The sequence below is a fragment of the Eleutherodactylus coqui genome, chromosome 4 (genome assembly GCF_035609145.1).
Source record: "Eleutherodactylus coqui strain aEleCoq1 chromosome 4, aEleCoq1.hap1, whole genome shotgun sequence".
Taxonomy (NCBI): Eukaryota; Metazoa; Chordata; class Amphibia; order Anura; family Eleutherodactylidae; genus Eleutherodactylus; species Eleutherodactylus coqui.
In genome coordinates this window covers 107767077-107911255 of record NC_089840.1, presented here as the reverse complement: position 1 = coordinate 107911255, position 144179 = coordinate 107767077, and the positions used below count along the sequence as shown (strand labels likewise).

The 144179-nt window shown below is 44.6% G+C and overlaps 1 protein-coding gene across 2 annotated transcripts; it reads left to right on the top strand.

Annotated features, from left to right (window-relative positions):
• Window positions 1–95578: 95578 nt before the first annotated feature.
• Window positions 95579–142637, top strand: MED14 (mediator complex subunit 14). Of its 2 annotated transcripts, XM_066599958.1 has the most exons (31): window positions 95579–95893; window positions 99977–100003; window positions 101772–101877; window positions 105607–105780; window positions 106956–107085; window positions 107246–107374; window positions 108234–108341; window positions 109576–109708; window positions 111311–111461; window positions 113048–113159; window positions 114052–114177; window positions 115068–115146; window positions 116073–116232; window positions 116554–116748; window positions 116856–116990; window positions 118427–118503; window positions 118956–119116; window positions 119205–119351; window positions 119432–119523; window positions 119643–119795; window positions 121625–121894; window positions 123071–123208; window positions 124905–125013; window positions 126230–126355; window positions 128982–129164; window positions 129942–130177; window positions 130639–130818; window positions 132842–132949; window positions 134702–134827; window positions 138141–138330; window positions 141974–142637. In XM_066599958.1, exons 1-31 carry the CDS (start codon window positions 95709–95711, stop codon window positions 142045–142047), a joined length of 4320 nt encoding a protein of 1439 aa, XP_066456055.1. In that variant the 5' UTR covers window positions 95579–95708; the 3' UTR covers window positions 142048–142637. The 2 variants fall into 2 exon arrangements, with proteins under 2 accessions (XP_066456055.1, XP_066456056.1); XM_066599959.1 differs by lacking the exon at window positions 128982–129164.
• Window positions 142638–144179: the final 1542 nt, after the last annotated feature.

The following is a 144179-nucleotide window of genomic DNA, read 5'->3' as shown; positions in this document are numbered from 1 at the left end:
GTAGGGATTGCTGTAAGGAAGCGAGGATGCTGACCGTATACACTAAAAAATGGAGACACCCCAGTAGAAGAACAAAGGCGGTTGTTTAGTGCAAACTCTGCCAACGGCAGGAACTCTGCCCACTGGTAAGCCTTTTCGCTAGCAAACAACCGTAAATATTGCACTAAGTCTTGGTTCTTCCGCTCAGTCTGACCATTAGTCTGCGGGTGGAACGCTGACGAGAAGGAAAGCGACGTTCCCAGGTTTCTGCAGAAGGCACGCCAAAACTGCGACACAAACTGAACCCCGCGATCAGATACAATATTTTGGGGAACCCCATGTAGGCGAATTATTTCCTTTACAAAAATCGTGGTGAATTCTTTTGCCGAGGGTAGCTTTTTTAACGCCACAAAATGTGCCATCTTTGAGAACCGGTCGACCACCACTAAGATAGTGGAGCACTTCTGGGATTCTGGTAGGCCAGTTATTATGTTACGGCACTCTGCCCCCCGAGCGCCAGTTGGGGTGCCCTGATCTCCTGCACCCCACTGTCCCTGCCTACTTGCCTCGGCCCTGGCTAACCCCAGGCGGACAACTGGGCGGCAGTCCCTGCACTGGCTAGGGACCTGGCGACTGCCTAGATGGAACTACTAACAGGGGACAGAGTGCCGACAGAAGAGGCAGGTGTAACAGACCAACAAAACTACTAGGTGAATCAAGGCTGGAGGTGTAGCTCTCAGGCAAACGAAAAGATACTGACAAGCAACTAGGACAGACTAGAATAGACCTGACTAGAGGCTAGCAGAACCAATAACTGGCAGTGAGTTCAGGTCACTGTCAGCCTTTTAACTAAAAGCCTCCGCCCCGGGGCGGAGAGTGGGAGGAGCCGACTCTCCCACTGTTGCATAAGGGAGGTGGATGAGAGCGGGCGGCACCCTACGGGTGGACACGCCCACGCCGCAGCACGCTGGCTGCTCCACGCTGCTGCACGCTGGCTGCTCCACGCCGCCGAGAGATCCCTGACAGCACCGCTCCGGGATGCCGAAGCCGACCTCGGAGCGGCGCGCGCCGGCCACGGGACCCAGCGCCGCCCTGCATGGTAACAACAAGTGTGCAATAGGGCCTAAATCTCCTTCAAGCAAAATTTCTGTTCCGAAAGCCACCGGTTGCTCCTTTCATTTTGGGCCCCATTGTGCATACAGACATACGATTAGGGCCACAATGGGTATGTTTCTGAGCACAGGACAAACAGGGGTACCCATTTTGGGGTGCAAGTCTTCATTCATATATGTGCTGTACAAAAAAAATGCTTTTAAAAAGACAGAATTGCCAAAAAAATGAAAATCGTAATTTTTTGAATTCATGAATGGGTGTGTGTGAGAGCTGCCTCTGATTGGCTCAGTGCTGAACCAATCAGGGGCAGCTCTCACTCACACCCACTCATACCCACTGCAGGCCGGCCGCGCTGAACTCCGTCTGCCGGGACAAGGTGAGTATATATATATTTTTTTATTTTTACACATTTCTGGATGAATTGCAGGAAAGGGCTTATATATTTAAGCCCTTCCCGACAATTCATCCCGCGATCGCCTGCAGCGCATTGCTTTCAATGGAGCCGGCTGTATTGCCGGCTCCATTGAATTCAATGCGCTGAACAGCTCCGGCCCATTTCTATTGAAACGCGGCTAGGAGCAGTTTTTTCGGGCGATTTTTCGGCCCCGGTCACGCGATTTGCGGATGCGCATCTGTCATGCGATCCGCAAATCGCGGCAAAAAACGCCTGTGTGACTAAGGCCTCAAAGTGTATTTTGTTAAAAATAAAACATGCTTAAAATTTTATACTAATGGCTAAAAGTGTGAACCAAGCAAAAAAATTAACAAAAAAAAAAAACAGTAAATAATAATTATAATCTTATTTGGGGTGCTACCAAAGTGTCAAAAAAATTACCAAATACAAAGAAAAAAGCAACATAAAATTGTATGTCCATCCAAAAATAAATATTACCTTAATAATAAACAAAAGGGAGCAAAGGCAAATAAATACACTTAAAAGATTGACAAATACAACCTTGAAATATCCGTATGATAAGGGACAGATCAAACCACAGCCTACATGAATACAGAGCAAGGTTAAAGGGGTTGTCCCGCGCCGAAACGGGTTTTTTTTTTTTTCAACCCCCCCCCCGTTCGGCGCGAGACAACCCCGATGCAGGGACGTACAGAAAGCTTACCGGAGCGCTTACCTTAATCCCCGCGCTCCGGTGACTTCTATACTTACCTGTGAAGATGGCCGCCGGAATCCTCTTCTTCCGTGGACCGCAGCTCTTCTGTGCGGTCCATTGCCGATTCCAGCCTCCTGATTGGCTGGAATCGGCACGTGACGGGGCGGAGCTACACGGAGCCGGCATCCTGCACGAAAGGCTCCATAGAAGAAAGCAGAAGACCCGGACTGCGCAAGCGCGGCTAATTTGGCCATCGGAGGGCGAAAATTAGTCGGCACCATGGAGACGAGGACGCCAGCAACGGAGCAGGTAAGTAAAAAACTTTTGATAACTTCTGTATGGCTCATAATTAATGCACAATGTATATTACAAAGTGCATTAATATGGCCATACAGAAGTGTATAGACCCACTTGCTGCCGCGGGACAACCCCTTTAATTTATGTAACCCTCCATAAAGCCCAAAGGCAATAATTGAATAGATAAATGGATCAAACCCGTATATTCCGGCGTCAGCCAATCACAGCCAATCAATGATGTCATTAAATGGCTGTGATTGGGTGACGGCGCGTGAGTTAGCCAATCACAGCATTAGCTTTCTGGAGGCGAGGACAAGGAGGGAGCGATAGTCTGCATCAGCGCCGCAGAATGCCGGGGGAGATGAGTACTGTTTTTTTTTTTTCTACACTGTATTCCAGGCATATAAGGCGACAGTTGGGGGGTCGTCTTATACGCCCCATCACCTTATATGCTGGAATATACGGTAAATAAATAAATTTTATCCAAAAGATGATCAAAAATATGTATTAAGAAATTACTGTATTTTTCACTTTATAATATGCACTTTGTCCACCCAAAGCGGGGGGGGGGGGGGGGGGGGGGAGAAAGTCAGTGTGTCCTATAAAGCGAATTCGGACTGGCCGGCAGCTGTGCGAGAAGGTTCTCGCGTCCTTTTCACACAGCTGCCGGATGGGACCACAGCAGGAAGCCCGTACCAACAGCTGAATAGTGGGGCAGAGGAGCAGCAGCACTCAGTAATCAGCTGCTCTTATGGGCATTTCTTCTCTCCTGCAGTGTGATAAGAATCACAGGTTGGCTAGCCTGTAGGAACTGCTGATTAGTGGGGCCAGGGAGCAGCAGCAGTTCCCTCTGGCATTCATTAATCAGCTGTTATCATACATTGCTATGACTAGTCAAACATGGCATTCAAGGCTCCTGGAAAGCTGAATGACAAGTAATAAGATCACCATTGCATTTGCAATCAGCTGTCACTGGATCTTAAATGGCAGGTTGACGAGTGGTATATACCTCATTCTGAGGTGATACTACTGCTCTTTATTTCTAATGTAGTACCTCCCTCACTGCCTGGTCTGGGGGAGCTCAAAATATTTTTTTTCCTATTTTCCACCTCTAAAACCTAGGTGCGTCTTATAAAATGAAAACAAAAAATGTTTGGTACCATGTTAGCCAGTAGAGCAAAATATAATTTATTTCAGCAAGAAAAAACAAGTAATCTTGTAGATATAATACTTTTTATTGGCTAACAAAAAAATACATGATGCTATAGTGAGCTTTCAAACTTACTCATTGTTCTTCCTCAGGCTGAGGGTGCATTCAGACGACCATATATCGGCTGGGTTTTCACGCCCAGCCGATATACGGCGTCTCTCTCTGCAGGGGGAGGAGGCTGGCGAGCCAGGAGCAGTGCTCTAAGCTCCCGCCCCCTCTCTGCCTCCTCTCCACCCCCTCTCCGCCCCTCTGCCCTACTTGCAATGAAAGGAGGCAGAACAGGGCGGGGCTAAGTTCCGGAAATTAGCCCCGTCCCGCCTCTCCTCATTGAAAATAGTGCAGGGGGGTGGAGAGGAGGCAGAGAGGGGGCGGGAACTCAGAGCACTGCTCCTGGCTCTTCTAGCCTCCTCCCCCTGCAGAGAGAGACGCCGTATATCGGCTGGGTGTGAAAACCCAGCCGATATACGGCCGTCTGAATGCACCCTTATGGAGTAGAACTGAAGACACATGCATTTATACATACATATGAACAGGCACAAATTTGGTGTAATTAATTTGCACTTAAATCAATGCCATGAGTGCATGAAAAAGCACCAACATGCAGTGACTAATTTGTACTTAAAATTATACCAGTATAAGATTTAGAGACCATAAAATTTCACATCCCTTATCACCGGACTATTTATGTATTTACTCCTCTACCCATGTTATACTGGTATTATTTTAAGTGCACATTAATCACGACATGTCTGTGCCTGTTTATATGTATGTATAAATGCATGTTTTTTTAGATCTATTCCATTATGTCTGAGTAAGAACCCTAGTTAGGTCCAAAAGCTCGCTATACCATGATGTATTTTTGTTAGCCATTAAGAGGTATCATATCTACAAGATTACTTGGTTTCTCTTACTGAGAACAATCATATTTTATAAAGTGAAAAATATAGTAATTCATAAATCAGTTAAGATACATGAGAAATGTGAGGTAATAAATCCATAAAATACATGTAGCATGAAGTGCAATGAAAAGTCCATGAGATTAATTCGGGACAATAATGTGACAGCCAATGCATGCTACCAGACAAACATACAAAACCAAAAAATAATGTAGCTAGAGTGCCAGAATAATAAGGGTGGAGGAATAGGGCGGCAAAAAATTAGGTGTATAATGCATCCTAGAAATAAGTTAAACATGAGCAGAGTTCATATATACCACTTAGGTCCATGTCTATACACACATATCTTTTTAACCCCTTAAAGGGGTTTTGTCATTAGAAAAAAAAAAATCAATACTACTTACCAATTCCTTCCCAGGCAGTCTTCTTACTGCATCTTCACTTCACCCATCTTCTCCTGGCTCCTCCAGTTCCCCAGGTCACCTCACCTCCAGCTGTCCGGATCTATTCTTCCTGCTTTGGAGTGTCCATTAGCTGCAGTTTACTTCCTGCAGGGCAGTCAACACTACGAGTTACGCATTGTTCACTGCCTAGCAGGGAATGCCAAATCCTCGGCAGCCTGCTTTAGCGCAATATCTAGTACATAACATCATATAGTATATGAAGCACTAGCAGCGAGACATCGCGCATGCCTAGCAGGCTGCTGGGTTTTTGGTTTTCCCTACTAGGCAGTGAATGCTACGTCACTAGTGACATAGTGTACATTGCCCTGCAGGAAGCAGAATGCTGGTTAATGTATGCTTCATCACAGGAATAGGAGGATTCGGCCAGCTGGAGGTTACGTGACCCGGGGGACTGGAGGATCCAGGAGAGGATAGGTGAGATGAAGATCTGGTAAGAAGGCTGCCTTGGGAGGAATACGCAAGAATAGATTTTTTTTCCTCCAATGACAGTTCCCCTTTAAGGACCCAGACCTTTTTTTCATTTCAGTTTTTTCCTCCCTACTTTCAAAAAAATCATAACTTTTTTAAATTTATCCATCAACATAGCTGTCTGAGGGCTTGTTTTGGCGGGACAAATTGTATTTTTCAATGGAACTATTTAATGTACCACATTATTTACTAAAAAACTTCAAAAAAATTCTAAGTGGAGTGAAATTTAAAATAAAAACGCAATTCCACCATCTTTGGGAAGGTATTGTTTCTAAGGCGTACATATTGCATCAAAAATGACATAACAAATTTATTCTCTGAAACGATGACATCAAATTTATATAGTTCTACTTTTGTTGTACTACTTTAAAAAAAATATATATCTTTTTAAAAATAAAAATATTTTCTGCCACCATCTTCTGACAGCCATATCTTTTTTATTTTTCTGCTGATATAGTTTTGTAACTTTTTGATCACTTTTTATCGAATTTTTTCTTGGATATGGGGTAACTATTAAGTACAATTGTGACGTTTGTGTATTTAGGTTTGGAGATCGTGTAACTTTTAAATCGCTTTTTAATACAGTTTTTCTTGGAGATGGCGTGACCAAATATGAACAATTTTTTTTTTTTAAGCTGATCACCGTGAGGCTTTAAATGATGTATTAGGCCTCTTGCAGAGGGCCGGGTCGGAGCCCACTGTGAGAATTCTTGAAGCAGGATGCGAGCCGTGCCCCTGCAGTGACCACTGCGGCTCACCTGCTCTGCCAGCTCCTCTCCTCTGCTATGTGCCGGTTGCCGCCCAGCCAAAACATGCGCAGAGCAAAGCCGGCGCGTCACTAGTGACGTTTCTGTGCAGGCCTCTGCGAGGCTTGCACAGAAATAGGACATGCCGCGATTTGTTTACTGTGCTAGTTTTGCATAGGATTGCATTATCTAATGGAATCCTATAGCAGCAGGCACAGGCAGAAATTCTGCGGGAAATCCCGTGTGCATGAGGCCTTACTTTGATAGATCGGACTGTTATGGACGCAATGATACCAAATATGATTTAATTGTTTTTATTATTAATATTGGAAAAAGTAAACTTTTACTTCCTTTATTAATTTCCAAAAATTAAAAAAAAAGTTTTTCCTTTACTTATTTTTACATTTTTTAGTCTCCATAGGGGGCTTGAATTTGCTATTATTTGATCACTCATACAGTATATTTAAGGCCCCCAGGGCTGTCAGAAATAAATGCCTATGAAGGTGTGGTGGTGGCACACCTTCAAAGACTACCTGTCCAAATGTTGTATTATGACAGGGGGTTGTTCTGGACTTCCAAACAATGATCCGGCATTTAAATGCTGCTGTTAGAATTTAGAGGGTTAACAGCTGCAATCAGCATTAGCACTGACCGCGGCTGTTGTAGGCAGGTGTCTGCTATCACAGACAACTGGCATCCGCCTTGTAAAGAGTTAATCGGCTGGCGCTTCGACTCATATATTTTGCCAAAAACTCACAAGTGAGCAGAAATTTACACACAAAAGCAATGTAAAAAATATAGCTCAGCATATGCAAACATTCTACAATCTTCCATATCAACAAGACCTTGTGCTCTTAAAAATGCTGAAACCAAGGTCATGCACTATTTGGCTGTGATCCATAAATGTGTAAAAAATAGATAATGTGCATTGCAGTCAATTTTCATAGAGAGTACACAGCACTCTATGCACAAAAATACAACTTGAGGCCTCATTCACATGAGTGCCATTTTGCACGGATGTAAAAAAAGCACATGAACGAAGCTGCGTGCCCATTGCTTTAAATGGGGCCACCGCTGCTGCAATGATTTTCGGGGAAGGGTTTTATATATAAAAAATATATATATATACTCACCTCTCCGCCGCTGTCAAGGCGTGGCGCGTTTAGCCGCTTGGCTCGACGGCACTGTACTGAAGCTCTTTCAGAAGGCCGGGATTTAAGCCTCCTGAAAGGGCTGTGTTTGATTGGCTGAGCACTCAGCCAATCACAGGCAGCGCTCAGCCATTCATTAAATCCCTGTCTGCTGAAAGAGCTTCAGTACAATGCGGCGAGCCAAGCAGCTAGATGCCCCGAGCCCCGGCAGTGGCGGAGAGGTGAGTATATATATATATTTTTTTTTACACAAGCTAGGAATGATTTTCAGGGAAGGGCTTATATTTAAAGCCCTTCCCCGAAAATCATTGCAGTGGTTGCCTGCAGCCCATTGCTTTCAATGGGGCCGGCCGCAGAGATGGGAGAACATCGCGGTCCTCTGCCACAGCTGTGGCACGGGATTCTTTACTCTCTGCGGGGAGTCCCCTTGTCACTCAACACTGTGACAGTGCTGTTACAGTGTTCAGTGATGAGGGGACTCCCCGCGGGGAATATTTATGTGCAGTATGGACCTATGCGGTGCATGCATGTTCTATCTTTTGCAGGTGCACGAATTTGCACACCTGTAAAACACGGACACACTATAGGAAAACAATGGTTCTAATAGATGCGTGGTTTTGTGCGCACGTACGTGCGCACAAATAGATACTCATGTGAATGAGGCCTAAAGGGGTTTTCCTCTGGTATCTAATAGAGGATACGAGGGTCTCTCTGGGAAGATTAAAAATTAACATCGGGCAGGTCAGGGCACACAGGAATTGAATATGAGACTAAGGCCTTATGTTCACAAGCGGATCGGTTTCCACAGCAGAATCCAACCCTGCCTGCGGCAGAGGACACAGCGGGACCTTTACTTATCTGTCTGGGTCTTCTGCGGGACTTCTCTTTTCTTGAAAGCAGATGTGTGCAAAAGCTCCGGCCAGCGCACCACCATGCATGCGCAGTGGAGTTTTTAATTTTTTTAAACTCCTGCTTCAATGGAAGCCGTCCATGCGGGATCCACATTGAAATGGAGCATGCTGCAATTTCTTTTCTGGACCAAAAGGTCTGCATGCTTTATTTAACTTGTGGACGCCCATGTATCCCTATGGGCGGCTTGATTTGCACATTTTCCGTGCAGGTGACCCACGTGAATTCCGCAAATCAGATCCGCCCGTGGACATTGGGCCATAGGATAGAGCCTGGATAGGGTTGGGAGAGAGAGAGCGAAGGAAAATGAAAACTTTAAAAGCACATCCATTTGGTTATCCCTTTTACATTTTATTATCTATTATTTTCTTAATATCTTTCCTGCTATTTCCCTTTTTACGTAACAGGAAATAAATAGATCTGTGTCAATATAATGGTAGGATTGAATGGGAGAGTGAGCCATAATAAGGAAACAATAGAAAGCAACAGTATGTTTAGCACTTTATTCTCCCAAGGTGACAACGTAGGGCATATCTGCAAATGTAAAGACTATGAAAATTATCATTGTATCGCTACAAATTGTATCGTATTTTTCTTTTTTTGAATTGTAGAGAAATATTTTTTTTTACAAAAGTTTAAAATAAAAAGATGTTTGAAAAAAAAAAGCATTTTCCAGGGAGAATACCATTGATGACCTATCCTCAGGACCGATCAGCTGCACCTGCTGACAGCGCCACAATTACACAGGGGTCAGAGCAGAAACAGCGGAGGTCTCAGCTCTGACCTCTGTGTAGTGGCCGGCGCTTGTAACTGTAGACAAGGCTCAAGTTAATTTCAATGAGAGCCGCGCTTGCAATTACAAGCGCCGGCCACTACACAGAGGTCAGAGCAGAGACTTCCGCTCCGACCACTGTGTATTCGCATAGCTGGCAGTGGAGATGCAATCAGCTGATCGGTCGGCGTCCAGAGCGACAAACCGCAGCCGATCAAGTATTGATGACACATCCTAGTGATAGGTAATCAGTAGTTTTTGCCCTGGGAAAACCCTTTAAATTTAGACACACAACCACCTTCAGACAACTTTGCCTAAAAAAAATTTTTATAAGCAAAAATTGCATGAAAATTCAAATTTGCGACTCCTTATGCAAACAAAATGCACCCTCCAAAAGTGTTGTGAGGAGTGCATACATACATCGCATGTCTACGTCTACAGGTTTCTGTGTGTGTTAGTGTGTATTAAAGAAAAGCCAAAACCACAGGAGTGTGCCAACAAATTTTTGTATACAAATTAAATTTGGGATTATATAGTTGTATAATTTACCATTCCCCAAACAAACTGTAATCCTATAATTCTCCAAACCTAATGTAATGTGTGAACTAAGGGCACTTTCAGATGTGTGTAAAATGGATGTTTTTTCCTCCCATATTATGGATGCAACCCCCAAATCTCCTACGGTTCCCCAGCACCATAACTCCAGTATTGATGAACTGCGAGAGGTTTGAGTGCTGCGCCAGGAATACAGACAGAAAAACAGCCTGTACTGTACTACTCCCATCAGAAAGTGGGCAAATATTGTTATTTTGTGGGACTAGTTGAAACAATTGTTTATGGCAAGGGTCAGTGGAGGAAAATGTCTTTTCTGACTTATAGAAATCTTTTCTATCTATCAGAAATGTATTAGAGATTTCTCTCTAGGCCACTTAACTCCGTGTGGACTGCTCAGGGATTGGAAAACTCTGCAATGGGGTGAAGAAAACGTGCAGCCAAATCCCTCTTCTGAGGTGGGCAGGGGACAGTAGGAGTGGTTCCTCTGCTCTCCACAGGAGGGGACCAGCCAAATCACGACTTCTAATATGACACCGGCCAAAGCGCTTGGGACATGTCTTAAAGAAGACTTAGACCTCTCCTGCACTCTTTTAGAGCCCTGTATTAACATCTGTTCAACATAGTCTCCCTGCGACTCTTGCCATTAATTCCTCATTGAGCCCTGCTGTGGATGCTAAATATGGAAGGACCATATACAGGCCTTGCCCGCCATCGACGGAATAACTTTGCATTCGGTGTATCAATGAGGACATCATGGCACCCCAGTTGTAAACTTGGACCCAGAAATTCTTTATCAACCACCTCTAGAAATCCCCTGACCGGCCAATTGAGTTAGACAGGATACATCAATCCTTGGGTCCTAAATCTTCAGATTTTGCAACTACGCAGAGTCTTGAAACACCTACTTACAGCACTGAGATGAAAAGGAGTTTCAATATCATTGGGGGTATCATTTCCAGCTATGGGCCTGTAAAGGGGGTAAATCTGCTGTATTTAAGTCCCTTAATGACCTCCCAAAATTTCTAGCAACCTTTGAGCCTCCTATGATAGATGTACCAGACTGGCATACTCCCAGCTCCATTCTTGTTTATTTCTCCCCAGAGAAACATGGCATAATGTAGGAGGAAAACCACAGCGTCAATCTCGTAGCTCACAGTTGGAACATACTTGAAACTCTCAGCCTCACGCACATTCAATTGTAAGGTCTAGGTTGTGCTCCATGCCTGTTATAACATGTTTACTCCCGCAGGTGTTAGTCCATTAGTGTACCTTCCTTGCAGGTTTCTTTTCTCAGACGGTCCTTGAGTTAAGTCTATGTATGTATTTAATCTTTTAGTAATCCTTGTTGTGGTTGGGGATGATGTGGGAAGCGCCCCCCCCCCCCCCCCCTGCTATGGGCTTCCTCTACCACTCCGTAGGGTTTACAGCACTGGGTGCTGTTTACAATTGTATTTTTGCCTGCATAGTTTGTTAATGTTGCAGGGAATAGCTCCCTAGTCTGGTTCTTGTTACACTTTCCCTTCCCTCTTTCCTTCTCCTCCCCACTTAAAATGGGTTGGGTATTTGATTGCAAGGATATTACTGGTGACCTTTGTACCTCTTATCCTTCTATATAGCCATGACTAATGTGACTTTTTGTACATACAATGCTAAAGGCCTTAATGTTCCAAAGAACAGAAGCCAAATTTTATACCATTTACATAAAAAAGGGTCATGGTGGCCTTATTTCAGGAGGCCCACTTTAAGGTAAATCACATTCCCAGGTTCACCTCTAAACACTATACTTTCTGGTTCCACAGACCCTATTGTTCTAGTAAGGCCTGTGGTGGGTGTCTATTGCCTTCCACAGGTCTTTCAACATCAAATTATAGCCACGAAGGAGAACCAAGAGAGCAGGTTTCTGTTTGTAAAAATATCTGTATTGAATGATGTGTTGATTATAACTAATGTTTATTTTCCTAATCAGGACCAGATCCCATTGGCTGCAGCTTTTTCCGTGATTTTGTAAAATTCACAAATGGTTCCAACATCATACTGGAAGGTGACTTCAACGTGGTGTTTAATCCGGTGACAGATGCTTTGTCAGGTAGCTACTGTGTTGGCACTATGCCCACTAGAAAGAGAATTGAGAGCTCTATAGCTTGTTGATTTATGGAGGCTTCTTCATCCAGGTGTTAGGGACTATAGCTTCCAATCTTTGGCACACAGTTATAGCCACATAGATCATGTCTTTGTGTTCCATAGGCTTTTAGATCTGCATCCCAGATGTACCATGGTATTCTTTTTGTGGTCAGACTCCGCCAATGTCTACAGCGAACTTAGTGTCCTAGAAAGGATTCCAAGAGTTAACATGTGGCGTCTTAACAACAACCTCCTTAATGACCTGTTAATGGCATTAAAAAGCCATTGTAGACTTTGCGGACAACCATCAAAATGACAACTATGGAGCCCCTATTTAATGGGAGTCATTAAAGTATGTCATAAGGGGAATTCTAATGTCATATGTCTCTTGACATAGAAAAGAAAAGTCACTTAAATTCAGAAACTGTTAATGGAATTAAATGCTAAAGCGGCCTCCAATAAAGGGTATCTCTTGGACACTTTAAAGATCCTTTCAATTTTACATCAATGCTCCCTTTCCTGCATTTACTGCTCCCAAAATTGGGCAATTCAGCACCCCATGTAAACAATTCCCCAAGGGGTACAACATGGGATCTTAATCAGAGCAAATTCAAGCTATTTTGTTAAGGTTTGCAGATCAAGATGCTGTGGACTTCTGATGCCAGACTGGGGTCCAGACCCATGCTGAACTTTGAAGTAGTGGATTCTGTGACAAAGGAGAAGTGGCATTCTAGAACCCCTCCCTACTGAGCATATCATAGTCTTCACATAGCGATCTGATGTCGTATGCTTTATTGTTTATCTGGCAAGATAGATAAAAGTAAAATCCCCAGCGATATCAAACCACAGGTCTTTGCAACACAAGGATGGGTCGTAGACTTCTCTGAGAGTGGCTGAGAGTAATTGGACAGTGTTGGTCATGCTTGGTAGAGCTTTAAGTTCACATGCAGATTCTAGTGTTCTTATAAGGGCTCATTCATTCAAGCTTTTTTTAGTCTATGTATTTCATGTACAGCACACAGACCCATTAAAGCCAATTAGGCTATACACACAGGAGCCTTTTCACAGAGACTGGTGGCCCATGTGAAGAAAAGTGCAGCATGTTCTATTTTCATCTGTATCATGGATTAAAATCTGATATGCAATGGCTGCTGCCTGCGGATATCAGACAGCAGACGAATGTGTGTCCATGTACTGTCTGCTGCAAGTTGCGCCCAAGAATCTTGGGCACAAGTCGCATACATCCGTGTGAAGCCAGACAAAAGCCAACATTGTTGGTTTTTTTTTAACTCCTTAAGGATACGGCAATTTTTTTTTTCATTTTCGTTTTTTCCTTCCAACATTTAAAAAATTCTGACTCTTTTATTTATCCATCAATGTAGCTGTCTGATGGCTTGTTTTTTGCAGGACGAGTTACGTTTTTCAATGGTACTATTTAATGTACCATATAATGTACTGAAAATTGTAAAAAAAAAAGAAAGTGGAGTGAAATAGAAAAAAAATGAAATTCCTCAATCTTTACAGGGAGGGGAGGGAGGGTTTTACGGTGTACACATTGCAGCAAAAATGACATGGTAACTTTATTCAATGGGTCAGTACGATCACTACGATACCAAATTTATATAGTCTTTTTTCTGCTGTACTACTTTTAAAATATAAGATATCTTTGGGGAAAAAATTAGTTATTTTCTTCCACCATTTTCTGACAGACATAACATTTTTCTAAAACTTTTATTACCTTTTATTTTCTTGAATAATTAATAAGACTTTTTAAAACTGATTTTCACTTTTTTTTGTCCCCATAAGGAACAAGAACTTGCGATGGTTTGATCACTCCTGCAGTATGATGTAATACTATACTATTACATTACACCACAATCTAACAGGCAATCAGGCATGGCTTGATAGGCAGTCTGCAATGGCAGTCCTAGAGGCTTTCAGAAGGCCCCTGGCTGCAATGGCAGCAGATGAGATTGCAAGTGGCCGTTCGGGACCCACAGAGTTCCAATCAGGCCATTTAAATGATAGTGGCATTTAAAGGGTTAACAGCTGCGATCATGTTCACTCTATATAAATACAAAAAGCATTTTGATGTTCCTACACAAAGACATAATCACTATCCATTATCACCAATACAGCACAGTAAGTCAAACTTTCAAATTGATAAGTAAAATATGGCTACTTTTTTCACGCCTTCCGGAAATTTGACGTAGCTGTACGTCATGAGTGAGAGGTAGCTCCCACAAATTCCTGTCCATGAACATTATGATAATTACTGGAGAATATGCTAGTGTAGAGGGGCACCATAGGGCGACAGAAGTAGGGAACCTGTACATGCTACCATCCAGAGACATAACTTGAAGCTTCTGGGCCGTCATGCAAAACCTGTAACAGGGCCCCCAACTATAATGCTTTACTCATAGTACTGGGCTTCCAACATGGAGAAGAGAAGCCCTATTGGCCCCCTAAGGCTCCTGGGCCAGGGTGCAACTGCACCCCCTGCACCCCCTATAGTTACGCCCTTGCTACCATCATACAGACTCCATTGCAAGTCTGCACGATAAATTATTTCTTTATTAGCTTTTTGAATACAACTTTCTGCAATTTCATTATTCCTTTCTTTAGAATCTCAGCACTACTAGAGTGGGAAGTTAGATAGATTTTGTTTCTTCCTACGAAAACCTTTACAACATGGCTAGAAATCCAGTAAAATCTAGTTGCAGCCTTCCAACTCCATGGTTATAAAGGGCTTTTATGATTACACTTCAGGGGAAGGTAAATGTTAACATAGCATCGCTTATCATTCTGCTTTTGAATTATATTACTCAGTAGTTTCTTATTGATCAATCTTTCCTAATAAAATATATGTATGTTAAGTTGGGTGTGTACATAACCGCATTTAACCTCTTTTTCCAACATTTCCCATCAGCACTTACTGTACTAGTATTATGCCAAGAAAGTTTGTATTTGCCTGGGCAGAAACGAATAGACTAAGAGACTAGAAACATATACTGCAGCCCACTAGGAATGCCGGCATCATTATTCCTGGTGCACAATCATACAATGTATACCATAGCTCTACCAAATCATTCTGCCACATATGAATGTGGGGGGCAGTTTTCCAATGAAAGTGAATTAATAAAATTTGCCCAGTAAATATGCATTAAGATCAAACGTTACCAGTAGAAAACTGCTCAAAAGTGGCTGTGCCAACAAAACAACTTTAAAAAGCTTGGGTTCTCTAATCCCCAATAATCATTTGTTATTGTCAGAAAATTATTGACCGCTGTAGGGGAAATGTAGCAATACATGTCTGCCACTTAAAGGGGTATTCCACTGATTTAAAGTGAAAGTTATATGGTTCATCATAAGGCGATAACATGTAATTTTGAAATATAACGTTATAACTTGTTTTACAAAGCTGTAGAGATATAGCTTTACCTGTCCCCTCGCAACTTAGTTCTTCATTCATATGCAGTGGTTACGACCTGTAGGTTCCACTGACTTACTGGTCAGGCATGCTCAGTGCCTTCAAATTCTGTAACAATGACACAGTTTGTACAGTTGTCAGTAACTGGTAACAGGGAATTGTGGGAGATGTAGTTTTTGGACTCCCCAGCGGCCATTTTATATAACAATGTGGAAATTTGAAGTTGGCTGGAAAGCAGCAGTGCTGCAGGCCAGCAAAAAAGTACTGAAGTTTAGTTTGATGATTTAGGGTGCCTACCCACTTGCGATTTTTTTTTTCCTGTGATGTTTTGCGTTTTTTCTCAAGAGCAATTAGTATAGAATGTGTTCTTGTCCATCTGGGTTTTTTTCCCCGCTTTGTGGGGTTTTTTCACATAGGAACTGTCAGTTGCATATGTCTCCTTATTTTTCTCTTAATGCACCCATGATTGTCAATGGAGGGCTGCAAAAAACGCCGCGGAAAACGCCGCGTCTTTCACGCGCGAAAATCGGCAACGCAAGTGGGTAGGCACCCTAAGATGGATGTTTGGAATAATGGCAATAAGTTGAAATGTTAGGGAAATTTTGAAAATTTTGCACAGTCTAGGGATTCCCCCTTAACGCTGCAGGGCATACATTTACGTCATGGTGGTTCAGGGTTTGTATGGAGGGGAATTGGGGGTCGATCTCACTACATACAATGCGGTTGCTGGCTGTTTCTTACAGCCGACACCCGCCCGCCACAGCTCTGATCAGCAGCGCCTCTAATTGGAGCTGTTAACCCTTTAAATGCCACTGTAAATTCTGACAGTACCATTTAAATGCCCTGACTGATGTTCGGGGGTCCAGAAGGCCCCCCTGTGATAAGATCACAGGGTGCTGTGCAGTTGCCATGGCAGCTGAGGGCCTTTTGAAAGCCGCCGAGGCTGCTATTGCAGAATGCCTATCAAGTGACATCTGTGGCGTGGCTTGATAAATTCCCTGTTAGATCGTGATTGTAAGGACTGGCGGTTCGCGGGTCCGTCGTGCCCGCACCGCTGGTCCTGTCACACGTGCGGCTGCGGTACGGCGCAGGGGGGCCCCGGTCCTCGTCACCTCCCCTGGCCGTCGAGCTCTGCCTCGCCACCGGGTTGTTAGGGACGCGGTGGGTGTTGCCCCGCGTCGCCTCCTAGGTAACATAGCAACCAGACATGTGTCTCCTTTCCTGCCTCCTGCAGGGCTGGGGGCGGGTTCCCCAGTGCTGCTGGGTGCACTCAGCTGTTGTCAGGCTCCCCGCCCCAATCAGCTGCTGGGGAGGGAGCTCTGACAGCATTTAAACCTGCTGGTGTCTGCAGACCAGTGCCAGTGTTAGTTTGGATTTCCTGCTACACCAGTGTACCTCGTATTCCTGACTCCTGATACTGACTCTCTGCCTTTTGACCTGACGTTGCCTTTGCCTGACCCTCTTGTACCGCGTACCCTCTCGTTGCTGACCCAGATTGTCTGACTCTCCTTGCTGTTGTTTGTTCCAGTGTCTGTCTGTTTGTTAGTCCCAGTGTCCTCCTTCCTTAGTGAGTGTAGGGACCGTCACCCAGTTGTCGCCCTGGGGCTTAGCCCAGGGGGGCAAGTAGGCAGGGACAGGGGTTGCGGGTATTTTCAGGGACTTCCAGTTTCCCGGACCCCGAGTCCTGACAGTGATATAATGTAATACTATGTTATTACATCATACCGCAGAAGCATTCAAACTATCACAAGTTCTTGTTCCCTATGTGGACTGAAAAAAAGTGAACATAAGTTTTAAAAAGTTTTAATTATTACAAAAAAGGTAATAAAAGTAATAAAAAAAAACATTTGCCATACTTATAATTAAAACATCTAAATAAATCCATAAAAGTTCGATCTACCAAAGTAACAAAGGCAAGAGAGTCCTACAATGCTTAACAGAGGGACGTCAGCTTTTTACCTAAGCCATGCTTTTCTCTACCAGATGGCGCTTTGACAGTTCCAGAAATCTGTATCATGGTGCCATCAGCTGATTGTTTGGGGGTAGATTGCCCTGGGGCGTGGTCACCAATAGTTTTGATCTTGAAAAATACCTTTCAGATTCTATTTTATTGTTGTATTAAGAAGTTTTGTTTGTCCTTTTTGGTGGTGTAAAACTAGAGGTATATTATGGCAAAGAATTGGCCAAGAAGGCCAACAATTATTTGGAAATTGTATGATAACAATTTTTCATGATGGTTGATGGCATAGTCTGCCAAAAATGTGATCTGTCCACTGGGATGTGGTGAACATGGTTGATCATTTGTCACTGTGCACAAGCTCCCTCTACTATTTTCTTTATGAACTGCCCCTTTAATCTGCCTTTTAGCCTGGGATGTTGGGATCATTCATATGAACGTTCTGATAGACAATTGATTGGCCCTATTCTGGCTGATCATAATGTTATGAGTATGGCCAGCCAAGGTGGCTTCCCTGGTAAAATCCTGCAGCACTTTCCTGGTAGCGCTGCAAAATAAGTTGGCGATATACAAATAAAGATTATTATTACAATCAGCTGTCTGCCTGTAGTGCCATAAGTGGGGCTTGGGACAATCAACTGATCACCCTGAACACCACATTCTTAAAGGGGTTATTAACTTCAAGTGTCCTAGTCATGTGATGGAAATACAAGTACATGACTGCTTACAGTATTAATCAATCTGTGTGGAATTGTTTTTGGTGCCCCTCCCAATCATAAGAAAGAAATGTTGCATTGATAGGCAGTCTACCTGTATTCTACTTATGCAGATAGCAACATACTGACACCAGAACAACAATAAATACTGTACCAGAACTAAGCTCATAATAAAAAATACACTACCAGAACCATGCTCAGTACATAAATACAACAGCAGAACCAAAGTCCCAATATAAATTGAGCACAAACCAACTTATATATATATATATATATATATATATATACAATACCAGAAGTATAACATAAATACAGAAGCAGAACTAAGTGATTATATGTGGGGCACTGATGGGCTAACAGTGGCACCTCAGAGCGTCAGAGAGGAAGAGACGTAGCCAGGAGGAAGAGGATTTATGTAGCTACACAAGACACTGCCATATGGAAGAAGATGATCTGACCATAAAGGGGTGATCATTCCCAGCCTACATTCTCCTGGTGCCCTATGTGACTGCAAGGGTTGCACATAGCTAGGGCCGCTCCATGCGTTTGTGTGTCCTGCACATGACCAGAGCCCATTTCTATCCACCTGAAGTAAACAGTGAAGGTTTCTCTTGAATAGCAGCAAGCAGAGATCTTGTAAACTGTGAGAAATTGTTAAAGAGAGTGTATTGAAAAACTGTAACTCCAAACTGAATTACATTTATTTGCTGAAAAATAGAGATGAGCAAACGTACTCGTCCGAGCTTGATACTCGTTCGAGTATTAGCGTGTTCGAGATGCTCGTTACTAGAGGCGAGCACCACGCGATGTTCGAGTTACTTTCACTTTCATCTCTGAGATGTTAGCGCGCTTTTCTGGCCAATAGAAAGACAGGGAAGGCATTACAAGTTCCCCCTGCGACGTTCAAGTCCTATACCACCCCCCTGCAGTGAGTGGCTGGTGAGATCAGGTGTCACCTGAGTATATAAATCGGCCCCTCCTGCGGCTCGCCACAGATGCATTCTGACATAGCTCAGGGAAAGTGCTGCTGATGCAGGAGCTGCTATAGGGAGAGCGTTAGGAGTGATTTTAGGCTTCAAAAACCTCAACGGTCCTTCTTAGGGCCACATCTGACCGTGTGCAGTACTGTTGAGGCTGCTTTTTGCAGTGTTGCATATTTTTTTTTTTTTTGTATATCGGCCGTGCAGAGCATTGCGTCCTCAGTCTGCAGTCATTGTACAGAGTATAGGGCCAGTACTGGTGAGGCAGGGAAAGAGATATTCAGGCTATGTAGGCAGTGGGCTTTTTCCAAAAAATTGGGGAAAAATACTATATTTGGGCTGCCTGTGACTGTCTTCAGTTTACTGCGTGTCTGCTGGGGGTAGTAGTCCTAATTAATACGCAGCTAAGCGTTACAGCAGGCTTGCGCAAAATTGTTTCCTGGATCTGCTGTCTCTGTTACATCAGCGCCATCATCCCGCCAGAGGGAAACAGTATACATAATATTATACGCTGCCTACAGTATCTATCTGCTGGGGGTAGTAGTCCTAATTAATACGCAGCTAAGCGTTACAGCAGGCTTGCGCAAAATTGTTTCCTGGGTATGCTGTCTCTGTTACATCAGCGCCGTCATCCGGCCAGAGGGAAACAGTATACATAATATTATACGCTGCCTACAGTATCTATCTGCTGGGGGTAGTAGTCCTAATTAATACGCAGCTAAGCGTTACAGCAGGCTTGCGCAAAATTGTTTCCTGGATCTGCTGTCTCTGTTACATTAGCGCTGTCATCCCGCCAGAGGGAAACAGTATACATAATATTATACGCTGCCTACAGTATCTATCTGCTGGGGGTAGTAGTCCTAATTAATACACAGCTAAGCGTTACAGCAGGCTGGCGCAAAATTGTTTCCTGGATCCGCTGTCTCTGTTACATCAGCGCCGTCATCCCGCCAGAGGGAAACAGTACACATAATATTATACGCTGCCTACAGTATCTATCTGCTGGGGGTAGTAGTCCTAATTAATACGCAGCTAAGCGTTACAGCAGGCTGGCGCAAAATTGTTTCCTGGATCTGCTGTCTCTGTTACATCAGCGCCGTCATCCCGCCAGAGGGAAACAGTATACATAATATTATACGCTGCCTACAGTATCTATCTGCTGGGGGTAGTAGTCCTAATTAATACGCAGCTAAGCGTTACAGCAGGCTTGCACAAAATTGTTTCCTGGATCTGCTGTGCGTTCCGTAAGGGAAGTCAGCCTCCAACCACAGGCCAATAAGCGGCACATTTAATTACAGCGTTCTGTTTCTGCACTACTGGTAATACAGCATGCTGAGGGGTAGGGGTAGGCCTAGAGGATGTGGACATGGGCGAGGACGCGGAGGCCCAAGTCAGGGTGTGGGCACAGGCCGAGCTCCTGATCCAGGTGTATCGCAGCCGACTGCTGCGGGATTAGGAGAGAGGCACGTTTCTGGCATCCCCACATTCATCTCACAATTAATGGGCCCACGCGGTAGACCTTTATTAGAAAATGAGCAGTGTGAGCAGGTCCTGTCGTGGATGGCAGAAAGTGCATCCAGCAATCTATCGACCACCCAGAATTCTGCGCCGTCCACTGCTGCAACTCTAAATCCTCTGGCTGCTGCTCCTCCTTCCTCCCAGCCTCCTCACTCCATTACAATGACACATTCTGAGGAGCAGGCAGACTCCCAGGAACTGTTCTCGGGCCCCTGCCCAGAATGGGCAGCAATGGTTCCGAATCCTCTCCCACTGGAGGAGTTTGTCGTGACCGATGCCCAACCTTTGGAAAGTTCCCGGGGTCCGGGGGATGAGGCTGGGGACTTCCGGCAACTGTCTCAAGAGCTTTCAGTGGGTGAGGAGGACGATGACGATGAGACACAGTTGTCTATCACTCAGGTAGTAGTAATTGGAGTAAGTCCGAGAGAGGAGCGCACAGAGGATTCGGAGGAAGAGCAGCAGGACGATGAGGTGACTGACCCCACCTGGTTTGCTACGCCTACTGAGGACAGGTCTTCAGAGGGGGAGGCAAGTGCAGCAGCAGGGCAGGTTGGAAGAGGCAGTGCGGTGGCCAGGGGTAGAGGCAGGGCCAGACCGAATAATCCACCAACTGTTTCCCAAAGCGCCCCCTCGCGCCATGCCACCCTGCAGAGGCCGAGGTGCTCAAAGGTCTGGCAGTTTTTCACTGAGAGTGCAGACGACCGACGAACAGTGGTGTGCAACCTTTGTCGCCCCAAGATCAGCCGGGGAGCCACCACCACCAGCCTCACCACCACCAGCATGCGCAGACATATGATGGCCAAGCACCCCACAAGGTGGGACGAAGGCCGTTCACCGCCTCCGGTTTGCACCGCTGCCTCTCCCCCTGTGCCCCAACCTGCCACTGAGATCCAACCCCCCTCTGAGGACACAGGCACTACCGTCTCCTGGCCTGCACCCACACCCTCACCTCTGCTGTCCTCGGCCCCATCCAGCAATGTCTGTCAGCGCAGCGTCCAGCTGTCGCTAGCGCAAGTGTTTGAGCGCAAGCGCAAGTACGCCGCCACGCACCCGCACGCTCAAGCGTTAAACGTGCACGTAGCCAAATTGATCAGCCTGGAGATGCTGCCGTATAGGCTTGTGGAAACGGAGGCTTTCAAAAGCATGATGGCGGCGGCGGCCCCGCGCTACTCGGTTCCCAGTCGCCACTACTTTTCCCGATGTGCCGTCCCAGCCCTGCACGACCACGTCTCCCGCAACATTGTACGCGCCCTCACCAAAGCGGTTACTGCCAAGGTCCACTTAACAACGGACACGTGGACAAGCACAGGCGGGCAGGGCCACTATATCTCCCTGACGGCACATTGGGTGAATTTAGTGGAGGCTGGGACAGAGCCAGAGCCTGGGACCGCTCACGTCCTACTCACCCCCAGAATTGCGGGCCCCAGCTCGGTGGTGGTATCTGCGGCGGTGTATGCTTCCTCCACTAAACCACCCTCCTCCTCCTACGCAACCTCTGTCTCGCAATCAAGATGTGTCAGCAGCAGCACGCCGCCAGCAGTCGGTGTCGCGCGGCGTGGCAGCACAGTGGTGGGCAAGCGTCAGCAGGCCGTGCTGAAACTACTCAGCTTAGGAGAGAAGAGGCACATGGCCCACGAACTGCTGCAGGGTCTGACAGAGCAGACCGACCGCTGGCTTGCGCCGCTGAGCCTCCAACCGGGCATGGTCGTGTGTGACAGCGGCCGTAACCTGGTGGCGGCTCTGCAGCTCGGCAGCCTCACGCACGTGCCATGCCTGGCCCACGTCTTTAATTTTGTGGTTCAGCGCGTTCTGAAAAGCTACCCACGCTTGTCAGACCTGCTCGGAAAGGTGCGCCGGCTCTGCGCACATTTCCGCAAGTCCCACACGGACGCTGCCACCCTGCACACCCTGCAACATCGGTTTAATCTGCCAGTGCACCGACTGCTGTGCGACGTGCCCACACGGTGGAACTCTATGCTCCACATGTTGGCCAGGCTCTATGAGCAGCGTAGAGCTATAGTGGAATACCAACTCCAACATGGGCAGCGCAGTGGGAGTTAGCCTCCTTAATTCTTTACAGAAGAGTGGGCCTGGTTGGCAGACATCTGCCAGGTCCTTGGAAACTTTGAGGAGTCTACCCAGATGGTGAGCGGCGATGCTGCAATCATTAGCGTCACCATTCCTCTGCTATGCCTCTTGAGAAGTTTCCTGCAAAGCATAAAGGCAGACCCTTTGCGCTCGGAAACGGAGGAGGGGGAAGACAGTATGTCGCTGGATAGTCAGAGCACCCTCCTGTCTATATCTCAGCGCGTTGAGGAGGAGGAGGAGGAGGTGGAGGAGCATGAGGAGGAGGGGGAAGAGACAGCTTGGCCCACTGCTGAGGGTACCCATGCTGCTTGCCTTTCATCCTTTCAGCGTGTATGGCCTGAGGAGGAGGAGGAGGAGGATCCTGAAAGTGATCTTCCTAGTGAGGACAGCCATGTGTTGCGTACAGGTACCCTGGCACACATGGCTGACTTCATGTTAGGATGCCTTTCTCGTGACCCTCACATTACATGCATTCTGGCCACTACGGATTACTGGGTGTACACACTGCTCGACCCACGGTATAAGGAGAACCTTTCCACTCTCATACCCGAAGAGGAAAGGGGTTCGAGAGTGATGCTATACCACAGGACCCTGGCGGCCAAGCTGATGGTAAAATTCCCATCCGACAGCGCTAGTGGCAGAAGGCGCAGTTCCGAGGGCCAGGTAGCAGGGGAGGCGCGGAGATCAGGCAGCATGTACAGCACAGGCAGGGGAACACTCTCTAAGGCCTTTGACAGCTTTCTGGCTCCCCAGCAAGACTGTGTCACCGCTCCCCAGTCAAGGCTGAGTCGGCGGGAGCACTGTAAAAGGATGGTGAGGGAGTACGTAGCCGATCGCACAACGACCATCCTCCGTGACGCCTCTGCCCCCTATAACTACTGGGTGTCGAAGCTGGACACGTGGCCTGAACTCGCGCTCTATGCCCTGGAGGCGCTTGCTTGTCGTGCGGCTAGCGTCTTGTCAGAGAGGGTGTTTAGTGCGGCTGGGGGAATCATCACGGATAAGCGTACCCGCCTGTCAACCGACAGTGCCGACAGGCTTACACTCATCAAGATGAACAAAGCCTGTATTTCCCCAGACTTTTCTTCTCCACCAGCGGACAGCAGCGATACCTAAACAATACGTAGGCTGCACCCGCGGATGGAAGCATCGTTCTCTATCACCATCAAAAACGGGGACCTTTTAGCTTCATCAATCTGTGTATTATATTCATCCTCCTCCTCCTGCTCCTCCTCCTGAAACCTGACGTAATCACGCCGAACGGGCAATTTTTCTTAGGCCCACAAGGCTCAGTCATATAATTTTTCTAAACAATTTTTATACGTTTCAATGCTCATTAAAGCGTTGAAACTTGCGCCTGAACCAATTTTTATTTTAACTGGGCTGCCTCCAGGCCTAGTTACAAATTAAGCCACATTAACCAAAGCGATTAATGGGTTTTACCTGCCCTCTTGGTTGGACATGGGCAATTTTTCTGAGGTACATTAGTACTGTTGGTACACCAATTTTTTGGGGCCCTCGCCTACAGTGTAATCCAATAAATTTTTTGCCCACCTGCATTAAAGCTGACGTTACATCAGCTGTGCTGGGCACTGCAATGGGATATATTTATGTACCGCCGGTGGGTTCCAGGGAGCCACCCATGCTGTCGGTCCACATGGAGTTGTAACTGCATGTGTCCACTTCTAAAGAATCCCAGTCTGACTGGGGCATGCAGTGTGGGCCGAAACCCACCTGCATTAAACATGACATTACCTCAGCTGTGATGGGCAATGCAATGGGATATATTTATGTACCGCCGGTGGGTTCCAGGGAGCCACCCATGCTGTCGGTCCACACGGAGTTGTAACTGCATGTGTTCACTTCTAAAGAACCCCAGTCTGACTGGGGCATGCAGTGTGGGCCGAAGCCCACCTGCATTAAACATGACAGTACCTCAGTTGTGCTGGGCACTGCAATGGGATATATTTATGTACCGCCGGTGGCTTCCTGGCACCCACCCATGCTGTCGGTGCACACGGAGTTGTAACTGCATGTGTCCACTTCTAAAGAACCCCAGTCTGACTGGGGCATGCAGTGTGGGCCGAAGCCCACCTGCATTTAACATGACATTACCTGAGCTGTGATGGGCAATGCAATGGGATATATTTATGTACCGCCGGTGGGTTCCAGGGAGCCACCCATGCTGTCGGTCTACACGGAGTTGTAACTGCATGTCTCCACTTCTAAAGAACCCCAGTCTGACTGGGGCATGCAGTGTGGGCCGAAGCCCACCTGCATTAAACATGACATTACCTCAGCTGTGATGGGCAATGCAATGGGATATATTTATGTACCGCCGGTGGGTTCCAGGGAGCCACCCATGCTGTCGGTCCACACGGAGTTGTAACTGCATGTGTCCACTTCTAAAGAACCCCAGTCTGACTGGGGCATGCAGTGTGGGCCGAAGCCCACCTGCATTAAACATGACATTACCTCAGCTGTGCTGGGCACTGCAATGGGATATATTTATGTACCGCCGGTGGCTTCCTGGCACCCACCCATGCTGTCGGTCCACACGGAGTTGTAACTGCATGTGTCTACTTATAAAGAACCCCAGTCTTACTGGGGCATGCAGTGTGGGCCGAAGCCCACCTGCATTTAATCTGACGTTAGCTCTGCTGTCCAGGGCACAGCAATGGGATACATTTATGTATAGCCGGTGGTTTCCAGGGAGCCCCCCATGCTGTGGGTGCACACGGAATTCCTATTGCGGAGTTGTACCTGCCTGTGACTATTTATAAAAAACCGCGGTCTGACTGGGGCATGCAGACACCTTGACAGAATGAATAGTGTGTGGCACATAGGTTCCCCATTGCTATGCCCACGTGTGCAGCTCCAGATGGAGGTGGCACAGGATTGGATTTCTCATTGCTTCTGTACAGCATTGTGGGCTATCGCTCGCCCCTTTTAAAGAGGGTCGCTGCCTAGCCGTGCCAACCCTCTGCAGTGTGTGCCTGCGGTTCCTCCTCATGGCAGATGCACTTATAAATAGACATGAGGGTGGAGAGGCATGAGGGCAGCTGAAGACTGCGCAGGGACAATTTGGTGTGCGCTGTGGATACTGGGTCGTGCAGGGGGGGGGGGGGTGGGCAGCATGTAACCCAGGAGAAGTGGCAGCGGAGTGTCATGCAGGCAGTGATTGTGCTTTGTTGGAGGTAGTGTGGTGCTTAGCTAAGGTATGCATTGCTAATGAGGGCTTTTCAGAAGTAAAAATTGTTGGGAGGGGGGGGGCCCACTCTTGCCGCTATTGTGGCTTAATAGTGGGACCTGGGAACTTGAGATGCAGCCCAACATGTAGCCCCTCGCCTGCCCTATCCGTTTCTGTGTCGTTCCCATCACTCTCTTGAATTGCCCAGATTTTCACAAATGGAAACCTTAGTGAGCATCGGCGATATACAAAAATGCTCGGGTCGCCCATTGACTTCAATAGGGTTCGTTACTCGAAACGAACCCTCGAGCATCGCGAAAATTTCGTCCCGAGTAACGAGCACCCGAGCATTTTGGTGCTCGCTCATCTCTACTGAAAAACCTTTAAATATAATAAAATTTCATAAAATATAAAAAATATTTGCTATGTTTTCCTCAAGTAACATATCTACAGGAAAATAAGTTTTATCATTTGACATCAGTTCTATTAATACATATTGGTTTTCTGTAGCAGTTCAGATATTTGCTTCTCTCCATGAATTGTGTATTGATTGCTTGTCTGCGAGGAAGCAAAGTGAGGTCTTGGCATACATTGTGAAGAAAGCACTTTGTACAGACAGTGTGTAAGTGGTAAGCTGCTGACACTGCAATAAACATTTTATATTGTCTCTATGAAATGCTCTCCTATAAAAGAGAAAACTAAATTGTCTTAAACTACGTAGATATTTGGGCAAATACCTATTGATGAAATAAAGATAAGCAACAGCGATTACAGTTATATAAATGTTATTTAAAATACTGTACAGTCTTCAAATATGAATTAATCTAGTTCAGTTTTGGTGCCAGAGTTATCACAGTTATCACTGTGCAGTAATGTCTTACTATAACAGAAAAGAAATGATCCATTAGCAATGTCTCAGATGCATTGATTTTGAGGCATTTCTTAGAGTGGTTTGTGATATATAGCTATGAGCGATTAGTGGAATAGTTGGGTCATGTCGGATCGGGACGATTTCACCAAAATGATTGTGAATCGGGATTGCTGATTCCGATTCCCATGAAAGTCAATGGGAGTAAAAATGGGGTTCACTAATTTGCCCTCCAGAAGGTCCCCAATGGAGCCAAAGCCTCCCAAATTGCATGGGAATACAGGCACACGTGTGGGGAACACTGTGCTACTCACAAGAATGGGTAAAAATAGTGTACAGTGGTGGAGGGATTACTTGTTTTAAAAGCAATGTCATACATTCTGCAAAAGACAAAATTCTAACAATCTGAACAGAAGACTGAAGCACGGGCTCGCTCCAAGGAACAGATACAGAGTTACTAAAAATTATGCTTTGCAAAACAGCAGGTGTTGCTTGTTTTAAAAACAATGTCATTAATTTTCCAAGGACAAATTCTACCGGTTGAACAGAAAATCCAAGCACAGGCCTCCTACTCTTCCAAGGAAAAGCAGTAGAGTTACAAAAAATGATGCCAATGCATACAGCAGATGTGCTACTTGTTTTAAAAGCAATGTCATAAATTTTGCAAAGGACAAATTCTACCAGGTGAACAGAATAGTCAAGCAGGGCCAACTCCAAGGAACAGTTGTAGAGCTACAGCCGTTTCTTGTACTTTAGAAAATATTTGTTTTGGTAGAATGAGGAGGAAACATGGCGGATGCAGGAGAGGTGAACAGCAGCAGTTCCACCACCACCAGCAACAGCACTTTGAGGGCAGAGATACATCCCCATCCTACTCTTCTTCCTTCTCCTGCTCTTCTCCCTCTATACTTCTTCCATGAGTAGGGAAACGTGTTGGAAGAGATGCCTCCTTTTGTTACCCAAAGCCACCCTCCATGCAGTATTGATTAATGGCGGACTGGCCAGACAGGAGATTGGTATCCCTTCTGCCTCCTGTGACAACAAGACGTGATTGTTGCTGAGGCCCTGCAGCATCTGTTCCAGTAGACATGGATGGTCACAATGATCACTGCCTCATCACAACTAACCATTTTGGTCGCTTCTTCAAAGCAGGGTAAAATAGCACAAGCATATTTGATCTGCAGCCACTCCACCAGTGTCAAGTGACTGACCTCCATATGGCACCTGCTAGCAACATCTGTTATTCCGAGCAGCCTGCCAACAGCATTCTTCATAGCGAGAGATATGTTATCACTCACATGACGATGCAGGGCAGGGATAGCATTATGGGCAAAGAAATGGCGGCTGGGCATCTGGTACTGTGGCTCAGCACAGAGCATCACGTTGTGGAAGGCGTCTATGTCCACTAGCCTGAAGGGCAGCATTTCCATTGCACACAGCTGTGCAATGCTTGTGTTCAGGCCCTGTGTTGGTGGATGGTTGGGGTGTTTTTTTTTTCACATAGCTGGGGAATAGAGGGCTGGCTGCTGACCTGAGACATGCTGGAATATGGGATAGATGCCAATGTCATTTAAAGGGGTTGTCTCGCGCCGAAACGTTTTTTTTTTTCCATAGGCCCCCCGTTCGGCACAGGACAACCCCAAAGTATGTGTTAAAAAAAAAAAAAAAAATGTATTACTTACCCGAATCCCCGCTCTGCGACGTCTTCCTTCTTCCTTCTTCCTTCACCAAGATGGCCACCGGGATCTTCACCCACGATGCACCGCGGGTCTTCTCCCATGGTGCACCGTGGGCTCTGTGCGGTCCATTGCCGATTCCAGCCTCCTGATTGGCTGGGATCGGCACACGTGACGGGGCGGAGCTACGAGGACCAGCTCTCCGGCACGAGCGGCCCCATTCACCAGGAAGAAGACCGCACAGCGCAAGCGCGTCTAAAAAAGCAAGAAGACATCAGAATTAGACGGATCCATGGCGACGGGGACGCTAGCAACGGAGCAGGTAAGTGAATAACTTCTGTATGGCTCATATTTAATGCACGATGTATATTACAAAGTGCATTAATATGGCCATACAGAAGTGTATAACCCCACTTGCTGCCGCGAGACAACCCCTTTAAGGTACAGGTGATGGTTCAACTTCTGCTCTCCGTTTCCCACTTCTGGCTCTGAAGCCTGCAACCTGGTCGTCAGTTTTGGAGGAGAGGCCTGAAGTAGCCATACTACTGACCCTACACAAAACTGCTTCTCTGTGCTCAGAGGCTACTGCATGAACAAGGAGGGAGATGGAGGAAGAGGCAGCTACAGCAGTGGAAGAGGAAGCAGGATGAGGATGACTCTTTGGCCCATGTGTGTTCCCCAGGGCAGCGGGTGGTGGGAGTTCATGTGGCTGTTCATACACTTTGTGTTGAGGTTCTTTATGTTCTTGCCATGTTTTAAACACTTACCGCAGATTTTACAGATGACCACTCTTCTGTCATCAAGTGTCCTGTGAGCAGACCTAGCTGTGGGCCTGCTGTTGCTGCTTCGACTAGTCGTAACTGGTGGTGACAGTACAGCCCTTAAGTTTTTCTGCAACACAGGGTGAAGTAGTGGAGGATGCTTATGGCTGACTGGTGGCCGCCACTGGGAGGAAGAGGAGGTAGTATTAATTGAGGCATGCTGAGTCATCCACTCTATAACCTGTCTGCATGCTGCGTATGTAACGCACGGGCAGAACCCCTTCTAAGGAATTGCAGTGGGCTTACCTCTCTTCCTGTAGTACATGGAACTGTGACTTCAGTGGGTACTGCTTGAAGTGAAAACTTGACCTATCCTCTACCACCTCGACCACTATCACCACTATGGACACGTCCCCTACTCCTTGCTTTCTTCATCTTTCCTTTTTTACTTAGTTCTTTTTATTTTTGGTTTTAGTGTCATTTTATGTAACTTTTCAGCTAACTTTGTAGCTCACAGACAACCACTGCTAGCTGTGCAGGGCCTGCGACAATGAACAGTAAACTCACTAAAATTGTGCCATAATTTGTGCCAAAATGTCGCAAGCTGTGTTTGATTTAAACTGTGTTGCTAATTGTAGGGTGTGTTAACCTTTTAAAAGACGAACTATATGTTGCTCTGTGTTCCGGATTATTTGTACTGCTTGGACTGATCTTTGTACAGTATTATTGATATTGTTCTTTTGTCTTTATTCTGTATTAGGTAATAGTATGAATAATTCTAGGATTCAGCTAGTGGTAGTTACCATCAAGTTATTCCAGAGAAAAAAAGAGTTAATTGTTTACTTGCCCTGATACAATTATCCGCTTGCATTCCTTTGATTCTTTAAATAAATCTTGTATCTTTTTTGTCACTCCTTCGGCAGCACCGTATCCTGAATCTGTGTCACCATATCAGATCCCGAGACAGGTAGACATGTACATTCGTCAGCTAGGGGGAATGAAATGTGTTAGATAGTTAGCGGCCAGAGAGAACTTGGACTTGTTCTTGTGTATTGCACTGTGCTGTGTTAAGTGCTTTCACTGTGCCATGTGATGCATGATAAAGCTGACTGCGACCAGTGTGAACCAGAACCCTCTGTGTTACAATCACAGAAAATGGCCGTTACTTACTGACTGAGGAGTGCATATAGATGCATCCTCCTCTCACCATGCAGGTAGCTGACTACCAAATGAAGGAGCAAATAACTCCTGTGCAGGACACCGATAAGACAACCACTCACACTGCCTCCTGATAATGAGGGGGGTGGATGCTTGGCGTACACTCCCACACATAGTGGATACAAGGTGCCAGACCATTCTGATATATGTAGTTCACCATGCAGACCAGCAACCTATTAATGACGCCATGATAATTTGGTGGGTTGCCCTGCATTTACTTCAGTGAGCCACATTGGTACTGCCACCCTGGGCTCCCCCTGGAATCTTAAAGCCACACTGCATGTGAATGATAGATAATAAATGCAAGGCATTGGTTGGATGTTGGCCAAGATACATGAGCCCACTAACCACTTCACGGTTCCTTGTGTTGTAGTGGGTCCCTACACTAATATAAATGCATCACAGAAGGAGAAATCAAAAATTAAAAACAATCACAGAAAATGGCCGTTACTTACTGACTGAGGAGTGCATATAGATGCATCCTCCTCTCACCATGCAGGTAGCTGACTACCAAATGGAGGAGCCAATAACACCTGTGCAGGAGACCGATAAAACACCCACTCACACTGCCTCCTGATAATGAGGGGGGTGGATGCTTGGCTTACTCTCCCACACCCTCTGTGTGAGAGTGAAATTACTTTGTGTACAAATCATGAGACTAAGGCCACCTGCAGACGGCTGGGTCGGATCCTGCTGCAAGAATTCTCGCAGCGGGACCCGACCCGAGCCCCTGCAGAGACCAGTGCGGGGCTCACCTCTCCTGCAGCTTCGGCTTTTTGATGTGCCGGCTGCCGGCCAGAAGGCGCATGCACAGAGCAGAGCCGGGGTGCTGGGAGAGACATTTTCACACAAACAAATCAATCCTATCAGGCGTCCAGGGGCCGCTGAGCCCAAGCAGGTGAGTATTCAAATTTTTTTTTTTTGTACACTATTTTAAAAGGCTTTTCAGGGACGGGCTTATAAAGCCCGTCCCTGAAAAGCCATTGAAGGCTGCCAGGGCTCAGCGGCGACTTCTGGCGCTGTCCCCGACTCTATAGTTCTCAGCTAGCAGCATGCGGGGATTTAAAATTCCCGCCTGCTGGTAGCTCTGATTGTGATTGGCTGAAGCACTTCAGAACATTTGTTCTCCATGCCCGCAGGGGTCACGGCAGCGGCAGGGAGGTAAGTTTTTTTTTTTTGGCACTAAAATGTTTCTTTTTCAGGGAAGGGCTCATATGTAAAGCCCTTTCCTGAAAAAGAATCCACGGGGCGGCAGAGCATTGTTTTCAATGGAGCCACCGGCAGCAGCCGCGGCTCCATTGACAACAAGCACACAGCTGTGTTCACGCGTGTTTTTGCTCGTACCTAGGTGTGGACGTATGTATGCACCTAAGTATGCACAAAAACATGCTCGTGTGAATGCACCCTTAGGCTGGGAAATTCACAGCACAAATGCAACCAGAAAAAAGTTTATCTGGAAACAGAAACTTAAGCAAAGTACTATTCTATTGACTCAAAATGTGTTGCCAATTTCTCAAATTTGTATTTTTCATGATATAAAAAGTTAGAAAAGTTACATGTGAAATGACCCAGCTGTTAGCTGGCACCAATCAATAATACAATAAATCTACAATACGAAGTTCCATTTTATTACAGGAACTAAAATATACAGAAAACAAGTTAAAGCTTTGGAGAGCAAAACAAATAGGAATCAATTTAAATTATATAGGTGACAGAATAGAGAATAAGCATTGAAATATGAGTGATATGGTAAATTATTATAATACTGTGTATTAAAACATATATGTTGTTGTTTCTTATGGATGTTGCATAGAAGAGAAATCCAATTAGGGTACAATTTGTGGTGACCCTATGTGTTTTCACACAGGTGGAATTATTCCACCAGAACACAATGTAATTTGTGGCCCTGCGGAATATTCAGCGCGTGAGAATAGCCTTAGAATAATGGTTTAAAAGCACATCATTCCTGAAAAACACATCATTCACAAAGCAGTGGGTTACTTTGGAAAAATATAATTTCTGTTCAATCTTTTCATTACAGATTTGTTTTTAACAAAATATGAAATGCTTGTTGAACTATGATTATAATAAAGCTTGTCAGAGAGCTTGGAAACATCACATGAGTGTTTCTCATTGTTTTCTTCTCCGATGCATCAAATAATAATTATACTTGATTGATAAGGCAATGATACTCATTGAATATCACCTAAATTAGGTGATTACTCCACACATTAAAATCCACATGGCTAACATGTAGATTTTGATATAGAATTGTGGTGGGAATAGCGCCCAATAAACTTGATGGATGCACGAAGTGGCTCTGGTTCTATTATGATCCAGACAGTGCGGAGAGCAGCATATGCAAGTGAAACAAACAGCCCCCCAATATGCAAGATATTGGGGGTGAAGAAATTATTAGGAGTATTCTCACTGTGCACTCAGAATAAGAGAAGAAATGTGGAAAATAGAGGTACTCACTCGATAGGGGAAGGTTCCCCCTCTCTATGGGTCCCAAGAGGGCTTGTCAAGGTGTCAAGGTGTAAAGATGATCCTCCGTAGAGATAATCTATTTTCACTCCAAGTTAAGAAAATCTTCTTTATTCGGAAATGGGCACGTCAGTCCGACACAGAAAGTACCCTCACACAGGAGGTCTAACAACCGGTGACAAATGCAACACGTTTCGGCCACTAAATGGCCCTTTTCAAGCATAAAAAACAACTACATAACCGATATATATATATATATATATAAAACAGTATGAACTCACCGTGTTCATGTTCCAGTACTCAGTCGCTCTGGAATGACGCTGAGCACGGGATCGTGTCATCACGTCCAAGATTGCGGCGGTGGAACGCATCAACGTGCGTTCCATTGGGAGGTGATGACGTCATTCCGCTTTCCTTCATGCTGATTGAATTCAGTGGAGAGAACTTTATTGGTAAGGGGTAAAATAACTTTATCAACACTAAACAGTGTAGATGGATGTTGTTACTCCGGAGGGATCTTTAGAATGGTTTAAAAAACTTTTTAATAATTAAAATTGGAGGAAACAAAGTTTTTAATGTATGTTATAAAGATTATTAAGAAATTCTTAGGCCTCATGTCCCCGGGCAAAAGAAGAATTAAAATCCGCAGCGGATTTTAACTCTTCTCCCGCACGTGGATCCGCACCCCATAGGGATGCATTGACCACCCGCGGGTAGATAAATACCCGCGGATGGTCAATAAAAGTGATTTTAAAAAAAATGGAGCATGAAAAAATCTGGACCATGCTCCATTTTCGTGCGGGGCTCCCGCGGGGACGGCTCCCGCAGGCTTCTATTGAAGCCTATGGAAGCCGTCCAGATCCGCGGGAGACCTAAAATAGGAATTTAAAAGAATTAACTCACCCGCAGCGGACCGGGAAGGTCTTCTCTTCCTCACTGCCGGATCTTTCTTGCTTCGGCTCGGCGAATGTGCCCGACGCATGCGCGCGGCACGCCGACGACGTGCCGCCGGCGTGACGAGTTCATCTGCCGGCCGAAAAAGAAGATCCGGCCGTGAGAAAGAGAAGACCTTCCCGTTCCGCTGCGGGTGAGTTAATTCTTTTAAATTCCTATTTTAAGCGCTCATGTCCGCGGGGCAGGAGGGACCCGCTACGGATTCTCCATGGAGAATCCGTAGCGGGCCTGATTTTCCCCGTGCACATGAGGCCTTAGATATGGAATATATTAAATATAAATTATATTGATTGAAAAAATATGCCAGCATGATGGAAAGGGGATATTTTGCCTCTTACAATTTATTATAAAACCTTCTATAATAAAAAAAAAAGTGTATTCTAATACAATATGCATACTTCTAATATTAACTAAAAATAGATCTAGTATATTGATTGCGGATGTACACATATCATTATATACCGTGTGGGGTATTGAATACCCCTAAATATGGGTAAAAGCAAATCATACATAGAAAAATGCTCATATTTGCTGGACTATTTTAAATTATTATCTCACCCTGTCCTAGGCACTGTAGATTTTCGGATTTTTGCTGCCTGGGAGAGATGTAATAAATAGAGATGAGCGAACGTACTCGTCCGAGCTTGATACTCGTTCGAGTATTAGCGTGTTCGAGATGCTCGTTACTCGTAACGAGTACCATGCGATGTTCGGGTTACTTTCACTTTCCTCTCTGAGACGTTAGCGCGCTTTTCTGGCCAATTGAAAGACAGGGAAGGCATTACAACTTCCCCCTGCGACGTTGAAGCCCTATACCACCCCCCTGCAGTGAGTGGCTGGGGAGATCAGGTGTCACCCGAGTATAAAAATCGGCCCCTCCCGCGGCTCGCCTCAGATGCGTTGTGAGATAGCTGAGGGACAGTGGTATCGTGTTGGAGCTGCTGTAGGGAGAGTGTTAGGAGTTAGTGTAGGCTTCAAGAACCCCAACGGTCCTTCTTAGGGCCACATCTAACCGTGTGCAGTAGTGTGGAGGCTGCTTTTTGCAGTGTTGCACTTTTTTTTTTTTTTTTGGTATATCGGCCGTGCAGAGCATTGAGCCCTGCAGTAATAGTCCAGGGACAGAAGTGTGGAGGCAGGGAGAGCGTTAGGAGTTAGTGTAGGCTTCAAGAACCCCAACGGTCCTTCTTAGGGCCACATCTAACCATGTGCAGTAGTGTGGAGGCTGCTTTTAGCAGTGTTGCACATTTTTTTTTTTTTGGTATATCGGCCGTGCAGAGCATTGCGCCCTGCAGTAATACTCCAGGGATAGAATTGTGTAGGCAGGGCCAGAAGACATATATTATAGATTGAATATACGCAGTGGTCCTTTAGAAAAAAATATTTGAAAAAAATCTATTTGGCCTGCCTGTCACTCTGCTCAGTGTTCTGGGTCCGTGTCTGCTGGGGGTAGTATTTCTCCAAATAAATACGCAGCCAGCTAAGTGTTACAGCAGGCTTGCGCCAAATTATTTCCTGGCTCTGAAATCACCGGTCTGTTGCAGTTAATAACAGTGCAACACTGCAGTTCCGTGACACACACATCAGGGACAGAATTGTGTAGGCAGGGCCAGAAGACATATATTATAGATTGAATATACGCAGTGGTCCTTTAGAAAAAAATATTTGAAAAAAATCTATTTGGCCTGCCTGTCACTCTGCTCAGTGTTCTGGGTCCCTGTCTGCTGGGGGTAGTATTTCTCCCAATAAATACGCAGCCAGCTAAGTGTTACAGCAGGCTTGCGCCAAATTATTTCCTGGGGTTCCGTAAACGAAGTCAGCCTCCAACCACAGGCCAATAAGCGGCACATTTAATTACAGCATTCTGTTTCTGCACTACTGCTAATACACCATGCTGAGGGGTAGGGGTAGGCCTATAGGACGTGGACGCGGGCGAGGACGCGGAGGCCCAAGTCAGGGTGTGGGCACAGGCCGAGCCACTGCGGTGGCCAGGGGTAGAGGCAGGGCCAGACCGAATAATCCACCAACTGGTTCCCAAAGCGCCCCCTCGCGCCATGCCACCCTGCAGAGGTCAAGGTGCTCTACGGTGTGGCAGTTTTTCACAGAGACGCCTGACGACCGACGAACAGTGGTGTGCAACCTTTGTCGCGCCAAGATCAGCTGGGGAGGCACCACCACCAGCATGCGCAGGCATTTGATGGCCAAGCACCCCACAAGGTGGGACGAAGGCCGTTCACCGCCTCCGGTTTGCACCACTGCCTCTCCCCCTGTGCCCCAACCTGCCACTGAGATCCAACCCCCCTCTGAGGACACAGGCAGTACCGTCTCCTGGCCTGCACCCACACCCTCACCTCCGCTGTCCTCGGCCCCATCCAGCAATGTCTCTCAGCGTAGCGTCCAGACGTCGCTAGCGCCACAGTTTGAGCGCAAGCGCAAGTACGACGCCACGCACCCGCACGCTCAAGCGTTAAACGTGCACATTGCAAAATTGATCAGCCTAGAGATGCTGCCGTATAGGCTTGTGGAAACGGAGGCTTTCAAAAGCATGATGGCGGCGGCGGCCCCGCGCTACTCGGTTCCCAGTCGCCACTACTTTTCCCGATGTGCCGTCCCAGCCCTGCACGACCACGTCTCCCGCAACATTGTACGCGCCCTCACCAACGCGGTTACTGCCAAGGTCCACTTAACAACAGACACGTGGACAAGCACAGGCGGGCAGGGCCACTATATCTCCCTGACGGCACATTGGGTGAATTTAGTGGAGGCTGGGACAGAGTCAGAGCCTGGGACCGCTCACGTCCTACCCACCCCCCGAATTGCGTGCCCCAGCTCGGTGGTGGTATCTGCGGGGGTGTATGCTTCCTCCACTAAAGCACCCTCCTCCTCCTCCTACGCAACCTCTGTCTCGCAATCAAGATGTGTCAGCAGCAGCACGTCGCCAGCAGTCAGTGTCACGCGGCGTGGCAGCACAGCGGTGGGCAAGCGTCAGCAGGCCGTGCTGAAACTACTCAGCTTAGGAGAGAAGAGCCACACGGCCCATGAACTGCTGCAGGGTCTGACAGAGCAGACCGACCGCTGGCTTGCGCCGCTGAGCCTCCAACCGGGCATGGTCGTGTGTGACAACGGCCGTAACCTGGTGGCGGCTCTGCAGCTCGGCAGCCTCACGCACGTGCCATGCCTGGCCCATGTCTTTAATTTGGTGGTTCAGCGCTTTCTGAAAAGCTACCCCCACTTGTCATACCTGCTCGGAAAGGTGCGCCAGCTCTGCGCACATTTCCGCAAATCCCACACGCACGCTGCCACCCTGCGGACCCTGCAACATCGGTTTAATCTGCCAGTGCACCGACTGCTGTGCGACGTGCCCACACAGTGGAACTCTACGCTCCACATGTTGGCCAGACTCTATGAGCAGCGTAGAGCTATAGTGGAATACCAACTCCAACTTGCGCGGCGCAGTGGGAGTCAGCCTCCTCAATTATTTACAGAAGAGTGGGCCTGGTTAGCAGCCATCTGCCAGGTCCTTGGAAAATTTGAGGAGTCTACCCAGATGGTGAGCGGGGATGCTGCAATCATTAGCGTCACCATTCCTCTGCTATGCCTCTTGAGAAGTTCCCTGCAAAGCATAAAGGCAGACGCTTTGGAATCAGAAACGGAGGCGGGGGAAGACAGTATGTCGCTGGATAGTCAGAGCAACCTCATGTCTATATCTCAGCGCGTTGAGGAGGAGGGGGAGGAGCATGAGGAGGAGGGGGAAGAGACAGCTTGGCCCACTGCTGAGGGGACAGATGCTGCTTGCCTGTCATCCTTTCAGCGTGTATGGCCAGAGGAGGAGGAGGAGGAGGAGGGGGAGGAGCATGAGGAGGAGGGGGAAGAGACAGCTTGGCCCACTGCTGAGGGGACAGATGCTGCTTGCCTGTCATCCTTTCAGCGTGTATGGCCAGAGGAGGAGGAGGAGGAGGAGGAGGAGGAGGAGGAGGATCCTGAAAGTGATCTTCCGAGTGAGGACAGCCATGTGTTGCGTACAGGTACCCTGGCACACATAGCTGACTTCATGTTAGGATGCCTTTCTCATGACCCTCATGTTACACGCATTCTGGCCACTACGGATTACTGGGTGTACACACTGCTCGATCCACGGTATAAGGAGAGCCTTTGCACTCTCATTCCCGAAGAGGAAAGGGGTTCGAGAATGATGCTATACCACAGGGCGCTGGTGGACAAACTGATGGTAAACTTCCCATCCGACAGCGCTAGTGGCCGAAGGTGCATTTCCGCGGCCCAGGTAGCAGGGGAGGCCCAGAGATCAGGCAGCATGTACAGCACAGGCAGGCCAACACTCTCTAAGGCCTTTGACAGCTTTATGGCTCCCCAGCAAGACTGTATCACCGGTCCCCAGTCAAGGCTGAGTTGGCGGGAGCACTGTAAAAGGATGGTGAGGGAGTACGCAGCCGATTGCAGCACCGTCCTCGGTGACGCCTCTGCCACCTACAACTACTGGGTGTTGAAGCTGGACACGTGGCCTGAACTCGCGCTGTATGCCCTGGAGGTGCTTGCTTGCCCTGCGGCTAGCGTCTTGTCAGAGAGTGTGTTTAGTGTGGCTGGGGGAATCATCACGGATAAGCGTACCCACCTGTCAACCGACAGTGCCGACAGGCTTACACTCATCAAGATGAACAAAGCCTGGATTTCACCAGACTTCTCTTCTCCACCAGCGGACAGCAGCGATACCTAAGCAATACGTAGGCTGCACCCGCGGATGGAAGCATCGTTCTCTATCACCATCCAAAACGGGGACCTTTTTGCTTCATCAATCTGTGTATAATATTCATCCTCCTCCTCCTGCTCCTCCTCCTGAAACCTCACGTAATCACGCCGAACGTGCAATTTTTCTTAGGCCCACAAGGCTCAGTCATATAATTTTTCTAAACAATTTTTATACGTTTCAATGCTCATTAAAGCGTTGAAACTTTCACCTCAACCAATTTTTATTTTAACTGGGCTGCCTCCAGGCCTAGTTACCAATTAAGCCACATTAACCAAAGCCATTAATGGGTTTCACCTGCCCTCTCGGTTGGGCATGGGCAATGTTTCTCAGGTACATTAGTACGGTTGGTACACCAATTTTTGTGGGCCCTCGCCTACAGTGTAATCCAATAAATTTTTTGCCCACCTGCATTACAGCTGACATAACATTAGCTGTGATGGGCAATGTAATGGGATATTTTTATGTACCGCCGGTGGGTTCCAGGGAGCCACCCATGCTGTGGGTCCACAGGGAGTTGTAAATGCATCTGTTTCCACTTCTAAAGAACCCCAGTCTGACTGGGGCATGCAGTGTGGGCCGAAGCCCACCTGCATTAAACATGACATTACTACCTCAGCTGTGATGGGCAATGCAATGGGATATTGTTATGTACCACTGGTGGCTTCCTGGCACCCACCCATGCTGTGGGTCCACAGGGAGTTGTAAATGCATCTGTTTCCACTTCTAAAGAACCCCAGTCTGACTGGGGCATGCAGTGTGCGCCGAAGCCCACCTGCATTAAACATGACATTATTACCTCAGCTGTGATGGGCAATGCAATGGGATATTTTTATGTACCGCCGGTGGGTTCCAGGGAGCCACCCATGCTGTAGGTCCACAGGGAGTTGTAAATGCATCTGTTTCCACTTCTAAAGAACCCCAGTCTGACTGGGGCATGCAGTGTGGGCCGAAGCCCACCTGCATTAAACATGACATTACTACCTCAGCTGTGATGGGCAATGCAATGGGATATTGTTATGTACCGCCGGTGGCTTCCTGGAACCCACCCATGCTGTGGGTCCACAGGGAGTTGTAAATGCATCTGTTGCCGAAGCCCACCTGCATTAAACATGACATTATTACCTCAGCTGTGATGGGCAATGCAATGGGATATTTTTATGTACCGCCGGTGGGTTCCAGGGAGCCACCCATGCTGTGGGTGCACACGGAATTCCCATTGCGGAGATGTACCTGCCTGTGACTATATATAAAAAAACGCGGTCTGACTGGGGCATGCAGACACCTTGACAGAATGAATAGTGTGTGGCACATAGGTTCCCCATTGCTATGCCCACGTGTGCAGCTCCAGATGGAGGTGGCACAGGATTGGATTTCTCATTGCTTCTGTACAGCATTGTGGGCTATCGCCCCGCCACTTTTAACGAGGGTCGCTGCCTAGCCGTGCCAACCCTCTGCAGTGTGTGCCTGCTTTTCCTGTGGCAGACGCACTTATAAATAGACATGAGGGTGGCGTGGCATGAGGGCAGCTGAAGGCTGGGCAGGGACAGTTTGGTGTGCGCTGTGGGCACTGGGTCGTGGGGGGGGGGGGGGATTTGGCAGCATGTAACGAAGGAGAAGTGGCAGCGGAGTGTCATGCAGGCAGTGATTGTGCTTTGTTGGAGGTAGTGTGGTGCTTAGCTAAGGTATGCATTGCTAATGAGGGCTTTTCAGATGTAAAAGTTGTTGGGGGGGGCACTCTTGCTGCTATTGTGGCTTAATAGTGGGACCTGTGAACTTGAGATGCAGCCCAACATGTAGCCCCTCGCCTGCCCTATCCGTTGCTGTGTCGTTCCCATCACTTTCTTGAATTGCCCAGATTTTCACAAATGAAAACCTTAGCGAGCATCAGCGATATACAAAAATGCTCAGGTCGCCCATTGACTTCAATGGGGTTCGTTACTCGAAACGAACCCTCGAGCATCACGAAAATTTTGTCTCGAGTAACGAGCACCCGAGCATTTTGGTGCTCGCTCATCTCTAGTAATAAACTGTTATTAATCAAACTTATAACATGACTTCATTATACTTTTTCTAATATTTCATTCAGACCAAAGGGTACCAAGGTGTTGATATAGAATTGAAAATGACTTAAATCTACCTGCAATTCCCCATCAAAATCCACATTTAGCCATATGGATTTTAGTGAGGATTTCTGCAGCTGCAAATTCCGTTGTATCCTGTCAGAATCCTGCCCGTGTGAAACAACCCTTAGAAACGATCTCCTCTTTTAACATCCACAACCAGTTTCAGTTGAAAACAAATTTTGACATGTCATATAGAAGAACTATTTTAGGACGACTACATTGCACAATAGACAGTACAAGGAAGTTAGGCTTTTAAATAAATGGGATGAAAGGGGAAATCTCTGATTGTGAAACACCAATCCTATGATTACCATTAATGAAGAGTTTAGAAGTTTACATTTTTTTTGCTCACATTATTCTATCAGCTAAAGTGATATGGCTAATGGCAATTCCGTAATGCTTATGGATTGACCAAATATTGAGAAAACAGAGAGCTAAAACAGGATCAGATTTTATTGAGTATGGCATATTGAATTTATGAGTACTAAAATGTCCTTCCAAGATGTCTAAGCAGTAGAAAAGACTACTGCATGTGGGAATACGTGCCTTTATACTCACATCCCCTCCAGCAGCAGTTAGATACTGATCTACTGGTTTGGGAAGTTCTGAATACAGAGTGAGATATCATTGTAGAAAGGTTTTTTTAGGCCATTTCCCTATGACAAAAGCTGTTTGATGCTTTATAGACCCATGCTAGAGCTCTGTGCCAAGCATTCAGTGTGAAATGAGTATCAAGGTCCTGTTCCCATTTTAACATGTAAAATATTTTTTCTCCAAGAATAGATTAAAAAGAATCATTGTGTAAATCAAAGATATCCCCTTCAGATGTTGAGACATTGAGTAAATAAAAATTGATGCATTTAGTAAAAAGATTAACCCCTTCCCAACATGCACGGTGTGTGTCAGCCATCTTTAACGATTGACACCTACCTGCAAAAGCTGTGATCAGAGATTAAAACCACTGGCAATTTTGACAGCAGCATTTAAATTCCCGGATAGGGACTGAGATGTCTCGAATAGCCTCTCTGCGATAAGATCACGGAATGTTGTCTGAGTATCATGTCAGCCTGCAACATTCTGAGGTCCCCCAGGATTGCAATGACTGTTTGCCTATTAAGATGTGCCACAAGCACGACTTAAAGGGGTTGTCCCGCGAAAGCAAGTGGGTCTATACACTTCTGTATGGCCATATTAATGCACTTTGTAATGTACATTGTGCATTAATTATGAGCCATACAGAAGTTATCAGAAGTTTTTCACTTACCTGCTCCGTTGCTAGCGTCCTCGTTTCCATGGAGCCGTCTAATTTTCAGCGTCTAATCGCCAAATTAGACGCGCTTGCGCAGTCCGGGTCTTCTTCTTTTCTCAATGGGGCTCCGTGTAGCTCCGCCCCGTCACGTGCCGATTCCAGCCAATCAGGAGGCTGGAATCGGCAATGGACCGCACAGAAGCCCTGCGGTCCACCGAGGGAGAAGATCCCGGCGGCCATCTTCAGCAGGTAAGTAAGAAGTCACCGGAGCGCGGGGATTCAGGTAAGCGCTGTGCGGTGTTCTTTTTTAACCCCTGCATCGGGGTTGTCTCGCGCCGTACGGGGGGGCGGGGTTGAAAAAAAAACAAACCCGTTTCGGCGCGGGACAACCCCTTTAACAGATTGCTGGTAAAAATACAGTGTACTGTATACATTACACTATATAAGCGATCAAACAAGTCGAAGTCTTATATGGTAGCTAAAATAGAAAAATGAAAAAAGAATATAATACAGACTGTTTAATTATGAAAAATATTAAAAGTCCAATTTATTAAAATATCACATTATTAATTTTGCACAGTGAATGCCATAAAGGTAAAAAAGCAAAGCCAGAATTGTGTTTTTATTAGTTACCCTGTTTTCAAGAATAAATTGAAGAAGTAACGATCTTGTAGATCTCAAAATGGTACCAGTAAATACTACAGGTCACCTTGCAAAAAATTAGCCTTCACATAAACCCATTGATGGAAAAATAAAGTTATGGGGGGTCAAAAGGTGGTGACAGAAATTTTTTCAAAAGGTATATTCTTTTTAAGTGGTGCAACATAAAAGTACTATATAAATTTGGTATTACCGTATGTCATGGTAATGGGGTTTACAGGTCTGACAGTCACTAATTTGTGACATATGGCACCCAGGGGCAGACCACAGTGTTGGCTTATTTCCAGCTGCCCAGATCCTGTACTCATGCAAAATGGAACCCAATTTGCATCTTGCATGGCCTAGCATGCCCTCAACAGACTTTACTGTCACCACTGACTGTTTCTGACAAGTAGGCCAGCCACTTTGGTTTCCACCAGCCAGCACACAATTAACACAGGCCCCTGTGTCTGTCGGCACCATTTCCAAGTGCTTGGCTGAAAGATATTTGGTCTCATGCACCCATAACATGTACTGCCTTTGACACCCACCCACCATCACCTGCGTTTGCAGTGATGTCATGAACTACAAAACTGGAACGCTATGGAATGGAACCAGGTTTTTTTCAACAATGAATCCAGGTTTAATTTGGGCACTGATGACTGCCATGTTCATGTGTAGAGACCTGCCTTTGATATGGAGCAGCACACTGCCCCAACTGCTCATGTGATGGTCTGGAGGGCCATCGCCTACAACAGTCACCCCATAGTGGTCATACGAGGGACAATGACAGCTCAGCAATATGTTCAGGACATCCTGCAGCCCATGTTGCCTTTCATAGCAGGGCTACCTAGAGACATTTTCCAGCAAGGATGTCACAGGAATGCCCCCACAACATTGCCACACTTCCATGGACTGCTCAGTCACCAAATTTATAGCCAATAGAACATGTATGAGACCATCTGGGACACCAAATTCGACAGCCTAAGAGTTTGTATGGTTCAGAGGCTCAGTTACAGCAAATGTGGACTGATATGCCTCAGGATACCATACAGAACCTGTATACCTGCATGCCCGCCCGTATCATGTCATGCATTTAAGCTAGAGGTGGCCCAATACGGTAGTAAAGCTTCCATGCCCACCAGTATCACATCTTGTTTCCAAGCTAGAGGCGGTACAACAGGGTACTAGAGCCTCCCTTTAAGTGTTCAGTTTTCTGAAATAATGATCCCTTTGCTCTGATATTGTAATCACTTACTTATATCAACGTTACAATTAGAGATGAGCGAGCGTACTTGTCCGAGCTTGATGCTCGTTCGAGTATTAGGGTACTCGAGATGCTCGTTACTCGAGACGAGCACCACGCTGTGTTCGAGTCACTTCCATTTTCTTCCCAGAAAATTTTGCGCAGTTTTCTGGCCAATAGAAACACAGGGAAGGCATTACAACTTCCTCCTGTGAAGTTCCAGCCCTATCCCACCCCACTGCAGTGAGTGGCTGGGGAGATCAGGTGACACCCGAGTATATAAACTGGGGCCGGCCGCGGCTCGCCACAGATGCACGCTGAGAGACATTAGGGAAAGTGCCGTCTTGCTGTAGCTGCTATAGGGAGAGTGTTAGGCTGTTATCTTCGTCTTCAAGAACCCCAACGGTCCTTCTTAGGGCCACATCTGACCGTGTGCAGTACTGTTGAGGCTGCTTTTAGCAGTTTTGCAAATTTTTTTTTTTGTATATCGGGCGTGCAGATCATAGCGTCCTCAGTCTGCAGTCATTTTACTGAGTATAGGGGCAGTACTGGTGAGGCAGGGACAGTGGTACAGGGAAAGAGATATACTGGCTATATAGGCAGTGGACTTTTTCAAAAAAATTGAAAAAAAAAATCTTTGGGCTGCTTGTGACCGTGTTCAGTTTACTGCGTGTCTGCTGGGGATAGTAGTTGCTCATTAATACCCAGCTAGGTGTTACTGCAGCCTTGCGCATAATTTTTTCTGACTGCACTGTGCTTTCAATAACCACAGTCATCCTCCAACAGGGAAATCCATATACAGGCTATATAGGCAGTGGGCTTTTCCCAAAAATTGGAAAAAAATACTATATTTGGGCTGCCTGTAACCGTCTTCAGTTTACTGCGTGTCTGCTGGGGGTAGTAGTCGCTCATTAATACCCAGCCTTGCGCATAATTTTTTCTGGCTGCACTGTGCTTTCAATAACCACAGTCATCCTCCAACAGGGAAATCCATATACAGGCTATATAGGCCGTGGGCTTTTTCCCAAAAATTGGAAAAAAATACTATATTTGAGCTGCCTGCGACCGTCTTCAGTTTACTGCGTGTCTGCTGGGGGTAGTAGTCGCTCATTATTACCCAGCTAAGCGCTACAGCAGGCTTGCGCATAATTGTTTCCTGGCTTTGCTGTGTCCGTTACATGATCGCCGTCATCCCGCCAGAGGGAAACAGTATACATATATACACTGCATACGGTGTCTGTCTGGTTTTTCACCTCACCATTTTAAAAAATTGAAGCAAAATACTTAAAGGGGTGGTCTCGCGAAACAAAGTGGGGTTATACACTTCCGTATGGCCATATTAAAGCACTTTGTAATATACATCGTGCATTAAATATGAGCCATACAGAAGTTATTCCACTTACCTGCTCCGTTGCTAGCGTCCTCGTCTCCATGGTTCCGTCTAAATTCGCCGGCAGCTTGCTTTTTTAGATGCGCTTGCGCAGTCCGGTCTTCTCCATTCAGCACGAGCCGCTTCAGTATGCTCCCCGCTACAGCTCTTCTGCGCATGCGCAGACGAGCTGTCACTGCTCGGGAGCGCGCTGGAGCGGCCATTCTGTACCTTCCTCTGTTAGAGGAAGGTGCAGAGCTGCCGAGCTGTCCAAAGAAGCCGCCCAGGTGTCCAGCTGTCCTGGTAAGTGATGGGCCGGGGGGGCTGCCGCTGCGCCGGGGGGGGCTGTCGCTGGGCCGGGGGGGCTGTCGCTGCTCCGGGGGAACTAGCGCTGGGCCGGGGGGGCTGCCGCTGTGATGGGGGGGGCTGTCGCTGCGCCGGGGGGGCTGCAGCTGTGATGGGGGAACTAGCGCTAGGCCGGGGGGGCTGCCGCTGTGATGGGGGGGGCTGTCGCTGCGCCGGGGGAACTAGCGCTGGGCCGGGGGGGCTGCCGCTGTGATGGGGGGGGGGGGCTGCGCCGGTTACCTTCTGCCTGGCGGTGGGTGACAGGTCGGCCGTGTTCACTCCAGGGGTCCGGTCGGCGGCTGCGGGGCGTCTGGTTGCCATGGAGACACAGCTGGTAGCGTCTCGGGAGCGCGCACGTCGGGCTACAGCAAGCGATGCGAAAAGAGCTGGCGGCCATCTTGGGAAAAAGTTTTATAAGTTGCTGAAACGCTGGAACGGTAAGTAGAAACCAGCTAGGAAAGTAATTTACAGGGGTAATTAGTAATGTATGTTTAATTAGGGGGACTGGGCAAAAAAAAAAATTCACTGCTTCCTTGAGACATCTCCTTTAAGGCCTACCACTGGCCTTTGGCCACTTGACTGGTTCTGCGCTGTGAATTCCAGTAGCTCAGTCATACGCACCTAGGTCTCACTACAGGCTTGCGCATAATTGTTTCCTGGCTCTGCTGTGTCCGTTACATGATCGCCGTCATCCCGCCAGAGGGAAACAGTATACATATATACGCTGCATACGGTGTCTGTCTGGTTTTTCACCTTACCATTTTAAACAATTGAAGCAAAATACTAAGGCCTACCACTGGCCTGTGGCCACTTGACTGGTTCTTCGCTGTGAATTCCAGTAGCTCAGTCATACGCACCTAGGTCTCACTACAGGCTTGCGCATAATTGTTTCCAGGCTCTGCTGTGCGTTCCGTAAGGGAAGTCAGCCTCCAACCACAGGCCAATAAGCGGCACATTTAATTACAGCGCTCTGTTTCTGCTCTACTCGTAATACACCATGCTGAGGGGTAGGGGTAGGCCTAGAGGACATGGACACGGGCGAGGACGCGGAGGCCCAAGTCAGGGTGTGGGCACAGGCCGAGCTCCTGGTCCAGGTGTATCGCAGCCGACTGCTGCGGGATTAGGAGAGAGGTAAGTTTCTGGGGTCCCCAGATTCATCTCACAATTAATCGGTCCACGCGGTAGACCTTTATTAGAAACTGAGCAGTGTGAGCAGGTCCTGTCGTGGATGGCAGAAAGTGCATCCAGCAATCTATCGACCACCCAGTCTTCTACGCCGTCCACAGCTACAACTCTGAATCCTCTGGCTGCTGCTCCTCCTTCCTCCTAGCCTCCTCACTCCATGAAAATGACACATTCTGAGGAGCAGGCAGACTCCTGGGAACTGTTCTCGGGCCCCTGCCCAGATTGGGCAGCAATGGTTCCTATCCCACCGGAGGAGTTTGTCGTGACCGATGCCCAACCTTTGGAAAGTTCCCGGGGTCCGGGGGATGAGGCTGGGGACTTCCGGCAACTGTATCAAGACCTTTCAGTGGGTGAGGAGGATGATGATGATGAGACACAGTTGTCTATCAGTGAGGTAGTAGTAAGGGCAGTAAATCCGAGGGAGGAGCGCACAGAGGATTCGGAGGAAGAGCAGCTGGACGATGAGGTGACTGACCCCACCTGGTTTGCTAAGCCTACTGAGGACAGGTCTTCAGAGGGGGAGGCAAGTGCAGCAGCAGGGCAGGTTGGAAGAGGCAGTGCGGTGGCCAGGGGTAGAGGCAGGGCCAGACCGAATAATCCACCAACTGTTTCCCAAAGCGCCCCCTCGCGCCATGCCACCCTGCAGAGGCCGAGGTGCTCAAAGGTGTGGATGTTTTTCACTGAGAGTGCAGACGACCGACGAACTGTGGTGTGCAAGGTTTGTCACGCCAAGATCAGCCGGGGAGCCACCACCACCAGCATGCGCAGGCATATGATGGCCAAGCACCCCACAAGGTGGGACGAAGGCCGTTCACCGCTTCCGGTTTGCACCACTGCGTCTCCCCCTGTGCCCCAACCTGCCACTGAGATCCAACCCCCCTCTCAGGACACAGGCACGACCGTCTCCCGGCCTGCACCCACACCATCACCTCCGCTGTCCTCGGCCCCATCCAGCAATGTCTCTCAGCGCAGCGTCCAGCCGTCACTAGCGCAACTGTTTGAACGCAAGCGTAAGTACGCCGCCATGCACCCGCATGCTCAAGCGTTAAACGTGCACATAGCCAAATTGATCAGCCTGGAGATGCTGCCTTATAGGCTTGTGGAAACGGAGGCTTTCAAAAACATGATGGCAGCAGCGGCCCCGCGCTACTCGGTTCCCAGTCGCCACTACTTTTCCCGATGTGCCGTCCCAGCCCTGCACGACCACGTCTCCCGCAACATTGTACGCGCCCTCACCAACGCGGTTACTGGCAAGGTCGACTTAACAACGGACACGTGGACAAGCACAGGCGGGCAGGGCCACTATATCTCCCTGATGGCACATTGGGTGAATTTAGTGGAGGCTGGGACCGAGTCAGAGCCTGGGACCGCTCACGTCCTACCCACCCCCAGAATTGCGGGCCCCAGCTCGGTGGTGGTATCTGCGGCGGTTTATGCTTCCTCCACTAAACCACCCCCCTCCTCCTCCTCCTCCTACGCAACCTCTGTCTCGCAATCAAGATGTGTCAGCAGCACGTCGCCAGCAGTCGGTGTCGCGCGGCGTGGCAGCACAGCAGTGGGCAAGCGTCAGCAGGCCGTGCTGAAACTACTCAGCTTAGGAGAGAAGAGGCACACAGCCCACGAACTGCTGCAGGGTCTGACAGAGCAGACCGACCGCTGGCTTTCGCCGCTGAGCCTCCAACCGGGCATGGTCGTGTGTGACAACGGCCGTAAACTGGTGGCGGCTCTGCAGCTTGGCAGCCTCACGCACGTGCCATGCCTGGCCCACATCTTTAATTTGGTGGTTCAGCGGTTTCTGAAAAGCTACCCACGCTTGTCAGACCTGCTCGGAAAGGTGCACCGGGTCAGCGCACATTTCCGCAAGTCCAACATGGACGCTGCCACCCTGCGGACCCTGCAACATCGGTTTAATCTGCCAGTGCACCGACTGCTGTGCGACGTGCCCACACGGTGGAACTCTACGCTCCACATGTTGGCCAGGCTCTATGAGCAGCGTAGAGCTATAGTGGAATACCAACTCCAACATGGGCGGCATAGTGGGAGTCAGCCTCCTCAATTCTTTACAGAAGAGTGGGCCTGGTTGGCAGACATCTGCCAGGTCCTTGGAAACTTTGAGGAGTCTACCCAGATGGTGAGCGGCGATGCTGCAATCATTAGCGTCACCATTCCTCTGCTATGCCTCTTGAGAAGTTCCATGCAAAGCATAAAGGCAGACGCTTTGCGCTCGGAAACGGAGGCGGGGGAAGACAGTATGTCGCTGGATAGTCAGAGCACCCTCATGTCTATATCTCAGTGCGTTTTGGAGTAGGAGGAGGGGGAGGAGCATGAGGAGGAGGGGGAAGAGACAGCTTGGCCCACTGCTGAGGGTACCCATGCTGCTTGCCTGTCATCCTTTCAGCGTGCATGGCCTGAGGAGGATCCTGAAAGTGATCTTCCTAGTGAGGACAGCCATGTGTTGCGTACAGGTACCCTGGCACACATGGCTGACTTCATGTTAGGATGCCTTTATCGTGACGCTCGCGTTAGACGCATTCTGGCCACTACAGATTACTGGGTGTACACAGTGCTCGACCCACGGTATAAGGAGAACCTTTCCACTCTCATACCCGAAGAGGAAAGGGGTTCGAGAGTGATGCTATACCACAGGACCCTGGTGGACAAACTGATGGTAAAATTCCCATCCGACAGCGCTAGTGGCAGAAGGCACAGTTCCGAGGGCCAGGTAGCAGGGGAGGCGCGGAGATCAGGCAGCATGTACAGCGCAGGCAGGGGAACACTCTTCAAGGCCTTTGCCAGCTTTATGGCTCCCCAACAGGACTGTGTCACCGCTCCCCAGTCAAGGCTGAGTCGGCGGGAGCACTGTAAAAGAATGGTGAGGGAGTACGTAGCCGATCGCACGACCGTCCTCCGTGACGCCTCTGCTCCGTACAACTACTGGGTGTCGTAGCTGGACACGTGGCCTGAACTCGTGCTGTATGCCCTGGAGGTGCTTGCTTGCCCTGCAGCTACTAGCATCTTGTCAGAGAGGGTGTTTAGTGCAGCTGGGGGAATCATCACGGATAAGTGTAGCCGCCTGTCAACTGACAGTGCTGACAGGCTTACACTCATAAAGATGGACAAAGCCTGGATTTCCCCAGACTTCTCTTCTCCACCAGCGGACAGCAGCGATACCTAAACAATATGTAGGCTGCACCCGTGGATGGAAGCATCGTTCTCTATCACCATAAAAAACGGGGACCTTTTAGCTTCATCAATCTGTGGATTATATTCATCCTCCTCCTGAAACCTCACGTAATCACACCGAACGGGCAATTTTTCTTAGGCCCACAAGGCTCAGTCATATTACTTTTGTAAACAATGTTTATATGTTTCAATTCTCATTAAAGCGTTGAAACTTGGACCTGAACCAATTTTTATTTTACCTGGGCTGCATCCAGGCCTAGTTACAAATTAAGCCACAGTAACCAAAGCGATTAATGGGTTTCACCTGCCCTCTTGGTTGGGCATGGGCAATTAGGTACATTAGTACTGTTGGTACACCAATTTTTTTGGGCCCTCGCCTACAGTGTAATCCTAGTAATTTTTATGGGCTTCGCCTGCACTCATGGTACAGCAAGGTGTGTGGGGTTGGCTACACTTTTGCTACATAAATGTAACTGGGGCCTTGTCTATACTGCAGCTACTAAAATGTGAAAGAGACTGTTATCTCCCTAAACTGCTGCAACGGGAATGTTACTGTGGCCTGTCTTGACTGCTACTACTACTGAAATGGAACTAATACTGTGCTCCCCCTATACTGCTGCTTTGGAATTGTTACTGGGGCCTGTCTTGACTGCTATTATTGCTGAAATGGAACTAAGACTGTGCTCCCCCTATACTGCTGCTAGTACAATGTTACTGGGGCCTGTCTAGACTGCTACTACTACTGAAATGGAACTAATACTGTGCTCCCCCTATACTGCTTCTAGTGATATGTTACTGGGGACTGTCCAGACTGCTACTACTACTGAAATGGAACTAATAGTGTGCTCCCCCTATACTGCTGCTAGTGATATGTTACTGGGGCCTGTCTAGACTGCAACTACTACTGAAATGGAACTAATACTGTGCTCCCCCTATACTGTTGCTTTGGAATTGTTACTGGGGCCTGTCTTGACTGCTACTATTACTGAAATGGGCGGTTGGGCAGCATGTTACCCATGAGAAGTGGCAGCGGAGTCTCATGCAGGCAGTGATTGTGCTTTGTTGGAGGTAGTGTGGTACTTAGCTAAAGTATGCCTTGCTAAAGAGGGTTTTTCAGAAGTAAAAATTGTTGGGGGGGGGGCACTCTTGCCGCTATTGTGGCTTAATAGTGGGACCTGGGAACTTGAGATGCAGCCCAACATGTAGCCCCTCGCCTGCTCTATCCGTTTCTGTGTTGTTCCCATCACTTTCTTGAATTTCCTAGATTTTCACAAATGAAAACCTTAGTGGAGCATAGGTCCCATGCAAAAGTGCTCGGGTCGCCCATTGACTTCAATGGGGTTCGTTACTCGAAACGAACCCTCGAGCATCGCGGGAAGTTCGACTCGAGTAACGAGCACCCGAGCATTTTGGTGCTCGCTCATCTCTAGTTACAATCACACAGAGAAAGTTACATTTGATGCTATCAACTCATTCTAAGTTCTTAATTACTTTTTTTTTACAATGAATGTGTTTTTCATCTGGGAAGAAGTAGGAGGAGGAAACATGTTGGAAGCTGGAGGGGAGTTGTAAATAGGAAAAGTAAAGGGGTTGCAACTTGATTATTCAACTTTAAGCGTGAAAGCAAATGTCCCCCTATGTAATGTCACTAATAACACACATCTGTACCGCACAAACATGAAATTAGTGATGAATAAAATTATTCTTTATATCCTAAATAGGAAATGTAAATGGCTTGCATCATCAAATTACATTTTATGCGTAAAAAGCTGTGCGAAAATTCATGATACATGACATAGTTCTTTTCACAGAAACCATAAAACCTAGGGAAATGATTTACATACTGAGGGGAATCTACCTTGCCTCTATGTGTATATACTAAGGAGAATCTAACTGACCTCTATGTGTATATAATGAGGAGAATCTAATGCTCCCCTATGTATATATACTGGGGAGAATATATCTGACCTCTGCGTGTATGTACTGAGGAGAATCTAACTGATCTCTGTGTGCATATACTGAAAGGCTGTAAAGTACATAAGAAGGTGGCCATGCACTGCAGAGATGCTGCATTCCTTTAAGGCTAAGAAAGCGCTGAAACCTTCAGTCTAGTGGTAAATTTAAATAAAAAGGAGCATTACCTTTAAGGGTAAAAAGTGAGGAGAGTGGGAGGGGTGGCACATTCAGCAGAGGGACATCAGTACATACAGCCTGAGCAAAATCTAAAGCTCCTCTATGTGTAAACATATTTTATTCCTCGGTTCCTCTGAAGTAACCATGACTTCATAAAATGTTTCAGTGCGAACAACAGGTAAACACCTGTACCAAATTAAATCGGGTAAAGCCAGGTATATCAGCTAGTATGGGTATGATGCAGCTTCTTTCTCTGGTCCCTCCAATATAACACTAGTATACAAGCTTTCACACCCAGTAGCAATATACCCTGCGTAAAATATCTGTCCTAGTTAACATTTGGTGACATCAACAGGGTGCCTTGGCTGATGATTGCCTGCAAGTAGGCATTATGGGCAACTCAATTTTTCCACGATTTTCAATAAAACGATTTTCGGACAAATTCGACTCGATTTTGTGGCAATTGGGACGATTTTATCGCATGGCCAATCAAGAGCAACACTATTCATCCAGTGTAAATTTTTTCCATGAGAATTCGAAATCCGTGTTGTGGAACAAAACTAATTGACATGTGCATCCTGGATGCAGAATCTGTTTTGGAAAATCTACATGCAGATTAGGTCCATTGAAGTGGGTTAACCCATGTGCGGAACATGGCATCTTCAAATGAAAATCTAGGTGAGAAATGTGGACAGCTAGAAGGATGCCCACAGTCCTTAGAATAGAGGAGGTCACAGCACCACCTAAAAGCTACAGCTCCTTCTCAATGTATTTCCCTTTATGTTTCAAAAATATTTTATTGAAATATTTGCCATTATTTAACATTTAGAGTCCACAGAAATTGTCAAAACATACTATGCTAGTCATATAACTTTTTCCCTTCTTCCCTCCCCTCTCCCCAGTCTCCCCTCCTCCATTTTTAATTTGTCCCTTGGGGGACAAAAGAAATTATTGCCAAAAATTTAATGTAAAAAATCCAGATGGAAAAATATTTTTCCCCCCAAAAAACGTTTTTTATTTGGAAAAAAATTAAAATACAAATAATCGATATCTCCCCGATTTAATCCTGTGAACTAGAAAAAATATTATGCTGTTTATCCAGCACATTTAATGACAAAGAAAAATAACAAAAAAAACTATGGGAAATGTGAAAATTTGATCCAGCACCAGTATTCTTTAAAAAAAAGAAATCATTCCTTTATTGAAACACATTAAAAATTCTCACGTGTTTGGGGATTAAAAAACAGCCCAACGAGTTTAGCAAAAAACTAGGCCAGAATTGCTTTTCTTCGTTAAAAAAGCACAATAAAAAGCAATCACAAAGTTGAATGTATTCTGAAATACTACGAATGGAAATTACAACCCATTTTGCAAAAAAACTAGACTTCACAGAGGTTTGTTGGTAGAAAAATAGAGTTATGGGTCTTGGGATGCAACAATGCAAATACAGTTTTATTTTTTTAGAGGGGTTTTATTGTGTAAAAGTAGTAAAAACTAATAAACGATATAAATCTGGTATCTCTGTAATCGTATAGGCCCAAAGAATAAAGTTAAAAAGTCATTTACACCACACAGTGGAAGCCATTAAAAAATATAGGAAGAAAAAAACAATGCCTGAATTGCTGTTCTTTGCTCATCATTCTCCAAAACAAAAAGTGCAGTAAACAGTAATCAAAAAGTCACATATATCCAAAAATATTGCCCATAGAAACTACAAACTCTTTTCGCATGAAACAGGACCTTATGCAGTTCTATTGTTGGAAGAATGAGGGCTCTCTCATATGAGCTTTTTATACTGCCTAATACACGTGCGGGTTTTGCATGCAGCATATGCAATAAACTTTATGTTACTTTCAACTGTGCCTCTCACACATAGCGAGAGAAATGCACGCGCAAAAAAGAATGTGACATGCACTATCTTGGCACATCTATATGTATAAAGACGAAAGCCCTCGCTGACTCACTCACTCACTCAGTGATTCACTGACTGACTCTCACTAATTCTCCAACTTCCCGATGTCGTAGAAACATGAAATTTGCAAAAAGCATAGATTATGTCCAAAATAGCAAAAGTTAATGGGTCCCAACTCGATTATTCAATTCTAGCACAAAAGAACTAGCGTCCAAATTTTACGTACGGAATCTAATTTTCTCACTTCTTGGTGTAATAGAAAGTTGAAATTTGGCACGAGCATTGAATATGTCATTAATAGGAAAAGTTAAGGGGTCCCAACTCGATAATTCAATTCTAAGCGCAAAAGAATTAGCGTCTAAATTTTACGTACATAATCTAAATCTCTCACTTTCCAATGCCATAGAAACTTAAAATTTGGCACGAGCATTGATTGTATCATAAATAGGAAAAGTTAATGGGTCCCAACTCGATTGTTCAATTCTAAGCACAAAAGAATTAGCGTCCAAATTTTACGTACGTAATCTAATTTTCTCACTTCCCGGTGTCATAGAAACTCGAAATTTGGCACGAGCATTGATTGTATCATAAATAGGAAAAGTTATTGGGTCCTAACTCGATTATTCAATTCTATGCGCAAAGGAATTGGCATCCAAATTTTACCTACGCAATCTAATTCTCTCACTTCTTGGTGTAATAGAAACGTGAAATTTGGAACGGGCATTGATTATGTCATAAAGAGGAAAAGCTAATGGGTCCTAACTCGATTATTCAATTCTAAGCACAAAAGAATTAGCGTCCAAATTTTACGTACGGAATGTAATTCACTTTCCAGTGTCATAGAAACGTGAAATTTGGAACGGGCATTGATTATGTCATAAAGAGGAACAGCTAATGGGTCCCAACTCGATTATTCAATACTAAGCGCAAAAGAATTAGCATCCAAATTTTATGTACGGAATCTAATTCTCTTACTTCCCGGTGTCATAGAAACTCGAAATTTGGCACGAGCATTGATTGTATTATAAATAGAAAAAGTTAATGGGTCCCAACTCGATTGTTGAATTCTAAGCGCAAAAGAATTAGCGTCTAAATTTTACGTACATAATCTAAATCTCTCATTTTCCAATGCCATAGAAATTTAAAATTTGGCACAAGCATTGATTGTGTCATAAATAGGAAAAGTTAATGGGTCCCAATTCGATTGTTCAATTCTAAGCGCAAAAGAATTAGCGTCCAAATTTTACGTACGTAATCTAATTCTCTCACTTCCTGGTGTCATAGAAACTCGAAATTTGGCATGAGCATTGATTGTATCATAAATAGGAAAAGTTATTGGGTCCTAACTCGATTATTCAATTCTATGCGCAAAAGAATTAGCATCCAAATTTTACCTACGTAATCTAATTCTCTCACTTCTTGGTGTAATAGAAACGTGAAATTTGGAACGGGCATTGATTATGTCATAAAGAGGAAAAGCTAATGGGTCCTAACTCGATTATTCAATTCTAAGCACAAAAGAATTAGCGTCCAATTTTTACGTACGGAATGTAATTCTCTCACTTTCCAGTGTCATAGAAACGTGAAATTTGGAACGGGCATTGATTATGTCATAAAGAGGAAAAGCTAATAGGGCCCAACTCGATTATTCAATCCTAAGCGCAAAAGAATTAGCATCCAAATTTTACGTACGGAATCTAATTCTCTTACTTCCCGGTGTCATAGAAACTCGAAATTTGGCACGAGCATTGATTGTATTATAAATAGGAAAAGTTAATGGGTCCCAACTCGATTGTTCAATTCTAAGCGCAAAAGAATTAGCATCTAAATTTTACGTACATAATCTAAGTCTCTCACTTTCCAATGCCATAGTACCTTAAAATTTGGCACGAGCATTGATTGTGTCATAAATAGGAAAAGTTAATGGGTCCCAACTCGATTGTTCAATTCTAAGCGCAAAAGAATTAGCGTCCAAATTTTACGTACGGAATCTAATTCTCTCACTTCCCGGTGTCATAGAAACTTGAAATTTGGAACGGGCATTGATTATGTCATAAAGAGGAAAAGCTAATGGGTCCTAACTCGATTATTCAATTCTAAACGCAAAAGAATTAGCGTCCAAATTTTACGTACGAAATGTAATTCACTTTCCAGTGTCATAGAAACGTGAAATTTGGAACGGGCATTGATTGTGTCATAAATAGGAAAAGTTATTGGGTCCTAACTCGATTATTGAATTCTATGCGTAAAAGAATTAGCGTCCAAATTTTACGTACGTAATCTAATTCTCTCACTTAAAATTTGGCACAAGCATTGATTATTATGTCATACATAGGAAGAGTTAATGAGTTCCAACTCGATTATTCAATTCTATGCGCAAAAGAATTAGTGTCCAAATTTTACATACGTAATTTATTTCTCTCACTTCCCGATGTCATAAAAACTTGACATTTGGCAGGATCATTGATTATATCATAAATAGAAAAGTTAATAGGTCCCAACTCGATTGTTCAATTCTAAGCGCAAAAGAATTAGCGTCCAAATTTTACGTACGTAATCTAATTCTCTCACTTCCCGATGTCATAGAAACTCAAAATTTGGCACGAGCATTGATTGCATCATAAATAGGAAAAGTTAATGGGTTCCAACTCGATTGTTCAATTCTAAGCGCAAAAGAATTAGCGTCCAAATTTTACGTACGGAATCTAATTCTCTTACTTCCCGGTGTCATAGAAACTCGAAATTTGGCATGAGCATTGATTGTATCATAAATAGGAAAAGTTGTTGGGTCCTAACTCGATTATTCAATTCTATGCGCAAAAGAATTAGCATCCAAATTTTACCTACGTAATCTAATTCTCTCACTTCTTGGTGTAACAGAAACATAAAATTTGGAACGGGCATTGATTATGTCATAAAGAGGAAAAGCTAATGGGTCCTAACTCAATTATACAATTCTATGCGCAAAAGAATTAGCGTCCAAATTTTACGTACGGCATGTAATTCTCTCACTTTCCAGTGTCATAGAAAAGTGAAATTTGGAACAGGCATTGATTATGTCATAAAGAGGAAAAGCTAATGGGTCCCAACTCGATTATTCAACTCTAAGCGCAAAAGAATTAGCGTCTAAATTTTACATACGGAATCTAATTCTCTCACTTTCCAGTGTCATAGAAACGTGAAATTTGGAACGGGCATGGATTATGTCATAAAGAGGAAAAGCTAATGGGTCCCAACTCGATTATTCAATTCTAAGCGCAAAAGAATTAGCATCCAAATTTTACGTATGGAATCTTATTCTCTCACTTCCCGGTGTCATAGAAACTTGAAATTTGGCATGAGCATTGATTATGTCATAAAGAGGAAAAGCTAATGGGTCCGAACTCAATTATTCAATTCTAAGCGCAAAAGAATTAGCGTCCAAATTTTACATACGGAATCTAATTCTCTCACTTCCCGGTGTCATAGAAACGTGAAATTTGGCACGGGCATTGATCTTGTCATAAATAGGATAAGTTGATGGGCCCCAACTCGATTATTTAATTCAAGCACAAAAGAACTAGCGTCCAAATTTTACGTACGGAATCCATTTCTCTTACTTCCTGGTGTCATAGAAACGTGAAATTTTGCACGGGCATTGATTATATCATAAATAGGAAAAGTTAATGGGTCCCAACTCGATTATTCAATTCTAAGGGCAAAAGAATTAGCGTCCAAATTTTACATACGGAATCTAATTCTTTCACTTTCTGGTGTCATAGAAACTTGAAATTTGGCACAGGTATTGATTATGTCATAAATTGGAAAAGATAATGGGTCCCAACTTGATTATTCAATTCTAAGCGTAAAAGAATTAGCGTCCAAATTTTTCGTACGTAATCTAATTCTCTCACTTCCCGATGTCCTTTTATATAAAGGAAATGTCGCATGGTTACCTCCACATGGTGTTTCCTGGGTAACGCAAAGAACCATGCAAAATGGTGAACATATTTTTTTTCCCTCTGTATCTCTAAAGTAACCACGACTTCATAAGAATTTCCGTGTGAACACCAGATAAACACCAGTACCAAATTAACTTGTGCGAAGCCGGGTATATCAGCTAGTATTACAATATAGTGCATGAGGATTTATCGACACGGTACGAATTGTACTCCCCAAGTGGGAGAAAAATGTACGGTAAGTGCTGGTAAATGCTCCTGTGAGACAGCCTTAAGTATGTTTTTGGTATTATGATGCAAATGTTATAATTGTGCAAAAGCAGTAACACATTAATAATATAAATTTAGTATTGCTGTAATCGCATTGAGCCATTCATTAAAGCTAACATGTCATTTACACCACATGTGAATGCGATAAATAAATACACAGTTGCTTTTCCCCACCCAAAAAATTAATTAAAGTTAAAAAATACACCATTCTGTGAAGAGCTTCTTAATTCTAGACTCTTTCTGCCCCTGTGAAATAAATAACACATTAGATCTACCTCAAAAGTGGTGCCATTAATTAATACAACTTGTCCTGCCAGAACAAGTCCTCATGTTGATCAAAAGGCAAAAATGTTATGGTTCTCGAAACACATTGATGACAAAATGAAAGAACAAAATGCATAGTCATTAAGGTGCAAAATTCTTGCAAGAATCTTTGCAACCTGCTGACTTCACACTGCAGTCCAATAACTATACATCTCATCTGAATGAGACTCCGGTTGACATCAATGAGAACCATATACAGCTGTTAATGGATGAGACTTGAAGAAGAGCAACTTGCATTAGTTTAGGAATAGTTTAGTATAATTTCTAAGTATTTTTAATTATTATTGATAATAATAAATATAATAATACAGCCTGGCTCTCATAGTTGGCATCCAGTTTGTTTCTCCTAAAAACATGGGGTTGAAATATTCATATAATAATTCTGCCCTGGGGCTCCTCTGCTTGTTTGTGAAGCAAAATTGTTAAGCTGAAGTTGGATGACTGAAAAGCATATTAATACGTTTAAAATGCTATTTTGAGACTCACAAGGTAGATTCAAATAGGGCTACACTGACAATTGGAAAGTCAATGTGGATACCAATTTCAGCCTGCTGGTTAATCCTTTTGACACATGGCTTCTATTTTGCTAAAAAAAAGGCCATTTCACTCATTAAATTATCTGCAGTATTCATACTGTACATGAATATAGTGTTTGTCAATATTACTCTGGATTGCTAATTTTACAGGGAGTTATGTAGAGCGGAGGGAGAGATCTAAAGTAAATTATAAAGATTGTAAAAGATTAGAAAAAGGGTCTGCTATTTTTTAAAAACAGCACCCTTCATGTACATGGGCTGTGTCTGGTTTTGCAACTCAGCCCAGTTCATTTGGTGAATGGAACTTCAGTCATAGTAAAATAACATAGTATGTAAGGCTGAAATAAAAAGACACATGTCCATCTAGTTCAGCCTATAACCCCTCCCACCTTCACCAGTGTTGATCCAGAGGAAGGTTAAAAAAAGATGAGGTAGAAGCCAATTTTCCTCATTTTAGGGGAAAGAAGTTCCTTACTGACTCCAATCTGGCAGTCCGAATAATCCCTGAATCACCAACCCTTCTGAAGTAATCCGTGACTATAACATGTAATACTGTTACATTCAAGAAAGGTGTTCAGGCTTCTCCTAAACTCTTCTACCGGGTTAACGATCCCAACATCCTCAGGCAGAGAGTTTCACAGCCTCATTGCTCTTATAGTAAAGAATCGCCTGTAAAATAGCAATGGACAACAGTGGCAATATCTAAAGCAGACTTTTAAAAGCCTTAAATAACCCCATCTTTTATATTTCAGGCAGATTTAAGTAGCTTCCTTATAAGATATAACATATAAAATCTAAATATAATGACTTTTAAAAATAAGTTGCAGTGTGTGCACATGAGAAATAATGCTATTTCTAGTTATTGTATGATTTGTTTCATGTAACGCAAGGTCCTACATCTGGGCAAGAAAAATGAAAAAAAAAAACATATACAGAATGGGAGGAAATGATCTAAGCATCAGCACATGTGAAAAAGACTAGGGTATAATAATACATAACAGACTGAACATGAGTCAACAGTGTGCTGCAGCAATAAGGCAAACAATTCTGGGATGTATTAAGAGAAGCATAGAGTCTAGATAATGTGAGGTAATTATACTCCTCTAATCTTCCTTAGTCAGACCTCATGTGGAATACTGTGTCCGGTTCTGGGGACATGAATGTAAAAAAGAGATAGACAAACTGGAGTTACCAGGATGGTAATCAGTCTGAAAACTATGTCCTATGAGGAACGGTTAAAGAAATTGGGAATGTTTCGCTTTCAAAAATGAAGGCTGAGAGGAGATTTAATAGCTGTCTATAAATATCTGAAGGGGAGGAGACACAGACTTAATATTAGAAAAAACTGTCTGACAGTAAGGGTGATTAATGAGTGGAACAGATTGCCACCGAAGGTAGGGGTTTTCCTTCTACGGAAGCCTTCAAATAGAGGTTGGACAGACATCTGTCTGGGATGATTTAGTGAATCCTGTATTGAGCAGGGAGTTGGACCCGATGACTCTGGAGGTCCCTTGCAGCTCTACCATTCTATAAGTTTTCCCCTCTACAAGCTCCATCTCTAATTCTTAATTTTCCCTGAGCCAGTTGGTGGAGACTAGCTGTTATGATGCCTCCCACAAACTGAGAAGATGACATCCTGCTCCTTTATCACTATATCTCATATTGAAAAACAGCAGCAGCAGAATGGAAGATAATGTAGAAATGTAGTGAGCAGCATAGATGTGATTCCAGTAGCTGTGAAACATTAAAACACTTACTGTTAGCTGCAGTAGTACCTCTCTCTGTCTTACTGCTTCACTCTCACTTGGCTCCTCCTCCCTTCCCCCTTTATAGACATGAGAATTAAACATGCTGATGTGCGGTCTCCTGCACATTGCACAGCACACAGACTTAGTATCCATGTGCTGTGCAAGTCGCTCCCAAGATTGTTGGGTGCGATTCATTCTTGCTCATGTGAATAAAACCTAATATCAAATTTCAGCAAAGATTTCCTAAGCTTTTTTTTTTTATCTATTGCTGTCAGTTCCTACATGTGCATGAGGCGATTAAGGCAATGTGCGAATTTCACCCTGGAGGAGATAGAGCTTGTCTTATAATATCTGGGGATCGAGTTGCAGTATTTTCTGATCATTACATGACTTGTTTCTTACACTTTTTGTCAGTTTTTCTCTCTGCTGGCTCCATCATTAATTGTCAGTTTTTCCTGAGCTACTTGGAGAGTAGCTGCTATGTTGTCTGCCATATATAGCATACAAAGAATAGATCTTGCTCCTTTATCTCTTTCTAGCATATTCTCAGAAAAAGCAGCAGCATAGAGGACATTATACAGCAGTAATCGGTAGTTTAGCTGTGAATCTAGCTCTGGGGTAATAGAAAACTTATCAGAACTTTCAACAGAAGCCTGTGTTACTCTCCTATGCCTGTCTCTCATTATGCAAATACTTACTGCTTTCCTCTCCTTAAGGTCCTTTTACACACAACGATTATCGCTCAAAATTTGTTCAAATGGCTGAAAGAGAGCGATAACCATTACATATAAATGCAGGCAGTCGTGCACTATTCGTTCAATTGTCGTTCACGCTGGTTTTTAGCCAGCATAAAATCCATCATGAAGCCGTTCAGAATTTGTTACATTTGAATGGAGTTCCTTAAGTCTTTTTAACTACTTAATGATGCTGCTTAATTGTGTTTGCTTTGCATATACAATGAATGCAGTGTTTACTCCTGCCAGGAGAGGACAATGTACTACTCATTGTGTATGCAAGGGAGAAAGACAATGGAATCTGCCAGCCAGATAATTTCATGCACAAACAAAAGCCAGCTGCTGCTGAGTTTACTTTAGCTAATGAGGAAAAATACAAATTATTAGGAGCAGGTAAATGCCCATTAAGACCCGACGATTCTTGCTCAAAAATCGCTCAAAGCCGTCTTTTGAGCGACAATCGTTTGGTCTAACCGCACTGACATCGTGCAGTTTTTGTCAAGGAATTGCTGATCATTCTCTTTCAGCATGCTGAAAGAGAACAATCAGCCTTATTAGGAGTTTGCAGTGGGCTACAGCTGATACTATTGTTTTAGCTGTATCCCACTCCTTGAACACAGCCGGGGTATGAAGAACACAGAGGTTCAACTGTGTTATTCATACTGCTCACGGAGCACACAGCTGTATACCAGCGGAGTGCTCTGTGAACAGCCGGGGAATGAAGAACACAGCGGTCCAGCTGTGTTCTGAATACCCCGCTTGGAGCGCTCAGCTGTATAACAGCTGAGCGCTCCGAGCAGAGAACAGCTGGATACAGAAAACAAGCGGCCCTGCTTGTTTTCTGCATATCCTGCTCAGAGCACTCACAGCTGAGCGCTGCAAAAAGAGAACAGCTGGATGCAAAAGACAAGCAGCCCAGCTTGTCTTATGCATTCCCCGCTCGGACCGCAAAGTGATCACTCAAAACTTGAGCAATCACCTTGCTAAATGCACACAATGATTATCGCTCAAAAATCGCTCAAAGGACATCTTTTCAGCGATAATCAGGAAAAAGATTCACACAAGCAGCACTCACTTACCGGCCATCAGGCGGGATACAGCAGTGCAAATCCACAAAAAAGGAACCTGGACTATAGTTCCAAAATTACCTATAGAAAACACATAGTCAGCACAACGATGCAATAGAAAAAGTAAAACTTTTTATTTCGGTGGCCTAGGACATGGAGCAGTAGGTCTCACCTCTACAGAGCTCCCGCTAAACCCCAGCTACAACTGTGCCTACATCGTATCCACGGACACAGCACCGCTCCCATGGGACGCACAAAGAAGCAGGGAGATCGGGGGACGCCGGAACCGGAAGAAACAGGCCCGCTGGACGTGTACCTGGCTCATCTACCGAGGCGGCTGGCCGGCACGGAGGTCCCCAAGATGGCGCCGCCACTCAGGGAAGTGGAGGAGCCTCACGTCCGCTCCCAGCCAAGCCGCTCCAGACGGCTGCACGGTACTCTCCCCCGTCGCAGGGCAGCAACATAAGCCCTATAGACCCCCGTCACCAGCGGAACTTACCCCCGCAGCCCCAGAGACAGAGCAAGTTGGCCAGCAGCCTCCCGCGGCAGGCCCCGCCCACCTTGTCCGGCGCCATACCCAAGAAGGGGCCAGCAACCAGGGCTCTCAGAGGGGGCTCCCTAGACTCCCCAGCACAGACAGAAACTGGCAAGGGAGACAAGAAAAGCGCCCTCGAACCCGGGGACCGCAGCCGCTGCCTAGAGACACCCTGAGCTAGAAGAGCAAGGGCACAGGCCCCCAAGCAAAAGAGCAGAGAAGCTGCACACCCCTGGACACGGCAGACCAAGGGACAATCCCCTCCAGCCAAACGCCAGAGATGACAAGCTGCGATAACAGGCCCCCAAGCGCACGCTCCGGCTATGATGGCCCAGACGAGCAGCTCTCTGAGACTCCCGAAAACACCTCGCCTCCCATCCCGTCACCACCATTAAAGGGGGCAGGTTCCCAGGCCCAAGCCAAAGCGACCTTGTTGACAGATTCAGAAGAAGACGAAGCCGCCGATGGCAAAGAATGGGACTGGAAAGCTCATCTAAAGAGCATCCCTACAAGAAACGAAGTCGACGCACTACTGAAAAGGGCAACTAGCTCACAAATGCAAGCCATTGAAGCCCTGCAAGCAGACATAAAACACATAGGACACAGAGTCGCTGAATCGGAAGAAACACAAATCCAGATGCAGTCACAGCTCACTGAACACCACAGAATTCTACAAGACCATTCCTCGCAAATCTCCAATATCCTAACCCAGCTCGACGATATTGAAAACCGCAACAGAAGGAACAATATCCGAATAAGAGGCCTGAGCGAGGAAATAGAACCAGCCCAACTGGAGAAATGGGCTACAAAAAGTTTTGGCGACATCCTCAATAGATCCGAAAACAACCCAGTGGAGATTGACAGGATCCACAGATCCTTGGGGCCCAGGAGTACCGACCCAGCAAGACCCCGTGATGTCGTCTGTAGAATCCATTTCTACAGAGACAAAGAGGAGCTCCTCAGAAGAGTCCGGGAACGGGGCCTCTTAATCTACAAGGACACTAACCTCTTATTACTGCCCGACTTATCTAGAAGAACCCTGCAGCTCCGCAAAGCATTGAAGCCTATACTGACGACGCTAAAAGATAGGGAAATCCCCAGCGGTAGGGGATGTTTCTTTCAGCTGCACGCCGGAAGAGACGGGCGTTCAGCTACATTTAGGGGTCTGGGCGACCTGCCAAAGTTCCTGGCCAAACTGGAACTTCCAATGATAGCCATACCCGACTGGCCCAAAGTCGACGCACCAGATCCGCAGCCCCCAAGAGAAGAATGGCACCTGGTCAGCCCACACAGGAAACGCTAGCCAGAGAGAGCGGAATTACTCCTCCTTAGGCCCTATGCGCCTACTGCCTGCGACAGCAGCCTCCCGACGGAGAACTTGTCGTTAAAATCCGTGGATGCCTTGAATCATACCCCTCCGTGGGTTCAGCATTAGAAGTCGGGGTACGGGGGGAGCTGAGGTCTGGTGTTCAGGTCCAGCTTCCCCCATACTAGGCCAGCAGCACGAGTTGCTGCAATCTAGTTTTTCACTTTTTGCTCTTTTTGTTTTGCTTTTTCTCTTTTTTCCACAGCCCTATTAGCTGCGGGATGTTTGTATTCGGAGACGGGATTTTCCCTGGCCTAAGATCCCGACTCAACATGAGAACAGTTCTAAATTTTACCAATCTTTGCTCTCACCTTTCCCTTTTCTGGATTCTCCCCTTCTCTAAACTTCCCTCCCCTAGGTTCCCCCACCCTACAACCACGAGGCTGTCTCCTCAACAGTGCTGGCGATGTCTCTCCAAGGGTAAGCAATGGCTCCTGTGACAATAAGCTCCTACAACACGAGAGGCCTAAACAGCCCCGGGAAAAGAAGCCAGATTTTATATAATCTCCATAAAAAGAAGATCATGATTGCCTTGTTCCAAGAAACCCACTACACCACCGCAAGCACACCCGCATGCCACAACTGCTACTACCCATACTGGTTTCATGCTCCCCACCCCGACCGTAAAGTTGGAGGTGTCTCCATAGCCTTTCACAAATCCTTTAAGCCACAGATCCTAGCGTTAGAGAAGGAGGGCGAGGGGAGGTACCTATTCCTGAAAATTAAGATATTAAACGACACTTTCACCCTCACTAACTTTTATTTCCCTAACCAGGGCCAGGTCCTCTTCAGCTCCAGAGCTGTCTGGAGATTATCAGAGTTCGCAGAAAACACGACCATCATAGCCGGAGGCGACTTCAACATGGTCCTAGATCCACACCTGGACACCTCCTCAGGGCGCTCCTCAGTCTCGCTCTCGGCCATTCGCAGACTCAAGAAACACCTGGTGAGTCTACACCTAGTCGACCTGTGGAGATCTCTCCACCTGGCCGATAGGGACTATAGCTGCCATTCGCGGGTCCACAACTCATACAGCAGAATTGATTACATCTTTATCACACACAAATTGTTAGACGGGGCCCCTAAATGCTTCATAGGGAATTTCCTCTGGTCCGACCATGCCCCAGTACTAGCCGAACTTAACCCAATAAAACAGGACTACAGAGGATTTAATTGGAAATTAAACGACAATTTACTTAAAGATCCCATATGCATGGATGACATCACCAAAACAATCACCACCTTCTTAGAGACCTACACAGCAGATACAACTCCAGCGCCATTCAAATGGGAGGCACTAAAATGCACCCTGAGAGGAGTCTTTATCTCGCACGGCTCGAGGCTTAAAAAAGAATGGTCATATAGACTCAAACAGCTATTTCGTGACCTAGAGTCCCGCGAAACAGCCAACAAAGCACAGAGGTCAGAAGCCCTACTAACAGACATCATAAATATCAGGCACGAGATCTTGGCTATACTCGATCAGAACACCCTGAACGCAAGGGACAGATTTCGGGCGGGGCAATACAAGTACGGCAATAAGAGTGGGAGGTGGTTGGCTAGGGCATTGCGTTCCCAGACTCCCCAAACAAACATCTTGTCCATCCATACCTCCTCAGGAACCGAGGTGTGCCCTCCTAGTGAGATCCTTGATACCTTTAGGGGTTACTACTCCAAGCTTTACAACATACCCCACCAGGGGGAGACGAATGGACAAACTCATGAGCCTACAGCGCAGTACCTGCATCTTCACACACGCACCACTATCTCAGGGGCGGACTCTGAAGCACTTGAGAGTGATTTGTCGCCCTCAGAACTCTCTCAGGTTCTGAGAGACCTGAAACTGGGGAAGAGTCCGGGCCCGGACGGATTCACACCAAGGTTTTATAAACTACTGGGAGGACAGATATCAGAACTTATGTTGTCCGCCTTTAACGCCATCACTAAGGGTTGCCCATTCCCTTCTCAGGCCCTGCAAGCCAACATAGCTGTGATCCTGAAGCCTGGAGGGGACCCTCTCTCATGTAAAAGCTATAGACCCATCTCCCTCATTAATAGTGACCTTAAAATATTTTCCAAAATGCTGGGCAATAGCTTAAATCCTCTTATCCCATCCCTTATCCATATTGATCAAGTTGGATTTGTCCCGGGAAGGGAGGCCAGAGAGAACACGATAAAAACACTATCACTGATCAATAAAGCTCGGAGATCCCATACCCCACTGTGCCTTCTCGCAGTAGACGCAGAGAAGGCCTTTGACAGGGTGAGATGGTCCTTCCTGGAACAGGTGTTGAGGGAGGTGGGTCTGGGCCCGAGGGCCCTTTCCTGGATCATGGCCCTATACAGCAACCCCTCTGCGCGTATCAGAGTGAATGGTCTTCTGTCTGAGCCCTTTCAAATCCGGAATGGGACCAGACAGGGCTGCCCCCTTTCCCCACTCCTATACATTCTAGCGATGGAATCGCTGGCAGCAGCCCTGAGGAGTAACCCTGACATTCGGGGGATGCCAGGCGGAGGCGGAGAACAAAAAATCTCCATTTTTGCAGACGACCTGCTGATGTACGTTACGAGCCCCAATACGTCCCTGCCCGCAATTCTACAAGAATTAACAAGTTATGGGAAAATTAGTAACTTTAAGATAAACCTTCAAAAATCCGAAATACTCAACATATCTATACCATCAACGAAGGCCAATCTGTTAAACGAGACATTTCCATTTATATGGAGAAAGAACTCCTTAAAATATTTAGGCATAAACATCCCAGCAAATCCGTCGGACACCTTTGAGCTTAACTACAAACCCCTACTCTCCATATTTGAATCAGAAATGACGGGTTGGTCCAAATTACACCTTTCTTGGTTCGGCAGGATTAACTCACTTAAAATGAATATCTTGCCCAGAATCCTTTACGTCTTCCAGACTATGCCATATGACATACCCAGGAGCTTCTTCACACTATTACAGAAAGCAACAACAAGATATGTATGGGGAAACCTCCCACCGCGAATCAGCCACAAGATCCTCACCCGACCACGGGCAGCAGGGGGGGGCAGGCTTGCCAGACTTAGAACTCTACCATAAGGCAGCAATAGGGAAATGTATCCTAGACATACTCCATTACCCAGACACAAAAACTTGGGCGACTTTAGAGATGGAAGAGAACAACCTAAACCTAGGGGGCTCATTCTGGATCCCGAGAAGAATAGACTGGAGAGGACAAGGGGCCTCCCCCCTTGCCGTAACTCTCCTGGGGGCTTGGAACCGAATAGCTAGGAGCAGAAAGATAATGAACATACCGGGCCCACTAACCCCCCTTTCTGGCAACCCCCAAATTCCTGCCACCCTAACAGTAACCGAGCTGTCAATCTTACCAGGTTCACCGAAGCCACGAGTCAGAGAGGTCTGGGGGCCAGGCGGTATGCGCCCACTGGGCGAATTAGTCGGGACCCACAGACAAAAGCCAGGTGCCTGGATGCAATACTTTCAGGTGAGGGACTACATAGGATCGCTAGGGAATCCTGGGTCACTGAGCTCGGAACTCACTCTATTTGAGAAGCTAAGTGTGGGTTCTGACGCACCCCCTCACGCAATATCTCTGCTGTACGGGTTGCTGGCCGAAGCGAAAATGGGAGAGACACGACCGCCATGGGAGGCGAGATGGGAGGAGACATTGAACAAACAATTCTCCGGAGAGCTCTGGAACAGGACATATCAGATGACCCACAAGATGTCCATCTCTACCAAGGCACAGGAGCTCAATTACAAAATTGTCACACAATGGTACAGAACCCCGGACAGGCTCCACAGAATTTTCCCAGAAGTTTCAAACACATGCTGGAGATGCTGCTCCGAAGTAGGAGACATGCTACACATCTGGTGGTCCTGCCCGTTGATTGCGCCCCTCTGGGGAGACGTTGCAAGGGTCTACGAGAGGGTCAGCAGATCCCCTATGGCTCTGAACCCCGAGACTGCTCTCCTCTCCATGCTCCCCGGTTCGGTATCTAAGATCAAAAAAAGCCTTCTAGGCCACTTCATCATGGCCATGCGCCACATCATCTCCCGGCACAGGAGACGTGGAGGGGAGATCCCGAGGTCCACATGGGTGGAGGAGGTCGAACATATTAAATACATGGAGGACCTCTGGAACAGCAAAACTGTGCAAAACCAATCAGCAGCCGGGTCTCGAGATGTCTGGGTGGCCTGGATAGATTTCAAAGGCTCCCCATCATTTTTCAAGTGGTTGGCCGACGGATCTCTATAGATAGAGATGGAAATCTACCCATGTGACACCGGGGCCCCCTTCCAACTCACCCGTCTGCTTCCATAATTTCTCCCTTCCCAGCATCTTCATACGCTCGGCGAATTTATGAGACAGCCAAACCCTTTACATCCGTCCCCTCCTCCCCTCTGTACCTAGTTTTTCCTTCTCCTTCCCCCCTTTTCTCTCTCCTTTTCTCTTTTTGTCCCCCAGCATTGCTTGGGGTATATTAATATATCTGTTTGTCTGGTTTTGTTTTGTATATAATGTTATTTATAAAATTTGCTTGCAACGCACATTGCTCAATTCCGCAGGGTTAAAAGAAAATTTAGAAGCGACGGCCACTGGGTGGCGGGCAGTGTGGGCGACTCCCTCAGAAGTTCATCAGTTGATAGCGATAACTAAAAGTAAAGGGCATTGAGAGGAAGAGTACTCCATAGAAATTGGGATGCTCAGACCCCAAGGCCCACACAGCGACACCATGGCCTAGGTGGGTACTCCCTTAATCAATAAATATTTTCAAGATAAAGCTCTCGATATACAAAAAGGAAGAAGTGGAGGGGCACGAACCTGCATTGGCCCGCGACCCAGACCGCGCCACAAGATAAGAGAACATCACCCTGTATGTTCAATAAGTATCCATTTTATTGAAATGTTGTATTGTTGGCATAGAAAATCAATAAACACATTTTGAAAGAAAACTTTTTATTTCTCCGTTTCATAGAATCATAGAATGAGAGAGTTGGAAGGGACCTCCAGGGTCATCAGGTCCAACCCCCTGCTCAGTGCAGGATTTACTAAATCACCCCCGACAGATATTTGTCCAGCCTTTGTTTGAACACTTCCATTGAAGGAGAACTCACCACCTACCGTTGTAACCTGTTCCACTCATTGAGCACCCTCACTGTCAGAAAGTTTTTTCTAATATCTAATTTGTGCCTCATCCCTTTCAGTTTCATCCCATTGCTTGCAGTCTTTCCTTGTGCAAATGAGAATAGGGCTAATCTCTCTGCAGTGTGACAACCCTTCAGATATTTGTAGACCGCTATTAAGTTTCCTCTCAGCCTTCTTTTTTGCAAGCTAAACATTCCCAGATCCTTTAACCGTTCTTCATAGGACATGATTTGCAGACCACTCACCATCTTGGTAACTCGTCTCTGAACTTGCTCTAGTTTGTCTATATCTTTTTTAAAGTGTGGTGCCCAGAACTGGACACAGTATTCCAGATGAGGTCTGACTAAGGAAGAGTAGAGGGGGATAATGACCTCACGTGATTTAGACTCTATGCTTCGCTTAATACATCCCAGAATTGTGCTTGCCTTTTTGGCTGCTGCATCACATTGTTGACTCATGTTCAGTCTATGATCTATTAGTATTAGAGATGAGCGAACGTGCTCGGCCACGCCCCTTTTTCGCCCGAATACCGCGATTTCCGAGTACTTCTGTACTCGGGCGAAAAAATTCGGGGGGCGCCGTGGCGGCACGGGGGGTAGCAGTGGGGAGTGGGGGGGAGAGGGAGAGAGAGAGGGCTCCCCCCTGTTCCCCGCTGCTACCCCCCGCACCGCCACGCCTCTCCCCGCCCCCCGGCGCCCCCCGAATCTTTTCACCCGAGTACTGAAGTACTCGAAAATGGCGGTACTCGGGTGCGTAAGTACTCGAAACGGGTACGTTCGCTCATCTCTAATTAGTATACCAAAGTATTTTTTCACGTGTTGCTGCTTAGCTCAATTCCTCCCATTCTGTATGTGCTTTCTTCATTTTGCATTTCTCCTTGTTAAATACCGTTCTGTTAGTCGCTGCCCACTGTGCCAGCTTTTCTGGATTTTTTAGAATGCTCTCTCTCTCTTCCCTAGTGTTAGTTATCCCTCCTAGCTTTGTGTCGTCAGCAAATTTGATCAGTTTCCCATCAATTCCCTTCTCCTGATCATTTATAAAAATGTTGAACAACACTGGGCCTAGGACAGAGCCTTGTGGTACCCCACTTGATAAATTCTTCCACTTAGATGTGCAGCCATTTATGACCACTCTTTGAGTATGATCTCTCAGCCAGTTGTGAATCCACCTAACTGTTGCCTTGTCAATCCCATATTTGGTCATTTTTTCAATAAGTATAGTATGAGATACTTTGTCAAATGCTTTACTAAGGTCAAGAAAAACTATATCCACCGCATTTCCCTGATGAACCCAGTCAGTAATACTATCATAGAAGGAAATTATATTAGTCTGACATGACTTGTTTGTTACAAACCCATGCTGGCTCTGGTTAATTACTCCATTTTCATTCATGTACTTGCATACATGCTGTTTAATAATTTTTTCAAAGATCTTTCCTGGAATAGAAGTCAGGCTCACAGGCCTGTAGTTTCCTGGATCCACCTTCTTCCCTTTTTTGAAGATAGGCGATATCATGATTTTGTGTTATAGCGCTCTTTTGCTGGGATTGTTTTGGGGGGTTTGAAATATAAGCCCTACACCGAAAATCAGGCCTGGCTGCATTGAAATAGAAAAAAAAAAAACAATACATCACCTAACAGCCTCTGTCAGGTCCGCCGCACATCTCCTGTTCAGCTCTGGAAAACTTGTTTGTAGTTTTCAGCAAGCGCTTCCTGGTTTGGAAGTTCAAAATCCCCGCTTCCAGGAAGTGCCGGCTGTGTTTGGTTCTTGAGCGCCACAGCTCAGCCAATCAGAGCCAGCTCTCAATGAACCAATCACAGCCATTAAATGCAATGGCTGTGATTTTTTCATCGAGCATTGCAGTGATTGACTGAGCAACGGCGCTTGAGAACCAAGTCTCCCGGAGCTAAAGAGGAGACGTGCGGCGGACCTGACAGTAGAGGGGGATAATGACCTCACGTGATTTAGACTCTATGCTTCTCTTAATACATCCCAGAATGGTGTTTGCCTTTTTGGCTGCTGCATCACATTGTTGACTCATGTTCAGTCTATGATCTATTAGTATACCAAGGTATTTTTTTGTTAGGTGATGCATTTTTTTTTAATGCAGCTATGGCTTATTTTATGGCTTTTTACTGTAATCGTTAAATCGCACTGCAAGAAAAACTCATTTTTGTGCGATTCGATGCAACAGAAAGAAAAGCTCCATAGGAAAACATGGGCTATAAAACTTCACAAATCACAGCAATATTCAGCAACCCACAATTTTTTTTCTCAAAATGTAGCAGGCTACTAAACATCGCTACTATGAAGGAACCCATTGGAAAGCATGGGCTTCACATACATGCGATTTGTAGCACTGTCGCATCACGAGAAAATCGCACAATTTTGTTACCTGTGTGAAACTGGCCTTAAATATATTGCCTATATGTATTGTTTTAAATATTTAATTGTTGATATTTGCATTCCGCCTGAAGTTGATTGTTACATGGCACTTTATCATCTTATACGCCCAGTCATGTGAATGCACCCTTACATTGATTTGATAGTGTTCTAATATGAATGCATTTCTTAGCATGTGGTTCTTTGGAAATTTTCTCAGACCATCTATGCGCTGTCAGGCAAATGCACCATCTGACAGGATGTGCATAATAAGCCGGCATTTGGCAAGCTACTAAATATATTTTATTTGTTGCAGATACTGCTGCTGAAGTCTTTCTAAAAAATAATGATTCGCACTATTTAATGAAGTATTATTTTGCAGAACCTTTAAAGGTTAATGTTGGGTTTTCATACACAACAACCTATTATACTTTTGATAGGGTGTATACTTTCAGAGCCTTCTTGAGAGTTTTATCTAAAATGTTTTCTTAATTTTACAGGCCAAGGAACTCGTATTTAACTGAATTTTATCAAAGTGCTAACGATCACTTGTCCGTGAGTGCATTACATGCTCCGCCCCTAATCATATGACCGTGACATCATCAAAGGTCTTAAAGCATAAAACATGCTGAGCTTGACAGCAGCCGTGTGCTCACAGGATCTGTGATGATGTCACCGTCATGTGATCAGTCACCTGGGCTCTCACTTCTGCCCCTGATCACATGACGGTCACGTCCTCACAGGTGCTTCACTTTAATAAAAACCTGCAGTCGGACAGCAGCCATGTGCTGACAGGACCTGTGATGATGTCACCGTCATGTGATCATCTTAGCTCCGCCCCCTGATCCTAAACCAGAAGAGGCCGATGAACAAGGAATGTAGCAAAGCCTGTGTGCTCTGTGTCACGCACATGTAGCATAGCCGTGTGTACTTTATGTGACGCACATGTAGCAGACCCTTGTGTGTTGTGTGTGACGCGCAGGTAACAGAGCCATGTGTACTGTGTGTCATGCACATGTAACAGAGCCATGTGTGACACGCATGTAGCAGAGGCGTGTGTGCTGTTTGTTACGCCCATGTAGCAGAGCTGTGTGTCCTCTATGTGACGCACATGTAGCAGAGCTATGTGTGTGTGACACGCGCATGTAAGCAATGACGATGATGTCATCACAAGTCCTAAACCAGCATGTCCTAAAACAGCAGCCGTGTGCTACAACTCCAGTCCTTTTCACTATATTATATCAGTCAGTGGCAAATTGTACCACCAGAAACACTGGTACTATAATTCGCTAATAATTACTAGTATATCACCTATAGGTGACTTATGCAAATGAAAGATAGAATAATGCCTCAACAGTGCCCTTTATTGGAAGGCACAATTAAAGGAAGGACAGCGCACAGAGGTAAATATATGTATATAAATTCAATAGTATCCAAAAGGCAGGGACTTACCTGGTGTGGTCAGTCTACCTATAAAGACAGGCTGTCACACCTACAATCTGAGTTTAGCTCAAAACTAGAAAGTCATCAAACAGCCAAAATAGACCCTTCGTCACTCAGGACATCCAAACACAGAGCGTCAACCAAATATCCGAAGGAGTATACAACCTCAATCGCAAATGGAACAAACCTTAGTGCAACGCCTTTCAGATGACAAAAACATAAAGTTTCCTTTATCAAGCACAAACAGAAATTGCGATAGACAAAAAAAATATATACATACAGTAAAAGGTCACCTGAATCTCCCCCAGACTGCATTGGTGTCAGAGGGGAAGGAGTGGCCACAAGTCCCAGTGTTTGCTGAATCAAGAATGCACTGCTGCAACACAAGAAGTTACCAGCTGCCGAAAGAGCTGGATGTTGGAAGCTCACGCGACTGCATTTCAAATACCGGAACCAGTAGGAAAACTTCCAGGAGCATGCACAATTGTGTTCTAATTAGCGAAAAAAGCTGTGCTCCAGAGATCCGAAGTTGGCTCAGCATGGAAAAGATATACTGTTAGCATAGCAACATGTTAAGGTCTCATGTTTTTAGAATCATGTTATAGGAAGGTTCTGGATACACAATCAATAAATGGTAGATGTAAGATCTGTTACACAAAAAAAGGTAAAATGAATATGGCTAAGATTGAATAAATTCCAATAAACATCAAAATGCAAACACCCACTTGTCTGTCTGTCTGTGTGTGCTGTGTGAGATACATGCTCCACCACCTGATAACATGGTGTTGATGTCATTGTAGGTCCTACAGCATGATAAAACATGCAAAGTCTGACAGCAGTCGTGTGCTCACAGGACCTTTGATGATGTCATCATCATGTGATCAGTCACCTGGGCCCTGACCTGCGCCCCATGATCACATGACGGTGATGTCATTACAGGTTCTTCACTTTGCAGAGCCATGCATGTGACAGACAGAGGAGCAGAGCTGTGCGTGTGATGGATGGAGCAGCAGAGCTGTGCATGTAACAGATGGAGGAGCAGAGCCGTGCATGTGACAGACGGAGGAGCAGAGTCCGTGTGACAGTTGGAGCAGCAGAGCCGTGTGTGTGACAGATGGAGCAGCAGAGCCATGCGTGTGTGAGACAGAGAAGCACAGCCATGCATGTGATAAATGGAGGAGCATGTGATCAGTCACATGACAAGGGGGTGATTAGAGTGTGCAGGACTCTGCTCTGTCGGTTGTGATCCCTGTTGTATGGGATAAAGAATGTATGTAGCAGAGCTGTGTGTGTGTGACATGTGCATGTAGCAAAGCTGTGTGTGAATTGCATGTAGCAGAGCTGTGTGTGACATGCACACGTAGTGGAGCTGTTTGTGGTGTGTGACACGTGCATGTAGCAGAGCTGTGTGTGTCACGTGCATTTAGCAGAGCTATGTGACGTGCATGTAGCAGAGCTGTGTGTAACATGCGTGTAGAACAGCTGTGTGTGTAATATGCATGCAACATAGCTGTGTGTGTGTGACATGCATGTAACAGAGCTGTGTACAACATGCATATAGCAGAGCTGTTTGTGATGTGCACGTAGCACAGCTGTGTGTGTAGCACGTGCATGTAGCAGATCAATGTGTGCGTGACATGTGCATGTCGCAGAGCTGTGTGATGTTCATGTAGCAAAGCTGTGTGTATGTGACGTGCATGTAGCAGAGCTGTGTGTATGTGATATGCATGTAACAGAGCTGTGTGTATGTGACTTGCATGTAGCAGAGCTGTGTGTATGTGACTTGCATGTAGCAGAGCTATCTACTATCTATCAAACACCCTACAGGCGCAATAACAGTGATGTCATCACAGGTCTTAAACCAGCAGCTGTGCGTTTACAACTCCAATCCCTTTCACTATATTATATTAGTCAGTGGCACCACCAGGAACACTGGAACTATAATTTCCTAATAATTACTGGTATAATAATAATGAATAAGACTAATAAGATGTACATATTATAGAATAAAATAAAAATATAGTGTATGGGACTCTATGAGACGTGTACACGAATACATAAATATCGTAAAACCATAATGTTAAAACTGTACAAAGAAAAAACACAGAGTTACACAAATACGCAATAAAGTAATTATGGATAAAATAAGGTAAAACAAATGCATTTATATGAATAAGAGGATATATAATGTGAACCCTAAAAATCCTGGGGGACTCAATTCCTGTAAATGAATATGCTTTCATATAGGACAGTTCAGGAGGTATCAGGGAAGGACCAAAGAGGAAAAATAAATATATAGATGGGTCCCCCATAGTGTTACCCTTCCTCCTCTAGTCTTATAATTAGATTTCTTTCAAATACTTCATTTTTAGTCCAGTGGGCATTAGGCTGTTTAGTCAAAAGATTTAAAACATTTCCTTGGATCTCAGTCTGGAGAATTCACCTTAGGGGATTTTCTCCGTAGGAGTCAAATACATCAGAAGGACATCTTTATTATGATGGCTTAGGAAGTGTTGAGAGAGACTGTTTTATGGGAATCCTTTCTGAATATTTGAATGATGTTTATTTGCCCTAATTCTAAGGCTGTTTATGGTCCAGCCAATGTATTTTAAGCCACACAAGCATTCTAGCAAATAAATAATGTAGCTAGAACTGCATTTCAGGAAGTCCTTCAGGAAAAAGATTTTTCTAGATCATGAAAGTACTTCCATTCCTCTGAAGGACTTCCTGACCTGCAGTTCAGACATGTGGCTATTCCTTCTTCACTGACACCAATGCAGTCTGAGGCAGATTAAGGTAACCTTTAACTGTATGTATATTTTCTCTGTCTTTCTATCACAATTTCTGTATGTGCCTGATAAAGAAAGCTTTATGGTTTTGTCCTCCGAAATGCGTTTCACTTACGTTTGTTCTTGTAAATTGAATAAACTGGCTTTACTGAACTTCTGTGGGCTTGGGCTCTAAGGATACAAATACAAAATCTTATATCAGCCAACTTGGCTTTAGGAGGGCATCCTCATTAGAGGCCCCCTACTAAGTCACTCCCTTTTATATGCATTAATGTGAAAGACGTATAAGGCCATGCATGAGGAATAGAAAGATGGAACAATGCATGGAGCATGCATAGCTCCATAAGTTTGCTCACGCCTACTAGGTGCTTTCCTTAAGAAGAAACCCAGTCAAGTCAGCAACCTACTGCACACTGATAAGGGGCAAAAAATCCTGAAACAATCAGTCTGTGCATCGTATTCTTTTCCTTCTGGAAAAGATTCAGGCTTTGGCTTATATGCCCAGTCATTGTTACAAGGCTGGTTAAAAGGGCTGATATTCACTTGCAGGAATGCTGCCTTTTAAGAGGTGGTGCTGTTTAGGAATTGTTCCATTTTCCAATTTGCATACATTTCCCAGAAAAGCACGCAAAGTCTTTTCACATCTACTAGGTGCTCTCCCTAAGGGAAATGTTACTCCTGTAGGTGACTGTCATATCCAAAGGCAGAGGTCCAAAAATGTTGTACTTTAGATTGTGAGAGATAATAAACAAGGGCAGCGCTCCTGAGTTAGGAAGATAGATAAATTCCAAAATGTTCAGGTAAAATAGAGGTGACTTAGCTACCGTGATCGAGCCACCCTAGAAGGGGCAGTCTGTCACAACTGAAGTCCCCGTTTGCTCATTAATTATCCAGTGGTTCTTGGTTATACAGCCACTGGTCATACGAGCATCCAGAAGAAGAGAGCATCAATGGGACCCCCATAGAGATCCCAGAAACTTGAAGTTCAGGATAAAAGTGAGTGAACAATACCTAGCGCTTCAGAGAAAAATGACCATATGTTTGCAGAGAGTAGAAGTAATGTATTTTTTGGTGTATAAGACGTCTCGGCGTATAAGACGACCCCCAACTGTCGACTTATACGCTGGGAATACGCTGTAGAAAAAAAAACCAATACTCACCTGCCGCAGGCTGTCATTGATGATGTCATTGAATTGTTGTGATTGGTTAACCCAGCGCCGGCTTTCATTGGCTGACACTGAGCTGAGTTAGCCAATCAGAGCATTAGCTTTCTGGAGGCAGGGCATTTAAGCCCCAAATCCAGAAAGCAATGCTCTGTCGGTGTGGAGGAGGGAGCAACAGCTTGCAGCAGCGCCGCGGGAGGTGAGTATTGATTTTTTTTTCTACAGTGTATTCCCGGTGTATAAGATAACCCCCAACTTTGGAGAAAATTTTCCGGGGTTAAAAAGTCGCCCTATACGCCAGAAAATACTGTAAGGAAAACGAACTTACCTTACAAGGGTGTCTTAGTAGAGAACATCCCCTAATCCTGGTTGGTGGTGTACCAAATTGGTGTTACCAAAGGCTTGGAAAAATCAATCCACTGGAGGTAAGGTTTTAAAGGTTTATTCATAAAGTATTACATCAACGAAACAATATTAATGTATTATAAAAATAACAAACATAGAATAAGTAACTAAGGAAAGTGTGCAACACGTCTCTCAAGCACATGATATGCCCTAGTGGTAACTGCTGGTGATATTGTTTTGAGTCTGGCACTAAGTTCTAGTAATGCTATGAAATTTCTAGCCAACAGCTAGTGAGCCACATGCAAGGGTTTGACTTTGATTGATAGGAGACCTCCAGGATTCGATGAAAATTAGTGTGCATCCCAAAATAAAATAAATCAATCATAAACTAAGCTACTGTTACTTTCAGAGAAATAAGATTTATCAGCTATGCTGGAATTTTTGTTATCTAGTGCTTTTCTCAAACTTATTGTGTTTACCGTAACTTTTATATGGGCAATGAAAGCAATTTACCTGGCACAATGTCTTCTTGGAATAAATTCTGAGCTTGCACATGCTTCAGAATCCTAAATTTAACATTTTGGATTGTCTGTATTAACATTAAAATATTTCCGTGTTCGTGGACGGTTTAACAAGGGGCATAATGCAATGACATTTGCAGTCGAAATGCAGTGACATTTCTGGGCTTACTTTTTTGAGTAAGTACACGTCTCATTTAATAATTTCTTACAGTATAAAGCACTTAGCCGCACAGCCGTTCAATAAATTATAAAATCAATAGCTGATGGACAGGCTGGGTTTAATTTATGTGATGATACATTGACTGGTTAGTAGATTTTTTTAGACATTTTCTTACAGCTCCATGTCTTTCAGAATGCGCCCACTCACATAACCTTCCTGCAGGCTAGATCTTTTTCATATATCAGGGTTTTTCAAAACCTCCAAAGAGGCTTTGTTTAGCAGCCCTGAGTCACTGCAAATGCTTCAGGCTTCCTGCTGATTTTAGTTCCCATTAAGCAGCAATATGCCAATATAAATTGTCTGTTCTCCAATTTCTCTCATGTATTCGAATTCGTTTTTTAAAGTTTTCCAACCTTATTTCAAAGAAGAATGAATGTTAGGTGGAATTCTTAAAATGAAAAACTAAAACTGTGTGAGACTGTGTTAAATACATTGTAGGGTTTCAGTTAAGAGTGTTGTAGTATCTGCTTGAAAGGGTATCCTCATCCGACAGGATATGTCATAAATGTCTGATAGATGCAGGTCTCAGAGCGATTATCTCAAGAATGGAGGTCCGCTGACCCCATCCTGCCTAGGGAGACGGCTTCTGGGGGCGGAAACAGCATAGCTCATTGTGCTCAGCCGTTCAGTGGCAGTGTGCCACAGAAGTCATATCATAAGTTGCTTGCTATTGCTACCTTGCATTTTGAGCGCTGTTCACATGTTTTTAATGGTTGTTTAGAAAATATGTTAAATGTACATGAAAAATACATATGCAATCTCAAGCATTCATGTGCTTTTATTTGAGCGCATATAGTACATTAAATGTATAGCCATGAACTCTTTGAGACAAGCAGTATCAAATGAACGAAGGCGAGAAACATACTTTAAACTAATCCACGGGGAGATGTATGGTTTTAACAAACCTCAGAATCCGTACGGCCCAGCTAGGCTACAAGCTTGTCCTAGATGCTCCCGATCAAACTCTGATTTTCTACATGGTATCTGGCAGTGCCCTAAGATTAAGAAATACTGGGTTGGGGCCCAAAAACTGATATTAGACATAGGAGGACAGACCCTACAGCTGAACCCACATATTTTCATACTACACCAGCTAGCAGATCATACAAGAAAAATCAAAATGACCCACACTATTCTATTGATTAGTAAGAGGTGCCTTTTGAACAGCTGGTGGCTAGCGAAACCCCTGGGGATAAATGATATTATTCAACAATTAAAACATCTATTGAAAATGGAGAGAATAGAGACAGAGAAGCATGTGGAGACCCAAGCCCCAAAATTCTTCAAAAAATAAAGGAAATTCATAGAAAAAAATGTCTTGATCCTAACAAAATCAAGGAGTGTATGAATACAACGTAGTATTATAGACAAAATGACAAGAACCAGCTGGAAACTCTTAACCCTTTCCAATCCACTGTCTGACGTCTGAAGACATTCTGATTGAAGGCTGTACAGCTTCGATGTCAAAAGACATCCGGCAGGGTATTCTTACTGTATATTACTGGCCGCTCTGTTATCAGGGGTCTCTCCAGCATGTCTCATACCGCAGTACTGGCTTTAGCCATCAGATGGCACCATTGCATAATGGCAGAAAGAGAAAGCCCCCTAGGAAACCCTGAATCCAAAATTGGATTGCAAAGGGTTAAGATTACTTGACAAAACATGGAGGGGAGGTGATCGCTGGGAAAATACACTGCGGGTAAGTTTAGTTAGGCGTTTTATTTCTGTTTGTATAACAGGGTATTAGGATGTTGAATGTTTAGGGGAGGGTAAGGGGGGGGTAAAGGGAAAAACAAAAACTGGAAGATGTATATATGAGCTTGGCATTGTTCTATACACCACAGAAACTACTAAGATGGACAACAAATGATGATTGCTGAAGGCGGAAACCCCTATGTAACAGAAATGCGTGATGTGATCAAAACTTTGTGTAACAGTTACAGCCTACTCATGCATGTTTTCCTTGAAATGCCAATAAAAAAAGAGTTTAAAAAAATGTATAGCAATAGATTTCCATATGTCTGTGTCTGTTTTTACATTAAAAAAACATATTTTTTTCCCTTTAAAGTCTTTCTTTTTAAGAAAGTTTTGTAGTTGAACACTTTAAAAAACTTTTTAGGTATTTTAAAACACATTAATACATTTAATGTATGGAAACATATATATTTAGGTTTCCATATGTTTCCTATTAACTATAATGTAAAAAAGTATACGTTGAGCATACTTTTTTGTGGGAAAGGCAGGATATGCTATGCTTTTCTATCCACAAAAGGTACACAAATGCAATGGAGGTAAAATGTAGTCAAAAGTATACAGTTCAACTGTGTACGACCAGTTGAAAAGTCTATGCATATGTCAAGCAATGTGTTCTCTTTTTTTTTGTATTAAACTATATACTTGATGGATAACTAAAATGTGATATGAACAGCCTCTAGTGTACTGCTGGTCTGGATTTTCTATCTACTAGAGCACTCAAGAGAAGCGCCTAAGAAGTATTTATAGGAAACAGACAGAAAAAAAAGAGGAGACGGTATTACGCTGTATGTTAGGAAAACATTCATCTCCATCGAGATTCAAGCTTCAGAGCATGGTGGTTCTGTAGAAACTGTTTGGTAAAGAATACAAGGAGAGAACAACAGAAAGGAGACTATTGTAGGTATTAACTATAGGCCGACTGCACAAGCAGAAGATATGGATGAATGCTTTCTACATCAGATGGCCAAGCTCTTAAAAAATCATGACATAGTGATCATAGGAGATTTTAACTATCCAGACATTTGTTGGGAATCTCTCTCAGGTAAAAGTAATGGATCCAACAAATTCTTATCTGCTCTTGCTAACAACTTTATCTTCCAAAAGGTAGAAGAGAAAACAAGGAGATCTGCTATCTTGGACTTAATTCTTACCAAAAATGAGGAAATGGTTGAGGAAGTAAGGGTGGATGGAACCTTAGAAGGCAACGATCATGCTATCCTTGAATTTTGGAGGAAAAAGACCTAAGAAGGCTCAGACCTCAAGGTTGGATTTCAGAAGGACAGATTTTAATGGACTCAGAAAGAGGATGGGAAGAATCCAATGGTTGGATGTTCTGAAGGACAGAAATATTACAAAATTAGATTCTTATAGCAAAATCTTTAACAATCCCTAAAAGGGGGAAGAATGGGAAGCATTTAAAGAGACCAGGATGGATGAACACAGAACGTACACACATGCTAAAATAGAAGAAAAATATGTTTTTCAAATGGAAAGAGGGGGGAATATCTAAAGAAGTATATAATGCGATCTGCAGAAACTGTAAGCCAAGTGCCAAAAAAGCTAAAGCTAATAATGAACTGAGGCTATCAACAGAGGATAAAAGCAATAAATAATGATTTTGAGAGTATGTCAAAAGCAAAAGAAAAGTGAAAGATGCTATAGGATGTTTTACAGGATGATTATGGTGAATTGGTTAAAAATTATGTTGAGAAGGCCGAACTTTTAAATTCCTATTTTCTATCTCCTTTCTCTCAGAAAGTAAATGTAACATCAACTAACCTTCCCTGTGGTATTGGGGGAATAAAATAATGCAGACTATCTATAAACAAAGAGATGGTGAGGGAACACATAGCTAACTTAAATTAATTCAAGCCTCCAGGTCCAGATGCATTACATCCCAGGATACTAAAGGAAGCAGCAGGGGTAAATGCTGAACCACTCGCTATATGAAAATGAAAATTCCTGGCAAACAGGAGAAGTCTCAGAAGATTAGAAAAGGGCAAATATTGTCCTATCTTCAAAAAAGGAAAGAAAGTGGATCTATTACAGGCCGATGAACCTGACTTCTATACCGGAAAAGATCTTTGAACAAATTATTAAACAGCATGTATGCAAATACTTGAATGAGAATGGAGTAATTAACCAAAGCCGACATGGGTGTGTAACAAACAAGTTATGCCAGACTAATCTAATTTCCTACTATGACAGAGTCAGCGTCTTGGTTGATTAGGAAAATGCAGTAGATATAGTATATCTTGACTTTAGTAAAGCATTGGACAAAGTATCTCATACAATTCTTATTGAAAAAATGACTAAATATAGAATTTACAAGGCAATTGTTAGGTGGATTCACAACTGGCTGAGTGCTTATAATCAAAGAGTGGTCATAAATGGCTGCACATCCAATTGGAAGAATGTATCAAGTGGGGTACCACAAGGCTTTGTCCTAGGCCCAGTGTTGTTCAACATTTTTATAAATGATCTGGAGGAGGACACTGAGGGAAAACTGATCAAATCTGCCGATACCACAAAGCTAGGAGGGATAGTTAACACTGGAGAAGAGGATTGAAAAAGATCTAGAAAAGCTTGAAGAATGGGCGATGACTAACAGAATGGTATTTAACAAGGAGAAATGCAAAGTCATACAACTGGGCAGCACATGTGAAAAAAGACTTGGGTATACTAATAGATCATAAATTGAACATGAGTCAATAATGTGACACAGCAGCAAAAAAGGCAAACAGAATTCTGGAATGTGTTAAGAGAAGTATAGAGTCTAGATGACATGAGGTAATTATCCCCCTTGACTCTTCCTTAGTCAGACCTCATCTGGAATACTGAGTTCAGTTCTGGGAACCCCAATTTAAAAAAGACATCGACAAACTGGAGCAAGTTCAGAGAAGAGCTACCAGGATGGAGAGTGGTCTACAAATCATGTCCTATGAGGAATGTTTAAAGGATCTGGGAATGCTCAGCTTGCAAAAAAGATGGCCAAGAGGAGACTTAATAGCCGTCTACAAATTTCTGAAGGTCTGTCACAGTGCATAGAGATCAGCCCTATTCTCATTTACACAAGGAAAGACTAGAAGCAATGGGATGAAACTGAAAGGGAGGAGACACAAATTAGATATTAGAAAAAAACTTCCTGACAGTGAGAGTGATCAATGAGTGGAACAGGTTGCCACTGGAGGTGGTGAGCTCTCCTTCAATGGAAGTTTTCAAGCAAAGCTGGACAGACATCTGTCTGGGATTATTTAATGAATTCTGTGTTGAGCAGGGGGTTGGACCCGATGACCCTGAAGGTCCCTACTAACTCTACCATTCTATGATTCTAAATGCACCATCCACCAACAAACCTGAACTCCCAGCCAGCCATATACCATTTTCTGTTTATCCCGCCAAAAAATATTTTTTAATGGAAGGTATAACACGGTCTAACCCAAAAGGCCGAAGTTAGAAGTATTATTCAGGCAGTATTATTTTTTTTCCATCTGTCACATATGTTGAGTTACAGTGTGGTCAAACAGGGTGCTGGCCAACAGATTGAAGGGGAGGGGAGCACTGGCGGATTTTGGGTGGCATTGCTATTGTTTAATGAGGGCACTAAGGCTGCACTATTACCTTGTCAAAGCTCTATAACTGTTGGGAACAGAAACATTCTAAAAGGGCAATAAATGACAAATGGGTAGCATGGGGGCACTGAAAAGAAAGGTACTAAATGGGCAATGAGTGGAAATCCAGTACAAGAACAGTAAGGCCCGTGTAACACAAGCATAAACGCCTTTATGTGCACTTTTGCACCACGTATTTGTGCAATGGGTGTTGCTATTTGTGTATGCAAATTGTGCGCATTTGCAGGGGAAAAATACACGAAAGTATGCGCTATTTATTGACATGGGCAAATAAGTTTATTAAATCAACATGTGCTATTTTCATGCGCAAATACGCAGGAAAATAGAGCGTACTACATTTTTTTTTTCACAAAAGAAATGCGCATGCAAAAATAATGCGCGTGAATATGCCGACTGAAATCAGTGGGTTCTATTCACTGCATATTGTGTGCGCAAAACTTTTTACTGGCCAGTTATAATGGTTATTAGTTTGAGTTCTATTTTAATGTACTACTGCCAGTGACCTGAATAGAACTGACCTGGCTTTCCTGACTATATAGCACTATGTACCTGCCTGACCTTCATTACCCAATGCTGGCTTGTCTGACTGTACTCCAATTACGCCACAATATGGTTTCCCAGATCTGTCTGACCTTTGTTATTGACCTTGTCTAGTCTGACTACAGTACGTCTGCTTAGCACCAGCACCTTCAGTTCATCAACCTCTCCTCATTAGTGTTTCTGCATAAACCTGTAGTTGTTGTTTCTAGCAAATAGCTTCCCATACTCGTATTTCCTTGTATCTTGTTTCACCAGCGCTAGAGAATATCCAGGACAACAGACTAGCCATCGAAGTCCTGAAGCCAAGTAATCACTTATGACTTCAGAAGGGTTGTTTATCTAGGGATTATTCCGATTGACAAATCAGAGTCAGGAAGGAATTTTTGTTCTTTATGTTCAATCTTTTTTATTGAAAAAATGTTTGCTTTCCAAGAACAGACAAATCAGGTCTCACAGGACCACATAAAATCAGGCAATACAAATTAAAGTAGATTACCAAAACATAACTGGTAGAGCTTAGCCTTTGTGCAAAAATAAAATCTCCTACGCCTATCTTATCACATGGTCTGTCTCTAGAATGTCAAAAGCTCTCACAAGATTTAACCAAGTCAGTGCAGGATTATCTTCATAGATACTATTGGTTTAAGCTCCAAAACAAATGAGGGAGACACAAGAAAGAAAAAAAAAAGGGGGGGGGGGAGGGGTAAAGGGGAACATATAAGGTATCCCATTAAAAGATCCCAACCCTCTGGTGCCAAGAATGCAGCAACCAGATATAAAAATAAAAATAGAGAAATGAAGGTGAGATAATAACCTATAAAGAACCAAAGTTCAGGATTGGAGAGAAAATAGAATACTTCTTGAGTAAAGGAAAATAATAAAAGGGAAGATTGGCAGTTGAGTAAGGGTTGGAAGGGAGGGTACAGAAGGGGTGTTGAGGGGGGGGGGCAAAAGAGGGACAACTATAACCATCCCATTGTCAGTCAAAGATGTCTACCGATTAATAAATTCTCTCAATGTTAACTACCCTCATCTTGGGCCATCAAGATTTATGAAAATTTATGTAAATAGGGTCTCGAACTCCGCAGAGGACACAAAGTCCAGCAAACGCTGCCATATTATTAGAAATTTCTCCGTCTTTTTATTACGTTCAGCACAGAGTTCTTCCATGCAGCATAGTTGTGCCATTTCCTGCTGCCATTCACTCATGGAAGGCATATGCGTGGTTCGCCAGTGTCGTGGGATCACCACCCTTGCAGCTGCCAGACAGAATCTAAGCAGTCCCCTTTTCTGAGCTCCGATTAAGCCTGGCAGGATAGAGAGCAATGCTATTTGTGGGGTGTTTTGGATTGTCTTCCTGCTCACCAAATTCTGTATTGAGAACACCTTGTCACAGAAAGGTTGTACCTGATCACAACTCCACCATATGTGGATCATCATACCCCTGTCAGTCCCACAGCACCAACACCAGGAAAAATGTGGTGTAAACGTACCAGGTATCTATACCATCTTGACAAGATCTTATGACTTTTTTCTTGGGCGACACATACAATGGACAGCTTGTGTGTAAACAGGCATGCCTTCTGTCAATTCCTGGTGGATATCGCAGCCCCCAGGTAATCTTCCCACGCCCGATTAAAACTAGGGTCCGTATCACAGGATTCCAATATCAATAGGTTGTATATCAGGGAAACTATATGTGTTGGAGGAGACTGCAAAGTGAACAACTTCTCAAATGGTGTTAGCGCCCTCTTGAATTAAAAACAATCACAGAAAATGGCCGTTACTTACTGACTGAGGAGTGCATATAGATGCATCCTCCTCTCACCATGCAGGTAGCTGACTACCAAATCAGGAGGCAGTGTGAGTGGGTGTTTTATCGGTGCCCTCACAGGTGTTATTGGCTCCTCCATTTGGTAGTCAGCTACCTGCATGGTGAGAGGAGGATGCATCTATATGCACTCCTCAGTCAGTAACGTCCATTTTCTGTGATTGGTTTTAATTCTTGATTTCCCCTTCTGTGATGCATTTATATTAGTGTAGGGACCCACTACAATGCAAGTAACCGTGAAGTGGTTAGTGGGCTCATGTATCTTGGCCAACATCCAACCAATGCCTTGCATTTATTATCTATCATTCACATGCAGTGTGGCATTAAGACTCCAGGGGGAGCCCAGGGTGGCAGTACCAATGTGGTTCACTAATGGATATGCAGGGCAACCCGCTGAATTATCATGACATCATTAATAGGTTGCTGGTCTGCATGGTGAACTACATATATCAGAATGGTCTGGCACCCTGTATCCACTATGTGTGGGAGTGTACACCAAGCATCCACCCCCCTCATTATCAGGAGGCAGTGTGAGTGGGTGTTTTATCGGTGCCCTCACAGGTGTTATTGGCTCCTCCATTTGGTAGTCAGCTACCTGCATGGTGAGAGGATGCATCTATATGCACTCCTCAGTCAGTAAGTAACGGCCATTTTCTGTGATTGTTTTTAATTCTTGATTTCCCCTTCTGTGATGCATTTATATTAGTGTAGGGACCCACTACAACGCAAGCGCCCTCTTGAAAGAGCGCCAACTCCACGCGCCGTGAGAAATGAATGCAACTGGAAACATTCAAACCAGAAGAGGTCCAGTCCCCCAAGTTTATCTCTAGGTCCTGAAAAGTTGGCAATGATGTCCCATTGAGAATATGGTGTACCCGTGTGCTTTCCTGTGCCTCCCAACCCATGTATCTGTCTCTAATCTGGCCCGGTGGAAAAGCTGGTGTCAGAACCAGCAATTCTCGGGGCCGCCGTGCCCGCACCACCGGTCCTGCCACCCGGGTTACAGGAGTGCGGCATAGGGGAGCCCCGGTTCTAGTGATCTCCCCGGGCCGCTGTAAAACTGGTCACCGCCGGATTGCTAGGGAGGCAGCAGGTGCTTCTCCAGTTACTTGACTACCAAGCAGGCTTCCCTGGTAACGGTCTGTTCTGTTAGGCTGGGGGCGTGTCCCCAGCACCTCCTTGATTGCCCTGCTGCTGTCAGGCTCCCCACCCCAATCAGCTTCTGGGGCGGGAGCTCTGACAGCATTTAAAAGTGTGTGTTTTCCTTCCAGCCCTTGCCAGTGTTAGTTTGGTTCTCCAGCTGCACCCGCGTTTATTCTGACTGCTCTTTGTGACCCTAGCTTTCCTGACCTCTGCTTTTGGACCTTGACTATGTTTTGCCTTCCCCTCTGTACTGCGTACCCTCCTGTTGCCGACCCGGATTGTCTGACCATTCTACCGTTTGTTTGTCTTCAGTGTCTGTTTGTCTTCCCGTGTCCTGCTTCCCAAGTGAGGGTAGGGACCACCGCCCAGTTGTCGCCCTGGGGGTTAGCCCAGGGGGGCAAGTAGGCAGGGACAGGGATTGCGGGATATCTCAGGGACCCCCATATCCCGGACACTGTCCTGACAGTAACACTGGCCGAAGGAAGGTCAGACCCTTGCATCCGCCCGGCAACTTTGAACCCTTCGATTGAGGCCATGGCGGCTTTAGCGAACCAGGTCCAGGTCCTTACAAACCTTGTCCAGGACCTAACCGCCCGCATGCAGCTACAGGAACAAGTGGCGGCTGCAGGTCCCATGCAGCCCCCTTCCGCTCCAGGAACAATGTCAGAACCTCGAGCCACGCTTCTGGATTGCTTCTCCGGAGAGAGAGGTCAGTTTTTTGCATTCAGAGAGAGCTGCAAGCTCTACTTTGATCTCCGACCCCATTCCTCTGGTGCTGAATACCAGAAAGTGGGAATTGTAATTACCCGCCTGAGGGGAGAGCCCCAAAATTGGGCTTTCTCGTTACCAGCTGGCTCTCCCGCCCGACTATCCCTTGACGCCTTTTTTTCCGCCTTGGGTCAAATTTATGACGAACCTGACCGGGCCGGCTACGCGGTCTCCAAGCTTCTGGCCCTGCGCCAGGGTTGCAAGATGGCGGAGGACTACTGTTCCCAATTCCGCCAACATTGTACGGAATCCGGGTGGAATGATTCCGCCCTAAAAGACCTATTTTTGACCGGTCTGTCTGAGGGTCTTAAGGACCTACTCGTGCCCCACCTGGAGCCAAGAACCCTGGAGCAAGCCATGTCGCTGGCTATTCGGGCCGACCGACGTTTGAGGGCCAGACACGCCGCTCGGACCACTCCACTCCCCACTTCTTCTACTGACCCGACTTTTTCACCTCCCACCACCGAGCCCATGGAGCTGGGAGCCATGAACCCCAAGCAACGATGGGAATATCGCCTGAAGAAGAACCTCTGCTTCTACTGTGGGGAGCTGGGTCACCACATTGCAACCTGCGCTAAGAAGCCATGGCAGGAAAACTTCCGCTCCTAGGCAGTTGTCGGGAGGACTTTCTAGGAGCCAAGGTACTCCCTGTGTTGTCCAAAATGTTATTGCCCTGCACCCTAGAATTCCATTCTTTCCACCGTACTGGGCATGCCTTCGTTGATTCTGGGGCTGCTGCTAATTTCATTCATTTTAATTTCGTTGCTCAACTGTCCGGGGTTTTGTTACGTTTAGAGACTCCGATTTTTGTTTCAGGAGTGGACTCCACTCCATTGCAAGCAGGGGTAGATAATCTGGTTACCCCTGAGGTAAGGTTTACTATAGAAGCCCTACATGTGGAAACCTGCACATTTCTGGTGATGAGAGATTTGTCTGTGGACGTCGTCTTAGGTCTCCCCTGGCTCTGGGAGCACAATCCGGTAATAAATTGGGACACGTTGGAACTGGTAAAGTGGGGTCCCCGCTGTGCCAACCACCTATGTCCGGTGGAGGTGGGGATCTCCACCTGCGAGGGGATTCCCTTACCAGATTACCTCTCTGAGTTCTCGGACGTTTTCTCCAAGCAATTATATGAAGCCCTGCCCCCTCATAGGGAATGGGACTGTAAAATTTATAATGTTACGGTTCCAGAGACAGAATCCATGAGGGACTATATCCAGGACAGCTTGGCCAAGGGGCACATCCGGCCCTCAGAATCCCCGGTGGGTGCCAGGTTTTTCTTCGTCGAGAAAAAGGATGGGTTCTCCGGCCCTGTATTGACTATAGAGAGCTGAATAAAATCACAGTCAGAAACCAGTATGCTCTTCCGCTCATTCCTGACCTCCTCAACCAGGTCGCTGGTGCCCAATAGTTTTCTAAACTTGATCTCAGGGGAGCATACAACCTCATTCGCATTCGGGAGGGGGACGAGTGGAATACCACCTTCAATACACCTCTCGGTCATTTTGAATACCTAGTAATGCCTATTGGATTGTGTAACGCCCCTGCCATTTTTCAGGGGTACATGAATTCTATGTTTCAGGATATCATGGGGGTGTTCGTCGTTGTATATCTAGACGACATTCTGATTTTTTTTCCTCCGACTTGCCGAGTCACCGTACTCATGTTCAGACCGTGCTAGCTCGACTCAGACGTAACAAGCTGTTTGCTAAGCTCGAGAAATGTGTTTTTGGGGTACAAAAGATATCATTCTTAGGGTATATCATCTCGCCATGCGACTTCCAGATGGATCCTGGGAAGGTGAAAGCCATCACGGAGTGGGCCTGGCCAGGTACCTTGAAAGCTCTTCAACGCTTCCTCGGCTTCGCCAATTACTATCGCAAGTTCATTAAAGACTTCTCCGTGGTGGCTAAACCTCTAATGGACCTCACCAGAAAGGGAGCAGATGTGAATACCTGGTCTTCTGATGCTCTTAGGGCCTTCGATACCCTAAAGGCGGCGTTCTCTTCAGCGCCCGTCCTAGTACAACCGGATCTGTCCTGCCCATTTGTGGTGAAGGTAGATGCCTCAGAGTTTGGTGTGGGAGCGGTACTGTCCCAAGGTCCCTCCACACTCACTAACCTTAGACCGTGTGCCTATTTTTCTAGAAAGTTCTCTTCCACTGAACGGAACTATGATATAGGCAACCTGGAATTGCTGGCTATTAAGTGGGCTTTCGAGGAGTGGAGGCATTTTTTGGAAGGAGCTCGTCACCAGATCATGGTACTCACAGACCATAAAAACCTCACCTATTTAGATTCCGCTAAGAGGTTAAATGCTCGGCAAGCCCGCTGGGCCTTGTTTTTCTCTCGGTTCAATTTTGTTGTTACCTATACACCCGGTTCAAAGAATGTCAAGGCAGACGCCCTGTCTAGGAGTTTTGGTTCTCCGGAACCTTCTGAGTCTGAGAGCATTCTCTCCTTCTCTCCCCTGGGGTGGTCCTCGCTGCTGTCTCCTCCGACCTTTCACCTCTCATACACGCCGCTCAACAATCCGCCCCTGAAGCCCTTCCGGAAGGCAAATTTTTTGTTCCGTTGTCACTGAGATTGAAAGTGTTAGAGGAGACACATGCTTCAGTCCTAGCTGCACACCCCGGTATCAGGGGTACTCTAGAGTTAGTATCCAGACTCTATTGGTGGCCGCATATGGCCAGGGATGTACGGTTATTTGTGTCCGCGTGCCCGGTTTGCGCAAGGGGGAAGAATCTCAGGAGACGTCCTGAGGGTCCTCTTCTTCCCTTGCCCATTCCGATAAGGCCATGGTCCCATTTGTCCATGGATTTTATTACTGATCTGCCATCCTCGCTGGGAAATACGGTCATTTGGGTCATAGTTGACCGTTTCTCTAAAATGTCACATTTCGTTCCGCTTTGCAAGTTGCCTAACGCCAAACTTCTGTCTGAAATGTTCATCAAGGAGATTGTTCGGCTGCATGGGATCCCCGAGGATATTGTGTCTGATAGAGGGGTACAGTTCGTCGCTCGCTTCTGGCGAGCCTTTTGTAAAAATCTAAATGTTAATTTGTCTTTTTCCTCCGCCTTCCATCCCGAGAGTAACGGACAAACGGAACGGATGAATCAAGAACTTATCCAGTACCTGCTACTTTTTGTCTCTGATAACCAGTTTCAGTGGGCCAACTACCTACCTCTCGCCGAATTTGCTATTAACAACCATGTTAACTCGTCGTCCCAATTGTCACCTTTTTTTTGTAACTATGGGTTCCATCCCCGATTCTCGCTTTCTACTCCTTTTGTCTCGAACAATCCGGCCGCTGACATATCCTCTGAGGAACTGTGCACAGTTTGGGCCCAGGTTCGTAAGAACCTTCAGGGTTCCCAAGAGAAACTACGTAAATACTCTAAGAAAAGATGTACTATCTCAGCACCTTTTGTGGTCGGGGAGCAAGTTTTATTGTCATCCAAGAATCTGAGACTTAAGGTTCCCTCCCTGAAACTTGCTCCTCGGTTCATTGGCCCATTTACTGTGTCGCAGGTTATCAACCCGATGTCGTATAAGTTGTCACTTTCGGACTCCTGGAAGGTACACAAGGTTTTTCATAAAAGCTTGCTTAAAAAGTACGTGACTCCAGTTCTACCCACCCAGAACCCGCCCTCTCCTTCTTTGGTACAGGGGGAACTGGAGTATGAAGTAGAAAGGCTTGTTGACGCCCGACGGGTTAGAGGTGTGCTTCAGTACCTGGTCCACTGGAGAGGATTTGGCCCTGAGGATAGGATGTGGGTCCCTGCCAGGGATGTTCATGCGCCACGCCTAGTCCGATCATTCCACAGGACTTTCCCGCTCAATCCCGCTCCTGGCCATGGGGGTCCGGTGTCCCCCCGTAGAGGGGGGGGGGGTACTGTCAGAACCAGCAATTCTCGGGGCCGCCGTGCCCGCACCACTGGTCCTGCCACCCGGGTTACAGGAGTGCGGCATAGGGGAGCCCCGGTTCTAGTGATCTCCCTGGGCCGCTGTAAAACTGGTCACCGCCGGATTGCTAGGGAGGCAGCAGGCGCTTCTCCAGTTACTTGACTACCAAGCAGGCTTCCCTGGTAACGGTCTGTTCTGTTAGGCTGGAGGCGTGTCCCCAGCACCTCCTTGATTGCCCTGCTGCTGTCAGGCTCCCCGCCCCAATCAGCTTCTGGGGCGGGAGCTCTGACAGCATTTAAAAATGTATGTTTTCCTTCCAGCCCTTGCCAGTGTTAGTTTGGTTCTCCAGCTGCACCGGCGTTTATTCTGACTGCTCTTTGTGACCCCGGCTTTCCTGACCTCTGCTTTTGGACCTTGACTATGTTTTGCCTTTCCCTCTGTACTGCGTACCCTCCTGTTGCCGACCCGGATTGTCTAACCATTCTACCGTTTGTTTGTCTTCAGTGTCTGTTTGTCTTCCCGTGTCCCGCTTCCCTAGTGAGGGTAGGGACCGCCGCCCAGTTGTCGCCCTGGGGGTTAGCGCAGGGGGGCAAGTAGGCAGGGACAGGGGTTGCAGGATATCTCAGGGACCCCCATATCCCGGACACTGTCCTGACAGCTGGGTTGTGAAATAGGGGTGTGAGAGGGCTGTTCTCCCCTGACAAACTTTGTTCTCGAATTGTCCGATTCCACATTCTTAGTGTCCTCTATAGCAAGAAGTTAGAAGAAATGGCCTGAGCCCTGTCACTGGCTCTAATCTATATTTGTAGGGATTGAGTAATCTTCCTGCTCCAGGGCCACCCATTGAATTTTTGTTCTTTAAATGGGTAAAATTGCCTTCTACCTCATTGTTTTTTTTTGCCTACCTCTGGATCAACATTGGGGGGGGGGGGGAGTAGGCTGAACTGGATGGGCATATGACTTTTTTCGACCTTAGATACTATGTATGTTAGAACCAGAGTTGTTAAAAAAGAGGGTCTTACAGGCATGTCATGGTTCTTTCCCTGAGTACCACATGAATGAGAAAATTACATCATGTCCCTCTCTCTCTCTAGTCGAGTCTATAGGAAATACTGTAGTTCACGTCAATGAGTAGCAACTGTTTTCATTGGCTTCACATGCATTCTCTTGCTGAATAACCCTCTGTTAGATAATTATTTAAAGAAAAATCAACCATCAATTACTGACCTCTAGTGGTTAAAGTATTATAATGTACTTAGAGGGAAATAGCTCTAAACTATGATGCTTCCTTACCAGGCATTCCATTAGATTAGTAACATCCATTACATCATATTCCGCAATACAGTATTTGGAAACCAGCCGCGGAACATGGAAATTACATGCAGAACTGATGGCTTTATTAGCAGGGCTGTAGTAAAAAACATTTTAGGTAAATAAGTTGTTAAATCTTGTATGTAATGAGTTCCTTTGATAAGCACCTGTTGGTATAGTCATACAAATGAACAGGTATTTTCAACCAGTGGTATGGTGCCCTTTACTTTGCCCACTATTTTAATAAAGCACTAGGATTGTAGTGGTTCCAGCTAATGGTAATTAACATTTTGACGCATGAGCAATAACCGTTTCAAAGAGGCAAAGTCCTTTTATGGCAGGAGTGCACAACATATGGCCCACAATGCCATTCTGTATGGCCCCTAATATCTGGATAAAGAATTACCTACGCTTGGCTGCTCACATATAGTTTCCATGTCAGGGTGAAGAGAACTGGCACATTTTAAGGCAACAGAAACGGACAAGTAGTAAGAGTGCACCGTGTAGCCATTGCTGGGTCCCCTATATATAAGCACATGTACTAAAGGAGCCCTGTGTAGCCATGTCTGGGCCCCCTATATATTAGGACAATATATTAGGTGCTCTGTGTAACCATGTCTGGGTCACCTATATATTAGCTAAAGTAATAAAGGTGCCCTGCGTAACCATGTCGGGGTCCCTATATATTAGGACAAGTACTATAGGTGCACTGTGTAGCCATGTTTGGGTCCCCTATATATTAGGACAAGTACCAAGGGTGCCCTGTGTAGCCATGTCTGGGTCCCCTATAGATTAGCACAAGTACTCAGGGTGCACTGTGTAGCCATGTCTGGGTCCCCTATATATTAGCACAAGTACTCAGGGTGCACTGTGTAGCCATGTCTGGGTCCTGCACATATTAGACAAATTCTAAGGGTGCACTGTACAGCCAGGTCTGGGTCACCTATATATTAACACAAGTACTAAGGCTGCCCTGTGTAGCCATGTCTGTGTCACCTATATATTAGCACAAGTACTAAGGATGTGCTGTGTGACCATGTCTGGGCCACCTATATATTAGGACAAGTACTAAGGGTGCACTGCGTAGTCATGTTTAGGTCCCCTATATATTAGGACAAGTACTAATGGTGCACTGTGTAGCCATGTCTGGGTCCCCTATACAATAGGACAAGTACTAATGGTGCCCTGTGTAGTCATGTCTGGGTCCCCTATATATTAGCAAAGGTACTAAGGCTGCCCTGTGTAGCCATGTCTGGGTCCTCTAGGTATTAGAATAAAATCTCTTGACCCGTTTGGCACTCTACATTGTAGTTTACAGGACTTATGAAATGCTATGTCGTTCCATCAGCATCTTTCATGTACAATGGAGAGCCTCAAGCACTGTCTCTTCCTCTCTGGAGTGCCGATTGCAGGATGGTGACCCCCAAATAAATGTATGAGATGGGAATCACCTTGCGGTCTTTGCAAGTGGTTCAGAATGACAATGTGGTCCCCCCCCCCCTATTTTAGGCGTCATGTTCACGGGAAAATATCCGCAACGGATCACTCGCACACGTGATCCGCGCCCCATAGGGATGCATTGGACACCCGCAGGTAGTTAAATACATGCGGATGTCATTTTCCCCAGAGGCCCGGATTGCGTGTGCGGGAAATCACCCGCAGCATGCTCCATTTTAGTGCAAGGCTCCCGCAGCTTCTATTGACCGCAGTCTCCGCAGCGATAATCTGTCTGTGGGTGTTCGGCCTAAGCCTGCTGATACAAATGATCACACCATTTATGCTGCATGATTAATGCTGTTCACACATGGCAGAAGTGACATCTTCTCTCCCTGCCCTCCAAAAAAGGTTTAGAAGAGTTCCACAATATATTATAAGCACCAACAAAAACTACAGTTCGCCACACAAAACCCCCGAGCTGTAATACGGCCGTGCGGGCGGAAAGAGGAGAAAAGGTATTCCTTTTTAAAAGTGGAGTTGAATCCCCCCCAAAAAATGGAGAAAAGTGGAACTGAACACCCCCCCCAAAAAATAGTCCTGTCCCTCTGACCAAAGCACGCAGTCACCAAGGGTTAAAATGCTTCCCCCGCATTCCAAGCAACGGCTCGTTACTCGGAGAGCGGTCCGTTCAGAAGCTGGAGCCCCCTGATAAGGACTACCGCCTCCTGCGGGGGCCGTACTGTACACGCCGCGGCCCCTCAGACTGAACCCTCCAGATAGCCGCTCTCCGTAGACGTTATCTAACAACCCCAGCCTAGCGACACAAGCCCCGCCCACCCGCGTCTACCGCGCATGCTCGCTGTGTTCTGGTTGTGGAGAGAGAGTCTCTTCCGGGTCAGCCCCTTCCCCCGCCGCCGCTTGTACATTCCCTTCCGGTGCATGAAGGAGGCGGCCGCCTGTAGGGCCCGGGGTTCTCACACAGTAGTCCGTGTTGCCGGGGCTCAGTGTGCGGGGGTCGCCGGTGTCCCATGCCTTTCCTCCGCACACTCGGCTTCTGTGTAAGGTAGAGTGTAATGCCTCCTGTGCAGCTGGAGAGCAGTCAGCTGGTGGTGACTGGGGGTCCCACCACTGCTCCTCAGCCTCCTCCCCCGGGCACTGTGGTGGCCGCCAGCACCACCAGCCATGGCTACCGGCTCAGCACCCTTATCGACTTCTTGCTGCAGAGGACTTACCAGGAGATCAACGTGCTGGCCGACCTGTAAGTGTCCCTGGGGACAGTCATGTATGGTCTGTGGAGATGTGGCTTGTGTGGGCACGGGGCGACAGCTGGACCTGCGCTACAACCGGCGCCGCTGCCATCCAAGTGGTTGTAGTGACAGCTGATGTCACCGCCCGTCCTGGTGGTATAGTTGTGCCTGTCCTGATCGTATTGCCGCTTGTTCGGCTGGTTCCGTTGCGCCCGCCCTGTGGTATCGCCGCTCGTCCGGCTGGTACCGTTGCGCCCGCCCTGTGGTATCGCCGCTCGTCCGGCTGGTTCCGTTGCGCCCGCCCTGTGGTATCGCCGCTCGTCCGGCTGGTTCCGTTGCGCCCGCCCTGTGGTATCGCCGCTCGTCCGGCTGGTTCCGTTGCGCCCGCCCTGTGGTATCGCCGCTCGTCCGGCTGGTTCCGTTGCGCCCCCCCTGTGGTATCGCCGCTCGTCCGGCTGGTTCCGTTGCGCCCCCCCTGTGGTATCGCCGCTCGTCCGGCTGGTTCCGTTGCGCCCCCCCTGTGGTATCGCCGCTCGTCCGGCTGGTTCCGTTGCGCCCGCCCTGTGGTATCGCCGCTCGTCCGGCTGGTTCCGTTGCGCCCGCCCTGTGGTATCGCCGCTCGTCCGGCTGGTTCCGTTGCGCCCGCCCTGTGGTATCGCCGCTCGTCCGGCTGGTTCCGTTGCGCCCGCCCTGTGGTATCGCCGCTCGTCCGGCTGGTTCCGTTGCGCCCGCCCTGTGGTATCGCCGCTCGTCTGGCTGGGATCATGGAGGGATAAGTACAGCTTTTTTTTTTAACACATTTCTAGCCATGGGGCATATGGCGTCCTGTATCCCGACAGCCCCTTTTATACCACTGCCTCTTTAGCAAGCGCTACCCCACTCTTATATACATGTGACCTCCAGACAGCAGGACCCTAATCTTTCCTGCTACGCCCACTGAGGCTGTCACCATAGCAATTAAGATTTGCGACGGACTTTTTGAAAATAAAAATCTTTTGCGCCCCATGGGACACCGTGCCGTCCTGACCGTCTCCGTGCAGATCTGGTCATAGACGTGACAGTAGGACGCATGTATACACGTGACGCACATGGGCAGAGCGGTTACTGCGTGTGTCAGATTTGACGCCTACCGTTTTTCACATTTACTGTCGCATTTGGAAAATCAACAGAATTTTAATGCATCAACCGCAAAAAAATGCTGCAAAAACTCTGCTCTCGCCCGTCTCTGAGAAGTCGTCCGGCTCCACTACCTCTAATGTATGAGTCTTGGCCTCTACCTCCGGTTCCGGCACCTTAAGGCGATCTGTCAGCTACTTTCAGCCCTGTGAGCTAAGCTTGTGAGTACAATGTAGGTGACCCGCCGAGTCGAGGGATGTAAGTCTTATACCTACCTTCTCTCCGGTGTCGGCGCTGATACTGGCTGCTGCAGTGCATTGAGTGGTGTGGTAAGTAGTCCTCCCATTCTATGTTTAATTGTAGGACTACTTATCGTGTCACTCAAAATGCTAACACTGGGGAAAGGCAAGTATAAAACCTCCATCCCCGGACTCGGTGAGTCACCTACTTTGAGCCAATAAACTTAATTCATAGCGCTCAAAGTAGCTGACCGAATCTCTTTAAGGTACCTTACGCGGGGCGCCCGTCCGTAATATAAACGCCAACTATGACTGCCGTCTGACAGGAGCGATAGCCGCTCAAGTGAATGGAGGCGGAGCGCGTCGGGATCGTTTCAGCTCATCCATTCGCAGTAAACAGGAGTTGTGCAAAAATTGATCGGCTTCTGTTAAGTTTTGCTAAAACCCAAGCGACTCCGACAGGTCAGCGTTTTTTTCCCCCTCTTTTTATTTTGCCCTGTCAGCGGGCCGCATGTACAATTACCGCCTGCATCTGTTGTGTCCAGCGAGAATTCGGGCAGTGATCGCCTCGTGTGAAGGTACATTTACAGAAACTGTATGAAATGATGATTATTTGTATACAGCCCACAGAGATAGTCCAGACCTCTGCGCCAATGATGACGATGACACGTTTGGCGGTATAATGTATAAACGTCATCTAGTGACAGATCCTGTTTGCGTTGCAACGCTATGACAGTTCTGGTACGTTTGTGTACAGACATGTAGGCTTTGTCATGTTGGCAAGGTAAGACTGATGACAAGCAAGACTTTTCACACTGATCCTTTCACTTGTTAAGGACTGTAAATGGGGTCGTGGACCTCCTGCTGCAAATGGTATAATGCTGAAGGGGATTTCCAGGACTAAACTATTGATGATTTATCTGTAGGGTCACGTGAATATAATCCCTTTGCTTACGTAGTGCCATATTGTATTCCCTCATCAGTAATGGTGGCAGTGTGGCACGCTGTACCCAGTGGTGTCTAGTTGTGCCCATAGTGTGTTGTCCCCTGGAAGTACATAGCTTCCATGCAAGATTACATCTGAGACGTGACTGGCCGCCACAATCTGTGTAGTCGTCAGAATTTTGCTCTTTACCTACTTACCTCTTGTTAGATCTCTTGCTGTAGGTTTACATGTGTTTGCTACTTTTAGACGGCACGATTGTCGTTTGCACAAGCGACAGAGCTGATGGCGCTGTCGCAAGCGACCGATTGATCTGATGACGTCCTCACAAGCGACCGAGCCCTCGTACAGGCAATTATTGTTGACTCGTTCACTTCTTGTTCAGCGTTCACATTCGCGATGTGAAACACGGAGGGGGAGTGTTTAAACGGAAAAGCGAACGAGCCAACGATTTTAGTCCTACAGAAACTGCTGCAAGAACAGGTGAACAATTCTCGCTCCTCATTCAGTCGTTGGCTCGCATTTAGACTGAGTGATTATTGTTTACTTCCATTCGTTTGAACGCTAATCGTTTAGTCTCATCTGATGTAGGCGAATCGGATTGAATCGGCTCCCGTGTCTCGGGGGTCATTCGCACGGGTGTATGTGTATTTCGCTCCATAAAGTTCGCTGCTGATCTGTGTTTTTCTGATGGCAGTCATTTTGCTCACATAAATATGCAGCGCGGTAAACTGACTATAAAAACTCGTGAAGTTGCGTTGATTCTGTGCATAAATACACAGCATATACATAGGTTTCCTGCGTATTTCATGTGTGTACGCATTTTATTTTTAGTGCAGTAAAATTAAAAACATACAACTGCACACTTTTTTTTTTGGAGGGGGGGTTAGGTTTTATGCAGGTGAGTATGATTACGGTGATAAACATTTTATAGGATTTTTATTTTAAAAAAATAAACAAAAATTGCATTTTGTTGCCTAATTCTTGTGTTTTTTTCCATAGATTGTGCTTGTTTTTTTTGGGGTGGGAGAAAAAAATGTATGGATGAATAAGTGTTTGGCTGACAACTATTGGAGGTCTATGGGCACCTTATACGGGTTATCTAGGGAAAATATGTTTTTGGAAATCTGCTTACCAGGCTGGAAAAATATAAAAGAATTCATTCTCTGCTCACATTTCCCTGCTATTAACGAGCCGTCTGTGACGATATTAGTGCTGCAGAAAGTAGGGGGGAATGTGACTGTTTTTCTATCCTGATGAGTAGGTTGACAAAAAAAAAAAAATATATATATATATATATATTTTACCTGGATAGGCCACCTGCAGGCGGCCGGGTTGGATCCCGCTGCGAGAATTCTAGCACCGGGATGTAGACCCGTGCCCCTGCAGAGACCTGATGCTCACCCGCTTCCGGCGTCTTCATTCTCTGCTATACACTGGCCAGCTGGTGCATGTGCAGAGAGGACCTGTGCGAGACCCGCACAGAAATAGAGCATGCCGCGATTTGTTTTCCGTGTGTGTTTTCATACAGACAAATGGCGGCCGTCTGCCTAGGATTGCGTTGTCTAATGCAATCCAAACAGGCGGGCACGGGCAGAAATTCTACCGGAAATCCCACTGCCGAATTTCTGCCCGTGTGCAGGGGGCCTTAAGCTCTTTAAATCCTTTTAACGTACCACCCTGTGAAAATGCAACATGTTTATGCTAAATAAATTTGCCTAATATAGATTAAGTGTAATGATGATAAAATGTTATGTCCTCTCGAAACTTAACCATTTTTTACCTTATCTTTTTAGGCTGCCAAGGAAGACTGACATGGAAAGGTGAACATTTCTATATTCTAATATTATTGAATCTGCCTATTACTGCGAATAGTTTCGATGTAATTGGAGTGTCTCAGATTTGAAAATCTGCAATGTGGCCTAAAAGCTGTGCAGATTTCTTCCTGATACATATAAAAACGTATGGAAAACATTTTCAGTGCATAATCTGCAACCAGTCCACCAGGTCTGGATGGCGTTTAAAGGGATTGTGCCAAGAACACCAAACCCCTGTTCATGTGTCATACATCATTAGAACACCGCAAAGAGGAGGCCATAACGGAGAATGGCCCCTGTTTTGGCAGACTTTGAACAGTCCTTGCATTACAGAATGGCTGTTTAATTGAATGGCCGTCCTGCAATACATTTTTCTTGCAGCGGTTGGCAAGAGCAGGACCTGGTCTGGTGTTCTGAAAAGGTTGTCAGATGGCAAACTTGCTTTAAAAAAAAACAAAAAACAACTTACTGTTAGACTTCTCTCACACGAGCCTATGGTCACTGTGTATCACAGATTTTGCACGCATAATACACAGTACCAATCTCCCATAGACTTAAAGGGGTTGTCCCGCGGCAGCAAGTGGGTCTATACACTTCTGTATGGCCATAATAATGCACTTTGTAATATACATTGTGCATTAATTATGAGCCATACAGAAGTTATAAAAAGTTTTATACTTACCTGCTCCGTTGCTGGCGTCCTCGTCTCCATGGTGCCGACTAATTTTCGCCCTCCGATGGCCAAATTAGCCGCGCTTGCGCAGTCCGGCTCTTCTGCAGTCTTCTATGGAGCCGCTCGTGCAGAATGCAGGCTCCGTGTAGCTCCGCCCCGTCACGTGCCGATTCCAGCCAATCAGGAGGCTGGAATCGGCAATGGACCGCACAGAAGAGCTGCGGTCCACGGAGACAGAGGATCCCGGCGGCCATCTTCAGCGGTAAGTATTGAAGTCACCGGAGCGCGGGGATTAAGGTAAGCGCTCCGGTAAGCTTTCTTTACCTCCCTGCATCGGGGTTGTCTCGCGCCGACCGGGGGGGGGTTGAAAAAAAAAAACCCGTTTCGGCGCGGGACAACCCCTTTAAGCTGTGTGTCTCATACACAGCATGAGAAGTACGCACACAAACAAAAAAAATAAGGCATGCACTACCATGTCTCATATTACGTGTGCATACCTTCCAATATGGTGTATGGGGATTGTTGGTATGCATGTGATTGCGTACTTGCTGCGTACTCGCACCCAGCAACTAAAACCTGTGTGAAAGGCCTTAAAATTAACCTTTTTTTTTTTTTTTATTCTTTCATTTTTTAAAAATGTATCATTAAAATAAGACTTTGTCCCCACAAATGTTTGTAGGATCTTAAGGTCCTCTTGGGAATTCCCCTATATCTGCAGCTGGGTAGGGTTTTTGATTAGGAGTGTACAGCTACACCAGCAGTGCTGTAGTAGCTGTGTGCCATCCTGTACATACTGCAGCCTTTCTGGGCTTAATGAAATCCTGTTGGGCTAAGTTCACGCATCATGCAGAGATTTTGTGCCAAAATCCGTGGTTTGATTTTGTTGCAGATTTTCACCACGGAATTCACTGCATCGCAATGAATGAATTCTGCTGTGAAAATCGGCCCCATTTCTGCAACAAATCATGCTGCAGAATGATCCGCAGCCGAAACTTTGCAGCAAATGTGCTGTGTGTAAACCTATCGGGGGGGGGGGGGGGTTAAAAGGGAATTTGGGGGTTAGAACAAGTTGTAACCATTATGTAAACTTTGTGTTTATAGGAAAATTGAAATTGTGCAATTTGCTAGTCGTACACGTCAGCTCTTCGTTAGATTGCTAGCGCTAGTGAAATGGGCAAACAATGCTGGCAAAGTGGAGAAGTGTGCGGTAAGTTTTCAAGTTTACTAACATAAAGCCTATGTCTTCACATCTATCTTGATTCAAAACCCGTGCGCCCCTTTTGCAAGCAACTGTATTACTAAAATGCATTTAAATGAAAAAATGTAAAGGAGTTGACCCACAGGATAGGTGATGAATATCTAATTGTGGGTCCCCCACCGATCGCAAGAACGGTGATCCCAAGTCCCCCCAAATAAGAGGTCATGTGTGCTTTTCTGCTCCATTTATTTCTACAGGACTCCTGGAGTTGGCTGAGTAAAAGCTCTTGGCCATCTGTGGCAGACCCATGAAGATGAATTTACTGGTTATGTGCACTAGTAGTCACTACCACTCCATTCATTCAGGGACACTTGGGACCCCTTATACTGACCCCCTATCTTATGGATGGGTGATAAATTAGTTTAAAGGGACAGCCCATTTTAAGTTTAATAGTTTTGAATAAAAATTACCTGTTTTTTGTGTTCAGTCCCTACACAGAACTATTTGTATTCATTCAGGAATGTTCTAAAAGAAAAGAACAGCTATGGGAAATTAAAGTTCCGGCCATCTTTTCTTTCCGACTCTCAATAAACTGTTGCGCCCCATATGCGGCACAAAGTCGGTGCTTCGTTTTGCTGATGCACCAAAAGCTCTTATTACACTTGCTGTAGGAAGGTTTTAGCTTGCAAAGGGAGTGAATGGCTCTAAATGCTTATTAGAGAATTTGTAGCAGAGCAATATGTGTAGTTTGGTTTGCATTTTTTGGCAGACACAAGCCATTTAGATTTATGTGGCATCGGCCATATATATTGTGATTGTTCCCAGCAAGAGAAACCTAACAATCTTGTAGATAGGATACCTTTTAATGGCTAACAAAATTACATGATGTCATAGTGAGCTTTCAAACCTACTCTGGGTTCTTCCTCAGGCAAAATTAAATGGACCCGAAGAAAAGTGTGTGTGTGTGATTAATTTGTGTGTGATTAATTTGTGTGTGTGTGTGTGTGTGAGAGAGATTAATTTGCACTTGAAAGGATACTACAACAGGATGAGTAGAGAAATAGAAACCTACTTAAAGGGGTTATCCCGCAGCGGCAAGTGGGGTTATACACTTCTGTATGGCTGTATTAATGCACTTTGTAATATAAATCGTGCATTAAATATGAGCCATACAGAAGTTATACACTTACCTCCTCCGGTGCTGGCGTCCCCGTCTTCATGGCGCCGACTAAAGCTGCCTTCTCCTTCTATTAGACGCGCTTGCGCTGTCCGGTCTTCTGCTCTGTTGAATGGGGCGGCTCCGGCGTGCTCGCGCAGACCAGCTCTCCGGCGCGAGCACGCTGGAGCGGCCCCATTCAACAGAGCAGAAGACCGGACAGCGCAAGCGCGTCTAATGGAAGGAGAAGGCAGCTTTAGTCGGCGCCATGGAGACGGGGACGCCAGCACCGGAGGAGGTAAGTGTATAACTTCTGTATGGCTCATAATTAATGCACGATGTACATTACAAAGTGCATTAATATGGCCATACAGAAGTGTATAACCCCACTTGCTGCCGCGGGACACCCCCTTTAACCCCTTAACGACAAATGACGTACCGGTACGTCATGGAGCGTCGGGGTATGTATGAAGAGAGGTTGCGTGGCAACCTCTCTTCATACAGTGCGGGCATCAGCTGTTTATAACAGCTGACACCCGCGGGCAATAGCCGCGAGCGGCCGCGCGGCCGATCGCGGCTATTAACCATTTAAATGCCGCTGGCAATTCTGACAGCGGCATTTAAATCCCCCGAACGATGTTCGGGGGTCCCGCGCGGCCCCCCCGCGGTGAGATCAGGGGAGCCATGCACGTATCATGGCAGCCAGGGGCCTAATGAAAGGCCCCAGGGCTGCCTTAGCAGACTGCCTATCAAGCCGTCCCCGTGGGGTGGCTTCATAGGCTGCCTGTCAAAAAGCAGTATGACGTAATGCTATAGCATTACGTCATACTGCAGGAGCGATCAAAGCATCGCATCTTAAAGTCCCCCAGGGGGACTTCAAAGTAAAGTAAAAAAAAGAATCAATAAAGTTTTTTTTAATTGAAAAAAAAAAAAAAAAAAAGTTGTAAAAGTTTAAATCACCCCCCTTTTGCCATATCTATTATTAAAAAATCTAAATAAATTAAAAATATGTATTTGATATCGCCGCGTCCGTAAAAGTCCGATCTATCAAAGTAGCACATAATTTTTCCCGCACGGTGAACGTCGTCCGAAAAAAAAAAATGAACGCCAGAAATGCACTTTTTTAGTTACCCTGTCTCCCAGAAAAAACGCAATAAAAAGCGATCAAAAAGTCATATGTATTCCAAAATGGTACTATCAGAAACTACAGGACGTCCCGCAAAAAATGAGACCTTGCTCAACTACGTCGACGGAAAAATAAAAAAGTTATTGCGCGCACAAAATGACGACAGAAAATATTTGAAAAAAATTTTGTCTTTTCTTAAAAAAAAAAAAGAGTATAGTAAAAAAAAAACCTAAACAAGTTTGGCATCGTAGTAATCGTACCGACCCATAGAATAAAGTTATCATGTCGTTTTTGTTGCCATTTGTGCGTCGTAGAAGCAAGACGCACTAAAAGATGGCAATCCACGCATGAATCCTCCTTGAAGCATTTAGCCATATATATTGAAAATGGATATTAGAAATATACACAGTTGAAAATTATTTTGAAGCCATGAAAAGTTGACCGATATAAGGGGAAGCACTTTTATTCATCTGACAAGCCTGTGTAATCTGTTCAGAATTTCCCCATTTTGGTAGATCAGAGTTATAGCAACATCGATTTATCTAGTAGCAGTGGAAGATATCATGGTTACTATGTTGCCAGCCAAGTTGCATGTTCTTTTGCAAAAAAAATAGGCTAAAATTATTTTTTGCTAATAAACGAGAAGCCCTGGGCAGACTTATGTAGGCTGTTCATGAATCGGTGTAATATACCTTGTCATAAATAATATCCCATACTCTAAATATCCTTATCCTGTAGCTTATTCTTGGTATACAGTATGTTCACACTGTCAGTTTGCACTAGGTAAATCTTCCATGAATTTTAAGCATAATCTCCAGCATAAATTCACACCTGAAACTCCTATCCGCCATGGAATGACATGCGAATCTGCTTCATTGTAGACTATTCGTGAAAAAACTGTCCACAAAGACCTTTGACTGATGCATGTGAACAGGGCATTAAATACCATATTTACATGCATTGCCACTGGAATGGTTGCTGATTCTACTTAAAATCTGACAGAATACACAATGCGTGAACAAGACCTTAAAGTGCGTTTAGTCAGAATGCTTATCGTTCAAAAAAATTGCTAGGTTGTTTAAATATGAGCGATAGTCGTTCAGTGTCAGTGTAGACGCAGCCGAAGATCAAATGAGGAACGATAAGTCGCTCGTTTATCATTCATTGTTCAATTTATGCAAGCATGAAAATAACCGTTGGCTAGTTTGCGAATTGGTTTAAATACAGATTGTTCAGTCCGTCTCACTCACTTATACAGCCAATGTGAGCAACTGAACGATTTAGCTAGCAAACGATTTCTCTGCCTGTATAAACAGGCTGAACGAGCAGACTATGACATTGTATGCTCATTGGAACGATTAATCAGTCAGTCTAAAAGGACCCCTAGATTCTAATTGTTTTCTTGCTTTAAATGTTGCTTTTTTTTTCTTTGATGTTGCTTTTTTTTTCTTTGCAGATAATATCAAGCTTTCTCGACCAGCAAACCATTCTGTTCGTGGACACAGCGGACAGATTGGCATCGTTGGCCAGAGATGCCCTGGTGCACGCTCGCCTGCCCAGCTTTGCAATTCCTTATGCAATTGATGTTCTTACAACAGGGTCCTATCCACGACTGCCAACATGTATCAGGGTATGTTTATAAACTAAAAGTACTACGACAAAGAGGACAGCCTGCATTGTTATCGGGCGGTGCAGCTTTTATAGTCCTGGAGCTGGTTTTTCATAGCGTCTTATTTATTGGACTGACCAATACAGTGCAGTAGTTTGGGCAGGGGTGTTTAATTATGCTTCAAGTATTTATTTTTTTTTTAACCCTAACTCAGTACCCTTTTACATGAAATAATGATCCTTCAAATACTTGTTGAATAGCATGAAAATTCATTCACTTGGCGTTCATTTTATGCAGACATAAAAATCATTGCTTGTCCATCGGCCGTTCGGGTGTGAACGGTGATTGTATAGTTCATTGCAAACAATTTCTGGGCACTTCCAGACTCTGACAGACCAACAATGGACTGAACGAGCTATGACGAAAAAATTTAAATAACTGTTTGTATGTGTATACGGATGTTGTTTGTTTTCAAACGTCTCGTATACTTGTAATTGCTCCACATAAAAGGACCCTTATGCATAAGGACTCATGTCCACAGGCTGAGGCGTCTTTCTCGTGGCCAGGGGCATTTTTATGTGCGCCCGCCGGTGCCGTAAAAATGCATGAATGGGCACACAAATCTAACGTTTGTGCACCCCCGTTCAGAGGGCATGGGCCCCGACGCATATACACTGAAGCCACAATGTCGTTGCCTCCACTTCTCTCCCCCTCACCGGCTCACCTCCTCTCTCCTCCCCTGTGTCTGTTTGCAATGGGAGTGGGCGGGATGGGGGGTGGAGCTAAGTAGCGAGTATACTGCACGTGACCACTTACATCATGCACGCGGTCATGTACAGTCTGACAGTCTATTTAAAATTTTTTTTTCCTCGCCACTGTTTCATAGCATTGCATATGCTGCTCATAGAAACGAATAGGGCTCACGCTGCATGGCACGCCGAGAAATATAGAATGCTGCAATCTATTTCTCGCGAGTATCTACATGCAGTGCATGGATTTATGAAAGTCCGTTAGCTTCATCAACTCCTTTCACCTCGTGTCACGTGGCTGTGCATCGTACGCGTGAGACCTTACTAGTATGCCAGATTGCACTAATAATCCAATCTGATTGGCAATGTCTTTCTGATCTGTCTTCTAGATACTAGTTGATTAATACAATTCTTGTTATGTAACTAATTAGCTTTTTTAACTGACAGGATAAAATCATCCCTCCTGATCCAATTACCAAAAGTGAGAAACAATCAACACTTCACCAGCTCAATCAGATACTGAGGCATCGACTGGTTACTACAGACCTCCCTCCGCAGCTGGCAAATCTTACAGTTGGTATGGATGATGGCTTTTCTTTTTACACCAGTATCTGAATAGCCTATTCATTGTCTGTGTATTGGTAGCTTTGTTTATTTACCTATACATTATGCACCTGCAAACAGGAACTTGCAATGTACCTGTAGACTCACCTTTTTTTCCAACAATTCCTCTCTAGCCAATGGAAGGGTGAAGTTTCGTGTAGAGGGAGAATTTGAAGCTACTCTTACTGTGATGGGAGATGATCCTGATGTTCCATGGAGACTTCTAAAACTGGAAATTCTGGTTGAAGATAAAGAAACTGGAGGTAATTTTATGAACTTTATGACAAATTTAATGATAGTTTCTAATGAATTTCTTAGGCTGCCTCTCCACGGGTAATAGTCGTAGCGTGATCCACGACCATAAATCACCCACGGATCGCGCTGTGAAAAGCTATCCATAGGCGAACTATGGAAATCGTAGCCTGACATCCACGAGCAGAGAATCATAGCGAATCTCTATTCGTGGGATTAAAATTGCAGCATGCTGTGATTTGCTGCGATATTCCGTGGTGAGCCTATCTATTAGACTCATCGCGGAGACCTGTCAGTGCTCCCCCATGGCGGAATATCGCTAGCGAAATTCCATCACGGCCGTCTACAGGCAGTCTTAAAAAGACAATACATTAACTTTAACAGCATAAGGGCTTATTCACACAGGTTTATTTTCACTACAAATTTTAGTATATAACTTCTGTATGGCCAATATTTAATGCACAATGTATATTACAAAGTGCATTTATATGGCCATACAGAAGTGTTTAACCCCACTTGCTTTCGCGGGACAACCCCTTTAATGTTCTCATATATGTTGGAGCTCTTCGCAGAGTTCTTTTGGTTCCTTTTTATGGTTGTCTAATTTTATGGTGGTAATGATATGTTTCAAAACCCCATTTTGTTTTGCCACATAAACATTACCACACCAAAAATGAATTTTTAAAAAAAGGGTAAACCTAAAAAAAAAACCATTAGTTTGTTCTTCTGGCCTTAGTACTGCAATGTATATATATTTTTTTTCATGCATTTTGAAAAACGAATAGTCAGTTTCTTACTATTTATAAATTCTATACATGGTCATTTGTTTATATGTTAATTAACAATTATTATTTTTTCTCTTTCTTCCAGATGGTCGTGCACTAGTTCACAGCATGCAAATAAGCTTTATTCACCAGCTGGTTCAATCCAGGCTTTTTGCCGATGAGAAGCCACTTCAGGACATGTACACGTGTTTGCGTATCCTTTCCAGTTTAATTATGGTTTCTTAGAACTTTTAAAAAATGTTTTCACCATGAATTGTATTTAAATTGCGCACACTGCGTGGTACACAGAGAAATAGAGCATGCTGCGATCTATCTTTCGTGCATATCAACACGTATATGTTTGGATCAATGAAAGGCCATTTACTTTCATCAACGCTATTCTCCGCGTATCATGCGGCCGTGCAACGCACGCGTCGCATGTGGTGGAAAAAAAACCGGTTGTGGACATGAACCCTAAGGCTGCTGCATGGAGTTGTATTTATAAGCAATTGGGTCTGCTGTCGGCTAATGCGTGAATACATTTCCTACTCCAGCAAATCCTCTAAACTAAACATCAGATGTATTTTAACCCTTTCCAATCCACTGTCCGATGTCTAAAGACATTATGATTTAAGGCTGTACAGCTCTGATGTTGAAAGATATCCGTCGGGGTTCTCTTACTGTATATTACCAGCCTCTCTGCTGTCGGAGCCTAGCCAACGTGTTAACTCATGCAGTACTGGCTTTAGCCAGCATATAGCGCCGTTGTATAATGGCAGAAAAAAGAGTAAGCCCCCTAGGAAAACCAGGATACAAATTGGATTGGAAAGTGTTAACTTAGTGAAGCATATCTAGGAATAATAAGATTTGTGTTACTGGTATATTTAACTCCTAGAATATTGCCTGTAGACTGGTTACAATTGTAGAAACCTGTCAGCTTTGGGAACTGCTGCATCTGTACAGATTAGCTGCCTCCGGATGTAAATAGGAATGTTCACATTCACTGACTGCAAGCAGATCTTGAACATGCTGAGGAATTGAAGCAGCTGCCCTATTTCAAGATTACACTCTATTCACATAAAAATGGAAAGCCTCTAATTTTAGCTTTATGTTAGATGCATAGAGATGCATTCACAATTCTTGGTTCTATGAAAAACATTTTGCTGCTTCAGTCCTTTTCTGTTCGAATGTCCCATTTTAGCGGTCTTCAAGAAATGGGAGTGATGTGCAAATAAGTTTAATAGGTTTGCTAATCTGTGAACGTATCTATAAACTGGAGCCTGTCATCTGTTCTTTATTCTAGAGTGCTGGGTGGCTACAACATTTTCATGTACAATTACTGCGTTCCAACAGCAACTTTCGATGTCTTGCTGATTGGGGTGCTGTAAAACACTTGCTCTTGTACTGCATGTACTCCGCATTAGGTTTCCTTAAATTTTTGCTATTAGATTCTTTCTGCTTATCACTTCAGCTGGAAGTCCTTCATTCGCAGGCGCAAATGCTAATAAGAGAACGCTGGGGAGATCTTGTTCAGATTGAAAGATACATTGCAGGGAAATGTCTCATTCTGGCTGTCTGGAAGTACGTATTTACATTTGTGTGTTTTTAAAGGAGGATTGTAATTGCCATCAACATTTTATTAGCTTTTCGTGAACCCAGTATTCTGATTCTCACATGCATTCTGTCATTGGCAGTCCAGTTTCGTGGATTTTAGAGTACTAGCAGATTTCTTTGTCATTTGTGAGCATCCCATCAGATAAACTACCACTGGCAAGACATTGATGGCCTATCTTATTGATACCAGAATTGCATATTGTGGGAAAATTTCTATAGAGTGTTTTCACACAAAGGTTTTTGTGGCAGTCTTTTGAGCCAAAGTCGGAAGTGGATCCAGCAAGAAGATCTTTCTTTATATATTTTTCTACTTCTGGCCTTGGCTAAAAAAAAAGTATCAAAAATCTGTGTGTGAATCCACTCTTAGACATGTCACTTCTCAATGCGGAATCACTTTGCAAATTCCACATGCAGATTTTGTACATTCACAGGGCCAGATCTGTGTGTGACGTCGTAACAAAAATGTGCAGCTTAGCTGCAGATTGCTGCCGTGATTTTTGGAGGCAGAATCTATGTGGAAAAACGCATGTTAGATTTTGCAGTGTGAGCATGCCATTAGACTAATTTCACACAGGCAAATGCGATATCGGGCTGTGAAACCTAACCCGGTATCGTGCTTGCCAACGTGTAATTTCCCCGCAGATGCGCATAGCGTTTTTGCATCTTTTCAGGGAAGGGGTGATTCCGCGCCGGAAGACTGCAGTGTTTCCTATTGTTTTCAATGGGAAATCTCACATCGCACTAACATGCACCTAGCACACGATGTGATGCTTTGCCGGCCCCATTGAAAACAATGGGTGATGCAAGGACACGCCCAAAGATAGGACATGCCGCAATTTTTTTCCCCCCGCATGTGTATGGCCCCATTCAGAAGAATGGGGTTTGTATTCGTGTGGAAGTTGTGCTTCTCGCAATGCAGAAATCTCAAGCAAGTTACGTGAGAAACCAGACTTTGGGTTCATTCTCAAGTAGCTTGTTTGCTGTGGATTTGTGATAGATTTTGGTGCAGATCTGCAGCAGATTTCACCCTTTCAATTTGAATTCAATTGCAAGGGTGAAATTTGCTACTTTAGTTTTTTGCTGCATTTTTCAACAAAAATGCTGTGGTCAGATGTTGGCTGTAGGCCAAGAGGGAGTTATGAAATGCACCTCAGTCAGTGCCCATTATTGTGCCATTTAGCCTCCCTTTTTGTTGTTGGGATTCTGATGGGCATGGCTGTTTTTAGACAAAAAGCTGATCATTTTTCACCCCTAGGCCGTTAACAGTGGTAAATGTAGGAGACAACAATCAAAGTAATAAACTGTATTATACAAGCAAGCATCTGCCATCTCCATCTCACGTTCACACAGGAATGTGCTCTGATCATCACTCATAGTGAATGTTCAATATTCATTTTGCTTTTATTCATTACTGTAATATCTAAAAGTGCTTGTTTAATCTCCCATCAACATGTTTCCTATCCAGTTCAATGCTTTGCTTTTTCCCGTGTGGATTTGGAGATCAATGAATTTCTTTCATGTCAGTAATTTATTTCTAACTTAACTTTTTTGTATATTTTCTGGTTGCAGCCAGCAGGTACTCGGTAGAAAAACAGGTACTGCTTCTGTTCACAAAGTCACCATAAAGATTGATGAGAACGATGGCTCAAAACCATTGCAAATTTCCCATGAGCCTCCTTTGCCGACTTGTGATTCTAAATTAATAGAAAGAGCTACGAGGGTAAGTTGGTTTTCTGTAATAAAATTTTTGTGAAAACTTACCGTAAAATCTTTCTCGTCTTGTTCATTGGTGTGTGTGTGGGGAGGGGGGGAACGGGACAGTACGACCTTTAGTATAGCTTCTGCCACTGGGAGGCAACACTAAGTATAAAAAGTGTTAACTCCTCCCACTAGCTATACCCCTCCTGCAGGCATTAAGCTAGCTCAGTTTGTATGCAAGCAGTAGCCTCAGCCAAGTAGGAGACGGAAACAATAGTTAATAACAATACTTAAGAACTGTACCTCCTAGTACCACCATGTGTGACTGCACCTAGGACACTTCAACCAAGAGGAGTATACGTTACAGTCCTAATAACAGCCTGGGTTAATGCTGTGTCCCCCAATGAACAGGACGAGTAAGATTATACAGCAAGTTCTTACAAAAATCTTATTTTCTTGTCTGTATCATTGGCGGACTCAGTACGACCTTGGGACGTTCCAGAGCAGTACCCAAGGGGGTGAGAAAATGTAAAGAGCATAATCAGCTCTTTAACCGTGACTACTGTTAAGGGATGCATAGGCATCCAGCATGCTCAGAGACTGAGCATAAAGGGACCTGATCAACGGTCCCCTCCAACCACCGGGAGAGAGCTTCCGACAAGGCACCCGCTGTCCGAGTACTATGTCCTGAAGATGTGACGTCCTGGCACAGTAACCCTGTACTGCCGCGGAGCAGAAGCAGTGTGTAGAGCCCACTTTGGAAAACCAGGGACACAACTTGCTTTGTCAGGGGAACCAGCAGAGAGCCAGAGCGACAAAAGAATGCCACTTGAGAAGGGGTAACCTTGCGAAGTCAGACAGAGCCCACTTGTGACCGGAGCATTCCTTGTTGTCCGTGTGACAAGATATTCTTTGCTGGATGTAAATCTCATACTGTAGCGAGAGTGCATATAGTATGTGGCTCTGGCCGGCCCCTGTCCTTATGTCATCCTGGACTCCGACACTGCGCTAAGGCTGCCTGCAGAGAACTGCAGGAGGGGCAATAGGGGAGTTACCGCTAGATAAGGCTCCACCCGACACAGAGTGGAGATGAGGAGTGAAGAGTCCAGAGAATCCCAGTGCAAGTACTCTTTTCAGTATGGAAGGTACTAATGGTCTCAGCAAGCTTTGAATATTGCTGACAAGCAGTTTGATGTTCTCTGCTGGATGTAAATCTCATATTGTAGCAAGAGCGCACATAGTATGTGGCTCTAGCCGGCTCCTGTCCGCATGTCCTACTGGACACTGATATTGCAGTACGGCTGCCTGCAGGGAACTGCAGGAGGGGCAACAGGAAAGCTAAGACAGGCAAGGCTCGACGCGGTGCAGACCAGACATGAGGGGCGAGGAGTCCAGGGAATCCATGTGCCAAGTACTCTTTCCCGCAAGGAAGGTCCCACAGGCGTCGGCAAGGTCAGAATCACGCAGAGGTTGATTGGGCAGGGAGGAGACGAGACTATGACGCCTAGGATTAGGGCGGCAAAATATAAAGCCATTGTTGGTAATGGGGACAAAAATGCTCGACGGACACATACCAATATTTTTGAATCCTGTTTTCTTGTTTTGTAGATTGACCACTTGTCTATAGAAAAACTGCTAATTGACAGTGTACATGCTCGATCACATCAGAAGTTACAGGAACTAAAAGCCATCTTAAAGAATTTCAACACAAATGATAACTGTAGGTATTTTTATATTAGATTGTGTTTTTATTGCTTTTTTTAAGCCTTTTTCTGCATTAAAAACCTCTTTAATACAGGATTTAATCTAGTGCAGCGTTTTAATAAGGTATCATATCTACAAGATTACGTGGTTTCTCTTGCTGGAAGCAATCACGTAATTAGTGAAGTCTCATAATTTAATTCCACTCCTCCTTCTCCCCTGAGACTCTAGACTAACTTTCATTACTGTGCTGGGACCAGATGTTTCCGAATTATCAGATTTTACTGAGTACATACACTGTATAAACCACTGAATTAGGCTGGGGTCACACGGGATGTATTCCTGGCGGAAATCTCGTGGATTGGCTGCAGCACAAAAAACGCGAGATTTCCGCTGGGAAAGTGCTGCTTTAAAACCCGTCACACTTAGTTGCAATGGATTGACTGTCCCGTGTGGACGAGATTTTTGACAAATCTTGTCCACATGGCTGGCCAATCCCAGGATTAGCGGCCACAGGCTGATTTGCCACAGCAAAATTCCGCCCTGTGTGACCCTAGCCTTAGAGCACTGATAAATATCTCTTAATTGCGTAGTTAGTAAGATTGAATATGCATAGTTCCATTTAGTTCAATCTATTCTTCTCTAGTGATTAGCCAGAGAAAGGCAAAACATGTAATATTCCCAAAAAGTTTTTTCAAATTTTTTTAATTTAATGAATCAACCATCTCCGTATCCTATAACAGAGAGTTCCATAGTCTTGCTGCTCTTACAGTAAAGAAACCTTCTCTATGTTGATTGTGAAACCCTCGCTGTAGATGATTTGAAAATATTATTGCTCATTATATTGGTCATTGATATGTTTTACATGAGAGGTTTTATACTTCGTGATTTTACCATTTCTTTTATTGCAGCATTTGTGGAAACTGCACTGCCAACTCTGGTCATCCCCATTCTAGAGCCTTGTGGACGGTCAGAGTGTCTGCATGTGTTTGTAGATCTTCATTCAGGAATGTTCCAGCTCATGCTTTATGGATTTGGTAAGATTTAAATTTGTTAGGGGTGACGTAGATCCTTTTAAAGAAGTGAGTCATCGCTATTATGCCTTTTTTTTAAATATATGAGCGATAGGCTTCAAAAAAGTATATGTAAAACTGCCTCGCTGAAAGTGCTGGGGTAAGTTGTAGGTTGTCACACATTTTCTGCTACATGGAAAAAGTATAACCGGCATACCTAGCATCCATTTAAAGAGTACCTGCACTTTTACCTTCAGAGGGCTTCTGCTCCATTGGCAGTTTTCGTCTCTTTCCGGCAGCTAAAGATGGCACCATGTGACGCTGCTTTATGGGGCCATCTTCAGCTGCCAGTTAACAGCCAAAAAAGGCTGACGGAGCAAAAGCGAGAAGGTGAAAGTGCAGGTACTCTTTAAATGAGTTGGGAACCAATTTAATACATTGCTAGGCTGTGTCCACTAGAGCAGGAGCAAATCTTTTTTAGCAACTCTTTGACAGGGCATATGGACTACCCCTTAACCCTTTCCAATCCACTGTCTGACGTCTAAAGACATGATTTAAGGCTGTACAGCTCCAATGTTGGAAGGCGTCCGTCAGGGTTCTCTTACTGTATATTGCCAGCCTCTCTGCTGTCAGAGCCTATCTAACATGTCACCTCATGCAGTACTGGCTTTAGCCAGCATATAGCACCATTGTATAACGGCAGAAAAAGTGTAAGCCCGCTAGGAAAACCAAAATACAAATTTGGATTGGAAACATGTTTTTTTTTTTTTTTTTTTTTGTGTGTTTTTTAATTAATATGTTTCGTAGGGTGGCAAAATGCATTTGTGTGTACGTCGTATAGCTCTTGATCACAGGTACATGTTCAGTACTTGTTATAAACAAATTAACAAGTTTTTATTTTTTTTTTATTATAGACCAGATCACATTAGATGATATTGAGAAATCCATCAACGATGACATGAAAAAAATAATTCCTTGGCTTCAACAGCTAAAGTAAGAGTGATTTGCTATTTAAAGGGAATATATTTGATAGCTATATTTCCTATGCAGGGCAATAGGTAGACAGCTGTCAGTTAGTGGCTGGAGAGTGGGGTGAGCCTGGCTAGCCTGCAGCTCATGAATATCTTGTACTACTTCATGCAAGTCCTCAGTTTGCGCTACTACTGAGAAATATAAGTTTCTGACAAACTGCTTCACAGATACATAACAGATATACCTTTTACAAGCATAAAGGATGTGACAGATGCCCTTTCACAGGGGTATTCCCATCTTGGGGAACCCTATTCGATTGTGTTGCAAACCAATGCACTCGCCCACAAAATGTTTTTTCTAAAATGCTCTGTTTCCCCGGTAATTGATTCCTCGGTCCTCTGGTTGTTTACTGCTTGTTGCCAGAGAAGCAGACTACCTCTTATATTGGAAAGAAACGGCAGAAGAAGTTGGCGCTCGTACACTTCTTTTCTGATGGCTGGGATCCTGGGAGCACATGCGCACTAGCTTTTGGCCGGCCACTAGCTACCGCTGTGCGATATTTCTTTCCATTGAAAAGGTGGTTTTTCCCTGGTAATGAGCAACCAGAGAGCATTTTGGAAGTAAATATCTTATGTGTGATTGCATTGTTTTGCAATTTCAAACACCTTGAAATGGGAACACCCCTTTTTAAGATTAACTTTACATTTCTGTATTTTATTTAGTTACCTTTTCACTTATGGACTTAAAACAGCATGTCATAAGGAATGTATTTATGTTCCTTTCTTGCTACGCTTTGTATCTAGTTTGTTGGTTCCGGTGGTCAATCCATTTAGTAATAGACCTGTATTGGTCGGTCATTTACCTTTTATTATGCAAGTCCAATGTCTGGAACTCTCTTGCACATAAACTTCTTTGTTTTCTCACTTTTTAAAAACTTTCGCCTACAGATTTTGGCTTGGACAGCAGCGTTGTAAGCATTCGGTGAAGCACCTACCCACTCTGTGCAGTACATCTTTGCATTTGACAAACTATGCCAATCATCCTGTTAGCAATCTTTCCAAACATAAGCTCTTCATCAAGCTTACACGTCTTCCACAGTACTATATCGTAAGTAATTTGTTTTCTAACTCTTGTTTTAGGTCACGTCATATTTCAAGCAATTGATTTCAATGAGAACTCTGCCTGCAGTTACAGGCACCAGCCACTACCCCTGTGAATTTGCGGTGCTGACAGCATGCACCCGCTCAGCTGATCGTCCAGGTTCCCAAGCGGCGAACCCTGGACGATCAGCTATTCATGACCTGTCCCGAGGAAACCCCTTTAAATTAGACTGCACATATCATACTAACTGACGTGGAATGATAAAATGACAAATGCTCTATTTATTCACATGACCTATTGTCTCTGAGCTTCTTTTTGTGTCTTTAGGTAGTGGAGATGCTAGAGCTTCCCAGTCACCCGACAGAGCTGGAGTACAACTACCACTTCTTGTCAGTCAGTCACACAGAAGGGGAGGATAACCCACCTACTGCTCTTCTGCTACAGCGCTTCAAGACCAATGTTGATGAGTTGTCTTTTGATGGAACATGGCGAAAGCACGGGAAAGCTGGCTGTAAACGCAAAGTAAGTCTCTTATTGAAAAACATGTTTGCATTCAGGCAGTACTGCGCACCAACATGTATTTTCATTGGTCTTTTCAATATTAAATTGCTAAATACATTTTTTTCCAGCTATCTGGTGATCAGGGTTCTCCGGTGTCTAAAAAGCCAAAGCGCACAGGAGAAATGTGTGCCTTTAATAAAGTGCTTGCTCACTTTGTGGCCATGTGTGACTCAAACATGCCGTTCATCGGACTTCGAACAGAGGTGAGTGTTAGTTGATACATAGAATCCATTAGATTAATCCCTAGTAGAAGGAAGTCCTCATCTATACAAAAAATGCAAAAAAGGTGGTAGAGCCCTAAATGCAGGCACAAAATACTGATCATTTTGTCTGAATTCTGTTTACATAACAGTATTTTTTTCTAAAGCCCCATGTTTTTGGTGTTTTTTTTTTTTTTTTTTTTTCTTCCCATCTGTAATTTTAAAATCTCTCTTTAAATCTGTACAAGTAATAGCATAATAGGGATGTAAAATACAGATCCATATTTTCAGGCTTGAATGGTGCAACATCTTCAGTTGAGCATGCTGTTTGACATGAATTTAAATATACAGCCAAGTAGACAGATTTTATTTATTTTTAAAGACCTGTTTGATATCAAACTATTACTGGGTTTTCTACCGGTTACCCAAAAGTCTGCGAATGAATGAGTGGTAGTCGCCCATGTACACTGTCACTCCATGCATTCCAATAGTACTGTTGCAGATTGCAGAGTTCTAGAACTTGACTACATCCAGTAGTCCCACTGAATGAATGGAGCAGCGGTTTGACTGTAAGCACCACTCCTTTCCTATAGGGGCCTTCAGGAGACTCGTTCTCATGATCATTGGTGGTCCCAGTAGTCGTGCCCCCACCGATCAGATTGTTATACCATATTCTGTGGATAGGAGACAGTTTCATTTGGCACCAGCTTTAAGGGTGTGGAGAATTTAATGCCTGCTTCCACAGTGATCTAAGCTATTGGGCAGATGAAATCCTGCTTCGCTGTCAGTACCTGGTGTCTAGTGGGTTTACCCGCCACCTCAGGTTTAATGCTTTACCTCAGTGATACGGATTATGATTAGAGATGAGCGAGCGTACTCGGAAAAGCACTACTCGCTCGAGTAATGTGCTTTATCCGAGTATCGCTGTGCTCTGGTCTGAAGATTCGGGTGCTGCTGCGGCTGACAGGTGAGTCGCAGGGGAGAGCGGGAGAGAAAGATCTTACCTCCGTTCCTCCCCGCTCTCCCCTGCAGCTCCCTGCTCTGTGCCGGCACCCGAATCTTCAGACCCGAGCACAGCGATACTCGGATAAAGCAAATTACTCGAGCGAGTAGTGCTTTTCCGAGTACGCTCGCTCATCTCTAATTATGATGTACTCGTTGCATTTAGCTTCCCTTCCTGCTTTTGCGCTGATCATACAGATAAGAATTGTGTGGCTGTGATAGCAAACAATCAGCTCTTCAAGAGCACCGTGCCTCATTACTAAAGGTAGCTAAAATAGTCTTCTATGTGGTGGCTTGTGGCATCTGTAACCCACTTCTTGAAATGGCCTTGAGTGCATTCTAGATCACAATTGTCATGTGTGCGCTCAGGTATTTGTAGCAGATCATCATTTATATTTTGGGTCATTGTAATTTCTTTTTTTTTTTTTTTTTTACAGTTGTCAAACATGGACATTCCCCATCAAGGTGTCCAGATAGAAGGTGATGGCTTCAGCCATGCTATTAGAATATTAAGGTAAATTGAGTATTTTTCTGTTTTTAATATATTAAAGAGGATCTGTTTAGTATGTATACACAAAATAAAAAAGTTCGTATTTCTCTTCTACACGTATACATTAGTTTAATATAAATTAATCTAATTTAAATGGGGATTTTTATAGGTACGTTTAAACAGATTGTGATAATGAGGAGAAACGGCTAGGCTATCCACATCACAGCATTGCAACCTCTACACCATCACACCCATCGCCTATACCTTATGGTGGTAACCAAACATCCAGACATTAATTGCTGATTTGTTTTTTATCTCTCGAAGATGTAATGATTGGAATCTAAAAACTCAAATTTGGACTAATCAGACCCAAAATGTTATATTTGCACTAGGCTAAGCTCTTATTTAAGTAGTATTTGCAGTAACTTTACTATTTTGGCTTTATTTCTTTTAACTACTTTTCATTGTCTTTAAAGAATTCCACCATGTAAAGGAATTTGTGAAGAAACGCAGAAGGCACTAGAAAATTCACTGCTTGATTGCACTTTCCGTTTGCAAGGCAGGAATAATCGCACCTGGGTAGCAGAGCTGGTATTTGCAAACTGTCCTCTGAGCAGTATTACCTCTAGGGAGCAAGGTAGATATATTTTGTTTGCAGTATTTGCAAATTGTGTCAAAATTAAAAAAATAAATTACCAGCTGACATGCATTTTATTTATGTGTAGGTCCAACACGACACGTATACTTAACATATGAAAATCCGCTTTCTGAACCAGTAGGTGGACGCAAATTGGTAGAAATGTTCCTAAATGACTGGAATAGCATTGCTCGATTATATGAGTGTGTATTGGAATTTTCACGTTGTTTACAAGGTAATCTCTACTTCACAGAAGTTATTTTTTATTTTTTTTAAATCTGTGTATTTTGTAAACTTTATTTTCTTCTCTTAAAGACATACCACCCCACTTAAACCTTTTCTCTGAGGTCAGATTATACAATTATCGCAAGCTTATCCTGTGTTATGGGCAGACAAAGGGAAGCTCGGTATGTGAAAAGTACCTTTTTATTTATTATACCTTAATTCTCACATTTTTACATACCTAATGCTTTACAACTTTCTCCTACATGTTTTGAAGTATAATTTGTTTTCATCCACATTGCAGATAAGTATTCAGTGGAATTCTGTTCACCATAAATTTCACATATCACTTGGGACAACTGGACCTAATTCGGGTTGCAGTAACTGTCATAATATCATCCTTCACCAGCTGCAGGAAATGTTCAACAAAGTACCAAATGTAGTGCAGTTGTTACAGGTATATAAGTGTTCTTTTGTTTGTTTGGGTGGTTTATTAGATACTAAAAAGTTTGTTTGAAACCAAAGGGCAATTAAAAAAAAAAAAAAAATTGTCATTGAGCTGGAAATATCATAAGACTCCACCACAATCAGAGGCTAAAAACTGGGAATCTGCGTTCTTCATTTTGTGAAATTGTACCAAGGTTCCAAATTGGAAACCTGTTTTGAGTTTTGTTGCAAATAGAACCCTCCTTAGGGCTGTCTCACATGAGCATATGGTCAGTGTATTACAGGGGTGGGTAATGCACCATACCAATATCCCATAGGCAGCTATGTTGCCGTTCAAATGAATCGTGCAAATTATGCACAGAAGAAACATCGCATCATGTTCTATCTTGGCACGTATTACGCACGCATACAGGTCAAGGTGGTACATGGTGATTGGCAACATACATTGTCATTGTGTACTGACTGCGTGCCACACACGTATCTGTTGCTGCCGGCGTGCTGCAAGATGCACTTGTGTGAGTCCGGCCTTAGACAGCTTAAATATATATTTTTAAATCAAATTTAAATTCGCACAACCAGCTTATGCTGTACTGCTTGGTTTTCCTTTTAATGGCAACTGTATAGGAAATCTGGAGCATCCATTCATAGCAGTCTACATTTTTTGCTATACGCAGTAAAAATTAAAAACCTGTGCTTTAACTGTTTGGCAAAAACGTGATGCCAACCTAGCTGAACTTGCATATTGCAGATCTTTTCTCCTTTCCTCCACTAGTTTCTGCAAATATACATATTCTCTCCTGCTGATTGTTAGAGCTATCCTGAGTCAATCTGCTATTGTGCCGCTCTCCACATGAACAAACAAACCCCTTAAGACACAATAAGATGTTGCAGATTGTACACCATAGTGCTCATGAATGGGGTTTAAAAAACCCTTTCAACATGTGGCTGAAAACTCTTTACAGAGTTTAGTGCATGCTGCATATAGACTGCACAGCTTTTTGAAATTCCCATCGATTTCACTTCATATTCCTTCACATCTGATAGTTGTTTTTCGGAAAAAAAATTGCTGCTCTCCCACCGTCCCGCCTCCTATGTTTTTGATGCTTCCCAATGATTGCTTATGGCTCTTTTATACAAGATGATAGTTGGCTAAACGACTGCACGAGTGCTGATGTCAATGCTAAGGTCGTTGGCTCTGGTGCAGGGCGTTCAGATAGACTTCGCTGCTGGATGGCTGGGTTCATGCGGGCTAGTCGCTCAGCGTCTCACCTTGTATATGGAGTGAGAAGCCAGCAATAATGACTTGTGGGTGAATAGTGAGCGATTTTATTCTTTCTTTTTTGCATTTGCACTGCACGATTATTGCTTAAATTAGTTTGTTTGAACAATAATAATAATAATCGTTATGTGTAAACAGGCCATTAGTGACCAAAAAGGCTACTGGATATTTGCAGAATGGCCATGTAAACAAGCGCTTACGTTTTAAAGCACACATGCGAGTATAAAATTTGTGTCTATCCATAACTACGTTTTTCTTGCTAAATCAGTAGCACCTGTGCGTACAGGAAACTATTTCCCCTACTTTCAGCGTCTTTTAGTTTTCCTTTGTCTCCAGAGAGCATGAGGTTCGCCACCTTTTCTCTGCCTGGATGCATTTTTGATTTTGTCGAAGGGACTTGTACAGGACAGGGTTGTAACTAGAGCCAAATTAACTAGCCCTAATTTATTTATTTTGGCATACTGATTGATATTCAGTTTTTAGGAGAAGCAATGTTATGTTGTAATAGAGATGAACCTTACTGTGATATCAACACCTTGACCTATCTCTGTTGTTTTCAGGTATTGTTTGATACTCAAGCTCCTTTAAATGCCATCAACAAGCTTCCGACAGTGCCGATGCTAGGGCTCACACAGCGGATAAATACCGCATACCAGTGCTTTTCTATACTTCCGCAGTCTCCTACGCACATCCGATTGGCCTTCAGAAGCATGTATTGTATAGATATTTACTGCAGAAGCAGGGGAGTAGTAGCGATACGTGACGGAGCCTACAGTCTCTTTGACAATAGCAAAATTGTTGAAGGTTTTTATCCTGCGCCAGGACTAAAGGTGCGTGCAATCTGCATATTGTATTTATTTTTTCCTGCCATTACATCTTATTTTAGTTTTGGATAACTTTGAGGCCACGCTGACACTCACCCCTTTTTCCGCAATTGGCGCGGCGTGCTGAACGCCAGCCATCCGAATCACGATATAACATTCCCATTGCTTTCAATGGGGCCTCGCAGACCTGCTGTTTTTAATGCACCTCATCGGCCATCACAAGGGTGGGGTGTGTTTTTAAAAAGCATTGTCAAACGCTGTGACGTGTTCAAAAACGCAGCTCGAAATCACGGTAAAATGCCATGATTTTGAGCAGCATTTTCTGAACGTGTGTGTGAGTGACCTAAGTTGTGCAGCTGTTAGAAGTCTGTTATACCAGGGGAAGCCTTGCAGTCTGAAAAAGTGGTAGGAATAGCTGTGCAAAAATAGAGATACAGCATATTATCTTTTGTTTATCTTACTATAATAGCCTGCACATCAGTGGTCATCATCTCTGTTGTACTACAAGCTTATTTTGGGGGAAGTTATTAATAAAAAGGAAGTAATTTGACAATGCCACACTAGTGAACATTAGCATACGGGATGCTTTCTTATGGAAAGTAGGATTATGTAGCATTTTTTCATATGGTGATGTCTGCATACATCTATAAATAAAGTTCCTTGAAAGATATTTTTTTCCGGGCTAAATATTGGTGGCGTATCCTTAGGATAGGTCATTTATATCAGATTTTGTAGCACCGATGCCCTACATTGCAGCTCAGTCCCATTCAATTGAATGGGACTGAGCTGCACAAAGGCCATGTGACCAGTGATTGTGATGTCCCAGCGTGTATCCAAAAGTTGTAACCTTTCCAAACAGCTGATTGGCAGGGTGTCAGGAGATGGACCCTAGTACTTGAATAAATCAATATTTTAGTCACTGAAATCCCCTTTCAACTGCGATCAATAGTAAGATCTCTCTAGTTGTTGGACTGTAAAATAAATTGTGTTGTGAGATGGCAAAGTGTACTATCTGGTCTCTACAATTAATACAGAGGGTGTACTTTAAGGATAGTAGTTTGCCTTTGGCTGGTGAGACTTGATGGACTACATATAGGATGGCAGATTGAAAAAAAGAAAATCCAGATAAATAGTTTTTTAGTGTGTTTTATTCATAATATTGATTCCTTCTTTTCCATTCAGACTTTCTTAAACATGTTTGTGGACAGCAATCAGGATGCAAGGCGACGATCGGTTAATGAAGATGACAATCCGCCATCTCCTATTGGAGGTGATATGATGGATTCTTTAATATCCCAATTTCAGCCTCAGGCGCAGCAGGTAATGTCTATAAATTGAAAACAAAAATTAGAGAAATATGTTGCTGCCTGTAATCTGTAAATGGGGAGAGGAGATGCGGGAGGTTTGACAGCTGTGATATTTTTCATTTATGCAGGTGTAAAATTCAGAGTGGGGCAGTAAAAAATGAATAAACACTTTACTCACGTTATGCAGCTTCTTGATGATTGGGGCATGTTATGAGGTTGGCCATGGATTTCATCCATTGTATCTAAATCTGCATCAACAGTCCTCAAAAAAGATTGTGTTACATTTAAAATAAAAATGCAGCATATTGTGTATCCAGCCTGAGTCTCTTATGCTGTTTACAAAGTGGGTTTATTAAATCACTTGTACTGTATTTTGTTGTAAAATTTCGGTTCAAATAACACTATTGAAAGCGTGCAACACATACAATATGTAACAACGTAGCCTTAGGACGAGGCCCTAAGCATCAGGTGCTTGCAGTGACTGAAAACTGGACCAGTGTGCTGTTTAGTGGATAAACTATTGTTTACCTGAAACGTTGTGCAGCCATTAAAAGGAGTCCGTCACCTACTTCTAGCCCTGTAAGCCCTGAAATTAGGTGACTCATGGAGTGTTGGGGATGCAAGTTTTAATACTTGTCATTCCCCCAATATGAGTGCTGAAAGCTGCCACTGAATGTATAGAGCAGCGCTGCTAAGTAATCTGCCTATTATAAAGTGAGAACTGGCGGACTACTTGGCAGCGCTGCTCTATACATTCAGTGGCTGCTTTCAGTGATCACACTGGGAGAACGACTGGGAAGGTAAGTATAACACTTACATCCCTGGACTCTCCTATGTCCAGCCCATAAGCTTAGCTTATAGGGTTAAAAGTAGGTGACAGATTAACTTTAATGATTAGACCCAAATGGTTGCATGAGTTTGGAGGTAAATGACAGTTTTACCTACCGTATATACCGGCGTATAAGACGACTTTTGAACCCCGAAAAATCTGCTCTGAAGTCGGGGGTCGTCTTATACGTCGGTAATACAAAAAAAAAAGTGTCAAAAAAAAATAAAATCAGTACTCGCCTCCCCCGGCGTTCTGTCGCGCTCCGGCAGGCTATCGCTCCCATCTGGTCCCCAGCAGAACATTGCTTTCTGAATGCGGGGCTTGAAATCCCCGCCTCCAGAAAGCTAATACACATGCCGTCAGCCAGTTACAGCCATTCAATGACATCATTGAATGGCTGTGATTGGCTGAAGGCGCACGTGTGTTAGCAATCACACCCATTCAATGATGTCATTGAATAGTGTGATTGGCTGAAGCCACGTGTGTTTTAGCCAATCGCAGCCATTCAATGATGTCATTGAATGGCTGTAACTGGCTGACGGCATGTGTATTAGCTTTCTGGAGGCGGGGATTTCAAGCCCCGCATTCAGAAAGCAATGTTCTGCCGGGGACCAGATGGAAGCGATAGCCTGCCGGAGCGCGACAGAACGCCGGGGGAGGTGAGTACTGATTTTTTTTTTCTCCACTGTATTACTGGCGTATAAGGTGAAAGTTGGGGGGTCGTCTTATACGCCCCGTCGCCTTATACGCCGGTATATACGGTACCACACCACACAACCAGTATGAAAGCCAAATGTGGTTTTCAGCTGCATGGTTTACTTACTTTTTTCCGTTCACAAGGAGAGCTTTAACTTCAGTTATCTGCATTTCATATTAACAGTTTACAAAGCAGTCTGGAACATCGGGAGCTTATCCTCTCACTTCACCACCGTCTTCATACCATAACACTGTTACTCCTTCCCCGGTAATGATGCACTCTCAGTCACCAGGTGAGCCTCTATTCATTTTTATGTACCCATGTGGCTTAGATTGTGCCGGTCTCTACTTCAAGGGCAACATTTTAATTTCGCACAATGTGTGTGAACTTTTTTGTTTAGTCTTATTATGATAACCTCACGATAGATAGCTAAGAGATGAGTAAATCAACTTCCGTGCTTTAACGTCCTAAGGACCAGGCTGTTTGTAGGGATTTTACCTATGTGGTGTTACTGCCCTTTTTTTTTTCCTTCAGCTACCAAAATTATTTTTGCTGCCTTTTTTTTTTTTTCCGGGGCATATAGGGCTATTTTTTTTTTTTTTTTTTAATATCCTGACTTTTTCATTTGACTGTTTCTGTTTTATTCAGGGTAAAAAGTGGGGGGAAAAATATATATTCTAGATTAATGTTTTTAACTTGCTATATTTACATTAAAATAAAATATGGTAATGGTTTCCTCATTTTGTTTTGACCGTTTTGATATATATGTATAGTTTTGGATTACAGGGCGCATACGGTGACTGTTTTGGTTGGTGTCCGCGGTGGGTCATTTTCTGTTTTTTATTCTATTCTGAAATTTTTTTTTTTGTATATTACGTATTTTTGTAACTTTTTTTCTTTTTGTTCTCACTGGCAGAGTTTGTCAGGGTCTACTAAGATCCTGCAGCTCTGCTGAAAGTGTTTCCCTTTCACTTTTTAGTACATAGCGCGTCTCCCTCCTCCTCCCAGGTTCTCAGCTGTGACTAACATCTGAGGACCCAACCTGATCCTGCTTGATTTCTACTTTTGCTATTGGCTGGATTAAAGCCCAGGACCAAGCACCGTATATTTACTGCGCTTGGTCCTTCAGAGGTCCATGTTCAGTGGAGATTTAGGAAGAAAATACTGGTATCAAAACTATTTAGTTTGCAAAATAAAGTCTTTTAACTATGTAGAGGTGTACATGTAGTGCTCGATTATTGCCAAGATTAAAGTACATCCTTGCTGCTTGTTTTGGATTTGTGATTTTTACCATGGCATTATTGTTCTGCAGTAAACGGACTATCATAAGCAGGTTGTACTCGCTGATCACCACCAACAGGCCAATCTTGAATGGGAAAGCTATAATGAATTGTCTGCAGTTTTGGAAATGCTGCTAAATTTTTGCTGATTTGTCCATGAATAACTTTGTCCAAGAAAGTATTTGTACTAAATGCTCAATCCCAGCATTACATTTAATCTTTCCTCAGGGAACTTGCAAAGTTCTCCTAGTGGAGCACTTAGAGCACCTTCTCCTGCATCCTTTGGTCCCACACAGTCACCTTCCTCCCTTGGAATTACAATGGTTCCAACGCCTAACTTTGCAAGTCCTCATGGTGAGTACATGATATAGAATTTATAGTATGCAGTGATACATATAGTGTAACAGGGTTATTCGCCCTTAAAAGCAATGCTTCTAGTTAGGGAAGGATCATACAATGGCGCATGGACTGCCTACAGGTCTGTATGTTTGTTCCTGTATTGACCGGGTCTGTGTATGCAGCTTTGGCAAAAGATCTAGGGACTCATCTACAGAGCAGACTTGGATGTATTCCCACCTTAAACATTTATAGCATATTTACAGGATATGCCATGAATGTTTAATAGATTTAGGTCCTAGCTGTATATTCACTCTCCGCATGGATGTGTTTGCTACATCACACAGGTTGAGGGCACCTTTTTTTTTTAATAGGTGGGACATACATCTATCAGACATTTATGGTATGCCCACAGGATGACATAAATGTCTAAGGTGGGTGTTCACCCTTGAACTGCTTTATTTTCGCTATTACAGAAATCATAAATTTTTCCTAAGATTCAGCAGCATATATCTGCTTACATCTTATTAACGTTTGAGGGGGAGGGGGGAGAACGCCTAAATCTGCACTATGTGGACTAAAGAACTTCTGTGTCCAGTCCGCATTACATCTGAGGCCCTTTCATTAGTTAATTGGCTCATCGGCTCAACTAACTTGAGTTAATAAAAGGGTTAAACGTACCATGCTGGGTTATGTTTGAGCTGGAGTAACTTTTGGAATGTGTATTTCATATGAATTTCGATGGGACCTTACCTCTTCCGGAAAAATAACATTCGGCATTTTCCAGCCATTATCTCCAGCCGGTCTCTTATGTTCTATACTACTGAAATGTAAATGTAGTGGTCTTTCATCAGTAGTTCATTAATTGTGTTGTGCTTTATTGTGACAGAAGAACATGCATGGTAAACCTAGCTTGATACTACTCGTTAAAGGCCATTTTGTCTTTTTTGCTTGACTTGTTCTTAGAGATGAGCGAGCATACTCGCTAAGGATAATTGCTCTATCGAGCATTGTCCTTAGCGAGTATCTCCCCGCTCGGAAGAAAAGGTTCGGCTGCCGGCGCGGGTGACAGGTGAGTTGCGGCAGTCAGCAGAGGAGAGTGGGGGGGGAGAGAGGGAGAGAGAGAGCTCCCTGCCTGCACCCGAATCTTTGCTCCTGAGCGGGCAGGTACTCGCTAAGGGCACTGCTCGATCGAGCAATTGCCCTTAGCGAGTATGCTTGCACATCTCTACTTGTTCTGGATCATGTTTTTGTGCTAAAACAAAAATCTTCTACTTTGTGTATCTATGACCTCTATTTTGTGACTAACCAGTGTCTACAACCTATTTAATTTGTTATAAGATCTTGTTAGGCTACTTACAATGCCGCAGTATCTTATGTTTTTCATTAAGGTCCTTTTACACAGGACGATCTGCTGGGCAAACGATGCCTGGCAGCTGGTCCTAGTGATGCTCGCTCTGGTGATGTTACACAGGAACGAGTATCCCTGGCGTTGCTCGCAGCACTGCCAGTATGGAGATTGGAGCCGGCCAGGGAGGTGAGTAAATTACTGGGCACCAGGTGTTAATACAGAAACCCTTCACTACTGTAGACCACTTGGAGAGCATGCATTAAATGGGTTGTCCAGTTGTTTGTGGAGGGGGAAGACGCAAATATTAGAAATCAAGAAAAGAAAACCCACTACTTGCCTCTTCAGTCCCCCAGCAATTTTTGTTTACAAGCAGCCAGTTGTTACATTGTGTGCTTGCATGCAATTGTTGCAGCCATTCGCTGGTTTCAGCACTTCCATATTTACTGGCATTTCTGAGCATTGATGTCAGTATTGAGGCATGTAATTGCTGAGGCCGCTGATTAGCTGTAGCTCTCCTGTACAGATGATCATCACTAGCAGCTTTATAAACTTGAATGGTGGAGGACCAACAGAGCATCTGTGTTAGATACTGCAGGGGATTGAAAAGGCGAGTAGGAAAGCGGGCATTAACCCTTTCCAATCCAATTTGTATCCTGGTTTTCCTAGACGGCTTACACTTTTTTTTTTTTTTTTTTTTCTGCTGCTATACAACGGCGCTATATGCTGGATAAAACCAGTACTGCATGAGGTGACACGTTGGATAGGCTCCGACAGTAGAGAGGCTGGCAATATACAGTAAGAGAACCCCGACGGATGTCTTCCAACATCGGAGCTGTACAGCCTTAAATCATAATGTCTTCAGACGTCAGACAGTGGATTGGAAAGGGTTAATCCGTGCGCTAATATATACCTCCAAGGAAAATGATACATAAGACCAGAAAACCTCTTTAGTGTTTCAAATTCATTTACGTTCAATTGGTTTCGACTTATTTGACTTCCCGTTTAATTTAAGTGTGGCAAATGCTGCAGTATTTGTGTCCAGTTACCTTTAGCTTTGCTTCTTGTGGCCTACACTTTCATCTTTTTATCTTCAAGATCATCTATGAAAGACTTTACTTCTAAAGAAAACTTCCGGTAGTCTTAGTTGTACCTTTTTTTTTTTTTTGTTGATTTAAAAATAAAACCTTTGGACCTATTGTTTTCAAAATTTCAGTTTTATCACTATAATATCCCTTCAAATCTGTAGTAGAAGAGGAGGTGATGTGACAAAATCTCATTTTGCAACCTGCACAGGTACGTTAGACCCTAGCTCTCCGTACACCATGATGTCACCCAGCCAACGTGCAGGGACTTGGCCAGGGTCTCCTCAAGTGTCTGGTCCTTCTCCAGCAGCTCGCATGCCTGGAATGTCACCAGCAAATCCATCTCTTCACTCTCCTGTCCCTGATGTGTCTCACTCCCCTCGAGCTGGAACAAGTATGTTGTGGTTCCAATCATGCTCTCATTTAGTGATTCTAGTTCATCTCTCTACTGGAGATTTTACTTCAGCACAGTTATCAAGATTACATAATGACTTTTGCATTTTAATCTGTCAGCCGATGTTGGGGCATTAACAGCTGGCCAGAAATGTGTACATCACACCATAACATGTCGGGTGAAATCGCAGCTTGAATAAAAAAAATTTTTTTTACAAGAACTGAAATCATTTTTTAAAAAAATGCAAAAAACTTCTGGTTAGTTTTTGCCTACGATTTTAAGCTGCAGCTGTGTTGACCTGCGACCGCCATGTCACCACATCGTGTTGTCCCTGTTCAGTTGATTGATGTGATGCCTGTGCTACCATGCTAAATGCTGTCTGGCAACAATTTTAACTCTAACTTTAAAGAAACATTCCAGGCAACTTTTTAGACTGGCTATGCCTACTTACAGCGTCTGAGGGGGCAGTGTATAAAGCAGGGATTTATACCTTGTGTTATGCGCCATCTCCTCATTCATTGCACTAGGCATAACGATATTAGTTTTTGCTTGAAGTGTTCCTTTTAAAATATAATTAACTGAATGAGCTCCATATTTCCTCTCCAGTATTTGACATTTGACTTGTTTTCAGCAAATGACACTGGGGCAGATAATCTTCTCTCTACTCATGCTTTCTTTCTTGCATTAAGCTTTCAAATAATGGCAAATCATATAATCAATAATACTAATTAATACCAAATTTTGTCTTAAGTTTTATTTTGTTCTGTTTTTTCCTAGGTTCTCAGTCTCTGCCAACGAATATGCCTCCACCTCGCAAGCTACCTCAACGTCCATGGGCTGCATCTATCCCTACAATCCTCACTCACAGTGCCTTGCATGTACTTCTATTACCATCTCCAACACCTGGATTAGCACCAGCGCTGGCAGGAAGCTACCTGTGTTCTCCTCTTGAGAGGTTTCTAGGCTCTGTAAATATGAGGCGGCATCTTCAAAGGATAATCCAGCAGGAGACTGTACGTATTCTATCATATTTGGTTCTATCCTTAATTACCCAAGTTAAGCTGAGCTCACACGAGCGTGTCATGACAATGTATTCCGCACGCGATACTTGGGCATATAATGTACTTTACCAATCTACTATAGGTTGCCATGTTGCCGCTCGCACAACTTGTGCAAAATACGCATGCAAGAAAAATCGCAGCGTGTTCTATGTTGGCGCGCATTCACGTCAAGATAGTACATGGCCGTGCATACTCTCTGCATGCATATATCTGGCAGCCTGCATGCTGCCAGATACGTTTGTGTGAGTCTGTCCCTTTGCACGAATGATGGTATGGAGGGCCTTTTCTTAATTTTTTTATTATTTGCTCTTTGAAAAAAAATAGTTTTTTGATTAACCACTGCCATCATGTCATTAACAAATATTAGATGGAATGAGTCTAATGTGATCCTACTTTTATTTTATTACTCCCAGCTGCAGCTTATAAACTCCAATGAGCCAGGAGTCATTATGTTCAAGACAGATGTTCTAAAGTGTCGAGTGGCCCTTAACCCCACCACGAACCAGACTTTACAGCTGAAAGTGACACCTGAAAATGCTGGCCAGTGGAAGCCAGAAGAACTGCAAGTCCTTGAAAAATTCTTTGAGACCAGGGTAGGTGTTTACCATACTTGCCAAAGTACACAAACTCTGACCTGACAATCTAATGCTGCCTTTGCGCAGAACGATTATTGTTCAGAAAACCGTTCAAACGAGCAAAACTGAACAGTGATCTCTCAGTTTAAACATGACTGAACGAGAATCGTGCGCTTCTCATTTGCCATTTAGGTCCAGCCGGCAAAAAAAGTTGGTGCCGGCTCGTTCATTCGTAGGGCGGTTTAAACACTGATTGATCAGTGTTTCACATAGAGCATGAGAACTGTATGATTCTCAGCAAGACTCGTGCAGTCCTAAACAAGCTGCCAGCGAGCGTTGACAAGCTGGTCATGACGTCACTAGGTCGTTCACTCAGGCAAATGAGAATTGAGTGAAAGGGGCATTATTCTGTCATTTAAGATCTATTTATAGTGTAAGGGACAATTGAGCCATGGAAAAGGGCTGTCATTTTCTTTGAAATGTTTCAAGCTGTACTTCTTCCAGTTACATTAGTGGTGTGGTATGGACCCCTATGTTTTGTTGCAATGGTTACATGCTAATAATCTAAGGAGCAGATGCACTTACTCGTAAGCTAAGTGAATCCCAACCAGCATGATGGCACCACAAATAAGATTCTACCTGCATCTAGCAGACATGACACACACAACATACAATGTTAAGTAGACCTTTATTAATGTTGCCTCTGTGCTTGCTGAATTCACATGGATGGTGCAGCGGTCTGGGGACTACCGCCTCTTGGTTGCCCAGTGTGTTTTTGTCTCTGGATGACTCGGATGTTCTGTACTCCAGACCTCCCACCCCCATACCAAAATACTGCTGAAAAATATCTGTGTGCAATGAGGCAAATTTAGTTTTTCTTAATACAATGATTTACAAACCTAGACATGTCAGGAGGCGACACCTTCTGGATAAATTCAGTGCGGTGAAAGGGGTGTGATTGTGCCATTGTTCTTTTCGGTTTAGTTTTTACTGTGTTCAGGGTGCAGTAAAACTGAACTATTTTGTGGGTCAGTATGATTATGGCAACACCAAATAAATTTCTAAGTCCTGAACAGGTGTCCTGTGCTGCCTTGGAGCTGGTGCTCATCTATCTAATGAACCTCTGAGCACGATCATTTAATGATTTGATTGCTGTGGCTAAGAGGCATTATCAATGGGAACTGCACCCTTCGAACACTTGGTAACACAATTGGGGACTGAGGGACCACTCTGAAGTCAGCCCTGGGTCTGTTCAATTAGCCCATTCCTAGGACATGCTAATTTATATGTAGTGCTAATTGGACAGAAAAAGAATGTCACATTTTATAGTAGAATTTGTAGCGAAATCCAAACAGCCTGTCATAGCGAGTAGGCCAAATCATTAAGGCGATAACATTTGTAAAAAGTGGCTGTAATTGCTGACTAAATGTTCTACCCAGACTGGTTTAACACTACTTTGTCAGGCTTGTTAGCGGTAGCCTTGTAGATCTGCTTTGTTTGCAGAATCGACGGGATCTCTTGTTGACACTTACCATTAAACTGACTCTCCAAACGGTCAATCATGTTTGGGAATTCTGTTTTTGTGGCCAACTAAATAAGCATTTTATGTCACTATCACTGGATTCGCCTACAGCCCAGTTGCGTCTCTGCGAACAATCCCATCACGGTTGGGAGCTATGAAAGGCTATTACCTCTTTCAAGCTTAAGGATACATCCAGGTTCTGTTGTGAAGACTGAAGATCTGTAGAGAAAAAAAAAATCACATTGCGTATTCAATATCTGCCCTTCAGGGCAATTTTAATACAAATTTTTGTCTTCAGTGTCAAAATCGTGATTTTTGAAAATCTCATCCATTTTGGCTGCAGATTTACAGCCTGCAAATCTGATTGGAACTTCTGGAAGGCATCTGCTACGTGTGAATGTACTCGTGTTTTTCCCTATGTCATTATGACTATCGGCTTTTTTCTGTATAGAGTTTAAAAATAAACAGTAAAAATGTACTAAAAATTTGCGTACTCTGAAACTGTTTTTCCTTTTTTAGGTTGCCGGTCCACCCTTTAAAGCAAACACACTAATAGCTTTTACAAAGTTATTAGGAGCACCAACGCACATACTCAGAGACTGTGTACACATAATGAAGCTCGAACTGGTAAGAATGCACTACTTTCCTGTGGTCCATGGGCAAGCAGAAATAGCCATATGTAGCATGTTTGAGATGTTTTCATACATTGTGGCTGCTCTGCACAGCGATTTTGGAGTATCTAAAAATTTTAAAGGGTTCTTGGTCATAAGTTTCCTTCCTGCCTCAGTAGATTACTTGTCAGTACTGAGAAATTAATTAATTCCTAGCCAAATAATGGATTTAAACTTTACTTTAATGTGCATAGGGAACATAAAGGACAAAACCCTAACATTTAAATAAATGTAAATTTAAGTTTTTTAATTCTTTCTCTATTATGAGTTTCCCACAACAGTTGTGTACACGTTTTGATTAACCCTGGTTCTATACTAATGTCTGAAATATTGCTGTGAATGGTTGTTCCATTATAGGAGTTTGAGATCACAATAAACTTGCCCAAAGGTACGAAAAGGCATAATATAATAAGAGGCAATACTTACCTGTTAAATGTCCTGCAGGTCTGTGCCTGCTTTACTGCAGTGATGGGGTGCTTGCATACACCTGTGACTACTGCAGCCAATCGCTGGCCTCAGTAGTGTATGGCATGAGAACGACTGAGGTCCCTGATTTTGGTATACAGGCACCTCTCCTTACTGCAACCAAGTAAACCAGGGCCACCAGACACCACCAGAGTGACCCGATGTTTCAGGTGCTTTTAGATGGAACAATTATTGCTCAAACCAGCTAAAGTGAACGATAGTCGTTCGGTCTAAGCACGAGCCAGCAACCGAACGTCAAAGACATCGTTCACTTTTTTCATTTGTTCATTAAAACCCATCATTGGTTCGTTTGCTTGTTTGGTTTAAACTGCAATCGTTCAATCTTCCACAGTCCCTTATACAGTGAATGTGAAAGACTGAATGATTCTCCTTTAAACGAGCCAACGATGTATCTGTGTAAACAGGCTGCAGGACAGCGAACGAGCCAGCGGTGACGTCACCCTCTCGTTCAAACAAGAATCCGCTTGTCTAAAAGGACCTTTTAGGCCGCCTGCAGACGAGCGGGTCGGATCCGGCAGCGAGAATTCTCGCCGCGGGACCCGACCCGAGAGCCTGCAGGGACGAGCGCGTGCTCACCCGCGCCTGGCGGCCCCAGCTCTTTCATGTGCCGGCTGCGGCGCAGCTGGCGCATGCGCAGACCGGAGCCGGCGGCCCGGTGAGTGCAAGCCCCGCACAAAAATAGGACATGCCGCGGTTTGTTTGCCGCGCGAGATTTCGCGCGGCCAAACCGCGGCCGTCTGCATAGGAGTGCGTATTGTAATGCACTCCTATGCAAACTTTCAGTGGCGGAAATCCCGCGGGAAAAACCGCCGCGGGATTTCTGCCCGTGTGCAGGCGGCCTTAGAGTGATTGACTTAAGTGAATGTTGGCTGCTTTGGGATTTATTTAGTTTCTGACATTTCTTACCTTTTGGCATTTCTTTATGATCTCAGAAACCCCTTTAGGGTAGTTTCACATGAGGTTTTTTGGCAGTTTTTCATGTAGTTTTTAAATAAAAGCCAGAAGTAGATTCATCAGGAGGGAGAAGAGAGGTTCTTCCTTTTTATATTTCCTCTATAGTTTGAAACCACTTCTGGCTTTGGCTTATATGTTTGTTTGTTTTTTTTGTTAAACTCTCTGAAACCCTTTTCCAGGTTTCACATTTTACTAGAAAAGATAACGTTGTTCTATAATCTCTAAAATTGGTCCATTGGATGCTAACTTTTGCACCTTAAACAAAAAGTTTCCAGATCAAGCCACACAGCTGAAATGGAATGTGCAATTCTGTTTGACCATCCCTCCGAGTGCCCCACCAATTGCTCCTCCAGGGACTCCGGCTGTTGTCCTGAAATCTAAAATGCTGTTCTTTGTAAGTATTGATAAATTGTAAAGGTGAAGATTAGTCTATTAAGGTGGAGCAGAAAATTAATTTTCTATGAACATGTGATATCAAATGAAATTATAATACAGTAATGTTGGGGTATTGAAAGATAATGCAATTTTGGGAGTGTGACAGGTCTGTGCCATGTAGACAATAATTCTATAATTTAATGTTCACACTGGCATAATGGCTTCCAGATGTACCGGAACCATGACCCCTCCTTATTCCTCCTGGTGCCCTCTTTGACTAATAATGTTTCCATAAGGTTTCAATTTTTTTCTGTGTGTGATAGTGCAGCAGTCTTTGTACCAGGATATAACGTTATGCCTTATCTACAGGTGGTAATTCTATGATTGTGGAGGTCTGAACGCTGAGACCTCCACCAATTACAAGAATAGTGGTCCAGAAGATCCGGCGTGAATGGAGCAGATGGTGTATGCACGGTGCTGCGCTTGTTATTTCAGTGGCAGCACCGGAGACTGCAGAGCACTTGCACGTGTCAGTCGGTTGCTGCCTTTGAATTACATCCAGCTGCGGCACACATACAAATCCACTGCTCGGTAAGAGGGGCAATAAACGAAAAGAAGAAAGCGTTCAAACTACTAAAGCAACAAGGCAGCGAAGAAGTGCTAAAATCATACAGGGAAAAAAACAAAATATGCAAAGATACGATCAAAACTGCCAAGGAGGAAGCAGAAAGACGGATCGCCAAAGAGAGCAAAAACAACCCGAAGCTATTTTTCAACTACATTAACAGCAAAAGGATTTGCAGGCAGAGCGATGGCCCGTTAAAAAACAATGCAGGAGAAATCATTGATGATGACGAAGGGAAAGCAAATCTACTAAACAGTTTCTTCTCAAGTGTATTCACAAAAGAAAAGGAAATGCCACACGAGATACAGGGGAATAAAACGAACCCCTCACAAAACATCTCATACCTAACACAGGAGGAGGCGCGGAAGCGTCTAAAGAAAACTAAAATTGATAAATCGCCGGGCCCAGATGGATTACACCCAAGGATACTAAGGGAACTAAGCGACGAGATAGTTAGGCCGCTATACCTAATATTTCTAGACACTATCAAGACCGGTATAGTACCATTGGATTGGCGCATTGCCAACGTGGTTCCAATTTACAAAAAAGGGAGCAAAAGTGAGCCTGGAAACTACAGGCCAGTAAGTCTCACTTCAGTAACGGGAAAAATTTTCGAGGGGATTCTGAGAGACGCCATCGATGAGTACCTCAAGGAGATTAAGGGAATAACTCCTCACCAGCATGGATTCATGAAGGGTCGCTCATGTCAGACAAATCTGATCAGTTTCTACGATGAAGTAAGCTCTAAGCTGGACCAGGGAGAATCTATTGATCTTGTATATCTGGACTTCTCTAAAGCCTTTGACACCGTGCCACATAATAGGCTAATATACAAAATGAGGCAGCTCGGACTGGGCGAAAACGTGTGTAAGTGGGTAGAAAATTGGCTCAATGATAGAAAGCAGAGGGTGGTAATAAATGGTGCGTACTCTGATTGGACCATAGTCGCTAGTGGGGTGCCACAGGGTTCAGTATTAGGCCCCACTCTGTTCAACATATTTATCAATGACCTGGTAGAGGAGCTGCACAGCAAAATATCAATATTTGCAGATGACACAAAATTATACAATATAATTAATGCAACGGAGGACAATGTGCGGCTGCAAACGGACCTGGACAAGCTGGGGGCTTGGGCAGAAAAATGGCAAATGAAGTTCAATGTTGAAAAATGTAAGACTATGCACATGGGCAGGAGAAACGGATGTCACCAATATTCACTTATTGGGGTACCACTAGGGAAAAGTGATATGGAAAAGGATCTGGGGGTATTAGTGGATAATAGACTAAACTGGAGTAACCAATGCCAGTCAGCTGCTGCAAAGGCAAATAAAGTCTTGGGGTGCATTAAAAGAGGTATAGGGGCGAAGGACGAGAACATCATCCTTCCTTTATATAAGGCACTTGTCAGGCCTCACATGGAATACTGCGTACAATTCTGGACACCGGTGCTCAGGAGGGATGTTGCGGTACTGGAGGGGGTTCAAAGAAGGGCAACTAAACTAATACATGGAATGACGGGACTGGAATACCCAGAGAGGCTATCCAAATTGGGTCTATTTACTCTAGAAAAAAGAAGGTTAAGAGGGGACCAAATAACTATGTATAAGTATATGAGGGGACAACACATGGATCTCTCCCGCGATCTGTTTACACCCAGGACCACGACGGTAACAAGAGGACATCCGCTACGATTAGAGGAAAGTAGGTTTCATCACCAACATAGAAGGGGATTCTTTACTGTAAGAGCAGTGAGACTATGGAACTCTCTACCGGAGGAAGTGGTGATGGCAAAATCCACAGAGGCGTTTAAAAGGGGACTTGATGTCTTTCTGGAGAAGGATATTACAGGATATAAATCTTAGGTTAATTGTTAATCCGGGTATATAGGCAGGTAGGAACTATTAGGGGTTGATCCAGGGAACAGTCTGATTGCCATTAGGGAGTCGGGAAGGAATTTTTTCCCCAAAAGGGCTAATTGGTTTCTGGCCTTGGGGTTTTTTGCCTTCCTCTGGATCAACAAAGTAGGATAGACAGGCTGGACTAGATGGACAATGTCTTCATTCAGCCTTACATACTATGTATATGTTACTATGTTACTATTCCTTTGGCACCAATGTTCTTGGGATCAGTAGGTGTTCCTGCAGTCACGGCCCGCTGGTCATAAAGTTATTCCCTATCCTAACATATCTTGGCAAAACGCTTTTCTGCCTAACAGAGCAGTGGGAGCCTGACGGATTAAAAGAAGTGTTAATTGAGCCTAACTGTGAAACAAATACAATGTACAACTGTACATGGGGTGACCATTCAGAGGAACAAGGAGGGCCGCGCTTGGTCGGGGAGGAGAGAGACCTGAGAGCAACCAGGAGAGATTTAATAGTTGATGTAAACCTGGTAGTTAGCTGCACAGGTGAGTCGGACTACCTGTACATACAGGAGGGCAAGCTCTGGACTGGTGGTCAGACTAGGATCACACAACACAGCTGCCTAGAATAAAAGGATTCAAAATGTATAGATGCAACTGAGATGGGATGAAATAAATGACACTGCTGGTGAGTTAGCATCATACAATAAACCTGTAGTGCTGCTTTAAATATTGTTACCGAGGATAGAACATAAAGTGGCTGATTTACCAACCGCTTAGTTTACAAAAGAAAATGATTTTCTACTGTAACTCTGTATCTGGTTTTTTTTTTTTTTCTTGTTACAGCTTCAGTTAACCCAAAAGACGTCTGTACCACCAGAGCCAGTTAGTATTATTGTTCCAATCATTTATGACATGGCATCAGGAACGACTCAACAAGCAGACATCCCTCGACAGCAGAACTCTTCGGTAGCAGCTCCTCTGATGGTCAGCAACATACTGAAGAGGTTTGCTGAGATGAATCCACCACGTCAAGGTTAGCCATATACACATTGTTATAGTGCAGTATTTAATTTTGGTTGTTTAGATTGCAAATGATTTAGCAAAAGATGAAACCATTCTAAATCAACGTTTCCCCACTTGATCAAAAGTCTGAGCTCAAGATCCAGAGTTGGTGTTTTTAATTTTTTTCCCCACCTATTCTTGCGGTATGAGGCTGAATACTATTTCTCTCGCAAGTCTGTGTGGAAGTGAGGAATTGAGGATTCCTCCTAGATTAGAGAACTCTACATTCTCATCCGTGTCATTGGGGAACACAGAAGACCTTGGTTATAACTCTTCTTTTCCATCAGTTCTGAGAATGCATTGCTGAGAGAGCATGGTGCTAGGGTACCTTCCCTATAATTCCTAGAAAAGGTACTGTTGTATCTTGTTGACACCGGAAGTGGTGAGTGTAGACAAGGGTTAGGCTGCTTGACAGCCAGGTGACACCCCCAGTTCCTGATTGCCTGCTTGACAGCCAGGTTACTCCCCCAGTTTGTAATTGGCTGCAGGTGCCATTGTGGGATGGCAACACACTGCAGCAGCTCCGGACAGAAGATGTTAGCACCGGCGGCGGGGAGATTGACAGCGAGGGGCGGAGAGCGACGGAGCAGCAGGGGAGAAGGCACAGCGGCGGGCAAACTAACAGGTGCCGGCCAGCAATACTGCAGGACATAGGGAAGACTTACACCGGCAGACAGTGGGGGACGCAGAGCGGCCTGGTAGCAACACAGCAGGACATAGGGAAGACTTACAGTGACGTAAGCGTCGGTGATGGGAGGGCGGCTGTGATAGTCATAGTGGGGTACGGACATCGGGGAGGTTTAGTGTTAGGCTTACATTAATAGCTGTAAATGCTTACATGTTAATGTGGCTCGGTTCTGACATGGAAGCATTTACAGTTATTAATGTAAGCCTAACACTGACACGAACCCTAACCCTCCATCCCAGCCAACTCATTTCGCACACTGCTAGGACCTTGCTCCAGCCAGCCAATCCACAGCTTGTGGGCGTATACAGCCCATCAGTAGGTATCCACCCATACTTGTGGTGGAGACAAGATTTACCAGTACCTCCTAGAAAAACATAGTTTATTGATTTTGTTTTCTGACAGTTTTGCAAAAATAGCTACTGTAACTAAATAATATTTCATTTTCTCAGTAATTTTAAAAGGACTTTTCAGTTAGTAATCCTCTTTAAGTAGATTCCATTCCCTGCAATATAATGGTATCTAAATCTCCTCTACATGTTTTGCCACTTTACGGCATTCTGGAGGGGGAGGTTTAGTGTTAGTAAGCATAGTGTCTTCAGTTGGAGTGCATTTACATATGCAGTTTTGTTTTTAGTTTTTTTTATGTAGTTTTTGAAGCCAAAACCATGATCCAAAAAGAGAACTTGTATCTGCCCTTGTAAATTTTTTTTACTCTTTTAATGATTGTTTTGTCTTCAAAACCACATTACAAAAATTGCACAAGTGAAGCACCGTACGTAGACTAATACTATGCAGCCTATTAGTATAGAGTAGATCATCTGTAACAGAGTGCCAGTGAATGAGTTATTGGCACACAGCAGTGTAAACCTTAGACTTATACAATGTGGCAAATTTAATACTGTATGTGTAATAAAAGAGTTACTAATAAACTATTACTAGTTTAGGCCGGCTGCACATGGCCGTATTTGCATTGCCAATCTGGAGCGGGCGTCCACCTCCGGATTCCACTGCAAATACTTCCCATAGCATGCTATTGAAAAACGTTTTTTCATGCACACGAGCGGAAATCAACAGATTTTCCGCTCGCAGAGGAAAAATTGCAGCATGTTCTAGTTTTAAGCGGATTCCGAGCGGACGGCTTCCGACCCGGTTGTGTGCAGCTGGCCTTAAGCTAACTTGGAAAGCGAATTTTGAAGGGGTTATACCAATGTGCACATGTACTCCAAGAATGTATGACAAAAAAATGAGCAGCTGATTCCCATGGGTCGTTCTTTCAGCACTCTTGAGGTCCTTTTACACGCAAAGATAATCTTTCAAACGGCCAAAAGATTATACAAATTCATTGCTAAAACTTTTAAAGTGTAGATGAGCCTCGTGGTGCAGAGTGTAAGCTCTCGCCTACGACCTGGAGGTTGCAAGTTCGATTCCCACATGAATCAGGTAGCCGGCTCAAGGTTGACTCAGCCTTCCATCCTTCCGAGGTCAGTAAAATGAGAACCCAGCTTGGTGGGCGGTAATAAGTAATAATTACCTGAAAGCGCTGCGGAATAAGTTGGCGCTATACAAATACCATGATTTTAATGGCCATTAAGTCTCTCTAAGTTATTTGCTGAGCCAGGTGTGTGCTTAAACACACACACCCAGCTCTGCAAACAGCTGCTGGAACATTCGGCTAGTGTAAACCTTCCGCAAGGAGAACATCCTGCAGTCTATTAAAAGGTGAGCGAAATGCATTCAAATGGAACGTATTTGCTCAGTCTTCCAGCAGCTGAACTATGGATTTTAAGTGAACTTGAATCCATCGTTCGAACGAAAAGAGCATAATGCCAGCGTTTACATGTAACGATTAGCGCTCATTTTCAGCCATTTGGACTAACTTTGAGCGATAATCGTTGCGTGTAAAAGGGCCTTAAAATCCATTAATTCTGCCAGGGAAAGCTGTGCTTAAATTTTTTTTTTCCCCTGTAGCAGCCACTGCAGGGAAAATGTAGTATTACAGGACAGCCGTTCTAGAATACCAAGGTCGTCCAGAACAGGACCCGCTGTTACTGAGCAGCTGTCCATTCTGGGTCGTAGGGAAGGGTATCAAGTGAGGGACGGACACTGCTGACATTCTTTTGCCCTAATACGGCACATGAACAGGGATTGTACACTTGGCACAACAGACATTAACCTTTTCTTCAGCAATTTAATCGGTAAATTGGCACAATTTTAATATTTTTAATAAAGGTTACATTTAAATATTTAGCTTTTCATGTGTTAAGAGCAGAAGCTTGTTCTGCCCTTTGGGCATTTATTCCCCACCCAACTAAAGGGGGGTCTGGGGTGGTGATTATGTAGAGTTTTTAGCCCTGGTTCTTCTACCAATTGCAGAGGGATGGATATAATATTATCCTCCAGTTAATGGTTCTAGAAAACGTGTCCTAAAAAAAAAAAAAAATCACTGTTTTAAAAACAGGAAAGCAATGATTATTTTAACAGCGTAAGGCCGCCTGCACACGAGCGGAAATCCCGCCGCGGGATTTCCGCCGCTAAAAGTTTGCATAGGAGTGCATTAAAATACGCACTCCTATGCAGACGGCCGCGGTTTGGCCGCGCGAAATCTCGCGCGGCAAACAAACCGCGGCATGTCCTAATTTTCTGCGGGGCACGCACTCACCCGGCCGCCGGCTCCGGTCTGCGCATGCGCCGGCTTCGCGGCAGCCGGCACATGAAAGAGCCGGGGCCGCCAGGCGCGGGTGAGTACGTGATCGTCCCTGCAGGCGCTCGGGTCGGATCGCGCGGCGAGAATTCTCGCTGCCGGATCCGACCCGCTCGTCTGCAGGCGGCCTAAGTAGGTCTGAACTTCTCTTCTCCACTTCTATGTAAAACTGCTAGTTTGTTATTCAATCTCTTAATACTCTGCCCTTTACTTCTCTGTCCACAGGGGAATGTACGATATTTGCTGCAGTGCGTGATCTTATGGCTAATCTAACACTGCCACCTGGTGGAAGACCTTGAACACTATTTACAAGTCACGTGGATTTAATATTATTTTTTTTTCTTTTTAATATATATTTTTTGTTCACATGAAAATATGGACAAGGGACAGTTTTACCATTTGATATTTTTGTCTGTATTATCAATGACACAAAAGCTGGCAGATATTTTTCAAAGATGCACTTCACCAGAAATTATATATAATTGATCATAAAGTAATTTTTTGTATATTGATGTTGTATAGTGTGTTTTATGATAACTCATTTCAAGAAATGATGAAAAATGAGTATTCACCTCCCAGGAACACGTTTAATATTCTGTTTTATACTGAATGAAATATGAAAATGCCAAACTTTTTGTTCGTTTTCTTTTTTTTCTGACTGTAAATGTGTTTTTTTTGGTGTAAAAGGATTTTTTTTTTTTCTTAAAGACAGATTTGTCATTTTGAATACTGTAAAACTGTGGCAGACTTTATAATGAAACTGTATTTTAATATGACTGCTTAAAATCCTAATAGAAAAGAATCTGGACATGTTAAGAACATGTCCGCAAAAGAAAAAAAAAAGGAAAAAGAAAAACAATATTTAATAAACTAGGAGGAGAAGTCTGAACATGTTGTGTCCAAGGTTATTTTGAAGAAAAAACAAAATACCAATCAAAAAGTTGCTGTAAAATGGTTGTCCAGTCTTGTGCCTCAACTTCAAGGTTTTTCTGTGGGGCAAAAAAAAGGTGCAAGGGTACTTGGTGTGATTGCACTTCTAACAATGCCGTGACTTAAGGGCCATTTACACTGGATGATTAGCGTGCAAAATCCGTTCAAAAGCACGTACTTGCACGATAATTGCCATGTCTAAATGCACAGCCATCGTACACTATTGGTTTACAGTTCATGTTGGTCGTTCACTTTCAACCAGCAGGAAAATCATCACTGACTTCTCGCTGAGTGTAAACGCTCCCCATAGAATGTGAAGCGCTGAGCGAGAACCCAGCGGTGATCTACTTAAACACTCTGCACGAGCGCTAACAGCATAAAGGGGACATCGGCGCTCGTGCAGAGATGTAGACTGTCATCCTGTCTAGATGGGATATAATGCAGTGTGTATATACAACTAAACAACCTCTTTAATACAGGCTGTAATGGCCTTTTTACATGGGCCGACAGTTGGCTAAAGGACAGCATGAACGCTGACATCACCACTAAGGTCATTGGCGCTCATACAGAGCATTTACACTGACAGACTTCACCGCTGGATCGCAGGCTTCTCACTCAGCCCTTCACCTTCTGTGTGAAGCGCTGAGCGGGGAGCGTTTACACAGAACGACAAGCCCGCGATCCAGAGATGGTTTTAAGCTGCTTCAAAACCTGGGAGCGATTTCTGTGCATTTACACTGCACGGTTATTGCTCACATTCATTCGAACGAATTTTGAGCGTCAGTCGTTCCCTGTAAATGGCTCATAACTAGAGATGAGCGAGCACGCTCAGTAAAGGCAGATACTTGAGCGAGCATCGCTCTTCTCGAGTAACTGCATACTCGTCCAAGCAAATGCGGGTGGGGGAGAGATCTTACAACTGTGTGATCATCATGAATAACTGTGACGGGAGTGCTTCTGCTAGCAGTTTCAGTGGCAGGTGCCTGTAATAGCATCACACAAACTAAGAAATGGCCTAGTTTCAGGCATCATAGCCCCCAAGTAGATCTGAGCTTGTCAGAATTGAGATCACATGGCCATCTGAGGAAAAAGAGGCTGGGGGTTTCAGACATGAAAAAAATGGTTAACCAAGATAACACTAGCCCACTGATATAGATTACGGGAAAAACTACATTATGAATTTTTTTTTTAATCACCGAAGTGGCCCTTTTAACAATGTCAATTTTTCAGACAGCCTTGAGGATAAACATTGTCAACTTCAAAAATGTGCGCCTGAACAGACAGCCATTTAATATTTTGGATGATTGAGATGTGGTCCAGGGATAATCCTTGCTTGCTAGGTCAGAAGAAAAGCTATAGCCTTCGTAAAGGCTGCTAATAGGCAATCAGTAGTCTACAACTGGACAACCTTTCTAACATAAAGGGTTAACTCTTCCTTTAATACTTAGTTACTTGAGAGGGGGCGGAGCTTGTTAATGGCGGATTAGGATGTTCACCGGCC

What these genes read in the sequence shown, in the direction of transcription:
- MED14 (XM_066599958.1), top strand. Translation starts at nt 95,709, where the DNA reads ATGCCTCCTGTGCAGCTGGAGAGCAGTCAGCTGGTGGTGACTGGGGGT. An exon ending in TGAAGATAAAGAAACTGGAG is followed by an intron (nt 107,375 to 108,233) that starts GTAATTTTATGA and finishes TCTTTCTTCCAG; the next exon opens with ATGGTCGTGCACTAGTTCAC. An exon ending in CTCATTCTGGCTGTCTGGAA is followed by an intron (nt 109,709 to 111,310) that starts GTACGTATTTAC and finishes TTCTGGTTGCAG; the next exon opens with CCAGCAGGTACTCGGTAGAA.